At 39.0% G+C, this 144179-nt stretch overlaps 2 protein-coding genes across 2 annotated transcripts; one reads left to right on the top strand and one right to left on the bottom strand.

Annotated features, from left to right (window-relative positions):
* Positions 1–25300: 25300 nt before the first annotated feature.
* Positions 25301–37760, top strand: PDK4 (pyruvate dehydrogenase kinase 4). Its single transcript, XM_049641491.1, has 11 exons — positions 25301–25668; positions 26598–26739; positions 27884–27955; positions 28721–28905; positions 29068–29154; positions 29638–29715; positions 31436–31512; positions 33513–33611; positions 33812–33922; positions 34225–34338; positions 35476–37760. The coding sequence occupies exons 1-11, from the start codon at positions 25539–25541 to the stop codon at positions 35617–35619; spliced, it is 1239 nt and encodes a 412-aa protein (XP_049497448.1). The 5' UTR covers positions 25301–25538; the 3' UTR covers positions 35620–37760.
* A 35292-nt stretch (positions 37761–73052) lies between these two features.
* On the bottom strand, positions 73053–133246 carry ASB4 (ankyrin repeat and SOCS box containing 4). The gene is made up of 5 exons (XM_049641490.1): positions 133005–133246; positions 123462–123761; positions 85870–86360; positions 76380–76493; positions 73053–75296 (listed from the first exon to the last, which is right to left on the bottom strand). Exons 1-5 carry the CDS (start codon positions 133189–133191, stop codon positions 75108–75110), a joined length of 1281 nt encoding a protein of 426 aa, XP_049497447.1. The 5' UTR covers positions 133192–133246; the 3' UTR covers positions 73053–75107.
* Positions 133247–144179: the final 10933 nt, after the last annotated feature.

Raw genomic sequence — 144179 nt, 5'->3', positions numbered from 1 at the left:
ATAATTGTCAGTGATTCTATATTAGATATAACTAACCATCAAATGGTGCCATGACACTGACATACTGAATAGCTGTTTTGTTCCACACCCAGTGTTTACAAATCAGTGAGAGGCTCACTACCAATAGGGATAGAGAACAGGAGTGAGAAGTGTAGACCTGGAGAATGGAGGGAGGAGGTAAAGTACCATGGGAATAAACAGTACTGAGAACATGGTGCCTGCACTTAATAATTTGGTCTTCTTTTGGCCACAAATTCCCTAACTGGAGGAGGAAAGACTTGCCAGTCAGCTGGTCTCCCCTCAACCTCAGTCCCTACCTCTCTGCTACACACACACACACACACACACACGCACACAATCTTGAAGATTTTATTTCACTTTCTTTAAAAAAATTTTTTTAAATGGTTTTATTTATTTTTGAGAAAGAGAGAGAGAGAATGGGAACAAGCAGGTGAGGGGCAGGGAAAGAGGGAGACAACAGAATCTAGAGTAGGCTCCAGGCTCTGAGTTGTCAGTTCCCCATGTCACAGGGCTCGAACCCACAAACTGTGAGATCATGACCTGAGCCAAAGTCAGACGCTCAACTGACTGAGACACCCAGGTGCCCCTATTTCACTTTCTTGGTCAAATGCACTGGCAAGAATCTCCAGTACAATGTTGACTAGAGATGATGAGATAAGACATCTTTGCCTTATTTCTGATTTTAGGGGGGAAACCTTCAGTCTTGAACAATATCAGCTATGACTTTTTTCTTGGTGTCCCTTATCAGGTTGGGAAAGTGCCCTTCTATTCCTAATTTTTTAAGTGTCTTTGTCAGAAAAGGTATTGGATTTTGTCAAATTTCTGCTGCATCTATTCAGATGATTATGTAGGATTTTGTCCTTTATTTTATTAATATGACATATTATTGATTTTCAGATGCAAAAACTAACCTTGCATTAATCCTACTTGGTCAAGGTGTTTAATTCTTCTCATATGTTGTTGAATTTGGTTTGCTAGTATTTTGTTGAGGACTGAAACTACATTTATAAGAGATATTGGCCCATGTTTTCCTTTCTTCTAATGTCTTTGGGTTTGGTATCAGCATACAAATGGTCTCATAGAACGAATTAAGAATTGTTCCCCACTCTTCTATTTTTTAGAAAGTGTATGAAGAATTGGGTATTAATTCTTTAAATGTTTGGTGGCATTCAAAAGTAAAACTGTCTAGGCTTGGATTTTTCTCTGTGCATAGTTTTTTTTGATGTCTAATTAGATTTCTTTTCTTGTTATAGGTCAATTTAGACTTTGTATTTCTTATTGAATGAGTTTTTGTAGCTTGTGCCTTTGTAAGTTATCTAACTTATTGGCATACAATTACTCCTATTCTTTCTTTTTAATTCTTTTTTTATTTCTGTAAGGATAGTCATGTCCCCACTTTCTTTTCTGATTTTAATAAGTTGAGTCCTCCTTTTTCCCTTGCTCGGTATAGTCTAAGTTTTACCAATTTTGTTAATTTTTCATTTGATTTCATTGATTTTTCTCTATTTTTCCCTATCCTCTATTTCATTAATTTCTGCTGTAATCTTCATTACAGCACTGAAATGAGAAGGGAAGCATAAGCTATCTTGTTCAAAATTCAGTCTTATGAGTGAAAATAAGCAAAGCCTCAAACTCATACTAAAGGAAGCTAATTATTGCCTTAAACTGTCCTTAGACTCTCAAGTTCAATCACCCACCACGGAAGTTGGTTTATGTGTACTGATCTTCCTTGACTTTCTGTGGGGTTATATCCCAATAAACCAATCACAAATTAAAATATCTTCAGTTGAAACTACATTTAATATACCTAAACTACCAAACATCACAACTTATCCTAGCCTACCTCAAATGTGCTCAGAACACTTAAGTTAGTATACAGTTGGGCAAAATCATCTAACACAAAGCCTATTAAAGTGTCAAATATCATGTAATTTATTGACTATTGTACTGAAAGTGAAAACCAGAATAGCTATATGGATACAGAATGGATGTAAGTGTATCAGGTGTTTCCCTCCTGATTGCATGGCTGCCTGGGAGCTGTGGGTTACTGCTGTTGCCCAGCATTCTTGAGAATATCCCACCACATATCATCAGCCTGGGAAAAGATCCAAATTCAAAATTTGAAGTATGGGTCCTATTGAATGCATATCTCTTTCATAGCATCATAAAATTGAAAAATTATAAGTCTAACCATTGTCAGTCAGGGACCATCTGTATAGCAATCTTGAATCCAAAGCCTTGGAGTTAGATCAAAAAATATCACCCCCTGACAGCACTCCTCATCAAAATCACCACATAATGAAATCAAGTAGTCTTCTATGGAGGTATAGCTTCTACCTTTTCTCTCTCCCTAAAGTGAGTTTATAAATGCTTCACTAGTCAGACAAAGGTGAATCCCATATCACCAAAGGACTAGAGCAATTGTTCACAAACTTTTCACCACCAATGCAACTTTTCAAAATTTGTTTCAACTGTGCCCCCATGTCAGTGGAATCTTTAAAAGATTTTGTCTACTAAAAAAGCTGCATATGTTTTAAGCAACACACAATTTGTTCTGCCTGCATTATTACTATTTTTTTTTTTTTGGTCAGTATTAATGTAGTTTGCAAATGATTTATTAATAGCAAAGTTTATGGTGGTATAATGAACTCACATAAATTGCCATAAGAGCTGAAAGGTTATTAATAAATAAGATAACTAGTAATCCAGTCTTTTAGAACACAGAACTCTTGGTTGCTTAATATTGGTCATCATCGTGGCAGATTCAACCCGTTTAAGTCAAACACTAAAACCAGATGACTTGGGTGCCTGGGTTGCTCAGTTGGTTAAGTCCCTGACTTTTTAGATCAGGTCATGATCTTGCAGCTCTTGGGTTCAAGCCCCACATTGGGCTCTGTGCTGACAGTTCAGAGCCTGGACCCTGCTTCAGATTCTGTGTCTCCCTCTCTTTCTCTGCCTTTCCCCCACTCATGCTCTGTCTCTCTGTCTCTCTGTCTCTCAAACAGTAAAAAAAAAAAAATTTTTTTTAATAAATAAAACCATATGACTTCTGAGAGTTTCATTTGTCTTAGTACTCTTCTCTTAACTATTTCTTTGATGTCATTGATGGCCAAATTAAGCAGTAATTGTAATAACTTGGTCTTAGTAATATGATCAACACACAATTTAGAAGCTTTGGTCAGCTCCATGGTTCCCAAACTGTGTGCCAAGGCACCCCAGAATATTACAACAAATTCACAAGAGCACACAGAAAGACATTTTAAATATTCCAGGAAAACACAGCAATTTCTCTTGGATACCACATAAACTATCAATTTGTGTGGATATAAATATTTAATAAACAGAACTATTAGAAGTTTCTTTCGAGGGGCACCTGGGTGGCTTGGTCAGTTAAGCGTCCGACTTTGGCTCAGGTCATGATCTCACAGTCCGTGAGTTCGAGCCCCGTGTCGGGCTCTGTGCTGACAGCTCAGAGCCTGGAGCCTGTTTCAGATTCTGTGTCTCCTTCTCTCTCTGCTCCTCCCCTGTTCATGCTCTGTCTCTCTCTGTCTCAAAAATAAATGAACGTTAAAAAAAAATTAAAAAAAAAAAGAAATTTCTTTCGACCTAGGAATGCTATGAAAAAATTACCAAATCACTGTGATCCAGAAAAGTTTTACAACCTCTGGATTATCTATTTTAGTTTTCCCCCACAGCCTTATTAAGGATAGCTACAAGGTTTCATCAGTCTTCATGAAATATTTAAAAGAGCTACAAGAAACTTTTTGGCCTCCAGAGCCCTTACTTAGTTAGTAAGATAGACTAAGCTATCTCTAAAATCACATAAACAGAACAATACTTCCTTTTCTTGATCACCTGCCCCCCCCCCAAAATTTTCTAGAGGAAGAGAATGAGCAAAGAGGACACATTTAGGGAGACACTCCATTCATTTAACAAAAAATGACCAAGCATATATTAAGGTGACACTTAAAATCTGAATGAAGAGGGAGAGAGTCACATAAGTGATCAGAGAAAGGGTTATAGGCAGAGGGTTGCAGTAGGTACAAATGTGAGAGCATGTTTGCCATTCCACAGAAGAGTGTGGCATGGCCAAGTTTGAGCTTCTTGCATTTGACTCTCAGATACTGGTTAGCTTATAATACTCACTTTGTGAACCTACAAAGCCAAGGGTCAAGTAAGTTTAGGCATGTCTCAGTGACTTGACCAAGATGCAGACAACCCCATTAAGCCTAGCAAAAAGAGCCTGCCCTTCCTTCCTCCCTTCCTTCCTTCCTTCCTTCCTTCCTTCCTTCCTTCCTTCTTTTCTCCACTAAATGCTTACTGAAAGTCTACTATGCACCATCCACTATTTTGGCACTTATTATACAGTAGTAAAGAAAACAGACATGGCCCCAGCCTGCTTGAAACTTGTGGACTAGCAAACTAGGAGCTCTTGTAAACAAAAAAATCTTGAGCATGATAAGTATTTAATGCTTGTTCAGTGAACCTGGCCCAAATTAAAAGATAAATGTTTGATCAATGAATCAATGTTTGAATGAGTGAGCAAATGAAGAGATGGATTGGCTGACCTTTAAGATTTTATAACTCTGAGATTCTCACCATAGCAGGATAATTAGAATTTTTTTTCTCATTCCCACTTTCTATTCCTATATTGGTGTGAGTGAAAAATGTTGAGAAAGAATTAAACTAAATCTGCCAGTCATAAAACTTCATAAGAAAATCAATTAAGTAGCTCAAAATCATTTCTGTACTTTCAGAAAAAAAAGAAGCAGCTGCCTGATGATATTTTTAATTGAATTCAGAAGCTATTACCTACAAGAACCTTTAATTTATTCTTACCCAGTCAATCGAAAACAATTTAAGCAAAGCAGAATCTGTTTTCTTCTAAGTTGCAACTGAGCTGAGAGCTGTCATGCCAAGTTTCACCCAGTGTGAATTTCAGCAGCTGAATGATAAACACCAGTAAAAGAAACCCTTTTCTAGAAAGCCAGTAGGACTGCGTTAGCCAAGTTTATGCTACTAGGCAACAACCTAAGAAAACCAATATTCTGTTGCTAATTACCCATCTAAGAGGCGAGAGAGGAAATTACAGAAAGAAGCAATCTTCTTAATAATTCCCCCATTACCCAAACCTGAATCATCTCTTACCCATGAAAGGATGAGCACAGAAGTTGCAGAGAATCCCAGTTCTCATTAAAGTAAAAAAAGAGATTGCCTCTCTAAAGGAATGGGCTTAAGGGTTCTAGGCAAAGGTTTTACCCCCATATAGTAATTTACAATTGTAGTGGTTGAAAGTGACAGGCAGGGTAAGCTTCTGGGGGCCGAAAGGGTGGTAGCCGCAAACCCCAAATTGATGTCAATTCTGTCAGCCACATTGCAACCTGGCCTTTCTTGGTTCAACCATTCACTCATCACATGTGAACAAGACGAAAAAGCTTACAGTGTAATATGGGGGTCAGATGAGATACAGGTAAACAAATAAACATCACAAAGATAATTGTGCCTGGAAGAAAATTTCCAAGGTGATATGACAGGGAGGAACTTGAGAAGCATCATTTAGTAGGGTGATTAAGAAAGGCCTTTCAGAGTATTCTTCTGGCCTAAGGTTTTATTCATGTTGCAAATGCTCTCTTTGTTCTTTTTAAATTGGGTCTAACCAGACTCCTATCACATTAGCTAATGGAGCTTTCTCTCTTTTCCAGCCAACTCATGATAAGTCTGTGACAAGGAAGGGAAAGGAAAGGAGTGGAGGAAATTCTTAGCACGATGGCTGAAATAAGCCAACATAAGAATACCAGGAGTGGGGAGCCTGGGTGCTCAGTCAGTGAAGTGATCTCACGGTTCATGAGTTCAAACCCCGCATCAGACTCGCTGCTGTCAGCACAGAGCCTACTTCGGATCCTCTGTGCCCCCTTCTCTTTGCCCCTCCCCAGCTTGTTCTTTATCTCTCTCAAAATAAAGAAATAAACTTAAAAAAAAAAAAAAAGAATACCAGGAGAAAACTCACTTCTTCACTTATGACCATGGCATAAGCAAATTCCTTAGGAAGGCTAAAAAAGCAAAAATATTAAAGAAATAGTTGAAAACTTGGATTTCATCAAAAATTCAAAGCTTTTGCGCTTAGAAAGACATCACTTAAAATAGGAAAAGGGAGACCACAGACTGAGAGAAGATATCTAATATATATACAAAATACATATGTGTATTTGTGTGTATACCCAATATTATGTGTATACATGTATGTATACATATATGTGTATACATATATGTATTTATATGTATATGTGTGCATATATACATATAGGACATATGTGTGTATCATATTTCATATATATCTGAAAAAGGACATGTATGGAACATATAAAGAACTCTTAGATGTCAGTAAGAAGAAGAGAAACAACTCAATTTTTAAATGAACAAAAGGTTTGAATAGGAACTTCACAAAGGAGGATACACAAAAGGCCAATTGTACACGAAAACATGGTCAACACCACGAGTCATCAGACAAATACAAATTAAAAGCACAATGAGATATCCCTTCACAACCCACTAGAATGGCTGAGATGAAAGAGTAACCACACCAAGTGTTGGTGAGCATGGGAAAAACTGGAAGTCTCTTACAATGCTGATACACACACAAACTTGTATACAATGTTCATAAAACCTTTATTCATAATAGCTACAAACAGAAACCTACTGCTCATCATAGGCAAATAGATAAACAAGTTGTACTATATCCATAAACTGGAATACTATTCAGCAATAAAATGAGCTACTAATGCATTCAACAACACGGATGGATCTCAGATTCAAAATATGCCAGGCACAAAAGTATATGCTGTGTGATACCATATATATGAGATTCTAGAAAAAAGGAAATATAATCTACAGTGATAAAAAGCAGATCAGGGTTGCTGGAGTTGGGGTTCAGAATGGATTGACTGTAAAAGGGTATATGGAAAATTTTGGAGGTGATGGAAATGTTTTGTAATATGGTGGTTACAGAGGTGTATGTATACATCTGTCAAAACTCTAAAATGTACACTACACTTCAAAGAATCACATTTTAGTGTATGTAAATAATAATGTTGATTTTGACACAATAAGGTTGATTTTTTAAAAACTTGCTTCTTTCAAAAAGTAGTCTTAATGTTTGCTTATAGTGCTGGTATAGGTGTGTCATTCATTGAATCAATTCACAAAATTTTAGATTGGAAAATTAGGCAGACATGGAGCCAATATAATAGCCATAGTCTCCAAAATTGACTGAACTGCTTTTACTAAATTTGCTTTGAAAGAAGTTCTGTGAAGAAAAAGTCTCTCTGATCCAGTAGATTGTAGAAAAAGACTGGATCCTCTACCTGTACAGTCACATTATATTTACCATAAATTTGGTTCTGAAAATCCTATGAGGAATACCTAGTGGAACACAGTTTGGGAAATTCTATATTAGTTGATCAATGTAAATCTGGAGGGAAGTGTCTTAGAGTTTTTAATCATCCATATACGTTTTTTATCTTAAAAAGGGTGGTTTACTATGTAACATTTTCCACATGTATTTGAGCACAGTACTCATTTTCAGCTGCCTATTATAAAATTGGTGTTCCATTCCATTTTCTTACAAAAATAATTTTTTTAGGGTTCTTACAAAGAGCTTGGTCCTTGACTCTATCCTTAAAAACAACTTGGCCAAATGGCAAAAGCTAGATTGTCAAATTTTTAGATGACACAAACTATTTTTTTTAATGATAATCTATGTAAATATTACAGAGTTTGAATTTACTAAGATCTTGGATAGGCAATATGGATTAGATTTAAAAAAACTATTAGGTTTGGAAAATCAATTAGTTAAAATATATATGTTTTGTGGGGGACAGAGGAGAGCAGGCTTTGGAGTTTTAGTTGACAATAAACTCAACCAAAAGTATAATATTGCACCATTAAAAAACAATTCATCCTTAGTCCACACTATTAAAAGAATGATGTCAAGAACAAAAAGAGAACCATTATAAATAAGTACCACTGTAGATCTACAAGACAGAGAAAGATCTGAGAATAATGCCAAAGGAATAGTGTCCAAAATCTGGGGAAAAGAACATGCCATCATTATAGTATTTGCCTCCAAATACGTGGGGAAATTTCATGGAATGTCATTCAAGCATCTCGATTGCCAGATTCTAGACCTATTTTTAAAAGCTCCAATTGAACCTAACTAGGCCTATTTTAATTAGAAATTTGTTCACAAAATCCACAGAACATGGGAAGACCAGGTTCAGAAAGGATGGCGGGAACTCAGGGACAGTGTGACCAGAAGCCCAGTGGGGGTCACACACAGGACAAACCTTGTCCCTACAGCCCTGCCTCTATCATTAATGGTGAATGACCAGCACCCATCCCATGTTCTTGCATTTGCAGCACTCACTCACAATTCAACACCGCACTTGATGGCAAAAAATTTGGACCCAAATCATGTGCCTGGCCCTGGTTGGATTTATTCTGAGTTCTTCCAAAAACCAGAAATAGCAGTAATGAGATGGTTATTGGCCTAGGACCCTAGGATATCCCTAGGGATATCCCTGCTTGAAGAAGGGGTTTATACTAAATGAACTTTTATCAAAGATTCTTTCTCAATTTGGAAAGGGGATAATTACTCAGTCTCATTCAGTGAGAACTTTAAAATCAATAATGGAATAAAATTTTTAAAAAATAAAATAAAATAAAATAAAATAAAATAATAAAATAAAAGACAAACAAGATTTTAGGAATGGAATGCACCTTAGAGGTAATCTATAACAATTAATCTTTATCAACATGGAAAGTGGGACTTAGAATAATCACATGAATTTTTTTCACAGATTCTCAGTGAATGAAAAGTGTAGGGGCCAAGGGCAGGCTTCCCCAAGATGGGCCATTTTGGCATGAAGACAATTTTGAGTTAAAAGCAATCAAACCCCAAATGACTAAGAAAAAGCTGTTTACCATTCCACAGCTGCCTAAAAGAATTTCAATAGAGGACCTGCTCTAGGACTGCTCTAGAACTATCACCATAGATAATGACATTATAATACAAACTAGGTATGGTAGACAGGGAAGAACCTAGCAAGTCCTGTTTGATCAAAGTCTTCTGTGTGTGTCCCACTCTTTCTGTGTGGCCCTATGAACTTTTGCTAACCAAACATTTACTTTTTCATCTTCCTGTGAATTGCATTCTTTCCCTTTTGAAGTCTCAGACTCCTACCCTCTCTTCTTCCTAGTTCAGAGTGACATATATACCTCATTGTGCCTGATTGTCTTTGGAATTTTCATGTCTATGTGGATTCCTTATTTATACAAAATTAAATTTGATTTTCTGCTGTTAATCGGTCTCATGCTGATTTGATTCTTAGTCTGGCTAGAAGGACCTTAAAGGGCAGAGGAAATTCTTCCTCCCTGGCAGTATCAGAAGAAACATAGAACCCAGGATCTCCATGCCTTTAACCTATCCATCTCTATTATAAAATATAGCTTCCTGGAGCACCTTGGTGGCTCAGTTGGTTGAGCGTCTGGCTCTTGGTTTCAGCTCAGATCATGCTCTCACCATTCGTGAGTTCAAGCCCAGCATTGGGCTCTGCGCTAACAGTGCAGAGCCTGCTTGGAGTTCTCTGTCTCTCTCTCTCTCTCTCTCTGTTAAAATAAATAAATAAAAATTAAATACTGCTTCCTTTTTCAACTGGAAATCTCACTAATATAAATATACTGAGATCCCCATGTCGACGTATTGTTGTTAACAGAATGAATGTGAACACAGAAAAGTATGATCATGTGGGGGCAGGGAGGAAGTTAAGGGGGGAGGTAAAGACAAGATAAAAAAATCCATTCAAACCTAAATGAATTTCTTTTTCTGATATGACCTCTAATTTGCCAGCATGTCCTTGGTTTTGATGCTAACCTTTTCTGGTAATTAAAGTTTGAGTGTTTAAGGAAAAACAATGCCTTTAACTATTAGCAAGACCTTAGGAAAATGTCACTGTGAAGGCAAATTATTTTTCATCTGCTTAGTAAACTTTTTGACTGATGAAAAATCAATCTTTCACCAATTCTTCTTTCGGGTGTTGTGTGTCTGATATGTCTCCTATGTCATCTGGAAACAACAGTTTAAATACTACTTTAATGAGAAAAATCACCCATGGCCAGTCTGCTACTGCCTTAAATGGATTTGTGGCTGATAAGTGACTGATAAGATGTTTGCTTGAAACATTTTTGGAAGGACAAATCCATTATTTGTTGCCACTTTTTTCAAGGTCCATGGAGAAATTAGCTTTAATTAGTCCTTTGGTTGCCAGAACACAGCAAATCCTCCTTTTTCTTGAGAAAGAAGGGCAAACATACTAGACACTGATTTTGTTCAATTCTTTAATAAATCAAAATATTGAAACTAGTGGTTAAACCATGAGACAGCATTCTCTGAATGACAGAGTATATTACATTAATTCTTTCTCCTTATTGTAGAGGCAGAAAAAAATAAGGATTTCCTTAAATGTTGTGTCAAATATCAAGATAAAACATGGAAACTTCGGTCATTCAGATACTTCATGTATATGTCAAATCTAGCCTCCCACTTGCTTTCAAATTGATATAGGGTATAGATTCTCTAACTTCTCCCATCTTGAAACATAGAATCTTTTAGCAACCAAGGGTATAACATAACCCAGAAACATTCATTTAAAAGAAAATCAAAAGAGGGGTGCCTGGGTGGCTCAGTTGGTTAAGCGGCCAACTCCTGATTTTGGCTCAGGTCATGATCTCACACTTTGTGGGTTCAAGCTCTGAGTCAGTCTCTGCACTGACAGTGCAGATTCTCTCTCTCCCTCTCTCTCTCTGCCCCTCCCTGTTCAGGCTCTCTTTCTCTCTCTGCAGATAAATAAACGTTAAAAAAAAACTTAAAAAACAAAGAAAATCAAAAGAAAAATAAGAAAGAAGAATAAAGGACATTGATGGACAGGGAAAAAGAGGCTATGCAAAAATTGAAGCCCCTCATCACTATTATAGTTCTCTCTGCATGATTTCTGGGTTCATTTTCTTTAAAAAATTTTTTATTTAATGTGTATTTCTTTTTGAGACAGAGAGAGACAGAGAGTGAGAAGGGCAGAGAGAGGGGGAGACACAGAATCTGAAGCAGGGTCCAGGCTTGGAGCTGTCAGCACAGAGCCTGATGCGGGGTTTGAACTGCCAAACCCAGGAGATTGTGACCTGAACAGGAGTCAGACACTTAACCGACTGAGCCACCCAGGCACCCTTGGGTTCATTTTCTAATAGCAACTCGACAATCCTCTCTTCTGTTGATCAGCATCTCTATTAGAGGCACCTCTTCTTCTCAGACTCTGAATCTTACCATTTGGCTGATTCTAGACATGATTTTCAGTGACATCCTGTTTCCCACCCCATAATATCACAGGTCAGAAGGGCTATCATTGCTGTTTCTTAGCTAGCTCAGTCTTCTTAGAGCAGAGCTCACATTGTGCAAGTCTCCATCCAGACTTCTAAGCAACCAACTTCTTTCACCATTAATTCACCCTGGAGTGTTGGTCATGACATCTCTCTTTACATCCCTGATATTTCAAGAAGAGATGCTCATACTGAACTAACTCTGGGAACCATCTGGAAGGAAGTGTTTGCATAACCCTTTTCAAAATAACATCATGGCAGGGTTCCCAATTCACAGCCACAACATCCTGTGGAATCAGCTAAACTGTTTAAAAAGCCAACAACCAATTTGAATTAGAACAATTCCATGGGGGCTCAAGGCAGGAACCTATTTATTCCTAGAATCTAGGATAGAAGATTGGTATTCTTACATCATGACCCAGACAGATCTGAAACAAGTTTGACCCCCTCTCCTCAAAACCTCACTTAACAGAAGTATGGCTTTTTCTCCATTCTATTGCATTTTAATGCTAGTCGTGACCAATTAAACTGTTTCCATGATCCATTAATTGGTCACGACCTGTAATCTAAAAAGCACTGCTCTAGAGCATGGAGAATTTCTCTCCTAATCTGAGGTCATTTCCAACGCCCGTGTTTTAGAGATTCTAAAGCACTGCTCTACACGAGGGCCACCTGAGACACTATAAAAGTTAAGGTGGCTCAGTCCCCTGACTGGAGAACCAGATTCAACTGGTACCAAGCAGCAGTCATTTGTAAAAGTCTCTAAGTATTTCTAATGTGTGGCCAGGATTAGGAACCATTGCTTTAGTGTAGAGCAACTAATAAGAAAACCTACAAGATCCCTTATTGCAGTACACTTGTCCAAAGAATCTCTCCTTGTAAAGTCATTTTACGTACTACAAATTTGTCACTCCATAGGTTGTTTATCAGTTTGCCACATTCAGTACAGGATGATCTTTAAAGCACTTTACAATCTCTTGTTTTTCCACTTGAGCAGCAGAATTCTTAAAGGCCAGGAACCCTGAGCGCTTGGCCTCTTGCCTTGGACACCACGTGGAGGCAGGCACGGTTATTACAGAGCCGCCTCTGGTCTGTGTGACCTTTCCCCTAGTAAGCTTAATTTCCATGAACAGAAACTAGATGCCTGAGAGCTGACGCATGGAAAGTGACTGCTGGGCCATAGCAGTGACCCTTCACCTACTAAACTTCCCCTTGTTGACTCCATCCCCAGCCGGAACAGCCCAGGCTGTGGGTGTGGGACCGACCTTTCACCCACTTAACGGGAGAGAGGCCCTGCATCTGCGAGCTTCTGCAGGATGGGCTGTATTTCTTCCTTCCAACACAATGTTGATGCAAACCCAGCGGCAGAGAGTTACTTAATTTTTATTTTCAAACAAGAAGTGTAACTATGAATTAGGGCTCTGGCAGAAAAAAACAATCCTTTTGTTCCAATAGGCAGTGCATTTTGAGGTGCCTGTTTGCTGCAAGAAGCCGTGGGAGAACCCTATTGCAAAAGGGCTGAAAGAAAGAACACAGACGAGTGAAACACGGCCAGGCCCCTTTCTTCCACCAAGAGCATAAACATGTCACCCGAACTCAGCATTGCCCGATGTTCCCGGATGTTCCTGTTTATTTTCCAAAAGATTGAAAGCAGAAAGGAATGTGTGTCTTTAACGTGTGATTACTGTTAAAGCTCAAGAGAGTATAGTTTTCTCTCCAGTGAAGTCTACCTGATGCTGTACATATGAAGGACACCAGAAAAAAAAAGTCAGCATCCTTGAAGAAACAAGCTGTTGAGTTTCCAACATCTTTTTGGTTTGTTTTTGAGCTCAGTTTTACACAGTTTCCTGGTGTGGGCCAGGAGGACAAATAGGCATTGTTAGTTCTAAAGAGTCAGAAAGGCTAATGTAAAAAGTCTTAGACTTCCCAAACCCCAGAAGAGTGTGGCAAAGATTCCCGTTTAAACTGAGATTTAGAAAACTCATGTTTCCTACTAGCTATGTGTCCTGGGTGACTTAATGACTCCCCTGCCTCAGTTTTTCCTCTGCACGTGAAAGTGCTGGATGAAATGAAGGACTGTCATGTTTGCAGTTAACAGTTTGTCACTCAGGAGCAGCTTTTCCCAAAGGAAAAAGGAGGGTGGAGGCAGGGGTTGCAGGCCGAAAAGTGGAGGCTGCTTGGACCTCTAGCCCTGGAATAACCAGGGGTTGCATCTTCCAAACCCCACTCACTGATTCACCGGTCTTTAGAGTGCTATACTAAGAATTCTGGGCCAAACCAGACCAAACAGGAAAGGATGTTATGATCTATTGGTGGTGGTGTTGGCCACCGCTGGAGAGGGAAGAACTTGTACAACGTGTGCTTGCTTAAACTAGTTATTTTCAAACAAACACAGTTTTAGTATGACATCTGGCTGGCTGTCCTTTTAACTGCTAAGCATCGTGAAAAAGAAAAACCACAGGCCCAAAACAGCCTCACGAAGACTGAGTTCCCAAACCCGGACTTAGTATCTAACCTAATTGCAATTTCAGTCTCCCCAGAAATGCAGTCTTAACCCCGGACAGTCAGGAGTTTCCCTTCAGTGAAAACGAGTCTGCCACTTGGGCTCTCTTCATCCCCGCCAGGCTCCCCCAAGGAAGATGAGGTGATCTGCATGATAAGACAGACCCCTGGCTTTTCCCTCCACTGGAATCCTTTTCCTTTGCTAGGTACTTTCTGTCCCCAGGCTCTTTCTATAAAAGCCTTCCATTTTGTGCAAGTCCTCAGAGCTTCCCTCTACTTGCTAGATGGGATGCTGTCCAGTTCATGAATCATGTAATAAAACCAAATAGATCTTCACAATTTACTCAGTTGGAATTGTGTTTTTCTAGCAGCATATAGACAAACAATGCATTGCACATACTAATAGGCCAGTACCCAAGAATTGATTGAATTAACCAGGCAATAAGGAATGTGTGTATCCCTGACTAATTTTTCTCATGTTTAAGTGGATATTCAGTGAGATGTTGACATGGTTTTGACCACCCCTTGCAGTGGGTTAAGCAAAGAAATCACAAACGGAAGTGACCTCTAAAATTTGTCTTCCAGATGACCTGGTGCCTGATTTGTGTTCCTTTTATTGTCTGGAACCCAATCAGCTCTACACAAACCAAGGCTGAACTTTAGTTTTCACTTTTAGTGCTTTGATTTTCCAAACGAGAGATTCCTGTTTGGATACTGTGTGTGGTGAGGGGCTAGGAGCGAATGAGGATTAGAAGGAGAAGAAATGTCCTACTTGGTGATAATCTCAGGAAATTTAGGCAATGATCAGTAATCAGAGAAAAGGAAGAAGCCACAGGCATGGAAGTAAAGTTTCAGCTGACTGTAGTTCAATGTCAGTCCACAGAAGGCAATGGGCAGGGATGATAAGGGAGAGAAAGAGCTAATTTTGGGCTCTTCAGGCCTGGAAACTCCACGCCTCTCAGTATACCCAGTGGGGTTAGAACAGAAGGCAGGAGAGCACAGATCCAATTCCCTGTCCTGATTCTGCCTTCCAGTTCGGTCAAAAGCCTATTCTGAATGGATATTTGCCAAATACTTTCACCTATTCTTTTGCTACATTTCAACTTTTGAAATAACATGTTTTTCTTTTTTTCTCTTTATTTTTTTGATCTTTACCTATTTTTAAGAGACAGAGAGACAGAGTGCCAGCAGGAGAGGAACAGAGAGAGAGAGGGAGACACAGAATCCGAAGCAGGCTCTAGGCTCTGAGCTGGGGCTGACGCGGGGCTCAAACTCACGAACTATAAGTTCATGACCTGAGCCTAAGTCAGACGCTCAACTGACTAAGCCACCCAGGCACCCCACATTTGTTTTTCTTATAATTAATAAGTACACATGTTTCATCGTTTAACATTTGGAAAGGCACAAGAAAAATAAATGTAAACACTAATATATTTACCCCCCCACCCACCACCCGCAATAACCACTATGGACATTTGGGGGGTATTTTCTTTATACATATGTTTGTTCATATGTCTGTGCATATAAGTACTAAAAATATTAACCATGTATGTTAACATTTCTTATTATCCCATGACCCCTTCCCTCTTTGGGCAGCTGGACCATGATTCACAAAGGAAGCCAAAAATACCTATACATGTTTGGGACATCTGTTTTACTGAGGTATTATGACACATGTTTTCTTTTTCTCAGATCCATAAAAACCTATGTATGGTTTCTATAATCTACCCACTAATCCCCTTTTAAGTTTCATTTGAGCTCTTGTCAAGTTTTCTTCAACTTTTTTTTCTCTTTTGCGACCCCCAAACCAGAGATTCTCTTTTAGTTCAATAAGTAATAGGTAATCACCTTGATGTGATTTATTGTGTATTTATTATGCTCCAAATCTCTTCAAGGCTTAGGCCTTTGAAACTCATTTTCTTTACCAAAACACAGCAAGGGTAGAAATGGCTGCAGGTGGAATGAGGCAGACAGGCCTAAATCAGCCTTCTAGAGTTTTCTGCAGCCCAATGTGCACAGTCATAACAAAGGGGCACTGAAGAGGATGGGATATGAGACGATGGTCCAGTATGTTTCAAGAACAACAGAATGAAATGGTCCCCATGCACCCCAGAGTAGATAAGGGCTACACACAGAGAGAGAGAACTAGACTCAAATAGGTCTTTTGGATGGGAATGAAGGATAATGGAGCTGCAATTTGCATTAACCAACTATCTAGGACCAGATTCAATGAGAAACATCTCAGTGGATGCTAGCATGGCTAGATGACACCAAGCACTTGATGTCCACTTGCCTTGATACTTTGGGCCTATATGAGCTACTGGGAACACAGATGCAGTCTTGGGGGAAAGCATGGTAAAATCCTACATTAACTAAAGGGTCTCAGAATAGACATTAAACTGACGTATAGGAAAGCAAAAGGAAAAATGTCAACAACTGCATATTTGGACTGAAATTTGTACATACTTTATATATTTAGAATGATTTAACTAGGATTGATTCACCCAGTAGGTGAAACAGAGAGAGAGTTAGGAGTTTTCCTAAGACTATAATCATGGTGTTGGACCATGGAGTCCACACTGGGTAAGAAGAGAAGAGATGGCATATAAAGTATGAAAAAAAGGCAAAACAGGAGTTTCGGTGAGTTTGATAGGCGAGTCAAACACTGTAGGAGAATGGGAGGTGGCATACAGGAAATGACATGTTTGTTTTTGATATTTTGGATGTGGTGGTATTATTCGTGAAGAAAAGTTCTAAGGTGTGGTTATGGAAATGGATAACTAAGACGAACTGTAGATAGATATTGATAAGTTGAAGAGATGGATGAATCGAGGTGTGAAAGTATAGGTGGATCATTCACAGTGATGTTGAAATCAACAAGAATGATGACAGGAATCATGCTGTTAAGGAAGTAACCAAGTACTCGATAAAGGGCAGTGATAAAAAGGTAGCTAGTGGTGTTACTTGATCTTGGACCTTGTCTTCAAAGGTCCAGTGATTTTAAAGGAGAATGGCTGAGTAATGTTTTGAATGCAGAGACAAAGCAAACCAGGTGTGGGAAGAGGATGATACCTATCTTGCCTTCAGGCCACGAAATACTTGGGAGTTGAGAAGAAAAGCCATCTACACTTAACAAGTTGTATAAGACAGGGGTGCTGGGTGGCTCAGTCGTTAAGCATCTGACTCTTTTTAATTTTTTTTAACATTTACTTATTTTTGAGAGACAGAGACAGAGCATGAGCAGGGGAGGGACAGAGAGAGAGAGAGAGAGGGAGACACAGAATTTGAAGCAGGCTCCAGGCTCTGAGCTGTCAGCACAGAGCCTGACATGGGGCTCAAACTCACGAACTGTGAGATTATGACCTGAGCTGAAGTCGGATGCTTAACCGACTGAGCAACCCAGGCGCACCAATTAAGCATCTGACCCTTGGTTTCAGCTCAGGTCATGATCTCATGGTTCCTGAGCTCAAGCCTCAGGTCAGCCTCTGCACTGACAGTGGGAAGCCTACTTGGGACTCTCTCTCTCTCTCTTTCTCAAAATAAATAAATAAACTCAAAAAAAAAAAAAGTTTTGTGAGCCACGATGTTCACAAGTTGTGAGGAGAATATAAAGGGAATAGTCAAAGAAGAAACTGGGGATGTAAGAAGTTTGAAGACTAATGCTGAGTTCCAGAAGGCAAAACAGATATCCTTTGAAGATGAGCAAAGAGAGTGAGACGTTAAGTCACAAATCAATCAGGAGAAGAAACTAGTCAAAGTTGGATGAACTGAGGGGAAGAAATGTCAAGTCTTACCTGAGTTAAATCAGGACTTGAGGCATGAGAGGACTGGTCCTGGTAGACTCTGAGGTCCTACAGTACAACATAGAGCCTAGAGAGCCACTTAGCTGAACTATGTAAAACCAGATGGCCACTATTCACTGTTGTACCTAGATATGTTATGACAGCCTGGAGAAGAAGGGTCCTGAAAATGATCCCATCAGGAACACAGGCTTAGGAAGACCTGAGTCAATATTCTCTCCAGGGGAAAACAATCTCACAGGGGAAGTAATGATGCCTCTTCCTTGGTTAAGAGATAGTAAGACAGAAACAGCAGTGGCACAAGAAGAGGATAAGAATAAGACGGTGAGAATGAAAGAACTAATGAAGTAGGGGATCTAGGGGTAAAAGGGGTAAGGAAAAAATGGAAAGTAGCAGGTGAATGACCTATCATTAGCAAAAGGTGTCGTTACAGCCGGAAGATCTTCGTGAAAGCCACAAAAGAACTAGAAAGAGTGAGGAAATGAGCCAAATTGAAAGAAAAAAAAAAAAAGACAATGAGTTAGGATCAAGGAAAAGGAAATCACTCTGGCTTTCACGTTTTCGGGGATGAGGCTGTCCCCACTGGTGATCAGGCACGTGAAAGGGACATTGGTAACAGAAATGCAATGGGTGTCAAATCACTGAGATTAAAGAGTTCAAGGAACTAGGAGGACAGAGAGCTAAACAATTCATCCACCTGGCCTTTGAATTTGCCTAGGATCTGCTTTCCAGATCCCCAATTCTGCCTTTCAATTTAGTGACAGTAGTCCAACATACCCATTGCTGGACCATCATCATCACTGCATGGCATTTATTTCTCAAAATGCTCTCACCACTGTACCCTCCTGAACCCCTGCACTCAGGGATAATATAGTCATGCTGGAACTGGCAGTCATGCAGTTAGCAATAATGATGGTCTAGGTCCTAGGTGCTTTCAGTCCACTGTGTCTTCATCCATAATCCCCTGGGAGAAGAAAAAAGTAAGGTCAAATAAGTGAAGGGGGACAACCTTTCCCAGAACAGTGTATTTTATATATTGTTCATTGGCCAAGCACTATTCTTGGCTTTAGTGTATAAAGCACTAGGTCATACAGCATGGACAATGTAATACAGAGGTATAAAGTAAGAAGTGAGAGTTATTGCCCAATTATACACGCCTTCAATATCATGATTGGGTGTTGGGTGTGGTTCCTTCCCGGTCTCTTTACATGCATACATCAACCTATATTCACATATATAGTTTTTCTTTTTTTTTTCCTAAATAAAAATTTGACCTTAGTATATACATGTTGGTCAATGTTATGTTTTACAATTAACAAAATATAGAGGACAATTTTCTAACATAGATGATGTCAGTCTAGGTCCTCTGGTAAGCAGATGCTGAGAGAGTAGTACAAGAGGGTCTGAGTTTTTTGATTTGGGCTTTTTGGGGATTTTGGAGGTTTGGAGAGAAACAAAAGCATACATTCACCAAATCAGTGGCCGTATAATATGTACCTGGAGCCATATTAATCTGCTTTAGCACAAATACCATGTGTAACACAGCAGGGTTCCGACTCCATTGGTTTATAATAGTCTAGGGTAATTTTCAAGGAATCACCCAGTTTCCACAGATGAATTCAGTACACATATGATGGAACCAACCCTCCTGAAATACTTATAAGGATGGAACTAATCTCCATCATTCCCCACAGGATACTCTATTGGCTTCTGTTTGCTACCTTCTTTGGGGCCAATTTCAGAAGTTTATATTTGGCCCTCCCCACTATGACAGCTCTCTAACCTGACAGTCCACGGACCTGATGTGGGATTTTTCCAAATGCCAATTGCCATGTTTGTAAATCCCAGTTATATATATATTCCAGGAGCAGGTGAACGACCTCTGTCTCTGCCCAGCGCAGGACTCCTCTAATGGAATGCCTGCTCTGGAGCTCCCAGCTGGGTTGGCTGAGGGATGGCCTGTGAAAGGCTAAGAGGGAGGAAGCAGTATTGGATAGAGAAAGCTGGCAGACGGTGGGGCATAGGTGACATCTGTGGAAGGAAAGGGGGAGCAGGAAGCAGAATTGAGCTGGGACAGACTCACACCACAATGCAAATGTGACAAAGGCATGGCCAACCAGAAGAGGTCCTCGGAGCAAAGAATTCCCATTAGCAGAGTCCCCATTGAGAAGAAATGGCCAGCCGAGGTACTTATCTATCACTGGAGGCCACGTGGGAAGAATATGGCCTTGGCTCAAATACTGCACGGATCCCACAGGTGCTGCAGCAGGATGCTGTCAGCCAACTGCCTCCTTGCAATTAACAGTTGGTATTTTAGTGCACCGGCCTGTCGTTTACTTTTATCCGTTCCCTCTTGAGAAAACACGTCATTTTCAAAATTTTGTTCTTACAGGCAATACTGCAATGAACAATCTTGTACACCTATCTTTATGCTCTCTATTGGTAAAACTCTAGGATATGTTTCTACAAGTGAAATGACTGAAACATGTGGTGACTATCCTTACAATTTTTATAGATTCTGATAGTAGCCTTCCAAAAAAAATCGCCAATTATGCACTCCCACAAATAGTATAGGAGAATGCTTATTTCCCCAAGACTTGCCAACATGAAAAGCTGTTATTAGTCTTTTTCATCATTTGCCAATCTGCTGGAAGAACTCTAATGTATCATTATCTTATTACTTTTTGTTTTCCTACTCACTCATTAGTTCGAGCATATTTCTATATGTTCATTACACATTTGCTTTCTCCTTTAGTTAATTTTTTAATGTTTTGGGTTTTTTTTTTTTGTTTTTTTTTGAGGTGGGGAGGGGCACAGAGAGAGAAGGACAGAGGATCTGAAGAAGGCTCTGTGCTGACAGGAGAGAGCCGGATGCGGGGCTCGAACTCATGAACCATGAGATCGTGACCTAAGCCAGTCGGAAGATTAGCTGACTGAACCACCCGGATGCCCCTCTTTAGTTAATTTTTAAATTCCTTTCTTCCTTTATTGGTTTCTCAACACAAATATCAGACACAATTAAGAAATTTCTTGGGTGGTGGAGAGAAAGAATACTTAGCCCATATTTGGGGCTGAAGCAAATATTCTTTCTTCCCCCAAAAGGCATGATGTGTTAGCTTCAGGATTCACTTGCTTGTTTTCTGATAACATTGAAGCTATAGGTGCCAAAAAGGAAAAATGAACTGTTTTACTTTGGTGTTACTTTAGTGGGGGGAAGGATTTTAACCTTTATAAGTGTAGAGGTGAAGAATGAAACCAAGGGCTTCTCCAGAAGGAAGTATTGTACATAGAAAAAAGAATGAGCTAGAGCTGTAGGCCGGTAGAACAGGGGAGCCTTGTGTAAAGGAACTGGCGAGAGGCTCCCCCATTTATCTTCACTTCTCAGTAATGGCCTAACAGCTTTTGATTCTCATCTTCTCTTCCCCAGTTACCACTAACATGACTGTTTCCCCAGTGGTTTCTCATTAGCTCAAAGTGTTCCCAAACAAACTCTCATTTTGTGTTCCCCCTCCTCAGTCAACTTACCCTTTCCTCCTGACCCTTTGACTTCCCTGCTTCTGTTAATGAAATCACCCCCTCCCAGTAGTATAGGGTTAGAACATCATAGAACTCTAATTCTTCTTTCTCAGATTTGCAAAAGCTGGAGATCCTACCAGTAAAATAGCTCTTTTCATTCTCTCTTCCCAGGACCCAATACCTTTCCTTTTTGTGTGCCTATGAGCTTCATTCGATCTTCATCTCAGACAACATGTCTACTCCTCCAAGGAAGTCTTTCCTGACCTCCCCCAGCCCCAACACATATCTTATAGATACCTCATTATTTTTTCTTTAGATTATTTACATGTCTTTCTCCCATTCTTGAAAACAGGGACTATGCTTTTTTTCATCTTTATTTCTCCAGCACCTATCATAGTGTCTGGTACAAAATGGGTGTTAAATGAAGTTCCGTTGCATTGAATTAACTGCTAACAAATTTGAGCTCCAACAGTTCCAATGTTGCCTACCTCAGGAATCTCAAAGTCCTCATACCAGCATTTAAGGCTTTCATGATATAACCCTAAGCTCCCATTTCCTCCTTCCTTTGGGTACTCATGATGGCAGCTAGACCAAACTAGTCATTATTTCTCCACTATATCCCTAGCTCCCACATCTGTGCTTTTGCTTAGGTTTAGACGTCCTTCCTCACTGTCTACCAATAATTTGCGCAAATCTTGCTCGTGTTTCTCAAGCCACCTCCAAAGCCAGTTCTTAGAAGAGGTGTTTTCTGATCCCCAACACCTGACTTACTTCCGTACACACCTGAGCACCATTATTATCACCATTAACATGACACATTGATCAAATCTCTTTTATAAACTATTTTTAAATGCATTTAATTGTAATATTTTTTTTGCTCCGAGGATTAAATGAAAGTCCCATGAATAAAAAAAAAAAAATGTTTCTTAATTGGCCATTGCTTTCCATCACCCATTATTAGCCTGAGAAACTTGAAAGATGTTTTCCCACCAACCAAAGCATCTAGTCCAACTCCTGGCACTAGGAGCCTCTAAAAATACCAATTACAAGAAACATCACAGACCAAATGGTGATTTAAGCCTTGCTTTCCCCAATCTCTTCATCAATATGCTTTCACCAATATTCCCTTCTCATTCCCCAAAAGAAGACTGCTCAATCTCCTAGAATTATCACTTTGTCAAAGAGACTTTTCTTGCCTACCAAATCTAAGATAGCTCCACCCCATTATATTTTTCATGTGCATTTTCTTCATAGCCCTCATTCTAATTTTATGCATATGCTTCTAGCCCATTTGTTTTTTAATGCCTATTTTTACCACAGATCTGTAATCTCCATGAAAGAATAGAACATGACTATTTTATTCTTTGCTGAAACAGCCATTTGTTAATTAATCATTTGTCTCTTACATGTTTTGTAAATAATTTCTCCAGATCTGCTAGTAGTTTTTTAACTTGAAATATTCTATATATATTCTCTCTATATATGTATATATATTCTATTATATATGTATGCATACACACAAGTTCTTTTTAAATATATATATCTTTAAAATATATTAAATACATATTACACATTAATATAATTATATATCATGTATATACATATATACAAATATATGTATATGCATATATATATTTAAATGCTCCAGTGCAATATGTCCTTAGAAGTGAAAAAATTGAAAACGCATCTCTTTAAGAGTCTTGAAGCATTTTGTCAAATTCCATATGTCTAGCCCTCTGACAAAAGTGTGGCTTGCATTCTTAAATCTCTACCAGTGGCCTCATGTTATTAGATTTTGCTGGGCAAGCTGAATAGAATTAACTTGACGCTATGTAAGCATACTTCTGAAAATTTCAGGAATCAGGTGCATCAAGCAGGGATGCTGTGTTCAGCACTGTGTACAAGGGGGAAGCTTTGGCCCTCCCCCCTGCTCATTAGCACCAAATCATTTGACAGTCCTCTCACGGTTTACCTTTACTTGAATGAATGCACAAATCTGTCCATCCCCATTGCCCTCAAATAATAATTCCCTTTACTTCCATAGCCACTGGATAACCTCCAGGATCTGTGGTCAGCCAGAGAATACAAGTGCCAGTGTCTTTCCAGGACACTCTGTAATCATGGTAATACATAGCATTTCAGCCAACTGTGTAAACAACTTTACCAGGCTATTCCAACCCAGTTATCATAAATGTTGCCAATTATAACAGTTTCTATCATAGAGAAATGACATAGAAGAATGTAATGCACTGTGTGAGTAACCTGGTAAATATTATTGGATGGGATGACATGGAGACAAAGTTTGGTGACCTCAGTACACACTTAGCCCTGAGCCATCATATGACTTCCCCTGATCTTTAATCATCCCACAACACACAGGAGAGTAGTGCTGGGTAAGACAGGAGAGCACTCAGTGGGGCTTTCCTAAATTAGACCTGCCTGTCATACATCATTCCCATTGTTTTTCCTCTGCAAATTAAAGAGTATAATTCTTTATAATATACATTTTTGCCTATTCCAAATCCCACATACATGGGAAGAAAAGCAAATGCATTCTTTCACTTCTGTTCTTAGGATGTAATACAGGGGGAAAAAGTGAGAAGGGATTTTTACCTTAAATTTACTTGCTTCATCAGAGAGAGTTTTACTTCATTGTCTGGCTTCTTGAACATGGTTTTTGTTTTGTTTTTCTTTTTTCCTTTTTCCTTTTCTCTCTTTCTCTTTTGGCTTCTCCAGCTATGCAAATATGGAATAAAGGATTCAGAGTACAAAAACCTATCTCCAGGAGCAGATGGGTGACTCAGTCGGATAACTGTCGGACTCTTGATCTCAGCTCGGGTCTTGGTCTTGGGATGGTGAATTTGGGTTCTGCTTTGGGCTCCCTGCTAGGTATGAAGCCTACTTTAAAAAACAAACAAACAAACAAAATCAAAACAAAGCAAAAACCTATCTCCAAGTGTAGATGCAACTTGGAGCTTCCCCTGTGTTTCCAAAACTGTTTAAGCTTGAGTAGGCATAAGCAGGGTAGGAATCACAAAGAGAGCATCAGACTTGGTCCGAACCCTGATCTTCTACAGGGAAGGGGGTTCAGAGAGGACAATATAATAGGATAAGTAGTTATAATATAATGACAGAAGTAACAATGTCCATAGTGGGAGAAGAATGGAGGAGAGGCAATCAGGAAAGATCTCTCACAGCACATAGTTTGTGCTGGACATTTAAGAGTAGAAAAGAATGTCTTAGGCAAAGATTTGGATTAAGGACATTCTGTACAGGAGGTCAGAGTGAGCAAATTCTCTGGTGGTAGAAGAAGGCAAGTTAAACTGACATATTGATCCCTTTTTAACTTTGTTTTTCATTAAACCTAATGAAGAGAGTTAAACCTAATGAAGACAATGTATTACTGGAGAAAAACAAATTGATGGCCTTTTATGGCCATAAGAAAAAAAAAAATGTATTTGGGACAGTTACTCAAGTCCGAGTCCCAGCAAAAGGAACTTTCAGTTCCTGACTTGTACCCTTTGCTCCTGGAGAAAAAGCTGGAAGAACTCTTTAGGCTATTTATTTCTTCTAGGCAGGGAAGCTCATACTTTTGAGTGCAGCTGATTGGCTACTGTAAAAGCCCGCTCTGAGCAGGAACCAATCACATCCCGGAGCCCAGATTCTTGGAAATAGTTTCTGGCCAAGAATGCGTGACATTGAGACAGCATCCCACTTGTAAACAAGGACGAGTCTGGGCGGGTCCCCAGCCTACGCGATCGGCGACCCTGTCCCAAGGGGCTGATGATCTTGACCCCAAGTACCTCCAAATGCCCGCTTCACCTTTCCTCCTCCCCCCACTTACTCCTCACAGCCTCGGGTACTGGTGCCAGGTCTCTCCACCGACAGGACCCCGCGGCCGGGGGCGGGGCCCAAAGTTCTTTATCTGAGCTGATTGGCACGGCCCCAGTTCTGGACGCGTCTCCAAGTCCCAGTGACTCCTCCCCTTTGGAGTTGGGGGGAGCGTGTGGGGACACAAATAAAACCACGGGAGGCGGCGGGTGGTGGCCAAACGCGAACTTGAGTCTCCAGCCGCTCGCTGTTCCTCCGACTCACTGCCGGCCACCTCCACTCGGAAGCACCCCCCGAAACTCAGCCCAGGCCAGGTGCACAAGCCAGCCGACCCTCCTCTCTTCCTAGACGCGCACCGCCCCCTCCTCTGTCCCTGGTTTTGCTTTCCTCAGCCTACGTCCCTTAAGCCAGCCCCAGCGCTCGCCAGGCAGGGTGGGCATCAAGATGAAAGCGGCCCGCTTCGTGATGCGCAGCGCCGGCTCGCTGAGCGGCGCCAGCCTGGTGCCCCGCGAGGTCGAGCATTTTTCGCGCTACAGTCCGTCCCCACTGTCCATGAAGCAGCTCCTGGACTTTGGTGAGCTGGGAAGTAGGGCTGGGTGGGGGCGCTGGGGTTGGGGAGCTGCCTTAACTTTCAGCCCTTGTGCAGGGAGGGCTGCGCTCACTGCTTAAAATAACTGGGGTCCCCAATCCTGCTGAACCCTGGAGCCTCGACGCCTGTGCACCCTGCCCTTTCCTAGATCTGCCTTATTTCTGACAGTTTGTTGCCTACAGGTGAAGGCCACTTGCTGACCCGCTGATACTGGATGGTTTGAGCTCATCTTTCCGTCCAAACCTTCCAGTCAAAATACTTTTTGCTTTCAGTCACCATTTCACAATGGATTAAAAACTTTATCCCCTCCTCAACAACATAATACTTTTTGGAGAAGATTCCTAATGTTATAAAGTAGCCTCAAATTAATTGAAATTTTAGCCCTTAACCACCTTCCACCCGTTCACAGGGTATATCTGCATTGCTGACAAATTTGTCTCTTCCATATATTTGCATTACTGCCAAAAAATGTTTACAAACTTTCTGCAGTAATCTTATGAAGAAAATTTCAAGGATTTAAATGTGATATTATTTAATACTAATCTGGAAACATCATGACTCTTATCCACCCTCTTATCCCTCTGCTCCAATTTCATATCTAGAACTCTCTGAACCAAGTTGTCTGGTTAACATAGTGGTGTTGACTGAGCTACAGTATATTCTGACTTCATGGAAATTAATCCTCTTTCAAAAAAAGAAAACAATAATTCTCATATTGGTCATCTAAAAAAAAGTAAAGAAAAAGACAATGAAGGAGATACTTACTTCTGAATTACCTATAAATAATAATCCAACTGAGGGTGAACTATAATTGTATGATGTGTGTGTGTTCAATATTGGATAGTTAATGTTATTCAAATGTATCATTTGGATCTACTTTTCTCCAAAAACTAAATAAATGTTATTTATTACAGGTTCTGAAAATGCATGTGAAAGAACTTCCTTTGCATTTTTGCGACAAGAATTGCCTGTGAGGCTAGCCAATATCCTGAAGGAAATTGACATCCTCCCTGATCGATTAGTCAATACCTCTTCAGTGCAATTAGTTAAAAGCTGGTAAGTGGTCAATCATTCCAAAACAGTCTCTGTTTTGAAGACAAGTATCTGAGTATGAATTCTTATAATTTATTAACATCATAATTGGAAAACAGGTGGTCTGAACAGTAACTATTTTTGAAAGATGTAAAGATTTTTTAGTAATTCAGAGTAAGTTATCATAAGGACAGTTATAAAGCTATAAACAGACATTTTATCCTGAAAAAGTACATACTTTCACAATATAATTGTATTTTAAATAATAAAAGACAGGGTTTGATATTGCAAAAGAAATCCTACTCGAGAAACAGACTACTTAAAGGGTCTAATCTTTGTTACTTACAAACTGATTAACAGCAGGCTTTGGGTTCAAATCCTGCCTCTGCAGGATTCTCTATGCCTTAATTCCTCCATCTGTGATAGAGGAAAACAAAGTATATGCTTCAAAGGAATATGTGAATGAAATTAAATGAGCTAATTCATTAAAGTACTTAAAATAGTACTTGGCACACAGGCAGCACTTAGTAAGTGTGTTATTATCATCTCATTTTAAAGATAAGGATACTGAGGCTTGGAGAGGGTAAATCACCCAAAGGAAAAGATTTTCAGAGAAAAGGACCAAGGTATGCAGACAGTCACCTTACATCACTCTAATCCACTGACTGTACAGCTTTTTGTTCATTGATTCAAGAAATGCATATTGTATTATATTATATTATATTATATTATATTATATTATTAAGCAATTATAATCTGAAACACATATTAAAAATTACCATTTGAAACTCATATTAAATCTAGTATTTACTGACTTTCATGACTTCTACTCACCTATGAATGAATATAGTGGGAAAAAATAGGACGAAGTCTTCCTTAAAAAGTTATTTCTAAATGCTATAGAAAAAGAAAACATTTGTCAGATAAAACAAAAAACTGACTACTGATTTGGAATGATTAAAGAAATATAAATTTTACGTTAGAAAGTTGAACGTTAAAGTTGTAGCTTCGTATTTTTTTTAAATTATATTGTTTTCCAGATGCCTTGAAAGAAAGTTTTAATTTTAAACATAGTTCTTTCTCTTTTTGAAAGTCATTTTGAAATGAGTTAGCCACTTGTATCTGACTGCTCAATTTTGAAACTTAAAGCACACATGTCACTTTATAGGTATATCCAGAGCCTGATGGATTTGGTAGAATTCCATGAGAAAAGCCCAGAGGACCAGAAAGCATTATCAGAGTAAGTTCTATGCATTGGAATAAGAGTCTAAAACTTTGGCTATTTCCAGACATACTCCTCAGATTTTTTTTTAGACATAAATTAAAGGAACTACAACTCTGAATGACAAATAATCTCCCCTTTACAAATGACAAGTTTGGGCTTGTTGGTTTTTTAAAATTGATAAAGAATGATAGCATTGAAAATGATGCTGAGTACGAACAAGTGCGGAGAACTTTTTATTTTTAAGGAATTCTATTTTTACTATAAATTTAGTCTGATGATGGGATTTGCAAGTGGATTTACTATTGCATAATATTAATAAATGTCATTGTCACGGGAGATTAGACACTTCCCTTCATAGTCACTGACAGTTTCTGACTATAAGAATAAGAAAGAAGAATCTTTTTATAAATTTGACAAGAAAATTCAAAAGTTTTTCCCACAATGGCACTCTAGAATCCTCCTTCGTAGTAATTATTTTTTAAGTATTATTTTTTAAAGAGAATGCATAAGGAACTCTTAGAATGAATTCACCAGTTAGAAAGCTGGTACGTTTACATGTAAGTTAGAAGCTAAATAAATCTGTTTGTGATACTATTTCCTCTACTTAGTCAAAGAATCTGTAGTGAGAACCTTAATAAAACTTCATCCAAACATTTTATCATTTGAGTTTGTTAGATGGGTACTTACAAAAAGCTTTAGCTTTCTTTGAAATAATCTAAGGACTATAAGTGAAAGAAACTTATTTGAACTTTCACTAACTGTTCATGTGTTTTGGCTTAGTTTTGTAGATACTCTCATCACAGTTCGAAATAGACACCACAATGTGGTTCCTACAATGGCACAAGGAATCATAGAATATAAAGATGGCTGTACAGTTGACCCAGTCACCAATCAAAATCTTCAGTATTTCTTAGATCGATTTTATATGAACCGTATTTCTACCCGGATGCTGATGAACCAGCACAGTAAGTTAGTTCATCATGCTCATGGCATACGGAGATGGGTGTAGAATATAAGCTATACCCCAACCAGATGTTCTGTTATTCGGGGGCTCACATTCGTTTACAACGGTAGCTTTAATTATTACTATCCTGATGTTTATAACAACTGTTCTTATTTGCCAACAGTTCTTATATTTAGTGACTCACAGACAGGAAACCCAAGTCACATTGGAAGCATTGATCCAAACTGTGACGTGGCAGCTGTGGTCCAAGGTAATTTCTAGATTTCTGTATTCCTCTGATTAAAAATACATGCGATATGATTGACATGTCTATAGTTAAGATGACTTTGTGAATGAATTTGTATTCAGAGTGTTCCATTTATATTTTATAAATACTGTCATGAAGGTCATTTGCTTTGGAAAGTCAGGGGTTTAAACATTCATTTATGAAATTATAAGAATCCAAACGTGAATGGCTAATCTCCATATTCTTATATATTTATTTGATCTCCGAAGTGTGCATAATCCTATTGCTACAGCTATAACTTAACCACTGCCTTAATTTTTTCTTCAATAAAATATTTAAAAGGTATTTTTTCAGGTAAATAAACACGTACTCTAAAGAACATTTCAGATATTTAGGGTACAAGGTAGTACACAACTAACTACATGAAAGATTACATGAAAAGATTACATGAAAATTTTACTTGGCATAAGTGTTTTTCATCATTATGAAAAAAACCTTCTATTTCAGATGCCTTTGAATGTTCAAAGATGCTTTGTGACCAGTATTATTTAACATCACCAGAATTAAAACTCACACAAGTGAATGGTAAGCTATAAATAAAACATATTTTAATTTATAGAAAATTCACTACTCTCCCAGTATGATTACTTCTTGTAAATACAGAGCAACTTCTGTGTTGCTTTTCTCCCTTCTGAACTTGTCTAGAATTTGTACACTTCTTTTTTGAAGCCAAGGTTCTCTTTATCTCAACTGGAAAGTTCCAATTGAGCATATTCAGTTGCTGCTGCTGATTCATAAAGAAGAATGGCTTAAACAAATAATTTAAGATTTAGAGTAGCCACAAAGTTCCAGTATCTTAGATCAAAAAGATAGCTTATTACAGAATATAGGAGTCGGGGAGGCCAGAAATAGGAGGAACCACTGGTTGTGGATGTATCCTCCTGGAGAAGTTACTCATAAGAACTGGGGGGAAAACACTTTAAATTTACTGTAAGAAATAAGCTAGTCCTAGAAGGCCAAATACTGTATGATTCCACTTATCTGAGGTATAGAAAATATTCAAACTCTGAGAGGCAAAGAGTTGAATGGTGGTTGTCAGAGGCTGGGGGCTGGGGGAAATGGGGAGTTGCTATTTAATGGGTGTAAAATCTCAGTTACGTAAGATTAGTAAATTCTAGAGATCTGCTGTACAACACCATGCCTACAGTTAATAATACTATGTTGTATGCTTAGATATTTAAGAAGGTAGATCTCATGTTAAATGTTCTTTTAAAAATGTTTTTAAATTAAAAATAAAATTATTTTAATTGCACTATAAGTATACACCACTGTTTTGGAAGCAAAGCATACTTCAGTGACTTCAACTCTAGGGCACCTGAAAAGACAGGGTCTTCCCACCTTGAAGTGATAATATGATGAATGTCAGGCTCTGTTTTTATCTTATCCCATGGTGCTTCTTAAAGAAAAACAGTAAAAATTAAGTTGTTGGAATTAAAAGTGACCTTACTTATGGACTGGGGATATGTAAATATAATTGCTGAATTAAAAATAGGAATACAAATAAAGATTGAAAAATACCTCTAAGCATTAACAGCACTGTTGCATAATACTTGTAGATAAACTGCTTGAACTGTTTGATCAAATAAAGAGGGAATTGTGCCAGACCTTCTGTTTTCTGATTCAGACTTTGCCAAGGCCTGGAACACCAGAGAATAATACTTTTATTTTTCTTCTCAAACAGTATTATGAGGTTTTTGTTTCTCTGTTTTCTTTAACCTCTCAGTGAAATGTAAACATATTTTGCCTGTAAGATTTAATGTTTGGGTGATAAAGATCAAGAATAATCAGATATGCTGTTTCCCATAAAATATGAAAATTATAGTTAACATTAATTTCAATGTTATGCTATGGACATATTTATTTTTTTCTTCTTTCTTAAAATGCATATAATTTTAACTCTGAAATTGCCCAGGACAAAAGTTATGAAAGCAGAAACAAATAATCCACATAATCTAATTTCATAATCACCCTTGTGACACACTTCATCTGACTTTATACATTGTTAGAGAAATTCAAAAACTTAATCATAGAGCACAAGACAGCAACTGTAATAGCATTTTGATAATAAGCCAGTTGTGTTTACTGTTTAAGAGGAAAGCTTCTTGGGGAGAGTTTCGGAGTAAAGAAAGATGGGGAGTATTCTAATTTTGAGAATAAGGGGTATCTGTTAATTCACATAGATATGGAAGTTTGTTTTAATGAAATATTTGCTTGCTGATTTTAAATGAGTTTAAATTTTTTCTAGGGAAATTTCCAGGCCAGCCAATTCACATTGTGTATGTACCTTCTCACCTTCATCATATGCTCTTTGAACTATTCAAGGTATGACACTTCACAATATAATTTCAATTTTGTGGGTTTTTTTATTTTTAATTCACAGGTTACATTTTTATTTCCTTTATCATTTCCTACTCAATGGGAGCATCACTGCCTTCTCCCGAACATGATTCAGTACTCCTAGCAGAAGGAAGCTCCAGTTAATGTTTGAAAGGGCACATGCAGTTCATTGTAACATTAAAACATACTTGAGAATGCACAATATGATTCACGATGTCTTTAGTGCTCCCTGTTCTTATTATTTTCTCAGGTGTCCAACAAAGCACTAGTCATTCATGCATTTGTTAAGGAAGGTCATTGGATAAATGTTCCAGTGAATGAGGCCTTGTTACCTCCACCCCCACAGGACACTCCAGCTCCAAATCCAGACATGGCAGGGCTCCAACCTGAGTCTGGAATATACTCAGAAGGCAGGGAAGGCAGTTCCTTCCATGATCAGCTTTAACATGCATATGAATCACCTGGGGTTTTGTTAAAAATGCAAACTTTGGGGGCGCCTGGGTAGCTCAGTTGGTTAAGCATCCTTGGGCTCAGGTCATGATCTCAAAGTTCGTGAGTCAGAGCCCTGAGTCAGAGCCCTGCGTCGGGCTCTGTGCTGACATCTCAGAGCCTGGAGCCTGCTTCAGATGCTGTGTCTCCCTCTCTCTCTCTCTCTGCCTCTCTCTCTCTCTCTCTCTCAAAAATAAACATTAAAAAAATTTTCTGATAAAAAAATGCAAATTCTGATTCAGTGGAACTGTTATGGGGTTTAGAATTTTTAATAAGCCAACAGGTGATGTTGCTGGTCCACACTCCACACTTTCAATAGCAAGACTGTGGTTCAGTGCTTCTCAAACTTCAGTGTGCATTAGAATCATCTGGAAACCCTGTTAAAACACAGATTCTTAGCCTCAGCCCCAGATATTGCGATTCTGTATATCTGAGAATTTGCATTTCTAACAAGCTCGCAAAGGATGTGAATGTTACTGGTCTGGGTTAGCCAGGTACTATGGATCAAATCCTGTCCTGGGTTTTAACATCAAATTAAAACTGTGCTCACACCGAAAAAAAGCTCCGTGATGTTTTTCAAGAATCCCTTGGACTGAAAGAGGAGGAAGCCTAAAAAAAGTGAAATTTGCCTCTAATTCTGATATAGCTTTTCTCAGACTCACTGTTTCTTACCTTATTCTAATGTTAGTGCAATGAGGTATCGATTGTACTACAAACATCTGATCTATTTTCTTTTACTTCAGCTAATGATTAGAACTTGCTATTATATACAAACCAGAAAGCAGATAATGTACTGCAAAAAGGTTAGAGAGGAAAATGGGTGAAATAAACCAAAACTTTATCTGCCTGAGATTCATGCATTTGTCTGAAAACTTGTTTGAGTTTCTTCTTCTGTTGAAGGACAAAAGATGCTTTTTTCGTTAATTTCATTTATTTTTTAAATTGAATAGTCCAACTCCTAGAGTTATTTTGCCATCATTGGTAAAAGTTAAGATGATAATCAAATGCAAATTGAAATTTAATTTAGAATTATTTACTATCCTTTTAAATAGTAACAACCTTTCCCAGCAAGTTTTATAAAAGCCAATAAATTGGTTCAATGATTCACTGTTCATTTGTTATGTAATAGTCTTTGGTGCTTGGATGTAAAATGTAATGGAAAGACAAAAAAGAGAGAGCCAGGAAATGGACTATAAAAACCAATTTCTACATTTAAATTAAGCTTACAAATAAGAACTTGACAGCTAGCAGAATTGTTTTTCCATTAGACATTACTCCCAGGAGCTATATTACATGGTAAATGAATATTTTTCATTATACATCCTGCATGACACATTCATAAATGGCTATTTACAGAGCTGTTTTACTACTAACTTAAAAAAAAATAGGAACTTTGAATTGCCCTCTGAGCTGCTTTTATTTTAAACATAAAAAACAGTTATTTATTGTTTCTCATTCTTCTGCCATTGAATTCCTTATGGTTTTGATTTCCTTAGAATGCAATGAGAGCAACAGTTGAACACCAGGAAAATCGGCCTTCCCTTACACCAATTGAAGTGATTGTTGTCTTGGGAAAAGAAGACCTTACAATTAAGGTAACCATTCTCTGCGTTTCTTTTGAGTCTCTCTTGAGACAAGTAAAAATGTGTCCATAACAATCAAGCTCTCTGCTTTTAGCAACAGATCAAAGGCATGTATACCAGGTGATTTTTAAATGAAGGAAAAAATATTTTTCTATAGATAAATGCACATTGTTTTTCATGTATAGCTTTGGTGACTTGTTTGTTTGCTTAAGATTTCAGACAGAGGAGGTGGTGTTCCCCTGAGGATCATCGACCGCCTCTTTAGTTACACATACTCCACTGCGCCAACGCCTGTGATGGATAATTCCCGGAATGCTCCTTTGGTAAGACCAATTAAATGACTAAGTTCATCCCAGCCACTCAGTTCTAAATGTAAAGCAAGGATTACAAGGACGTGTTTAGTCAACTTAGTCCGTTTAGTTAAATTGGGCATGGGGGGTTTGAGGAAGAATGATACAGCCAGCTGAAAATGGTAAAACAATTCTACAGGAGGTGTCTGATTGGAAGCAGAAAATATTTATCTAGGTTCTAGAACATCAGTTTCGGGGAGGATAACTCCTCCCTCCATTTTGTATTTCAGTGATCAGGTACACTTCTTTGCCAATAACTGATTTTTCCCCTCTAGGCTGGTTTTGGTTACGGCTTGCCAATTTCTCGTCTCTATGCCAAGTACTTTCAAGGAGATCTGAATCTCTACTCTTTGTCAGGATATGGAACAGATGCCATCATCTACTTAAAGGTATCCTTTAAATGCAATAGAAACAATCATAGTTCTGAAAACAATGCCTCCTTTACAGACCTGAGTTCCATGGTCCACAGTAAATACCCCAAACTGAGTTAATGCAAATAATGATGACTACAAGTCATTTTATTTTCTGTTTGGTATGTGTAGGTATATAATTTAAAATTTACTATGGTAACTTACCAAACTGGAAGTGGGGCCAGGGTCCCTGCCTCAGGTGAAGCAAAATTAGTTCTCAAGAAGCATGCAAGTTTCCAAATGAGGAGATGCTCATGTGAATTTTTAAAATCAACACCTTTTGGCATCTGTGAGAATAGTGGGGAGTATATGCTAATAATGTTCCAGCCTAGAAAACAACTGATATCAACACACCGAAGACGTTAGGCTGACCTTATTAGAAATCCAGGGAAGGAAAAACTAACTGCTCACAAGCTGTCAGTGGGATGTCTGGCAATTCCTGATTAAACTTTAAAACTTGGTACATGTTTTTTCTATTTCTGATAAAGCCTCAATTTATTTGTTAAGGTCACTGCCCTTATTTGTTAATCATTTTCCAACTGTTTTGACTGAACATGTATTTACAGATTTTAGCGACTAAAACATTAAGCTTGCAGGCTCCCATTTTGTGCAAGGGAATTATTTGCCAAGAGGACTTTGACTACCTGAAATAGTTAATGTATTCATTTCTTAAATGAGCAAAAGTCTTCAAAGTACTGGGAAAGATTAAGAGATCATAGATTTATAGTCTCAGATTTTAATAAATTAATTGTATCAGATTAGGGCTCTATCACAGATACAAAGGTTTTTGTAAAGAAAGAAGAGCTTTGCTATTCAGCTCTATCACGTCAGCAATATCCAAACAAGGGGCATGTGTAAATATTGAATACAAATTCTGTTCCCCAATTTATAATTGTATATATACTGTTTCAGCCCCTATAGGGTAGAAATAACATTTGCTTTTTTTAGTTTTCTTTTATACATGCCTAGCATACTATGGATTGTGGTGTGTTCTTATTACTGAATCAATCAAGAGATGTATTTGAATGTTTGAGTAATTTTGAATAATCACTTCAAATACAAATTACGCCATGAATAACTTCTTTGGTTTGATTTTTCTTCCCTGTCTTCTTTCAGGCCTTATCTTCAGAGTCTGTAGAAAAACTCCCCGTCTTTAACAAATCAGCCTTCAAACATTATCAGATGAGCATTGAGGCTGATGACTGGTGTATCCCAAGCAAGGAACCAAGGAACTTGGCAAAGGAGAAAATGGCTCTGTGAAAAGGGACACTCAGGACACTCTAAGGGATCAAAGTGGGCCTATGCCAGTGCTGCTTCTTGAGTGTTTGTGTGTGAACTCCTGTTTCCTCAAAAACAAACAAAAGCAACCCCTTGATCACAACAGTGGTGCAAAGAGGAACGACACCCGTTTCCGTGACCCAGGACAGTGTAACGTAGGCATTAACAGATGGCCAGTCTCTATTCTTTTAATGTAGCCTAACGTATGAGCTTATATCAAATCCTGAAGCAGAAGAAAGCCTCAAGTGTCCATGTCTTTATCAATAAGAATGGGAGTAGAGTAAAGTGAAGATATAAGCTAACAGTTTCAATAGACTGATATTTAGGCCTCTGGTTGATGGCAAAAGACACTGGTATTTATTGCACACCGAATGTCAATATGCCAGTATTCCCCTGCCATCAAAGGGCTGGGGCATAGTTTAGGCTATGAGATTAGACGTGTACATAAATGTACATCTCACACATTTCTATGCGCTGCAGTGGGGGTAAGCTGGTGACTAAATAACATTTACTTTGAATGTTATTTGAATGAGGAAGAAAGAATCAAGACATTTCATTCAAAGTTGCAGCCAAGGCATTGGGCCCGTGTAAAAACCTCAGAAGAAAACCTCTTCTGATATAGTGTCTTCATTATGCTGCTTTCCTGTTCACACTTCATGTAATAAGTGAACAACACAATATTGCCAAGTGCCTGCCTAGTCTTGAGTGAGTTTTAAAATATGCACTGAATTCAGGATGTCGGCAATTAGCAGGGGAGGAGAATTGCCAAAGTGATAACAACGATATCTCTCACCTTGCTTTATTTTTAAATGAAATGGTAGGTTGGAAAAGCCAATGTTAGGGAAAGAAATCATGCATTCAGAACCTAACTCGGTAGCAGGGGCTGTTCTCTACCCTGTAGTGGTGGTAATCCAATGATGGTATCCATTTTCTAGGCTTAACAAGATATATTTTTGTTATATTCAATTATATCCTCTACACTCCTGCATTACTATGTCTATAAAAACAATTTCTAATTTTCAAATGGCTTGAGAACATTAGAATTTAAATACTTTTGGGGATATTTTTAACAAATAGCCTGGGAGTAAGAGGTTTTCATGCCAGGATACTTTCATTTGAATCATTGAGAGAGGGCTGGTAAATGAAAGTTGTAATGCATATGGAAATTTGTGGAGCTCAAATATAATATGCAGGTTGACAGGCCAGTCTACTATATAACTCCCACAAAAGGAATGGAAAAATGAAGGAAGGAAGGAAAGAAGGAAGGAAGGAAGGAAGGAAGAAGGAGGGAAGGAGAAAAGAAAGGGAGGAAGGAAACAGAAGGCAGGCATCTTGCTTTTTTCCCTACAAATTATTTCAAGAAATTATCTATATTTTCATAGATAAATTACTGGCAAGAGAATGAATGGATGTCTTTCAAAACACAATGGCTTCTTTAAATGGTTCTCTCACTCTTGTGAGATAATAGGCTTTAATGAGGTAATAAACTCACCTGTTCAAATTGATGTATAAACCAGGATTTAGAGAAAAATATAGAATCTTCTGCATTGTTAAATAATCGGTACTGTTTGTATATGTTGAATTTAACATTTTTGTGTAATTTTCTTGTGGCTTAGAGTTGTGGTGTTTCTTGTAGTGGCCAAAAGGGCCTCAAACAATTTGTTGTGGATGTCAGACTTATCATGAGAAGTCCTGCATAGCAACTTTTCTTGATGGTGGGACTCTGGCTCATGCATTTATCGATTACACAAAACTATTTACAATAGGTTATTTGACTTTTCAGTTTTTACTTACTGAAATTTAAACGTTGCATATAAATACTTGTATTTACCAAAGATTTAAAGCAGTTGATTAAGTAACCCAAACACTGTGAACTATCTTTAAAATGCTAGAGAAAAAAATGTTAATATCTCAATAACATCAACTGGGTAAATGGAGTTCTATGAAATAGAAACAGTCTACATCGGTATTTGTAAAATCTGCGGAAGAACTTTAGGATTCTAGCAGTTGGATACTGAATGTTCAGGCCCACTTAAGTTATTGATGTATAAATTGTGTTTTTGTTTCTATGTACAATGAGATGTAACCATTTTTATAATAAATATTTTTATTATAATAGTAAACATGGTCTTTTGATTTTCATTTCTCAAATTAATGGCAAAGTACTGAGAAAAATTTGAGGTAAAATTTTCCTCACTTTGTATTCAAATCTAATTTATCTATATATTGGGTATAGCCTTTTAAAAGTATTGAAAGTAACTAAAAATCTTGATTTTTAAACAAAAGATAAGTACTTTACAGCAGCCCAGAAATTTCTGATTGTCCTTGGGTATGCCCCAATAGCACATAGTACATAGTATGATTACTTCCATAAATATATTCAATAATAATTTCTGTGATGCATGTATTCTGTATAATTTTTGGTATATTAAAAGTTTCATTTGGTGACTGTTTTTACATAATAAATACAGTAAAATACCAAAATAATGATAATTTACATTCCCAAACAACTTCTGGATTAAATATCTGAATAATAATAAGGTAGAAATTGAATAGAAAATACTAAATTAATCTTTACACAGTCTTTCTTAACTAATTTAATCCTGATTTACCTTTAAAAAAAATTTTTTTTAACATTTATTTATTTTTGAGACAGAGAGAGACAGAGCATGAACGGGGGAGGGTCAGAGAGAGGGAGACACAGAATCTGAAACAGGCTCCAGGTCTGAGCTGTCAGCACAGAGCCCGACTCGGGGCTCGAACCCGTGGACCGTGAGATCATGACCTGAGCCGAAGTTGGCCGCTTAACCGACTGAGCCACCCAGGCGCCCCAATCCTGCTTTATCTTCAGACAATATCCTTTGCCTACATTCATAATACCCTTATGACAGAGTTTTGTAAATAAAAAAGAAAAAGGTGGGGGCAGAGGAAAAAGGAAGAAAGAAAGGAAAGAAAAAGAGAAAGAGAAAGAAGGAAGGAAGGAAGGAAGGAAGGAAAAGTGGAATAGGCTTGTCATAACTAAATTCTAAAATCTTCTCAGAATAATCATATTTGAATCAGAAATGTCATCAACCTAAGGCATTAGACCTGACAGAGCATATTGTAAAGCCCTTTATCAATGATACTCAGGGGAAGTACTCACCATGCCTCTAAGGAAAGTGCATGCACACATGTGCACACACACAAACATGTACACATACACACACACACACACACACACACGGATTTAGGGGTACAGTTTTCTTGGATTAAGCTGCTTGGAAGGTAGAGGCTTGGTGCACTTTGCAGGCCCAGAACGTTCATCCACATTTCCATAAAAACTGCAGGACTTCAGTCCCCACAATTCTGTATGTATGTATGCACACATACATCTTTTTGACTCCAGTCCAAGGTTACTAATTTTCAAGTTAAACAAAGTTGGCCAAATTTTCATCAAACCATCTTTATACCATTTCTCCCAAATTTCAAATTTGGCTAGAAACGGCAAAACTTTTGATCTTAACTACAATGACATGTGCAGAAAGAGAGAAATCACTGTGAGCTAGCAGCTTAAGTATTGACCTTGATAATGTCTTCATTTTCCTAGTATACTTTCAAATAGTGCACTTAACACTTAGATGTGTACCAACACTGCAAATGTCCATGAACTCTTCCAGATCACTTCCATATGGCCTGGTGAAAGAATTGAGGGACTTTCATAATTTCACAGGAGTTTAGGAAAGAAGTCCCTAAGCCTCCAGCCATGAACACTTAGAGCATCAGGGTTTTTATTTCCATTAACATTTTATCCATATATCTTTTTGATTTTTCACTTTTTTATCTTACATCACAGTTATTTAGGCAGTCCATAAACAGTCACTGGATAAAAATATGAATAAATGAATAAACACATAAACATAAAATTTCATACAATTTTATGCTGTAAATGATATCCAAGAAGTTTAACAACATTGCAGAAACTCTGGAATACTTTTCCAGCAAGTTAAATTGCAACTGGTCTTTGTTTAAGATCACTCTCTGTTGGTCATCTTTGGCCATTGGAAATTATCACATATTTCAAAACAAATGAAATAACAGGTAAAAGTTATTACCACTCAGGAAATTTCTTGAGCAAATGGGTCAGTATTTCAGATCTATGAGTATTCTTTCTTCTTGTTCACCTTGGACTCAGATGAAAAAATATCACCATCTGTATTTCATGGCCCCTTAATGGAAATGAGCAACTGTCTTTTAATGAGATTTTTCAGTCCCTACTCAAGTGCAAATAAACATTAGAAGCCACTCAAAACCAACAGAAATGTCAGTAGCCTTGAGAACATGTTGAATCTACTAAATGAAGTGAAAATGATGTGAGCTGTCTTAGTGATAAATTCAGCAAGAAAATGATAAAGTTTATCAATGCATTATGAGACATCATTTTCATGTTTACTGCTACCATTTAATGTAATGAAAATAACATGGGACTGGTTGTCAAATAACGCAATAGAGCTAGGAGTTATTTATTAGCATACTGTTTTCCATAAATGTAAAAGGATGTTTTAATATCTCAGACAAATAACATACTGCATAGCCAAGTCTTGAGGCTTTTTTTCCTATCAGTTCCATTATGCCCTTTAATGTTTCTAGCCCCAAAATATACTTTGATAGTTGGTAGAATTGCCCTTGACTCAGTGTTTTTCTTTTAAATTCAATTTAAAGCATAACAAAATTTGTTCAAAATCACAAATTTATGATCCGGAAATAAAATTAAAAATTGAAAACAAAAGTAAAAGCCTTACACTGTGTTCTTAGGCAATTATCTTTACGTCTTTGGGTCACAGTTTTCTCTTCTCCCTAAATGAGATCTAGCTATTTAACGCACTTCTAAAGTTTTGAATCTATATTTTCTAATAATTCTTTACTGCATACTCTGCCTCCAATCTTTCTCCAATCCAAATTAGGCTTCTCATAATATTTCTGCTGACTTTCCAGTGCCTAAAAATCTGATATTGATAGTTTTCTGCATGAGCAACCTCACAGTTTACACCTCCCATTACATACATAGCTCAAATCCCATTTTCATGGACTGAGCATCCCAGTCCAAAGTGGCCTCTCTCCCAACTTTCTCCTCTAAAGTCTCACATGGTTAAGATCATTTTAGTTTTTATTACATAATTCTTAAGCTTCTTAGTTACACGTTATAGAGAGGTATAGAATCCAGAAACCCAACTAGACAATGTGTTCCATACAATCCAGGACCATTAATCTTTACCTATATATATATAAAAAAAAAAATGAGGTTAGCCCTGTCTCATGCATAATTGACATTGAAAAGCATTTCTTGAGAGACAGAGAAAAACAAGAGAACAATTCCTAAATGGGCAGATTATTTTCTATTTATCTAAAATCAAAGCCACCCATCTTAATATTTTTTAATGACTCTCAGCATTTCATCTTAATCTGGGAAGGATTCATGTTTTATTTTGTCATGGATTATGGCTGTAATATATACATATAAACTAACCAAAACCTTTTATTTAAGGCTTAAAACCAGGTCTTTGTCCTCAAGGAGCTTAGAGTCCTAGAAAAGAATTAAAGAGACACAAGACACATGAGGAGTTAAATCATGACCAATGATTTCAATAACAGTTCAAGTCAACAATAGAGGAAATGCCATAATTCTTAACATATATAGCCAGACAAATGAACTACCATTAATTGCTATAGAAATTTAAAGAAGGAAAGGTGATTTCAGGCTAAATTGACTAGGTGGAAAGAGGCCAATTGACATGGAGGAAGTGGGGAGAAGACCATGAAGAAGTGTCTGGAGAGAAGTTGGAGCTCATCGGCAGAGAGTAATGTCTGGATATAGTACGTGAGGCATCAAGGAGCCAATTACTAGGATAGTGAAAGGATCAACACAGATCTGTTGACTAAATCTTAAAATCATATATTTCATTACCAGTTTATTTACAAAATACATTGCAGCAATCAACGCAATTTTCTTAAATGAAAAACTAATTTCATCTTCAAATAACAAAAGCAACATCCTTGGTATGTTAATCAGTGAGTGAAAACAGTGGATTTTCAGCCTGACTGCCTAGAGTTCCATGCCACCTCTGCCACTTAATAGCCAATGGGAGTGACATAACCTCTCTCTGCCTTAGTCTTCTGGTGTGTGAAATGGGGATAATACAGCATCTTCTTTATAGGGATCTATGAAAATTAAAATGAACCTTATATGTAAAGCATTTATAACAGTTCTTGGCACATAACACATATTATATAGAATTAGTTCTTCTATCCATAAGGTTGTTTAAGTTTTAGATACTGGAACCTTCTGTTGAGCTTCTATACAAATGAGTTGATAGCAATAAAAATAAAGTACCATCCTTCAGATAGGAAGTCATACAGTGTGAACACACAGTATCAGTGACAGTAACAAATTTGCTCTAATATTTCCTATTGCCTGATTTTGACTCTGGGGTTAGATTGTTAGGTCAAAGCATGCTTTGTGACCCAAAAGTGCTGAGCAAGACGAAAATCTCTTCAGGTAAGAATCAAACATAGACCTTGACCTCTCTGGTAATGCCATCCAACCAAAAACCGGGTGGATGGTGATGCCACGTGTTACCTAATGAGATCTATTAACTCTTTTGGGTCCCTTTGAGAGTGCTGCACAAGGCTGCCCCTCCCTGAACACGGAGGAGATGCCAGCTCACCACACTTAATAAATAAACACACGGACAGCTTAATGCACACTTTGCCCAAAGCACACTCTCAATAATTATTTGTTGAATGCATGAAAAGAGACTTAAGCCATTAAAGCAACAATCAGGCTTTAGATGTTCCCTAAGCAGCCTCTTTCCCCTTCTAAATATTACATTTCATCTTGTGAAAGCAGACCTCCAAATGATAATAAAAACAAGCACATCACATAGTCTTTAAAAAACCTTTGAAAATAGTTCCCTGGCTTGTTGGAAAGTAGAGAATGTTTTCCTCCTTTTTTTTTTTTTTCTTAGAATGTTTGACAATAGTTCTTTGTAACTAAAAATATACCCTGCATTCTGTATAGAATCAGATGTGATTCTTATTTTTACATATTCCAGATGGTTCCGGGCAGGATTTCACTTACAGTGCACTAATTTGGGGGAAATTATTTTAGGGATAATACTTGCCACTGAACCTGAAGAAATGATTTCTTAACCAACGAATCTATAGGTTAGAATGTTGACTTGATTTTTTAAACTATATTTTTCATTGGCCAAAAAAAATTTTTTTCATGTATTAGAATAGAAAAATTGTTTTACTGAACTTTTTTCTTCTCTCTCTGAATCCTTCCTAAATTGAATATTACATAGGCAAAAAAAAAAAAAAATTCTGTAGAACTGATGATGTGGCAGGTATTTTTCTAAGGATTTTGTAGTAATTAATTCATTTTTTCCCCTCACAACTCATTATATTATTAACTGCTCTGCATAAATAGCCTCCCTTTATCCTCACAACATTGGTGATTTTATTATCTTGCCCATTTTACAGATAAGAAACTGAGCCACAAAGAAGTCCAGTAAGTTGCTGCTGTCAAGGGACGGAGCTGGGATTTCATTCAAGGCGGTGCACACTCCAGAGCCTTCACTCTAAGGAAACAATCCATCTTTGAGGAATGCACCCAGGACAACAATAGGTCACAGTGATGGCTGAGGCCTTACAAATGAGTAACCTACTGCTAATCTAGCAAGGAAAGGGACAGAACCACTGCAAGCCCCTGGATTTCTCCAAACAATATTACCAGAAGACCTCACTTACTTGCAGAGCCATCACGAGGTTTGGATAATTAAACCACTCTCACTTTCTACTGAATAACCCTTAATCATTCTTCAGGCATTGAGGCAATTCACTTACTTGCTCAGCAAGCAATCAACAAAGATTTCTTAAGCACCACATACTGCCAGGCACTAGGAATACCATAATGAATCTCAAGGATTTCTACACTCAAGGACATTATAGTCCATTTGTGAACATAGAAATTAAATTTGTAAATATTGACATGTTTTAATATTTATATTTATTTATATTATCCTGAGAGTTAGAGACAAGATTTCTGGGGCAGAGAAAAACTATTTGTATTTGCTTACATTAAAAAAAAAACAAAAACAAAAACTGCACCATTTCCCTAGCCCCAATATTTCCTCTTCTGAGGTTGATACGATGAGAGCCAGATATCACATTATACTTGCTGGAGTCTCTTCTATAGGTGAAGAACCCCAAAAGAATGTGAGAATTTACATAGAAGAGGCATTACTGTCTCCCTTCCTTCTCTTCATAAGATGATGAGAGAAAACTCTGCTCCCTAAGGTACACTAACTCTCCTTTGGGAAAGAATAGGAAACATCCTGGGTTTTACCCTTTGGAATGTAAATGTTTCCAGGGGAGATAGAAGACAAGTTTCTCTGAAATGAACTCCACACAAGGGTCATATCCAAGAGTACTCTTGGAATGTCTCCATGCCTCCAGACCTTATCATTCCTTGAAATAAACAGATACCTCCAGGAAAGTGAGTCTCTTACTATCTTAAGTTTCAAGGTTAGTTCTTTAACCCAGGTCCTGGAAAAATTTGCCCCCAAAACCCTAACTATGCAGAAACATAAAAATATTCACTTCCTGACCATTATGAGGATAGTGACCACCACAGATGACACATTCAGAGTGTGGTGGAAGGGTGAAATGAAACCTAATCTACGCTTAGCGAGGGAGGGGCGGTCGTGGAAGACATCCCTGAAGAGTGACGTTTGGTCTGAGGCATGGAGAGGAAGTTAGTCATGCAAAGATCAGGGCTGGTGGGGGAGTGAGGGGGTCCAGCCAGTGGGATGATTAAGGCAGGTAACTGAAAGGTGGTTTCAGTGGAAGAAAAGCCGGCTGTTGACTGAAATCTGGAGTAGAACTGAACTTGGTAATGAAATGGGAGATGTAAGTAGAAACCAGACCATAAAAGGCCTAGCCAGCCTTGCACATTTCTTTTACAATCTGGCAGCAAGTCAAGGCACCTGGCTGGCTCTGTCGGTAGAGCATGCAACTTTTGATCTTGAGGTCATGAGTTTAAGCACCACATGGGGGGTAGAGATTGCATTAAAAAAAATCTGGCAATAAGTCAGAAGTTTTTAGGTGGGGATAGTGGCATGATTTCTGATTGTTGTTTTTAAAAGTCACTAGGAACTACATTGTGTAGAATGGATTTGATCGAACACGGAAAAATTGGAGGGGGTGGGAGGCTGAATCTCTAATCTCTGTGATGTTCACAGGCCACGACATTGAGCTTTTTGACAATTTTTTAAAACCATTTTTTGTCAATCGTTCTCTTTGTTCCTTTTTTGATGTTCCAGTCTTAGGGAGATCATTTGCTTAGTGGTTGGCAGCTGCAAACCTGCATTTCAAGCTTTTAAGAAAATACAATGCACCAGGGAGATTATTACAATAGCTATAAGCAGGAAAATTCCCGATGTTTGCAGTGTACTTCAGAGCCATGACCCCCTAAGACCCAAGCCAATCAAAGAAAGATCTCATTGGAGGACTCACCCATTGAAACCAAGTGGTGCTCAGTGAGCAAGCTGACTTTCAGCCTCCTCAAAGTGTTAACCTAGATACAGCAGATAGTATCGGCCACAACGCAGACAGCTTCTTGTTCCCCTAAAAGATAATCAGGGGCTATCCTATTATCAAGAACAACGCTGTTTAGTTATAAAGAGTCCAAGGACTTTTCTTGGATCTAGCAGCAGATTCTGCAGATTCTGCAATATTTTTAAGAGTTAAGGAGAGGTTCCTGGTTACAGTTACTCCTAGCTGGGGAAGTAGGGCGCTGGCAAAGGAAGTGTATCCTGAAGCATGAACGACTCCTGGTAATTCCTGTTTCAAACTGTAGCTTGGGACTTGGAAGGTGACAGTCATGAAAGCCACTAAAATTTTAAGCATCTAGAGACAGCACAACCAATTTTATTCTCATTACCTTTGCCTTATGTTCTCTCTCTCTCTCTCTCTTTCACAGAGTCTGGATACAGAGTTCCCCAAGTTTGAGGTTGTTAACCAGAGACAGGGAGACAGACCAGGGGGTCTCCAGCATCATGACAGTCTGAGAAGTAACCCCCCCACCCCCACTCGCCTCCTTTAGCCATGGCCTGGGAGATATAGATGAATGGCATTATCTTTACAGGCCAATACCAGAGTAAAGGAAAGAAAGACTCTCTGGGCACAAAACTCTCTGGGCTTAGGAGAGAAGGCCTAAAAACTCCTATCAGGCTCTGAATATCCTCTTCTGACTGGGACAAATTTCTGACCATAAAGTTATTAAATCCTTTCAGATATCTTGTCAGTTTTCACCTCTCACAGTAAATATATATAGCAGCATTAAACAAGCCCAAGGACCCAAGAGGCATCCTCAGTGAGGGTATAAAAAGTATCTTCACAAGATCTAGATCAGTGAGGATACAAAAGATGTCTTCACAAAATCTAGAGTCACTGCCAAAGATAGCCTAAGGAATGAACAAGCTGCATGGCCCTGGCAGGTAGAAAGCTAATCCAAGTTCTTAGTATCTAAAATGAGACAAGTAAGGCAATAGCTAGAAGAGAATAGGATCAATAATTGATTGGTCTGGATATGGAAAGGAAGAGACAATATAAAATTTTATTTCCCTCTCCGAACTGGCCTTAAGAGTTAATCTATTTTACAAAACCTTTTGAGGATTATCCCTAGGTTTAAGAAATTCTTTAAGGCCCCAAGTTTGGCCTTTGACCAGAGAGTGAAAGATATCTGAAGAGGATTGCCTATAGCTTCAGATGGTCTAGTTTTAAGAGGTAGCTGTTAAGAGTCTCTTCAGAGTGGAAAGCCAATTCAGAGAGGATCACCAGATGAAGCACTGAAATGAAGGAGGGCAGAAGGCAGCAGCAAAAATCCCCTCAGTCTGATACCTCCATCTTATGGTCTTCTTTTAGATATCTTTTATTTCTTTCTCACTAGTCTTTTGCAATGAATCTTTTAGTGAAACTATTTGGAATTTTGAAAACTTTTGGAGGCTTCTGCATGTGAATTTAAAATAGAGATTTTGGGGCACCTGGTTGGCTCAGTTGGTTGAACATCTGACTCTTGATTTCAGCTCAGGTCATGATCTCACAATCATGAGATCCAGCCCTGCTTCAGGCTCCCCAATGATTAAGATTCTCTCTCTCTCTCCCTCTGCCCCTCTCCTCAGCCTGGGTTCTCTCTCTCTCTCTTTCTCTTTCAAAAAAAAAAAAAAAAGTAAAAGTAAAAATAAAAATAAATAAAATAAAATAGGTATCTTATTCTGTTTGTTTAATTTTGGAACCCTTGTTTTCAAGTGCACTTCTTAAACAATCATATCTAATTGGAACATTCCTTATAATGGCCACGGTAAATCTAGGTTGTCTTTAGTAAGATTTTGCCATTTTCATAAGTATCTACAGCTTCCAGGACAACAGTCCTTATACATACAGTAAGTGGTGGTGATGGTTATGGTAGGTGCCAGTGATTAACTTCCTCCACCAGGTGAAGGGGATTGGTGGGCATTTTGACAACTGGGGTTCCTCACACATGAGTGCTTTGCAGTGAGTCTTTGCTGTAGCATGCTACAGAGAGGTGGAAAGGGGGCTGTTGAAATGGAAGGTTTGTCTGTTATACTCCATCACATGCCAGGACTGTGAGAGATATGAAGGAAGCCTAAAAATTGTATTATATTATAATAAAAAATTAGAAAGCTCTATAAAATAACATTTACCCAAGCACCATATAGTTTCATACTAAATAAGTAGCAGGGAGAAGAGCTATTGGTCATCAAGGGAGCTTCCTAGAAGGAAATAGAACTTTCTAGAAGGAAATGAGCTTTAAAGAAGTTTACAATCTGGCTAGGAAAAAGGATATAAGCAGACAGCAGAAAAGGGAAAAACTATAAGTAAAAGTCCCAGTATAAGTAAAAGTCCCAGGGCCAGAATACATATGGGGTGTGTGTGTGTGTGTGTGTGTGTGTGTGTGTTTGTGTGTGTGTATTTGAGTAAATATTGTGTGTATAAACCCATATGTGTTGAAGCTAACAGGGGGAGAGAAAGGCAATAAAATAAAGACAATACATTTTATGATGGGGAAATGTGAAATAACATTTGGGATTGGTGGGATGGGTACCGATTACCAAGTATCTTGAATAGTGTAGACATGAGCTGACATACAGGAGGATGCCATCATCAATTTTGACCAAGGAGCTGAATGATCAAAGCAGTATTTTATAAAAAATTAGAACTACATTTGTGTACAGAATAGTCTGGAGAGGAGACAGACAGTTTTACAATCCTGCAAAAGTGCCGTTGAAAGTCAAAACATATTTAAATCTTTGTAGAGCTAAATTGAAGAACTCCCAACAACATATTTTTTTCCTTCCTTCTCAAAGGAATGCTGACGTGGCAAGCAAAACAGCTTCACCATGTCTTTGTTCCTTCTTTTCACAAGGAACATAAAAGAACTGCTATGTTCTTCTCATCTGAAGAGCTCAGTGTACAGGGGCTTTAAGTTCTATCTATGAATTTTCTTGTGGGAAGTTTTCCTCTCAACATGCATACTAGTTATTTTTATTTGGTGTATTAAAATCCATTTCCAAGAAAAAAATAAAAATAAAAATAAAAATAAAATAAAATAATAAATTCATTTCCACTTTAAATTGATGAGGAAACCCTCCTTAAGAATACAAATACTAAAAACCAAATGCCAAAGCCTTTAAGTTATTCAGTGAAGAGTGGGGAATAACAACTCTTTCCCACAATGGTCACAGATTTATCTTATCACATAGTTTGTATCTCTACTAAAGATATTGCGAGAACAAACAATTTTTTGAACTATGGTTTCAAGAGGAACCCCAAAAGAATTTTCTCATCATAAGTGGAAACACTAAAACAAACTCTTAAGAAAGGTTATCGATCTTCCTAGCCTTAAGGGTTTTGCTAACACTGGAGATCTGATTTGAGCTTAGGTGATATTCAAACATGCTATATGCAGAGGCAGTAGAGATCTAGAGAAATTAGGGTGAAAGGAATATTAAATATAGAGACCTATTTTAATATTGAGAATGAAATATCATTTGACCTTTACATTTAAGACAGACTCAAATTTACCAGTCTACCAAATGGCAATCTGAAGAGGCAGACATCAGAAAACCATGTTCTGCAGGATGAAGCCAGAGGTAATGAAGTCATTCAAGAAAGAGTAAGGACCCACAAGAAGGGGAAGACATAATTTTGGAATTTTGAGTATAGGATGTTTCTGTGACTTGGATTTTTTTCCAACTCAGTTTCCATCAAATATACTTTTTTCAAAGATTAATATTAGAAAAATCATACTACTAGTGTGGTGACTTCCAACTTTTAGGTATTGGGTTCCATGCTGCACTGCTCTGGAACGCCTCTAAGAGAATGTAACTGGGAGGAGCTGCCATAAGAAAGTACCACAATCTGGGCAGCTTAAACAATAGAAATTTATTGTCTCACAATTCTGAAGGCTAGAAGTCTGAAATTAAGGTGTTGAAAAAGTTGGGGGGGTTCTGGGGGATGTGAGAGAGGATGTGTTCCATGCCTCTCTCCTAGCTTCTGACAACCTTGGAAATCACTTGGCGGGTAGATGATGTTCTCCTTGTGTCTTCACATTATCTTCCATCCCTCTGGGTTCACAGCTCCCCTTGTTATAGAGACACAGTCATACGAGGTTAGGACCCACCCTAATGACCTCATCTCAATTTGACCATTTGCAAAGACCTTATTTCCAAACAAGGTAACATTCACATGTATTGGGGGTTAGGACTTCAACATCATTTGCTGGGACACAACTCAACCCAAGACACGCACCGTTATGAAGTGGTGAGGTCTCAACACCAACCATAATGCCACATTGGCACCTAGTGCCATTGCTTCTGACATGGAGCAAATCCAAGTATGGGGGCGTTGTTAGGTAGAACAGGAACAGAGGAATTGCTGGAAATGGATTCTTTTTTTTTTTTTTTTTTTAAAGATTGGGTGAATTAAAACCACTTGGTGGATATGTATGGCTTATGAAAGCCCACACATTTGAAAAGTCTGCACCAAATTTTACCTAATGTCCAGACCTAGAATACTACAAATGCTAACTTAATACTTCTCTTGTAATGTTTCCATTTTCCCACAGGACCTACATGAGGCTTTGTTTTTAATCCTTTATTTAAAATACAATATGAGGAAGTAGGTCTTAATTCAGCATAAAATTTTGTTTAGCTTGAAAAAGAAGACAGTTACTTTAAAAAAATCTTATTAAAACTTTCGTTGCTTTTTTTTTTCCATCCCCCAAATAGAAAGAAAAGCACTATATTCATCAAAAATATGCCACTGGGAAGATAATGTAATTAAACTTAATTTATAGGAAACAACCAACAGCCATGAAAACATCTGACTCTCTAGAAAGTTTTAGAAAACCTCATTTGAAGGAAAAGTTCCAGAACTTGGCCCATTTTCCTCTTTTTGCCAGAAAAAGAAGGCACTGGGTGTTTTGACTCTGCCCTTGCAAATAGAAGAGTCAAAGTTCCTACAAAACCAGGTTTGCAATTTTACATAGCTAGGAGGTAGAGAGTCCAGTATCAAAAGCAAGGTCTTCTGCTGCCTTACTTAGTGCCACTGGCCATAAGTTTCAAAACCCTTCAATCTTACATAGCAATTCCCTAACTACAGTAAGCATTCCTATTTGTACCAGTTAGAAATGGTTTCATCATTCTCACAACAAAGTAGATTAATATTATCTTAAATAGATAGGGTTTGGAGGGGGAAGGATTGTTTTCGTTTTGTTTCATTTTTTGCTTCGTTTTGCTTTTCCATAATCCAAACTCTGGAAAGAGTCTAGGACATGAGTAGTGATTCAATCATTTCATTCAGAATCAGGCTTTTTCTACTCTACCATTCTCAGTAAGTTGACTTTTTGTTTTTATTTTGATCGCTTCAAGATGGCTGTCAAGCACCAGCCTTCCTGTGTGTGTTTAGGCTGAAAGAAGGAATTGCAGGAGCCAGAGAGCCACCTTTTCCTCTCTGTTGTTTTTATTAGGGAGCAAAGACTTCCCCAGAAGCCTCCAGATTATCCTTTTTCGGTCAGACCTCAGTCACATGTCCACGCTTAGTTATAAATGAGGACAGGAAATTGAGTAGATGGTAAAGGGACATAAGATCATTATGATTTTGTTTAGACTAGAGCTAAAAACCTCATGACACTGAATCAAATCATGGTTCTGCAATGAAGAAAGAATGGGGGAAATGGCCTTTTGAGTCAAGTGTCTGCTAGGACAACCTGGAGGGGTATGTCAGAAGGCTTTTAAAAATCCATAAATAATTATATTGGAATGGAAAGTACAACAGAAAGATTAAAACAATTAACTAAAGGAACAAATGAGAAAAAATAGGGATTCTTTATCACTTTGGAAAGCTCAAGAAATACCATTGGATAAAATCAGAGTCTGTTACAATAACAAGCATTGACTAAATTAATAATAGCATTAATATAGACACAAACTAATTATTTGCTAATCCTTAATAGTCATTTGCCATCACATATTTAAATGCTGAATGGAATCATTTCAACAAGTGGTTGTATGAACAAATTTACAGTATCTAGAATGGAGCTTTGAAAACTCTAATGTGTTTACAAGTATGTGGGAATACTTCCAAAATGTGGATTCTGATTCAGTAGGTCTGGGTAAGGCCTGGGAGTGAATTTCTAACAATATTCCAGGTGATGTTAATGCTTCTGGTCCATGGGCCATACTTTGAATGGCAAAGACCTAGAAAACAATTCATATCTCTTTAATTATTTCAGCATGGTCAATATGAAGTTTACTTTTGTTTGAGAGTTTTGCAGATAATTGCCCTTGGTTTTGTAAGAAAAACAAAGACTGGTTTCTAGAATGTTAGTAAAGATGATTTTTGAATAATTAGTTGTTATAAACATCATTTCTGCTTTTTTTAAACTTTATTTTAGAAAGAGAGAGAGAGAGCATGAGCAGGGGAGAGGGGCGGAGGGAGAGAGAGAGAATCCCAGGCAGGTTCCGCACTGTCAGTACAGAGCTTGACATGGGGCTCAGCACAGGGCTTGGTCCCACGAACCTGGGATCATGACCTGAGCTAAAATCAATAGACTCTCAACTGACTGAGACACCCAGGTGCCCTCATTTTTGTCTTTTTCACATAGTTTCAGTCTCAACCAAGTACCAGACACAAGTGATTTTTCCTCTTTGTATTGTTGGAAAACACCCATTTCTGTTCTAATCCCAAATGCCTTCTAAAGATAGAGAAGTCTTTCTTTTTTTTTTTTAAGTATGAAATTTATTGTCAAATTGGTTTCCATACAACACCCAGTGCTCATCCCAACAGGTGCCCTCCTCAATACTGATCACCCACTTTCCCCTCCCTCCCACCCCCCATCAACCCTCAGTTTGTTCTCAGTTTTTAACAGTCTCTTATGCTTTGGCTGTCTCCCTCTCTAACCTCTTTTTTTTTTTCTTCCCCTCCCCCATAGACTTCTGTTAAGTTTCTCAGGATCCACATAAGAGTGAAAACATGGTATCTGTCTTTCTCTGTATGGCTTATTTCACTTAACATAACACTCTCCAGTTCCATCCACATTGCTACAAAAGGCCATATTTCATTCTTTCTCATTGCCACATAGTATTCCATTCTGTATATAAACCACAATTTCTTTATCTATTCATCAGTTGATGGACATTTAGGCTCTTTCCTTAATTTGGTTATTGTTGAAAGTGCTGCTATAAACATTGGGGTACAAGTGCCCCTACGCAACAGCACTCCTGTATCCTTTGGGTAAATTCCTAGCAGTGCTATTGCTGGCTCACAGGGTAGATCTATTTTTAATTTTTTGAGGAACCTCCACACTGTTTTCCAGAGCGGCTGCACCAGTTTGCATTCCCACCAACAGTGCAGGAGTGTTCCCGTTTCTCCACATCCTCACTAGCATCTATAATCCCCTGATTTGTTCATTTCAGCCACTCTGACTGGGGTGAGGTGGTATCTGAGTGTGGTTTTGATTTGTATTTCCCTGATGAGGAGCGACGTTGAGCATCTTTTCATGTGCCTGTTGGCCATCTGGATGTCTTCTTTAGAGAAGTGTCTATTTATCTTTTCTGCCCATTTCTTCACTGGATTATTTGTTTTTTGGGTGTGGAGTTTGGTGAGCTCTTTATAGATTTCGGATACTAGCCCTTTGTCCAATATGTCATTTGCAAATATCTTTTCCCATTCCATTGGTTGCCTTTTAGTTTTGTTGATTGTTTCCTTTGCAGTGCAGAAGCTTTTTATCTTCATAAGGTCCCAATAGTTCATTTTTGCTTTTAATTCCCTTGCCGTTGGGGATGTGAGAAATCTTTCAAAGGATTCAAAAACCCCCTTTGTTTTGTGAGCACTTTGATAGATCTGGCTTTAAGGTTTTAGCCAGAAGGTCTTTAGATGTAAACCAATTATTTAACACTTCTGCATTTATTACCTTCAGCACACCTTCCAGATAAAGTATGAAATTAGGGAGAAGTTGTTCTTTATTCATCTGTGTGCAGCTGCTTGAAAATGACATTTTAGTCGCCTGCTAGGCAGAGCCAGTGTTGGTGAGAGGAGGCCACAATAAGACACAATAAGGGATCAAGGTCTTTGAGAAGGACCTCAGGGGTCATGCAGAGCACAAGGGCTGATGCAGCCACGTAGCATTTACCTCTGTGTACTGGGGTGCCAGGAGGCTTTCCCTCATTGATAACAGAATGCTAAAATCAAACACTGCATCTTTTCTTATTTTAGGTTGATAAACTTCTTGACATGGTGCATGTTTTGTTAAGGATCTCTTCTTCTAATATTTGATAAGGACTGAGAAGTCAAATGCATTTGGTACCTTTAAGGTTCTGTGTTTCTTCATAGGTAGTATCTATATGAACATGGGCTGAAAGTGACAATCAGGTTTAATAACTTATGGACCCTGAATTGTACAGCATCTCAGAGCCAGAATTAATCTTTCTGTCTGTTATGGACTGAATGGGTGTTCCCTCAAATTCATAAGTTGAAAGCCTGTTAATGCAACACAATCTGGAGATGGGGCAATTGGGGGATAATTACATGAGGTCACGAGCTGGTGACAAAGGGGACGATTGGAGGGGGGATTCGTGATGAGATTAGTGACCTTATAAGAACAAGAAACAGGAAGATCTCCTTTCCCCATTTCTGTTTCCTTGTGATCACAGAGGAAAGACCACATGAGGACAAAGTGAGAAGGTAAGTGGCTGTCATCAAAACAGGAAGAGAGTTCCTACCAGAAACCAAATTCCACCAGATGTTGAATCTTGGACTCTCCAGCCTCCAGAACTATGAGAAAATAAGTTGTTTGAGCCACCCAAACTATGTTTTTTTGTTATTACAGTCTAAGAAGATTAAGACATACACACTTGTTGTGTCTTGTTCATTCTTTCTCTCTGTCTCTTTCAATGTTTCTCTCTTTCCCTAAAGAACTCTCTTGGAAACTGTAAACAAATATTATAAGTATGTCATTGGTCATTTCCTCAGAGCAGGGTCTACTCTGGCTGATTTAAGCAAAAAGGATTTTTTAAAAGACCATTAAAAGGCTTACAAATTAACCGAGAGAGAAACTTTCCAGGTTGAACATCCAGGAAGAATTTTCCAAAGCCATTCCACACTGTGGTGGCCCCTGGGAGCTGCCATGATAGGAAATGCCATCAAAGCTGCTGGACAACGCACCACGTTGCTGCTACAGTTGGATTTTAAGCCCTGTCCCCACTTGCTTCAGTTCTGAATTCACATTCCTCATAAACACATCTCTTTGGCAGAACCTGAATCGTGTACAGAACACTAGCTGCACTGGAGTCTGAAAAGTGTTACTTTTAGCTTTCCAGCATCTACAGTTTAGGAAGGAGGTTGAAGAGATTATTAATTAGGTAAAACCATAATACCAGTAATAATAAGCACAACAAGATGGCACAAATTTCAAACTCACTCAAATCAACCTATGAAATCCTAGCTTCTGGCACCTCATGGAATATCACCCAAATCACACACTAAGTCACACATTTGTCTAGGCACCATTCACTCTAGACATGCTTAGCTTTCCACCAACTGTTTTCATCCCCAGACCTATCTCTTACCCTCCTCAGATCCACGATGACTCATCCATCCCCACCCCAGAGTGCTATTTTCCCTGATTCCTGATAAAAGCAGGCCAGCAATGGTTGACTGGCTTATGCCGTTCCAATGGTCATAAAACTCTGAAAACATTATTTAACACTCTGGTTATCTCAGTCTCTCCTGCAAATCGTGGGGGGAAAAGGCTAGCTTTTGACATGGCCTCCATCACTCTCCTCATGGTAGAAACCACAGCAGCTCTGATGGTTGAATCCAATCCCAGCAGCTGTCTGGAGGGCAGATGGGACAGTTAACCCATGGGCAAACCAGAGACGAGAAACAGGAGACAGAAAGAAGTCAGTAGAGAGGTTCGTTGCCCTTCTTTCCACCAAAGGACTTTCTGAGATGTTCTTCATAAGTGAGCAACTTTTTGAATTTCCTGGATAACTGGAACTCAGTAATGTGGTTTTTTGTTTCTATCCATCCTTTCTTCCTCATTCTCGCTTCTCTGGGATTGCACTCCACGAGAAAGAAAGCATGTGTTCATAGAATTAACCCCAGACTCTCTTCTCAGGTTCCCCGGGCTAAGATAATACATTTACAAATAATATTCCCTGCAGCATGGAAAGACATTTCCTCTTTGCCAACCCACACTCAACTCCTCCTGAAAATCTAGGTCAAACATCCTTCTTATCACATCTCATCCATTCTATTTTTTTTTCCTGAATGTTTTCTGTGTCCATATTAACTTGTGCTTTTCTTCACTTGTTTTGCCCATATTATGTATGACTTTTCATCTTCCTCAAGCTGGTAAGGGAATGGACTGTCTCTTTTTTAAGATACATTTTCACAGTTACACTTAATGCAAAGGATCTACCACAGGAGGGTATCCAACATGGTGGAGAGATGAGGTGACAGTCCACCCTCCAGCCCTTTCCTGCCTTCATCAGCATTTCTGGCAAGCCCATTTTGCCTTCCTGAGGCAACCCCAGACTCTCTGGGGCCAATAGGCTACCCCTCCCTCCCTGGGTTCTACCCTACAAGTGCAATTATCCTCCTGTTTGCCTGTAGTTCTCGCTCCACTGCCCAGCCTCAGAAAACAAACTTGGTTACTTGGTTACATTCTTGATTACTCGGCTAATAAACAATTTATGCCAAGTTACTAATGACTAAAGGGAGAACACCTTGGGTGTATTCACTATTTAAGAATATCCTATAAACAGTTGCCTTAAACCAATATAGACTTATTCTTAAAATGTAATTTGGACACTCTAGTGGCTTAATGGAGAAAAACTTTCTGAGCACGATGATTTTAATTAGCCATTGCAGTGACGATTTTCAACCTTCTAGAACTCGTGTTTCTCATTGTTAAGTACCAAAGCACCAAAATTTTTGTTGGTGTGATATCATTATTTCAGTATTTAAAGAAATCTGTAATCTGAATTATTAATGCTTTGAGAAGTACCTAGAGAGTTAAGTACAGCATTAAAAGGGGTCTGGTCTACTAGCAGAAAAAGAATGAAACACTAACCCAGATTTTCCCAGATCAAATTCACCCTAGTTCTCCTTGAAAGAAGTTGGTTTTGTTTTTTTGTTTTGTTTTGATTTGTTTTCTTGTTAGAGTTCTGGCAGTATGCAAAAAAGAGCTTCCTAAAAGAGAATCATAAGGAACAAAGACTCAGTCTTACCCTCAAGATATCAGCACCTTGAATGGGGTCAGGTTGATAGCAAAAACAATCAGTGTTTACTGGTGGAAACTCCTTATCTGTCTGATTGATTTGTTTTGTTTGTTTGAACAAAGCCTGTTTCATAGCAGAAGCTAAGAACCAGGCTTCTTACAAATTGACTGCTGGGCATTAGTAACAGAAACTACAGCTCACTGTCACTAAAACTATTGAAGTCTTTATTAAAAATAAAAATTTATAAAAGATTGTCTTTATATTATCACATAGATGTGATATTATTTGTCTATAACAAATTCAGAGAAAGATACTTCGGCTTAGTTTGTATTTATCTTCTCACTCTTTCCCCAGCTAGCATACAATATGAAAAAGCTTTTCTAGTAGCTGGAAAAATTTGCGCAAATACTAGGCTCGCCATCAAAGATAACACCATTGATACGCATTGTTCTTAAGATCATACTGCCAAAACCCCAACTAATTCAACTTATTTTCAATTGTCAAGATTGATTTTCTTCATTTTATGTAACATATTACTTAGTTTATTTTGTATACTTATTTTTATTGCTCTTTTCTTATGATAATATATGTTAATATTTATGTTTTTGAAACTTAAGTTTACTGAATGCTGTGTCAAATGTGCTTATACATTTTATTTGCAAAATATACCAAATTTCGCTGATTTAAAATTTTTTCTGATTTCTAAATACAGTAAAACCTTGGGTTGTGAGCATAATTCATTCCAGAAACATGCTTATAATCCAAAGCACTTGCATATGAAAGGGAATGTCCCCATAAGAAATAAATGGAAACTCAGATGATTCATTCCACAGCCCAAAGATAGTCATACAAAAATGATTACAATGCTGTAATATAATACAAAATATTAAAGAAAATACAAAATATAAAGAAAAATAAACAAATTAACCCGAACTTACCTTTGAAAACCTTTGTGGCTGGTGTGAGAGAGACAAGAGAGAGGAGGGTTATTGTGTAGGACTACTTTCACTATCACTAATGGAATCACTGCTATCTATTGGCTCAATGGAATCTTTTTCTGCATGGGAGTCATTGTATATGTTCACTCAGATGTTGACTACAGTACAGTATTAATAAACTCTTGTCATATACTGTATTTAATGTTACTGGCAATAAGGCAACAGAAGAAAGGGTCTATATCTGCAGGCAGCCTGACCTAGAATGAAGCAAAGCACTCTTAAGCTTACTCTTGTAAAAAAAAAAAATTAATGTTTATTTTTGAGGGAGAGAGAGAGAGCGACAGAGTGCAAGCATGGGAGGGGCAGAGAGAGAGGGAGACACAGAATCTGAAGCAGGCTCTAGGGTCTGAGGTGTCAGCACAGAGCCCAATGTGGGGCTCAAACTCATGGACCATAACATCATGATTTGAGCCGAAGTTGGTTGCTCAACCAACTGAGCCATCCACGCGCCCCGAGTTTAGTCTTGTAGGGAAAAGCAAAGGACTGTCCATAGATGCTTTGAAGTGACAGAAAATACACTAGTGCCAGTTTTGGGCACCTTCCATGTTCTGAAAACTCACTGATTTCTGCCAAATACCTCAGCCTGGGACCAAGCGTCCAAACGTGGGAGACAATCCCCCACCATCCTGTAGCGAGAGAGAGAGAGAGAGAGAGAGAGAGAGAGAGGGAGAGAGAGAGGGAGAAAGAGGGAGAGAGGAGAACCATTGGCTCAGTTGTGATCATGCGATGTTCGGCATCATGTACTGCTCGCATTGCAAGACATCGCTTGTTTATCAAGTTAACGTTTATCAGAAATGTTTGCTGTCTTGCAAAACGCTCACCGAACAAATTACTCTCAATCCAAGGTTTTACTGTACCGTTTTTAAATAAACTCCGGTATTCATACCGGGATATCAATAAATTATGAAATAAATACGAAACTATTTTTTCTTTTTGCATTAGCCATTTCTTAAGTAGCGTTAATTCAAAATAATCTGTATGCTGAAGTGGCACATTTTGGGGGTGGCCCGCCCTTGGCCTCACACCAGCGTGCCATTCTGCTCCAACGGCATCATCGTGACTTTCAAAACCCCACATAAATGACCACCAGTTTTAGTTGACTGACTGTGCAAGGGAATGTTCAGTGGATTTTCTCTGTGCCACCCTTCCCCATGCCTCTCTTGTGACCAATTCCTTACCTCTTCTTCCCATTGGTGTCTCCTGACCCTGAAACCTTGGAAACAGGAGCACAGCTGTTTTCTGAATGTCAGCTGTGTGCCTAGCCCTGTGCTACATGCTTTACATAATCATTTTATTTAATTTTCACGATTATTCACTGTGGCCCTTGTGAAAATCCTCATGTTACCGTTAACAAGATGGGTGCTAAGTGGGGTTCAATAACACATGAAACAGCACAATGTTGGGGTCTTCTGGCTCCTCTCCACCAGGCCCAGTGTCGTCTTCCTTCTTCAAGACATTGGGACTCTTGGTCTCCTCTCTGTGGACTAAAGCTTGCAGGCATTGCTTTGTCTACACACCTAGGCAAGATATTTTGTTTTTAAGAACTTTAAGTATTTCCTCAATAGTTAAATAGTAGTTTGCCTTCAACTAAATTGGACGTTAGAAGAGATGACCTTCATGATCTCCTCAATCCCCCGGGGGGCGGGGGGAATCTACAAAGTGACAAAGAGCGCAAATGCCTGGAACAGCAAAAGGAATATGGTGAAATAGCTCAGAAAATATTCTGAGAAGCCCTTCATGAGGAAAATGGAAACTTGAAGCCATAACGAGCACAATATACTTTTTTCTAGACCAAAAATACAAACTGAGTATCTGATCTGCTCTTCAATATTAAAACATACGTAGTCATTTTCTGAATATTTATTCTCTTTAGGTGACTGGGAATAACACATATCTTCCATCTGTGGAGCACCACCTGTTTGCTGAGCACTTTATATTTGTCAGCAGTTTATTAAACACTGTGAACTCAGCAGGTTCAAACTCCATAGCGTTTTATTTTTCTCCAGTCACAGCTTTAAAACATGCTCCATTGAATCTCCCCTTCTCAAGACTTTATGGCAACTCCAGCAGATGCCAGTTTTCTGACCTTCTCAGATTATGAAGGATAAACTCCAGTGCCACCCACTTCAGTTTCTTAACCAATTGAAATGTCCATCTCCTTCCCCAGACCTAAGGACAGGCTTGAGGCAGAGATATGAGCAAGGAGCTGGGATTCTCTTGATGCCTTCCCTCTACAACTGCATCTTCTTTTTGAAGGCAGGTAGACAGAATTTGCAAAGGGAGCAGAAATGCTTTTACTTACCTATTGCCCTTGTGATCTGCTCCCTCCTCCATGGCAACCATCCAAATGCAGCACCTCCTGGGAAACACCTGACGATTCTTTGGAAGGCCCTTCAGAGGCCTCTCCTTTGCGTGTCTGCCTCTCCTAGAGAATCAGCTCCAGCAGACCTTTTCCAGTCTCCCTCAGCTCCCATTCCTGTGTAATCCACCCTGTATATTCGCTGTTGGGGTCTCTTGCCTCAGTGAGTCACATTTTAGGGTGGGGTTCCATCACAATAATTCAAGCCTTTCGTGATGTCCACTTGGCCTATGGAAGACTCGTGTATCTTTTTCCTGCCAGATAATGGGAGTGTGCCCTATTCCCCCACTGCTCATTTTCTCTATCCCACATTCTCTCCCCAGATCTCTTTCTTATTGCCCAAGTAAGCACAAAGGTCAGCTTAGAAAATCCATTACAAAAGTAGAAAATGATATTCTAGGCTCAATTCTAGTGCCCCTCTCTAATCTGTACAAATCATCCTCTTGGAATACACCATTGGCTTATTTTTCAAAGAGTGCCCCTCAAGAGTGGAAAGAAAAGACATGGAACTCTTTCTGAGGCCAAAGATGGACAATTTAGTAGTTCCTCCAAGCCTAGATTAATGGGTAGAGACTGAGTAGGGGGCAGTAGAATGAATTTGCTCCTTAATAAATCACAATCATCTCTTTGTCCTCGAATGATCATCTATCTGTTCTGAGACAATGAGAAAAGTCCCACTCAGTATCTTGTCACACATACAGTGTTTATGAACTCCACACAACTCTGCATGTAGGTATGGTGCTGCCTCAGGAAAGTGAAGCTAAAAGAATAATGTTACAGTATGAAAGCAGGGAAATTTCCATCACCTCGCATCATGTTTGGCACATGATAGGGCTCAATAAATATTTACTGAATAAATAAGTAAATAATGTGAATGAATAAACAGCCCAAGGTCATGCTTAGGAAATGGATAAATGGCATTCAAACTTAGCTCTTTTTACCCGTCAATATCTCCCTAAATAAAGTATCATCCTCACACTAGCAGTGATTATAGCCACAACTCAGTGTCATAACAGTTCCTCAGTCTGACTCAGACATCTCTTTTAGTGAAAGATCTAATTTCTCTCCCCATATTGGAATCTGGTCCCATGAGGGTTCCATCCACTTACATGTGAAACCAATTAGCAGGTCCCAAGCCCAGAATGAGCTTATCCTGCCTGGGCTTGGCTTTCTATATTTTGCTGTTGCATATGGTTGGTGAGATCTCTCCATGGCAGAATCCTTAGCATTCACACAGATCATTCTCCCCTGAGCTTTTCTATTTCAGTTGCTTAATAAGCAATAGTAACTGTGTGACATTTATCATCTCTTAATTACTGTAGGTTCTCAACTTCAGGGCTATAAAGGCTGGTTAGTTACTTGTAGGGACTTTAAACTCAAAAAGTATTGGATGCATGGATGGATGGATGGATGGATGGGCGAACTGGGTGAATGCCTACATTTCAGGTCCATGTGATGCTTCTTGGTTGGTGTCAATTTCATAAACCAGAAAAGCAGTTGAATCTTAGAAACTTAACAGAACTAAGCAAATAGTTTTCAAACAAGAAGCAATACCTTGTACAAATATAGGGAATATATGAAAAACTCACTTAAAATATTTACCTAAAAATTGACACTTGATTCTTTTTTTTTAATGTTTATTTATTTTTGATAGAGACAAGGAGAATGCCAACGGGGGAGGGCAGAGAGAGAGAGAGGAAGGCACAGAATCTGAAGCAGGTTCCAGGCTCTGAGATGTCAGCACAGAGCCCGGTGTGGGGCTCAAACTCACAAACTGTGAAACCATGACCTGAGCTGAAGTTGGATGCTCAACCGACTGAGCCATGCAGGCACCCCAGATGCTTGATTCTTATAGGTATTATTATATGGAAGAACACTTTTAAAAATATTTGGTTTTAGAGCTGGGCGGTGATGGAGACACCAAGGATTTGGAAGCCTCGGGAAGAGAGCTGGAGAGACACCTAGTACCTCTGAGAGAAAATAAAAGTTTTCTCTTCTCTTCACTTGCACTGGCTGAATTTCAAGTAACCTTTGTGCTCCTTGCTGGAGCCAGAACAGAGGGTGAACTTGGGGGGACAGCACTCAAACTCTGCCTGTCCCTGACTGAAATGGGCAAGGGCAGTAGGTATTCTCCTTGGGTGCTACCTCCCTGGTCCATGGTCTGGGCCTCTGACATATAGAACAGATGAAAGGAGAAGAAACATATTTGCATTTGGCTTTGGATAGCGTAATTACAGTCATCCCAAATGTGCAGTGTGGCCTCTAGTAATCACTGAAAAACCTGTAGGTTGAGAAGTGCAGGGAAACAGTCTGTGGACTTGGCTGGGAAGGTTAGAGGAGCAAGGAGGGGTGGTGGCAGCCCAGCGCCACACAGTGTCCCCTTCTGTGGTAGGCGAGAGGCCTTGGTGTCTATTCTTGGCATTGATCTGACTCTCTCATAAGTTTCTGGCAAGCTCCCAGGGAGAACAGCATGTTCCCTGCTGAGTGTAGAAAGGGCTTCAAAAACATGTTTGTGTGTGCAGCCCAGTAGGCAGGGCCTGGCTTAGTCACTCCGTGCCACCTCCTGCCTTTGCCTTTCTGGAGTGTCAGGGGGAAGTTTGCTGTTCAGACCTGCTATGCAACTCCTCACAAGCTGGGCTGGCCCCTGGGTCCAGGCTGGGCACATGGTTGGTGTTTTTGTGATGCCCATATAATCAGTGTGCAGATCAATTTTTAAGGAACCAAAATGCTCCTGTAGACCATGGTCCAAAAAATATTCTGTTGCAAGGAGTAAATATAGATTGAGTTTCAGCTAACTTCCAACTATGGTCACAAAGGCCTCCTTTAGAAACCTGCACCTGTTTTCCAGTGTTAGATCTTCTGGCTGGGCACGATTACTCATCCTGTGGGAGCTAAGATAACGCAGATTAACACCAGCTCTGGGTACTATTTGCTTAAAGAGACTGACTCACTCCGTGCTCCTCATACTACCTTTTCAGGAGAGTGGAATCTGAGCAGAGGGAGGGATAAGTCAGCTTGGCCTCAGGGACCCCTGAGGGAGCTGCTGGGATTTCCAGTAAACAGAAAAGGGGTTATCAGAATGACCACGAGCTCCTGGGTCCCGTGGGCCGGCAACCCAGGTCCACTTGTCTTGGACGCTAAGAGCAAACAGCAGCCAAAATACTGTGGAATACCTTAGACACAAACTATTATAGATCATAAGATGTTATCATTACAGAACTATTTTTCTGGATGAGGTGGGGTCCATAAAAATGGGGTTTGCCGTAGAACTTTCTGAAATCAAACTATTAAAATTTCTCCATATTCGAATGTATTTAACACTTTCTCCAACCACTGCTAACATACCTCTCCCAGTATGGTTTGCACTGTAGTTTGCTGATTGCGCAGTCTTACTATAGTCCTGCCCAGCCCCTCCCCCCATGCAGTAACTCTCTCCTAAGTGTCTGAGCTTTCCTGGTCTTCTCCTTCCTGCTGTCCCATAAGCCCTTCAAATTCAACATGTCCCAAAATAATCTTGTCCTAAGAAACAGTCTAGTATAATGGTTTAAAAACAAAACAAAACACATAGGCATTGGTATGGGACTGATTGAGCTTGAATCCTGCCTATACCTCTTAATTAGCTGTGTGATCATGAACCATTGCATAACCTCTCTGTCCTGCAGTTTACTTGTCTGTAAAATACAGCTAAGAGTACCTTCCTCATAGGGTTGTCATGTGAATTAGATGAGTTAAAACATGTAAAATGATCAGCACCATTATATTTGCCTATTAGATCTGCCATAAATAATAGTTAAAAGAATGAATGAAGAAACACATTTAATGGCGAATCCAATGTTTGATTGGTCAGGCTACTAATAAAAAAAAAAATAAAAAAGAAGTCAAAATGTGAAATACAGACTTTGAGAAGCCCAGAGCTGAGCAGCAATTTTGACAGTTAGTAATTAGGTGACTTTGGTCAAGTCACATATCTTTTCTGGTCTTCAGCACCTTACATATAAATAAGGATGGTAACTAATAGCTACCAAATGTTGAGTGCTGACCATGTGGCTGACGTTATGCTAAGCACTTTATAATTATAAATAACTAGAGAGATTCAATAATCATATCAGAACAATCCCTGGTGATAGACGATATATTCTTTTATTTATTCATTCAACAGGTTTTTTTTAATTTTTTTTAAATTTTTTTTTTAAAGTATTTATTTTTTTAACGTTTATTTATTTTTGAGACAGAGAGAGACCGAGCATGAACGGGGGGAGGGTCAGAGAGAGAGGGAGACACAGAATCCGAAGCAGGCTCCAGGCTCCGAGCCGTCAGCCCAGAGCCCGACGCGGGGCTTGAACTCACGGACCGTGAGATCATGACCTGAGCCAAAGTCGGCCGCCCAACCGACTGAGCCACCCAGGCGCCCCTCATTCAACAGTTTTATAGCAAGTGACTACTAACTGCCAGAAGTTGAGATTCAAAAAGGAACAAATTACAAAATATTCGAACCAGCAGTCCACCAAAGAACCTGAAGAGTCAATAAGCACATGAAAGCTGTTTAACATCTTTAGCCCTCAAGGAAATGTGAATTACAACTACAAAGACATGTGAATACAGAGCCATCAAAATAACTAAAATTACGAAGACTGACACCACTAAATGTGGACAAGAATGTATAGCAACCAGAACTCTTATATATTGCTGATGGAAGTGAAAAAATGTACATCACTTTGGAACACTGTTTGGCATTGCTTATAAAGTGAAATATATGCCTCGACTGACCTTTCAATTCTGTCCCTTGGTATTTACTCAAGGGAAATGGGAAAGTGTCCACAAAAAGACTTGAAGAAGAATGTTTATACAGGTTTGTCCACTGTACTAGTCAGGGTTCTCCAGAGATAAAGGACCAATAGGACTTGAGAGAGAGACAGAGAGAGAGAGAGAGAAATTTTAAGGAATTGGCTTATATAATTTTAGGGGCTGGCACATCTAAAATATGAAGGGCAGGCTGGCAAGCTGGAGACCCTGAGAAGACTTTATGTTTTCACCATGAGTCCGAGGGCAGTCTGGAGGCAGAAAAAGACTGGGGACCTCAGTCTTTTTCTGATAAAATCTTCAACTGATTGGGTGAGGCCCACCTTATAATATGAAGTATTATGAGTTCTAGTAAACTCAAAGCTCAAAGTCTAACTGATTTAAGTGTTAACCACTGCTAAAAAATATCTTCGTGGCACTGTCAAGATTGGTATTTGACCGAATATCTGGACACCATCTTCTACCCAAGTTGACACATAAAGTAATCACCACATTCATCATTACTCCCAACTGGAAATAAGGTCAGCAGGAGAATGGATAAACATCTTGTGTACATTCATACAGTGGAATACTAGTAAGAAATAAAGAGGTACAAACTACTGGTACACGTGAAAACGGATGAATCTCAAACTATTATGTAAAGAGAAAGAAGTCAGACACAAAAGGTTATATGCTGTATAATTCCATTTCTATGAAGTTGAAGAAGTAAATCTAACCTCTGGTGATAGAAATAGTATGGTGTTGGGGCACCTAGGTGGCTCAGTCGGTTGAGCGTCCGACTTTGGCTTGGGTCATGATCTCACAGCTTGTGAGTTCAAGCCCCGCGTCGGGCTCTGTGCTGACCCCTCAGAGCCTGGAGCCTGCTTCTGCTTCTGTGTCTCCCACTCTCTCTGCCCCAACCCACTCGCATTCTGTCTCCGTCTCTCTCAAAAATAAATAAACATTAAAAAAAATTAAAAAAAAAAAGAAAGAAATAGTATGGCATTGCCTAAGGGAGGTGAGAGTTTACTGGAAAGAGGCGGGAAGAAACATTCTGGGGTAATAAACATGTTCACTATTTTCATTAAAGTGTGATTACACCAGCATATATGTTTGTGTGACTTCATCCAATTAAATATTTAAAAATCACGGGGGCACCTGGGTGGATCAGTTGGTTAAGTGTCTGATTATCTCTGCTCAGATCACAATCTCATGGTTCATGAGTTCAAGGCCCACATCAGGCTCTGTGCTGACTGCGTGGAGCCTGCTTGGAATTCTCTCTCCATCTCACTCTGCCCCTATCCCACTTGTGCTTTCTCTCTCTCAAAACAAATACACTTTTAAAAAAGAATTTAAAAATTATGTATTTTTCTGTTTGTAAATTTTACCTTATTTAAAAAAAAACAAAAAAACCTCTCAGTTACAGTTCCTTCCAACCTAGCTGGGGAGACAGATAGGCAGAAAGACATTGTCAACATGATGTGATGAGTGAAGCACTTAACGTAATTAGCTTATTAAGGCTTTTAAAGAGTAAGTGGGGAATGGGCACTAGTATTTCTTAAAGCACCTCAAGTGTTCTAATGTGTAGCCCAGAGTGAGACCCACTACCTTATCAGTGCCCCACATAGGCTGAGACTTTGTCTGCCATTATTTACCTTTGAATCTTCATCACCTGGTAGAAGGTCCAGCTCAACAAATATTTGTTGAATAAATTCTATGTTTCCTGAAAGAAAGAAAGAAAGAAAGAAAGAAAGAAAGAAAGAGATAAAAGAAAGAAAAGAGATGACAGAAAAGAGATGAAAGAAAGAAAGAAAGAAAGAGAAAGAAAGAACGAAAGAGAAAAGAAGACCTTGTAACATAATCATCACCTGCCTTCTAATTCTGCCAGCTTTTTACTTATATAAACACTTGACCATGAGTCTGTGAGAATTTTAAGAATAGAACCCAGCAACCACAAAAAGATTTCATCTTGCCTATCAGCTCCTAGCACATGGCATTGGCAGTCTAGATACCGTGTTGAGAGAGACTCTGAGGCTGAGTCAGGGTTCAAAAGGAGAGAATACCTTGATTCCTTACTATTGCCCGCTGAAGGAGTGAAAAGTGACGTGCCACACTTTTTTCATTCTAAGAAGCTCAAACTGCGCACCACGAATACCTAAATAAGAAAGGCAGGCTATACCTATAGAGAGGATAAGTTAAATGTACCAGTCATCCCAAGGCCAAAAAAATAGTTAAGGACTACTGAAAACCGAATCAAATATCAACACATTGCAGGAGAGTTGGTCTATTTGACTCACGTGGATGTGTCCAGGGTCTACACACGTACAGATTTCCTTCTGTGGGTTGCAGCACGTACTAATGACATATCATTGACTAGGTATCTCCATACATTCCACTCACGTTGGTTTGCTAGATGTGCGCGTGTGTAAACTTTTCTGGCATGTGTGGGGTCTATAAGTCACATGGCTAACTCTGCTTCTTAGTATGTGTGACCAGCTATTCTTCTAGACTATCTTAGGAAGGGACATTAAATGAATGGAATTACTAATGAAGTTGTTTACCTCAGTGCCACACGAAAGAGAAACTAAGTGCAAGGTTTTTTCTTCCAGATTATGTAACCAGAGGATAGAGACCTGTGGTTCTGGTATCTCTTCCTGATTCCCAGACCTCTTTCCAACGAAGAGCAGAGCAGATTTGTCTGAAACTGTAGCCAGAAGATCAACGAAAGTTGCCACAGAATACCCTTTTGCCTTCCTTGAGCTTTCCTGTTTAATTTTCTCCAAGGCTGTGTTTTAGAAGAGCTGCCAGTAGTCCACAACTCTGATTCATGGCAGGGAGAAAGCTCTACACTGCCCCCTTCAGGCCAAGTTATAAGAGCAGAGAACCATAACCAACTGGGCTTGGAACAGCTTGCCACAGAGAGCTGTCCCATAGGAAACTCACCGTGTTAAATAAGATGCAGTAAAAACCACAAGTCACTTCTCTGGCCTGTGCACATGAACGTCCTAGAAACTGTATGTCCTCCGGCACATGCTATATAATGCCCTCGCCCACAGCCGACCCAGGTAGCGTCTGAGCATTTTCTGGGGTTCAGCTACAGACGGGAACCCTGCTTTAGAAAATGCTTTCTGTGCATCATTTCATCTAGTTTCCAAAAGAGCCTTGTAAATCAGATAGCTGATTCCTTCTATCCAAATAAAGAAATTGACACCTGGGTTAAGAAACTGGCTCAAATTCACACAGACATTAAGTGGCACAATCAAGATTAAAATCCCAAACTATTGAATTCCAAAATGCGTATTTTTCCTTCTGGGCTGCACTGCATTGCTCACAAATGGGAGCAAACACTGCAATTTCTTTGTATGTATCTTTATTGAAGAACTACCCAAAGGTTACTTAGAAACGATTTGCAGCTGCCTAAGCTTTCCTGAATGGATCATCCTAAGAGGTCTTTCCTTGCTGCTCAGACTTGAGCAGAGTCGGCAGTCCTGGGCCCCTGAAGGACCTAATCATGTCAGTACTTCTGGGAACAATTTATCCTTTGAACACTGCCATGGAGAGAATTATATGCAGCCCTAGAACTTCAAAGTTTGCCTCTGTTCCCTCATCCCCTTATGTGCTGCAAGGAAGACTTCCTTCCCTCCATACCCGTGTCCCAGTGCAATTGAAAAAAAAACACTCTTTGGGGCGCCTGGGTGGCTCAGTCGGTTAAGCGTCCGACGACTTCGTCTCAGGTCATGATCTCACAGTTGGTGGGTTCTAGCCCCGTGTCGGGCTCTGTGCTGACAGCTCAGAGCCTGAAGCCTGTTTCAGATTCTGTGTCTTCCTCTCTCTCTGCCCCTCCCCTGTTCACGCTCTGTCTCTGTCTCAAGAATAAATAAACATTAAACAAAAAAACATTAAAAACACCACACTCTTTAGCTTTTGATATTAAAAAAAAAAAACGCAAGGTTATATAGTTGCTTCTTTGCTTGAGTAGATCATTCCATATGATTGGAGTGCTTTACGTGAGAAGAAAAGGGTTAATTAATGTCATGTTTAGACTTTTTTTCAAGTCTAAATCTTCAGAATTGTATTGGGGAAGGCAGGGAAGAAGAGGGGAATGATAAAGGCAGTTATCTGTATCAAGCATCATGAAAGTGCTCTGAACGTGATAAAATACCATATAAATGTTATGTGGTTGTGTCATAATTATTCACATAATTATGACACATAATATTGTGTCATAACTATCATAAAAGTTACGTGGTTAGAAAAAGAAGTAACTATGATAAGAATAATACTCTCTTGGTTTCCCATGGTGCTTCCCCATTGTTCAAGATACTTCATAATCTAATCCTGCCCCCACCCTGCCAACCTCATCTTCCACTCTCTATGACAAAGATTCATCTTCTGCTTCCATCAAGGTTGTCTAATTGGTGATGGTGAATACTTGTCATACATTTCAACCCTAACCCTTCACAGAGGCTACTGACTTACCTTAAATGCCTCCCTCTCCACTGCCCTGCTCTTACTCAAATTATTACTCAAATCCCACCCCTCTTCAGGTCACAGCTCAAGTCCACTTGCTTGACCACTGCTCACAGTGACCTCTGTCTTCTCTCAAGGCCAACAGCTCTTACCATCTGGACCACCACCGAGGCTGTCACTAACTTGTCACTTCCCTGTGCTTGTGCGTGTCAAGATCCCTAGAGGAAATGAATTGCACACTCAGAAGGGGTGATTGAAGATAATGTCATCACTACAATGCATAGACGCGTAGGTAGCAAAGAATGATGAAGTGCCTGGGACACAGACAACAGGAAGAAGCGTCTGCTACCCTTAGGTCTGGAGAAACAAGTGGAGGAAGCAGTTCGTATAATCCAAGGGACACAGTAGCTCAGAAGTGCTCCTCACAGGAGCTGTGCCTTGGGAAAGGAATTCAGCTGCCATCTAGAGGAGGCTCAGCAAGAAAGGAACCAGGAAGTGTCCCAGTCTCCATTTCCTCTTGCCCTTCAGTCTTCAGTTGGCGTTGCCATTGACTGAACCCAGCAGGAAGCCAGGCAGGCAGGGGTTCAGCTGACACAGCCCATGCATGCTGTCCAGCCAGGACCCAAAAAAGAGAGAGTTTATGTTTCGAAGTGCAGCTCGTTTGTATGACTTGTTGTTGGAATCAAATTGATCACAACCTCCACTGGTTCCCACTTTTGGTCACCCAAACACTGACTTTTAAGTTCCCCTGAATACGGAATGGGGTAGTAAGTAAACATCTTCCTTTGTGACTGTGGACAGTGTCTGGGCTCCTGAACCTTAAGAAGACCCCTGGTACTTAACTTCTCCCTCTAAGATATCCTTAAACTCCCCATGAGAGTTCTGTTGTCAATTCTTTACGCTCGATAAGCACTAAGAACTAGTCCTCCAGTGTCTCTAATCTAGGACGTACAAGGTGGCATCATTATTTTATTTCCTTGGCTGGATTAGCATATATTTGCATAATTGTTATCCAATATCATTGAAGCATACCTATATCTGAGAAAACCAATTACTAAAGAAGAATTTTAAGCACACTAATCCACTTAGTGTTGCTAAAAAAAGAGAGAGAGAAAGAAAAGGAAAGGAAGCAACTGTTTTTTGAATGATCCTTTTTTCATCTTTCATGTATTGCTTTGCATGGGTGATAAGTATGACCCAAAATAGAAAGCAGGCAGTTTATCATCAAAATATAGGTTTTGAAAACCATTTCTCATCAACCATTTTATAGCAGGCTGACAGAAAAATAGCTCAGGTAGATAGTACCTAATTAAAAAAAAAAAACAACAGTATATTTTTTATTCTTACCTTTTAGTGAAAACGAAGAGAAACATTGTGCCACTGATGGTGAATCTTGCAGCGAATTGGTATCAACACCCCCTTTTTCCTTCCACTTATTTCGCAGAACCACACCTTTAGTAGTACTGAATAAATTCTTGAAAGTGAAAGAATAATTGAAAGAAATTCTTCAGCCCTCCCTGTTCATTCATTCTGATGTGCAATAACCCTCACCTGTAGGAATCTTATTGCTAACCTACATTCCTTCTGCTACAAAGTTAACCTCCTCCTACTCTTTCCCTCTTTGAAGATGGAAACACGAAGACAGCTGCTCTCTGTCCACATGATGAAGTTCAAGTGACTCCATAACCCTCATGAAATAGTAAAAGGAGCCATTACCTCCTCAATAAACCCATTTACAAAAGGGCAAAGTTTCCTAAAGTAACTAATTTGCTTGTTTGCTAACGGTCCAAATCCATTTTAGTTTGACCTTCATCCCCCACCTCAAAAAATGCCCAAGAAGGTCAAGGACCCAGTTTGTCTTGTTTCCCTGATTGATTCCAGCTCTGAGCAAAGTGCCTAGTGCACGGTAGGAGCTCCAGAAATATTTGACAATGTGAGAAAAATGTGCCATGTATCACCTTTGCTATAGTTTCACTCTAAGAATACATCACCTTACTGGAAGAAGCCTCTCCCTAAATAACAATGATTATGAAAGTAACAAGGACTCTTAAAAATTGAGAACAAACTGAAGGTTGATGGGGGGGGGGGAAGGGAGGGGGGGATGGGTGATGGGTATTGAGGAGGGCACCTGTTGGAATGAGCACTGGGTATTGTATGGAAACCAATTTGATAATAAATTTCATAAAAAAAAAAAAAAGAAAGTAACAAGGACAATGATAATAAAATGCTTACTATTTTGTGTGCTTTAATGTATAAGCAATTTAACCCTCTGATGGGGTTTTAGGACATGCCACCCCAAAGTATGATACTTTGACATATTGGATATTTTAAGCTGAAGGAGTTTGAGAAAGCAACAGAAGCAAGAAGGCGGCTCTGATCTACCCCACACCTTCTCCCCTGGGAGATGCCCTCCCTGGACCTGGAGGGAAGACTCATCTTTATCTTTTAAAACAAAGGAACACCAGAGAAGAATCCTAACAAACAGGGCTGGCTAATTTTCCCCTCATACTCCTTAAGGACCTATCATATTTTCTACACAGCTGCCCACTCTTTATCAAGCTTAACATAACCATACTCAGTTCTGTTTCTTCAGATCCTCATTTCCTTATGAAGGGTCCAGTGTCATGTAAAACTTGTATGCTTTTCTCCTATAATCTTCGTCAGTTTAATTTTCAGACCCAACCTGAGACCCTAAGAGAGTCAAGGAAAACTCTTTCCTCCTTTACACCTCAAAGCAATCATATACAACTATTATGATATAGATTCCATATTATCCCCATTTTATAAACGAGAAAGCTGAGGCATGAAGCATATCCCTAGATAATGGATCGAATAAGGTTGGGAGGCAGAAAATGAACCCAGATAGGCACCAGAGCCAGGACTCTTAACATCTACCTGGAATGTATCCATTTATACTCCTAAGGAAAGTGACAATGATTTTCTTCCAGATACTAGCCATGGTGTCTGTGTTTTAAAGAAAACCAGTGAATAATTGAGTTGGTTTTTTTTTTTTTTTAAGTTTTGAAGGTGTGCCAGTTTAAAACTTGAGTTCTTCACCATCGGGTGAGTAACAAAAATATAAAGCTCAGCTGTTTTTTCCAGCATTGATAACCCAATGCAAATGGTTTGTTACTTTTCTTGTCTGTACAATCAGCTTTCGACTGCTGTGTTTTTTATTAGAAGCCCCTGAATTCAGGACGGAAGGACCAAATGACAATGTAGCACTACATGATCAAGAAATGTGTCTAGGGGCGCCCAGGTGGCTCAGTCGGTTGAGTGTCTGACTTCACCTCAGGTCATGATCTCATGGTTTGAGTTTGAGCCCCGAGTCGGGCTCTGTGCTGACAGTTCAGAGCCTGGAGCCTGCTTCAGATTCTGTGTCTCCCCCTCTCTCTGCTCCTCCCCAGCTTGTGCTCTGTCTCTCTCTGTCTCAGAAATAAATATTTAAAAAAAATTTTTTTAAAAGGAAATGTGTTTAGATCCTGAGAAGGGAGAAAGCTGGATAGATGGTCTTCCCTGGAATTAAAGATCCTTCCTCACATGTAACTTACGAAAATGAAGAGGTCTGTTTTCTCAGGTCACTAAATGACTATTTACAGAAAGTTACAAAAGTGGCATCATTTCCTCTGTTGCTGTTGCTCCGGGTTACGTGAATGGGGAGAATGAAGACAAATGAAAAGCCCAGGAGGACACAGATGGTGACAGGTGGGAGAGAATGATCTGATACCATTTCTTTATTATCTTTAAAATACTCTTGTTCCTATAGCAACTGCCTGACTTTTATTTGTGTTTACCCTTTACTTTCTTTTGAAAATATTATTCATTTACAGGCACATTTCCTCATCCTCTTTTTCTTTCTAAATGTTGAAGAAAGCAATGACACATGTAGAGCTCTTCAGGTCTATCGCTTTAGTCAATTGGAAAAAAAAAAAAAAGTCTTGTCGGTAAATAAACAACTCCTGAAGATGAAAGGAAACGAGGGCTTTATTTAAGTCCTCTAAATAAAAGTTCAGAGATGAGGATAAATAACTTTTAAATGTACGAGTAAACAATTCAAAACAAGTAGGCTTGTATTATGTGCTAATTAACATAAAATGTTTAAGTACAAGCAAGCAGATTGAGAAATGTTTTCTAATGCAAGGAATATCCTCTCCCCTTGCCCTCAGCATTAAGTTTTATTGACAAAGACAGCGCATCACAAATGTTTTGGCCAGAATATTCCTGAAGGTGAGGGCAACATGTGTCTCCCCCCAGCACCTCTTGCTGCAAGCAAACCATTTTCTGAAGGACCATGTTTCACATGACTAGTTTATACAAATTCAGCAACCTATTCCACAATGTATAGATCTTATTTTAGTCCAGAACAGTCCTCTCAAAATATTTGAGTAAAACTGAAGAAAACCAGAAAGGTTATTGCACCTACTCATGATTTTTCCTACAGAGCTCAGGGCGTATGAAAATCCCAGTCTACAAGCACAGTCTAGGTGGTGGGCTCGCGGAATATGTGACATCATCTCTACTCAAAACTCAAGCATCTAAAGTTAAATAAGATGAAGAACCACACAAATAAAAGAAACCTGCCCACAACTGGCAAATGGATTTGTTTGTGCTTAATTACTTCTGCTCTAACCTCTAAAAAAATGGTGCTAAGAGGCAATGGTCTTTTCTGAAAGTGATTAGCAAGAACAAAAAAGTGAAGCGAACTTGGCCTCACAAACCCTGAGGTCCAGAGGTTAATAACTATATTTCACTTTCTGCAAACCACTAACTAACAAGCCTGATTGGCACACTTCTCTTTCCAAGTCTTTCAAACTTTTACCATTTTCAAAAAGTCTCTCGATTTGCTTTCTGTAGCCAGCCATTGCTAGCAAAGGGTTCCTCATCTTCTAGCTAAGATGCTCTGAAATGTCAGGGTAGTACACAATGAGGCCAAGTAACCAACTTAAGTTCTTCCCTTCACACACTTTCTGGTACATCTTTTACTAAACTTTCTTGTGGCATACAGGGGAGCCACTGAGTGTGCAATATTTTTCCCGAGGGGAGCACTGAACAGGAAGTCCTACTAAAATAAAAAAAAAGTTTCTAGATGTTGGGAGAAACTGAAAGTGAATACATTTACACTAACAGCAGCAGGAGCTCCCTTTACGTCACACAGTCCCTTCACTCTTAATATTCATGCTTCAAAGGAAAACCACACTTCGGGTCGGAAACACGACTTTGAAAGACAAGCGCTAAAAATGAGTCTGCACCTGTACTCTTGCCCCTGACATTTGACACTGCAGTTCCCTGCTCATATGTCCGGATGCTCTGCTAAGCGGTGAGATTCTGGAGGGCAGGAGTCCTCACCTTACACTCATCTTTGCTTCTCCAGTCTCTGGCTCAATAAGCATGGGTTGAAATGTCCTTTTTTTGACTATTAAGTAGATTTTGCTTTTCGTTTCAAATTTAACTCAAAATCTCCTTGACTATGCTCATGTGCTCTCTTCACCAAGAAATAAGTTAAAGAGCTTAGAGTGGGGATCGGAGTTTGCAAAACTAGTGACAGTACTCTCTGCTAAGTGGTTATGGTGGCAGGAGGGAGGGTGGGGGGAGACATTGAGATTAAGAGGCCAGTCACAAAAGCCTATGATTTTGCTAACTCGACAGTAATGTAAACTTATTACTGACAAGGGAGAGAACGAGATCGGTTGTAAGAAAACCTGGGTCCCATTTCAACTGAGATGATACATGAAAAGTTTTACAAAAATGTATCAGGCACCAAGTAAAAACACTATACACACTAGTTATCACTGCTGTCGGTACCTTCTGGATCCATTCTTGTCTTTGAGAATTCCTTAACTTTACTTCTTGTTTATTTCCCCTCACCATGATACCCTAGGATTAATGACATGGAGTTTGTAAAGTGTTTTGAAATCCCTGAAGTGTTATAATCAACCCAAGTACCGTTTTATTTATGCAAACTGTGTCTACCCGGTGAGTCCACTTAAACATCTAGGATTGGGAACTTCTGTCTCATAAGGCTTAATAAATGATTCCCTCTGGCTCTAAAAGCAAGTACTTTTTCAATGACAATGGGAGGGAAAGCAAAGGAATTGCTCTGTGACATCTGTTGTGCAACGTTCTTCGAATGGCGCATCTCGATAAATGCATCAGAGTCCTCGGAGAGTTACTGCACACAGTGAAGAGAGAGTGGTAAAAATCCCAGTATCTCTGCAAAGGAAAAAGCAAGACAGGTTAAAACCAGAAAAGCCCCGGAGTCTACTTCAATAGAAATCCACAATGAGGCAGTGAGTCCCTACTTCGTACACAATGGCAGCTTTCTAGCGTCTCCCACAGTGAGACAAAATTAAACACGAAATTGGGATGGGGGCTGAGACGGTGGTGCATGAGGAGAGAAGAGAGACGAGGGGGATATAGTACTCTATGCCACAATTCCGAACCCAGGAAATGAGATAAAATATACTTACGTGAACTGCCTGAGCCAGTGTATATCAAAACGGGCAATGTGAAATTAATCTAAATGCTATTGTATACACTTGACATGCCTTACGTGGCCCATACACTCAGATATTTATTCTATTAAAGACACTAAAGCCGATTAAGTGACTTTTTAAGGGTAAGATAGTTAAAAAGTAGCAGAATAAGACTGCACCTAGGCAGCCCGCCTCTGGGCCGCATGAACTTTGCACTCTGCTCCTGATACCTCCCCACGTGTTGGAGACAGCCTGCGAGGGCTAAAACCAAGAACAGGAGGCTCTGTGGGAGGACTGGTTTGCAAAGGGAGCAAAGTCCATTTGCCGAGTGGGAACTCAGCTTTGTCAATGGCTTTCTGTAGAACTTATTAAGGATTTTTAATACGGCTCCTGCCTACTTCAAGGCTTCAAGTAGTCATTGAAAAATGAATGACACGATCTACATGAAAGACACATCTTCTGGCAAAAATATTATATATGAGCAATTGCAATTATTATTATTACTGTTATTACTATTATTATTCCAGTATCTAGATTATTGAGGAGAAAGTAAAATTGTCATCTCTGTACCATTGTTCAACATGCCCTTAAATGGAAAAGTCCCCCAAGACATTCTCAAACACTACAGACTTGATGCATCTATTTATTCTTCTTCTCACACCTGCATTTTATAGCCATGTGCTTCATGTGACAAATAAATATTCGAGTAGGTCTTACAGGCATTCTGAAAGCCAGTTCTTCAATTAGAACGTTCTGTACTTCCACTGCAGTCTTGAACTACTTTATAGTGAAAACCATGGGAAGCAAATGGATTCGCTACCTCCAAGTCATCATCTGGGATGGCTCTTTTCCACTTCACGTTCCACCTGATGTGTTCATAGGCATTGACTACAACTTCGATTGCTTTGGGACAAGAATGGCAGGCCTGTATCACCTGGAGAGGAAGCAGACAGGTTTATTTGTTCAACGCACATGTACGATTCATTCATTCCCACAAAGACACCAAGAACTGATGGATCTGTTACGCTCCTTGCAGCCTTCAAAGGCTTTTGCGAAGTCTCCCGCCTTTGAGTTTTCAAACACACTGCCAGCCCCAAGGCGGATGGGAAGATTAATAAAATCACAGGACCTCCTTTCACCATTCAGGAGCAAGTGAAAACGAGGTGCTAACGAAGCAGGTGGAAGCCTGATGAAATGTTCATCTTGCCCTTACAAGCCTCACCCCTTCCCAACAGCTTCTGTGTCCACCTGAACACCTCCAGCTTCTCTCTGCTAAATTGGCCTCGTCTCCGGAAGTCTTTTGAGTATGGCCTATTTTCATTTCAAAGGGACCCAACTGGTTCTGCAATGTGTCCGCCAACTGGTCCATAGGCAACCTGCAGCAAAAGTACTCTGGACTCCGAATTTACTCACCTTTCTTTCCTTTGCCAACAGACAAGCAGCCCCAGCCACAGACTTTCACCTTTAAATTTTCTCATCGTGAGTTACACATCGGTTCCATTTTTCCCTTGAAACTCCAGAAAACTGTGGAGTCCTCTTCACTGGACTTGAGATGCAGAGAAAGCCCCCCATTGCTGACATTACAAGGGACACATGCCTTCGCACTCAAACAACTTTATCCAAAGAGAAGTTCTTCCTGCTTTCCCAGTCCTTTCCAACCTCAGCCTACTGTTGCTGGCCAAAGGGACGCAACACTGGATTTCCCCACCTCCTTTACAAGTTTGTCATAAGTGATCTAGAATCGCATTTTTTAGTGTGGGCTGTTAAGTACCTACCGGCTTGAGGCCCCAGGCAAAAGTGAGACAGAAAGATTATCATTCTAATGCCGTGTGTGTGTGTGTGTGTGTGTGTGTGTGTGAGTGTGGTCACCGGAATGGAGGGCCCATGTCAGGAAAGTGCTGATGTTCAGAGCAGGTAAGATGGAACCAGCTGACAGTGCACCTGCACTGCCAGTCTGATGAGCTTGGGACTGACTTCACAGGCCATAGGAGGCTATTACATTTTCTTAACAAGAAAGGGTTATATTCAATCAATTCATTCCATTAGGAGGCCTTTATTGAGCGCTGTGTTTAGCAGTATGACAGTAATTCCGAGAAGTTTATGACCTGTTTTTTGTCTTCAAGGAGTTTACGGCCTAGTTGAAGAGAAAAGATACACATTTTTCAAAGAGAGAGCAATGTAAGCCAGTAAATAATAAAAGACTAACTTAAAGATCATCAAGTGTCCCTTGGGCATCATGAGCAAAGGCACAAAGGAGAAAACAAGGATATGAAGGTCAGAGAACAGTGAGGAGGCTGAATGGGGGTGTATCAAACGGCTTCTCAGCTAGCTTCACTGTCAGTCCTGAGAATGGATGGTAACTGAAGCTCTGAGAAAGAATAGTAGGGCTTAATGACTACTCAGACATGGGGAGTAAAGAATGCAACTTTCAAGACTGAGATCAAGGACATATGGGGGTGCCACTGACAGAAATGAACAAGTTGGAAGGGTATACTAATTGAAGAGTTGTCAGGTCCCAGACAGGAGGATATGTCATATGCAATGTCTTAATGTCAGTCAAAAATGTGCATGATTGCACTCCACTGAAAAGGCCAAAAAGGAGGTGGAGATTTGTACATCATTAAAGAATGTGCTGGCTAAAGCCAAGTGGCTCAATAATGCTCTAAATGGGAATAAATGCAAATGGTAGAGGACCGTGGTCTAAAGTTTGAGGAATCCTAATAGGCAGGAGAGAGGAAGAAGGAAAAAAGTTATAGTTATCATTTTTTGAGTACTTATTATTTGTCAGGGACTATGTCAAATCTTTGCATATTTACCCTGCACAATCTTCAAACAACTTTATGAGATTAGCTCTACTCTTCTACCCATTTTACAGATTTAGAATCTAAGAAAATTTAAACTCAAGGTTATTCAGCTCATCAGTGACAGAGCTAGGATTCAAACTCAGGTCTGTGTGACTCCAAAGGTCAAAAGAAAACGGGACCTGTCAGAGTGAAAGACATCAAGCTAGGAGAGCTTTGGAAGCTGGATTATCACCAAAGCCATGAGGATCAGAGAGATGAAGACAGATTAGATACCACAAGATCTGATTAGAAAGCCAGTTTACTAAGAGTTGGGTGGATTCAAACAGGGAGGAATCAGCTTGTGAGAGACAGAGGATGGATACACAGCTGTAACTAGGGCAGATCTATTCTCATCTTCAAGACCTTGGTGCCATAACATACATGGTTTTAGAGACCCCATAAATAACTTTCCCTCCTGACTTTAGAACCTACTAAAAAATAAGATGAAGGTGACAATCCAAGATCAGAATGTCGTTTTTATTATTAATACAACTGATTACATATAATATCTTGAATTATGGGGCCACATCAAGCTTCCTTACACTACACCCCAAATATAAATTTGCATCACCAAACTACAGGCCTTTGCCTGATGTAAAGAGGGTGTTCCTAGAAGCTTACCACAAGGAAGAACCAAGAATTCAGGTATTCTCTAGGCCCACAGTTAATCAAGCAAGTTTGTTCTTCCTCCCAACTTATCAGTAGGTTAAGTGGAAAGTGGTAAGGTTGGAGACAGAGGTTTGGGGTGGGGAGGGTTATTTTAGCAGAACTTCCCTTACAAACACATGGGACCAAGGAGATGGCAGTTCTTTTCTATTGTAACAAATAAAAACCCAGCTCCAATGGTCAAGACCCAATGGGAATCAGGAACAACAAAATATGGTGAGATGAAGCAGAGTCATCAGAGTGGGGATTCTAGGAAAGAAAGATTTTTAAGAACTTATTGGAACACAGTTTCAAATCAGGAGGCATGGCCTCAGCAGAGGACTGTGTCAGCCCCAGCAAACAGGCCAACCAGAAGGTCTCAAGAAGGAATAAGGAAGATTTATTGAAATAGAGGTTTGAGTCAGTGGTATGCAAAAAAATGTTCAATTACAGGCTGTAAAAAACCTGTGTATATTTATATGTACATAAATGCATTATAAATTTTTACCAATATAATGTGTGGCCCACAATTTATAAATAATAAAATGTCCAATACTCTTTATTTCCAATTCTGTAGAGCTGATTGGTTCCCACAGAATGCTTTCACGGATTTTGTATCGATTTTGTACGGATATTGAATTGCATTCATAGCCAAAATCTATGTCTGCCTTTGAATAACACATGTAGTTCTTATGTGAATGTTGGTTGATATTTTTATTACACGGAAGAGTAATTGTTCCACAAATGTGAGGCAATGAAGACAATATTGGAACTTCACTCATTCATCAATGACATGAGTAATTTTTTGTTGAAATATATAAATGTTTTCGAATACTGGAATCATACTTCCTCACTTTTTGGTGCTACCCACTTTTTTAAAAAGATGTTTATTTATTTATTTTGAGAGAGAGAGAGAGAGTGCACGCACAAGAGACAGGCAGAGAGACAGGGAGAGAGAATCCCAAGCAGGCTCCATGCTGATAGCACAGAGTTTGATCCCATGACCATGAGATCATGACCTGAGCCCAAATCAAGTCAGGCACTTAACCAACTGAGCCACACAGGAGCCCCCACACATTTAAATTTAGTCTGTATTAGTAACATTCACCCCATTAATTTCTTAGGTCTAGACATCAACAAAGTAACAAATCAAGGTCTGGTCAGTAGCATTTGCTGATTTCTGTGGTGTAAATACTCCCATCATGGTCTATTCACAGCTACCAACCTGAGGTCACTGAATGTATGGTTGGTAAGAAATGTGCAGTAACAAATCATTACATAATATAATATTTCCACTAAACAGGTATAATAGATGCATGTAACATCAAGAGCATTGATATATAAAGTGATTAAGAAATATAAAGATGTGCACCTGGGTGGCTCAGTTGGTTAAACATCCAACTTCTCCCCTCTGTGTCTCCCTCTCTCTGCCCCTCCCCTCCTTGTGCTCTGTCTCTCTCTTAAAAATAAACATTAAAAAATTTTTTTAAGAAATATAAAGAAAATAATTGGGAAATACTGTGTTTCAAATACCTATGATCTTTGTTTTTAGTATACTTTACTTGTTGTAAGTTTATTTTATTTAATTTTTAATAATGGCTGCACTTAACAATCAGCTCACACAATTCCTGATAAGTTGTCAGCCCTCATAAGCCACGGTGAAGCAATTCCAGCATTCAGTTGCTTTTAGTTGTCTCATATTTAAGAAGCACCATTATAAGCCATGACAGACTAACTGTATCTACTGAAGCTCTAAATCAGTCAAAGTGGCTGGGTCCAAATGAACACAACATAAATACTTGCTTAATGCATAGGAACCACTCACATACATATTCTGGGCAGAGTGCCCAAAACTGAGCTGCTGACCATGACTTTTTCAGCTGTGCCTAAACAAATAAAGAGCAATCCTGTATCATCAACCCATAGGGAGTAAGGAGGTGGGTTGAAGCCAGAGAGCCATTGCTAAAGGACCTCTGAAAAGTCATCATTTTTTGTGTTTACAAAAAGTGTAGCTAGAAGAACTTCCATCTCGGTCCTTGGGTGTTAGGGTAGTAATTTTTCAGCACCTTGGTCTTAGAAAATGGAGGCAAATGTGGCTGCTCTTTTCTCTACAGCTGGGATGAGGATGGCAGATGGGTAGTTCCAGGTGAAAGAGACCGACAGAATCTGAGGCTGACAAATTAATTTGTACACTCGTTGTAAACTACTAACGCAGTGTCATAGAATGCTACAGTCCCAAGAGACCCTAAAGGTTATTCAACACCCACGCCCCCAATTTGGAGAGGAAAAAATTGAAACCAGAGAGGCACATAGTAAAAGGAAGCATGAGAACTTAATCTCAGGTCTTCTTAATCTGAGTTTAGTGTTCTTCCAAATATATTCTGATTACTTTATTTTACTTCTTAGGTAATGGCCAGTGAAATTAATAGTTTAAGGACACAAATCTCATTGCACAGATATTTTGACACAAGAAACAGTCTTTACCATAATTATGTTAGGCTGAATTTTGTTGAAACTTCAAACTAATTCTCTTTTAAATGTAAAGATGTTGCTGCTAACATAAAAATAGCAACTATCCGGAACTCCATAGACATCCTTTTCTAAAAACCTCCAGACAAATCCTTTCTGAAAGGATGATATGTGGTGAGAAGTACATTGGTAATCAATTGATAATCCAAAATACAGATTTAAATGTCAGAGTTACTAGTACAAGGATGATAGCTGAAATTAATCCAAGGCTTGAATCAAAAATATATTTATACTGGAATTATAAAAACAAAAAGCTATAAAAGTATGGAGAAATGAGAAAGCTTGTAATGAGGTTTAGCACATAGTTTCAGGGTTCACTCCGAAAACTGGCCTCTGCTCTGCATTAATTCTCTGGGTGCATTCACTCTACAAGGAAGCCGCACTGGTTACATTTAAAGACAAAATGCTCACATACCCAACACAGGTAATTTGTCCCCAGATATTCCTTACTTTCCCCTTCTGCCAGCACCTTCATCACAGATGACCAACATCTTGCAACACATTACCTACTTCCCAACTAGGGTTTGCAAATTTAACAAATACAGACTGCCAGGTTAAATTTGAATTTCAGATAGACAGCACAGAATTTTCAGTGTAGCCATGTCCCAAACATTGCATGGGACATGTTTATATTAAAGATTACTTATTATATATCTAAAATTCATATTTAACTGAGCATTCTGTATTTTATTCGGCAACACCATTCATAGCCCCTATTCAGAAAAAGTTCCAACTAAGTTATGGCTACAAGAACACCATCCATTCATAGTTCAGGAGCCTAATTCACACACCTGATGCCTCAATTTGCGCCTGGTATACTCCCATATATCACAGAGAGATAACTTGCCACCTTTCATGAGGCTAAAAAAAAGAATTAAGTAGTTCTTAACCTGCAGTCTTTCAATGCACGAAGTCCAAAGCTCCCACTGCTGTCATTAGGTTTTGCTGACACTGACCACTAAGTTTTCTGCTGACAGAAGATGGTTCTCACAGCAGGAAATGCTCCTCTGAGGAGCCTGACAGCCTCCCAGCTCTCTTCACTGGCACATCAGGATTCTTCCAGAACTAAGACAGTTGGACACACTGTCTTCAGGCTTCAATAATTATTACACTAGGCAACAACAATGATAAAGGTCCTTAAGAGACAGCAATCCCCAAATCATCACAATACACTGATTCCCAGGAACCTTGACCATCAAATGAGAAAGGACTATTGTGGACCCAAAGGGAGAAGATTCTGCTCCTTCTTTGTCACCCTGGAAAACAGAACATGCCCAATGAATTTCACTTTCTGTCTCTGGGATCTCTATTCTTTCTTCACTGAGGAACAACTGGACAACAATTTCTTCCCACGCTGGTGGCAACTGGAGACACCTTTGGATACTTCCCCTCATCATCTGACCCCTGAAAGCATAGATTAAAAAACAGATTCAAGATAAATCTCCCTGCCACCCTTCCCCTACAAGTGCCGCCTCTGTAAGCCACGTCAGCAGAGAAACTCTTAAGACTACCTCTGCCCTTTTATGTTGATATATCTGTGCAGAAAAGTACTTAATGATCAAAAAACTTTGTTGTATTCTGGGCTTCATTTGCAGCATTGTTCAACGGCAGAAATCATCCTTCCTTCTCCCAAACCCTCATGTACATTTCCCTCCCCTAGAAAAATGTCTTTCTTGCCCTACAAGAAAACCCAATCTTGGCTCCCTGGGGTGTCACTTCCTTCTGAATTATGCTTTGAGAAAAAAAAAATCAAATGTCCTTTTGTACCCTGGAAAGCAATTGCGGACCCTATAATTCTTTTTTTTTTTCCCTTATGTAATTTATACATTGGCTTTCAGTGAAATACACCCTCTACAAATTTGCTTTGTATTTGGAAGACAGCATCTTCAGCTCTGACCTTGTTCCTTGTAAATAAGGAAACTGAATTCCCCATCCACATGAGAACAAATCACTTTATCTTCTGGATAAATGAGTCAGTCATTTACTTGTCGTAAAGATGACTCTCTCTTTGGAAAGTCGGGCTGTGGAGTAGTTGTGCTAAATCACTTTGAAGCATCTGCATACTAAATTGAATAGTTTTTCTTTAGTTTTCCTTTGGAAGGGGGCCAGTGCTCTCACACTGTCTGTTGGGTAGCAACAAAAATGTTTATAATACAAGCCATCAACCGGTAGCCAATTCTATCCTAAATCTCTTTAGCATATGGCTAAACCAGAGGAACTCAGAGAAGCAAAACACAACTAAGAACACACTAACTCTGGATAGTGTCCTTGGAACACATAATCATACACCTATTTTACAGGCTGGTAGAGCCACCAAAGTTAGGCTGGCAGGAGGGACTCCCATAATAGACCCAGTGTGTGTTTTGAGAGGAGGAGTATGAAAGGAAACCATTTTATTGAGCACCACTACTGGGCTGGATGGTTAACATATCTTACTCACTCCTGAAACATTTTTGAAAAGTTGATATTTTTACCTTCATTTTTTAGATGAGGAAATTGAGATCTGAGAGATCAACGACTTGTTCAAACATCACACGGCAAGTAAATGGCCAAGCCAGGACTCATCACTAAGCCTCTGCCTCTAACTTTCTTCACTGTCACCTCTCAGAGGAGTGCCTTTGTGAAAAGAAAGGGACATTCTTCACATTTGCAGGAAAGACTTCTTGCTGGAGAACAGAAGCTCCATGGGAAGGCCCGTTCTCCTTAATCTGGCTCTCAACGGGGAATGAGGAGAGGGTATTCTAGTTACTTTTGCAGAGACCTGTTTCATCCGCAGTCAACCAGCGGTGAGTCTCAGACTAAAACTCAATAGTTCGCCTCTGGACAGTCTCACACGTTGTCTCTCCTGGTTGGAAAGGACCCTGTGGGTAAACCAGGCCCAGAGCACTGATTCTACTGATCAAGAAATATGTAATAATAGCAAAGGGATTGCCATCACTTCTTCAATGGTTACCACAGCCCTGGCACAATGCCAACACTTCTAAAATATTATCATTTAATTCTCAAAACAAACTTATGAGAAGGTTATTCTTTTTTTAAAATTGTCTGACTTTATTGATTTACTTTAAGAGAAACAGAGCGAGCAGGAAAAGGGCAGAGAGAGAGACAAAGAGAATCACAAGCAGGCTCCACATCATCAGCACGGAGCCCAGTGTAGGGCTTAAAGTCATGAACCACGAGATCATGACTTGAACTGAAACCAAGAGTCGGGCACTTTACTGACTGAGCCATCCAGGTGCCCCGAGAAGGCTATTATTATTCACAATTAAATGAGGTAGGTACGTTTCTCTGGAAGCTCCATGCCCTTAGTCCCTCTCCATCCTCTTCTATAGAAAGAAGGTGGCCTTAGAACATAAATACACAGAAAATAATGTTTCATGGAGTGAGCTGTATTTGAAAGAGATCACTTGTATGTCTTCTGGAAGTTGCACTGTGAAGATGGCCAGCCTAATGAGGTGTGTGTGGGGAAAGAAGATGGACATAGACCAAAGAAGTGGTACTCACAGATGTGGGACTGGGTTGGGGCAGAGACTGCAAAGACTGTCAGTGACTCCAGAGAAAGAGTAAAGAAAGGTTTGCACCATCCCCTGGGCTCTGAAAATACCTGTGTGCTACCAGTAAGATTAATTGCCTTCAAATGTAGGACCGACTCTGCATATTCTTGCCAAGCCATAAGGGCAGAGTGTACCCATTTCACAGGGGAGGCATTTGAAGCTCAGGAGGTTTAGTAATGTATTCAGAGTCAAATTCTTAGGTAAGTGGCAAGACCTCAGTTTGCTTGACCCCAAAGTCTATGCTTCTTTATTCCTGGCATGAATAGCTTGGTTTCTCTAGAATGGATGAGTTACTGGAGACAATGCAGAGATAAAAATTTAAAGCAGGAACAATTCCATGTGTAATTTAAAATATATTCTGCTTAAAAGACGGCGAGTATTTGCCTGTGTAACACTACTGACCTCTCCAGTAGCCTTAAAGTGACCTTCTTATCTCTCTCAATTCAGTCCTGGCAGAAGCTGCTCCCAATTCACTGGTGCTCACCCAAGACATGGAAAATTATCTGCCACTCTCGTTCTCATTCTTAGCTCTCAGCCCCAGATTTCAAACAAATTTGGACCATGACAAAGTAGCCAGGGTTGTGTGTGCAAATGTGAGGACAGTTGGAATTAGCCCAGAGATTCAAGCCTCAAATAAGCTTGAGTCACCAGAAGAGTTGAGACCAAGCCATCCTTGAAGTCTCTGGGAACCCTGCTGACTACCCTGTTCTATACTTGGCATCTTTAGACATAACCTCACCTTGTGGAACTGTGGAGGGTATATTCGAGCAGCCCCATGGTTCAACAGCAGTTGGTAGCAGATCTCAGGCTGGGCAGCTGGGCGCACAGAGGTGACCTTCAGCACATACTGAATGGCAGCACAGCCATTGATATCCATGAGATTGGCTTCCGCACCAGCCTCCAGCATCATGTGCATGAGCACGTGGTCACAGTTCCAGGCTGCCTTGTGCAGGGGAGATTTGAAGTCGTCATCCCTGGCGTTGACCTCAGCTTTGTAGTCCAGCAGCATGCGGCAGATGAGGTGGTGGTCCCTGCTGTACTCCTGCTCTTTAAAGCGGAGGGCCCAGTAAGTGGCGATAGCCAGCGGGGTCTCCATGTGGGCGTTCACACTGTCCACGACGGCACCGTGCTCCACGTAGAAGGCCACCAGCTCAGGGAGGCCGAAGTGGGCAGCTGTGTGCAAGGGCGTCTCCTCATCCTGGTTGTTCGTCTTCATGTTCACGTTGGCCCCTAGAAAGGGAGATTGAGGAAGACAATTTCGCAAACATATTTTGCCATTATTTCCCAAGTTCAAGAGACTTTTCTCACCGCCTCCCTTTCAACCTCTGATTGCCTTACGGGATCAGTTCTTTCCAGGGTAACTTGGTCTCCTGGGAAACCAGGCGTTTGAAACAACAGTGCCATCTTCTGGACAATCAGCAAATGTACCGGGGTTGGGTAGGGGTAGGGAGAGAAGGGAGGATGTCCGCAGAAAAGCTGGGGGTAATTCTTACCCCCAGATGGATGGGGAAATACAAAGTGATTCCTATAACTAAATAGCTTTTATCGATAAGGTAGCAAATATCATTGAAAAGAAAGTTTATATTGCAACCTTTGAAGCTCAGACAGTTGGTTTTAAAAATCATCAATTTCTTTGCATATTTCACAAAATCCTGTTCTTCTTTTTCAAAGCTGGGAAACCTGAAAGTTTGGTCCAAGCAAACTTTAGTGTTGTGGAACTTGCCCAGCTCTGACTGAAAACAGCAGGTACCAGAGCCACTCAAGTGCAAGGCCCCCTTGGGGTACACTGGAGAAAAACAAAAAGCACAAACACTGACCACCAAACTAGCCTAAAAGGTCATATTTTGCTTGGAAAGGGGTAGAAGCCAGTATAATAGAAATACTCATTGAAAGAAAGACAGTGACTTCAAGACATATTTGATTTATGGTTGATAATGGCTGTTACAAATACAAATTTGTAGTATTTGGAACGTCCCACAGAAATTATTTAACCAAACCCACTTATCCAACACACCAGGAAAGTGAGGTGAATTTTATTTTTCTGATAGAGAATGTTAAGTACTAAAATGGTCAACTTAAGAGCCTGAAATTTTCTTCCTTGCCTAATTTAATGGAGTGAACGCGATGACCCCTGGGGGCCTACTCTATAATCAATTCTACTGGAAATTTTTATAGCTACTTCAAGTACAAATCTGGAAAGGTATTATTATTACGATTACTACTATTATTATTATTATTTCAGCAGCTAAGATTTACTATGTACTTACCATGTGCAGCATTCTGAGCTAAATGTTTTCCATATAGTGCCTTATCGAATCTTTTTAGCAACCCTTTACAATAGGGGCAATTTTTATCCTATTTTTACAGATGAAGAAATTTGTATTTAGAGAGGCTAATAATTCCCTCAAGCTAAGAAGCAGTAGAACAGAGGTTTGAAAGCAGACAGCCTGGCTCTGAAATCTCTTACTACTGTACTATTCTACCTCATTTTTCTAGAAGTCTTTTCTGTGCATTGCTCTCTTTTGGTATTTGAAAACTTGAAAGTAGTGGAGAAATCACATTGCATTTTGTTAATTTTTTAAAAATTGGTTTTTCATGGATTGCTCCTTTATGCCCTTTTTTATGGCATCCTCTCTGGTCACATGGAAACTGCTTGAGAAAGGCAATACTCCCACAAACATGTTCAGTATCCCATACAAAATCAACCCCCCGGTGAGGTTTCTGAAAGCACATTGTTCTATAAACTCCGAGGCTGCCTGTACTCCCAACTTGCAGAAAGCAGAATTCTAACCAAAGACGGTCTCTTACAGAGTCATCTGCGTTCATCAGTATTCCACCCCTGAGAAATTCTGGGTCAGGTGTCTTTCCAGGTCAGCCCTTCTTTGCTCTGTAGGGAAATGGAATGAATAAGAATGTCTTCCCAAAAGCCAAATGTGGGGTCACTTCAGACACTGGAGAATTTCCAGTAAGGAAAGGAATCAAAGGGTCAGAATGAAATTTTTACAGGCCAACTTGGAACAAACCACATCCTTTATTTTTTAATGTACTTGGACATTTACAATTGATCCTTGACCTGTTGGTACAACTAGATGTGCTGCATAGTTTTCTTTTCTGAATAGGCGATCTTTATTTTTATATTCGAATTGTATCTTTGAGTATAACTTTTCCAGAGAATATATAAAGTAGGATGATTTCTTTTTTATTTTAGATTTTGTGATTTATTCAAGAAATTAGACACCATAAATATAAATTCTTGGAACCTTTTTAAAAATATTCTTAATGTAAAAATACAATGTAGGGGCCCTTGCGCGGCTCAGTAGACTGAGCGTCCGACTTCAGCTCAGGTAATGATCTCATGGTTCGTGAGTTGGAGCCTTGCGGTGGGTTCTGCACTGACAGCTGGGAGCCTGGAACCTGCTTCAGTTTCTGTGTCTTCCTCTCTCTCTCTGCCCCTTCCCCGCTTGTCCTCTCTCTCTCTCTCTTTCAAAAATAAATAAATACACATTAAAAAAAAGAAGAAAGAAAGAAAATACAATGTGTTAGTTGCCTAGCACTGCCGTAATAACAAAGTGCCACAAACTAGGTTGCTTAAAACAATGGAAATTTATTCACAGTTCTTGAGACGGGAAATCTGAAATTAAGGTGTCGGCAAGGTTGGTTCCTCGTGAGGGCTTTAAGGGAGACTCTGGGTCGTGCCTCTCCTAGCTTCTGGGGATGGCTGGCAATCCTTGGTGTTCTTGGTTTATAGGTGTATCACTCCAACGTCTGTCTTCATCTTCCCATGACCTTGTGTCTGTGTCTGTGTTTTCACATGGCTATCTTCTTATAAGGACGCCAGTCATACTGTGGTAGGGGCACATCCTGCTCCTACTCAGCTAATTACATTTGCAACAACCCTATTTCCAAACAAGATCACATGCTGAAGTACTGGGGATTAGCACTTCAACATACAGTGAAACCTTGGTTTGCAAGCATAACTGGTTCCAGAAACATGCTTGTAATCCAAAGCAGTCATGTATCAAAGTAAATTTCAAGAACCATTGGCTTGGTTGTGATCATGTGATGTTAGGCGTCATGTACTACTCATATTACAAGACATCACTCGTTTATCAAGTTAAAATTTATTAGAAATGTTTGCTCATCTTGCAGAACACTCACAGAACAAGTTACTTACAATCCAAGGTTTTACTTTATCTTCTTTTGGGGAAGTGGGGCTAAGATTCAACCCGTAACATAAAACATGCATTACATAATATATAAAGATATGTATGTATAGTTTTTTAAAATATTGTAAAGCCATCACCCACAGAGTCATATTCCAGTCAAGAAATGAAACACCTCCCAGAGCCAGAGAAGACCTCCACTTTCCTGCTGTCTTTCCCCATTGCCAGAGGAACCTAATATGCATTTCTTTAGAGTTTTGCTACCTTTTTATATATCTCTAAACAAGATAGTTTCATTTTTTTGAACTTTATATAGATGAAATAATAAACACATATTCTTCTATGACTTGCTTCTTTCATTCAACATTATGTTTGTGAAAATAAGCTATGTTGTGATGTTTAGCTGTCTTTTGTTCATTTTATTGTGTTCTGTCTCACTGCGCAAGAAATTCACAATTTATCCTTCCTACTGGGTATTGGAAATTTCTAGTTTCAGGCTATTGCCATTACTGCCGCTGTGAGCATTCTTGTACATTCTTGTACCCTGGTGCTCATGGGTAGGATTTTCCCTGGGTTCCATACCTATGAATGGAATTATATGATCATTGGGTATGCATATCTTCAACTTCATTAGATAGTGTTAGGCAGGTCCAGTTTATGCTTTCATAAGCCATGCGTGAGGGTTCTTATGCCATATTCTCATGCATGTTTGGTATTTTTGGTCTCTTTCATTTTAGCCAATCTGCTGGGTACATAGTAATATGTCATTGGGTTTAAATGTTTGTTTCCCTAATTAACAATTAATTTAGACAAATTTAAATATTTTTATTGACCAATACTGCCTTTTGTTTACTCTTCTAAACATTTCCATGTTGTTATAGGATTACTTTAAATGTCATTTAAAAATAACTACATAACAGTAACTACATAACTCCATGCAGTGAGTTTACCCAACTGTTGGATAAGAAGATTTTTTCCAAAATTTTGATCTTATAATTAATGCTACAAGTAATAAATTTGTATGAAAATTTTAGGATTATTTCTTTGGCATAAATTCCCTCCCACACACACACACACATAGAATCATTAAGCTGAAATGTGTGAACTGTTTTAAAGACTTTTATGAATAATTGTTAAAAGTTATATAACTCATTGATGTATAGCAGTGATATTTCACTCATCAGTATGTTGTTATATAATTTTAATTTTTTTTGTTAGATTGTAAGTAAAAATGATCTTCTTTACAAAAAATCTAGGGGTGCCTGGATGGTTCCGTTCGTTAAGCGTCTGACCTCTTCATCATCTCGAGGTTCATGAGTTCAAGCCCTGTTTTGGGTTCTGTGCTGACAGCTCAGAGCTTGGAGCCTGCTTCAGATTCTGTGTCTTCCTCTCTCTCTGTTCCTCCACTGCTCATGCTCTGTCTCTCTTTCAAAAATAATAAACATTAAAACATTTTTTTAAATCTAAATGCATTTGATTATTAGAGTGTGAACACTTTTTCTGTAATTATCAACTAGTGGTATTTCTTCTTTAGTTAATTGTCCAGAGTTTTGTTCTTTTATACATTAAATGCTTTCTGCTTTGTTTACATTTATAGGACTCCGTCATTAAATTAAGATGTAGGCCTACATTATCATAATCGCTATAAATTTTGTAACAGACTTTTTTGCTTTTTATTAAACACAATGATGTTAACTTTCTTTTTTTAAATATTAGAATGTGTTGTACCTCTCAGAGGTAGCATTGCTATCCAGATTAATTATAATTTTTTATAGCTTTTTATAGATTTTTAAAATATTTAACATTTGATTCATCTGAAACTTATTTTGGTGTAGACAACAATTTAGGAAGAATTGACATTCTTAAAATATAGACCCTCTTCATACAGAAATCTGGTCTATTTCTCCAAATGGTTTTCTTTTTTTTCAACAATTTTTAATGTTTATTTTCAAGAGACAAAGAGAGACCGAGTGCTAACAGTGGAAGGGCAGAGAGAGAGGGAGACACAGAATCTGAAGCAGGCTCCAGGCTCTGAGCTGTCAGCACAGAGCCCAACACGGGACTCAAACTCACACACTACGAGATCATGACCGGAGCCAAAGTCAGAGGCCTAACCGACTGAGCCACCCAGGCACCCCTCCAAATGGTTTTCTTTTACACTCTGTAAATTACACTTCCCCAAAATTTGTAGCAATTTTCATTCTAGTGGATAAATTATTTCATCCTGGGGTAAATTGTTTCTGGAGTAAAGTAACTTTTAATGAGAGAAGGCCTTTCAAGAACTTTTTAATTTATGCAAGATGATCTTCAGAAGTACTCTGGAATCGGGGCGCCTGGGTGGCGCAGTCGGTTAAGCGTCCGACTTCAGCCAGGTCACGATCTCGCCGTCCGTGAGTTCGAGCCCCCGCGTCAGGCTCTGGGCTGATGGCTCGGAGCCTGGAGCCTGTTTCCGATTCTGTGTCTCCCACTCTCTCTGCCCCTCCCCCGTTCATGCTCTGTCTCTCTCTGTCCCAAAAATAAATAAAAAACGTTGAAAAAAAAAATTAAAAAAAAAAAAAAGAAGTACTCTGGAATGGTAGCAAAAGAGATAGACACAAATTTTAATTATTACTGCTTGATAAAGAACAAGAACTTTTCAGATTCTGTCTGTGGCAAAAAAGACAGATATTTGTGTACACTAAGAATGGGATGAAGAGAGGAGATAGAATAAGAATTTGAACAGAAAGAGTGATTGCTGGCCACAAAAATGACCAAGGATGGCCCTAGGGAAAAAGATAATGCTGAAGCCAGGATTACAGAGGGACATAGTGCCAGTCAATACTAAATTTTTTTTCTGTTCTCCCATAGCATGTGAAAGTTTTCTTTCATTACTCTCCAACGAATAGAATCAATTTCATCAATTTCATCACATTTTCTTCTTTTTTTTTTTCCCCCCAAATAAATTTAAATTGCCTCTCAGTGCCCTTTTGTTATATTGCCCAATCATCAGTGCTTAGTCATCATGGTGGCTCCCTCTGCTGGACTTTGCTTCTCCCTACAGGCTATAACGGCCGTCAGAAGCAACCTCTCCAAAGCATCCACATTCCCCCCAATTTCTGTTACTTCAAGAGCTGCATAAGAGTGAGAGCAGAGAGCAAGTCTCTGTCACTGCACTGCAGAAACTCACTTGTCTATCTTCCCAGACTCAGGGAATCCACATCGCCCACCATATCCCCAAGCCAGCCCCTGACTTCCTTCTGTTCTAATGGATTTAATTTCTCAAAAAGCCCGTGTGTGAGTGGGGAGATCCGAGGTGAGGTGAAGGACAAGGCCAGGCCAGCACGTCTCAACCCTTTATGACATCCTTCCCAATTCTTCAAGGAAATGCTGACAATAACATCCACCTTCGTATGCAGTCTTCTAAAAATAAATATAATGCCTTGCTAACCTCTACAGGCAAAATGAAAGTACTTTCTAATAATCAACACTACCTAGTTATGATTATTATACATACTATAAATAAAGTATAATGATGCAGTATAAAGTCAATATGTTAATGACTATACTGGAGGCCATAATGAAATAGTGATTTGCTTGAACCCATATGTAGAACCTAACAGCTACGAATTTGAACCGACACAGGTATTTTGTATTGTAATTCAAATGCCACAAAGGTCATTGCCATAATGAATGTTATTCCAAAATGAGGAAAAACATTGGTAAATTTCTGAATAAATCGAAGCCCAATCTTGCCCTCATTTATACCATAACTGCTTTCTTGAAAATATTCATACTTATTTACAATTCAAAGGTATTTTGTACTTATATGCACAATGGGGTTAGGTTAAAAATCTGTGTTACTACATCTAAATATCTAGTATTATATCAGCACCAAATCTAAGATGTGTTACACATTATGAAATAATTCAAACATACAGAAAAAAATGTGAAAATATTATAACAGACATATATATATCACTGCCCATATTTGACAGATAATAATTTTTGCCGTATTTTCTTTAGCTTTATTTTTTCCAAGACAAAATTTTATAGAAAAAAAATCCAGCTCATTTCTCCTTTCTTTCCTTTCTTTCTCCACCAGAATAACTACTATCCTAAAGTTGGTTTTTGTCATCCCCATGCAAATTTTCTTTCTTTTATAACTCATATGTTTACCCATAGACCGTATATATACTATTATTTTGTGTTCATAAAAACTATATAAATGGTATTTCACTTTTCAACCTGTTTTTATTAGTCAACATTATGATTTTTTTATTTATTTTTAAATGTTTGTTTATTTTTGAAAGAGAAAGAGAGAGACAGAGTAAGAGCAGGGTAGGGGCAGAGAGAGAGAGAGACAGAATCTGAGGCGGGCTCCAGACTCTTAACTGTTAGCACAGAGCCCAATGCAGGGCTTGAACCCATGAACTGTGAAATCTTGACCCTAGCCAAAGTCAGACACTTAACTGAGCCACACAGGCGCCCCAACATTATGTTTTTGAGTGGAGAGCTGATTTTTTTCACATCAGCTGCTGAATAGCTTCCCAGTATATAATTAAACTACAGCTTAGTTAAACTTAAACTACCTCCACTAAAGACAGTTGCTAAACTTTTTCATAATAACAATATTTTTTAGATCGTGCAGGAATTTCTTGAGAGAGAGAATTAGAATTACTGGGTACCAATGTATGAGCACTTTTAACTAGATTAGATTATACTCACCAGTGGTTATACCATTTTATATATCCATCAATAGAGTTGAAAGGTTCAGTATCACTTCTAACACTTGATAGTATCAAACTCTTTAATGTTTATCAATTAGATGGTGCAACACGGTATCTTTTTTACTTCATTTGCATTACTCCTGGTTGCCAACAAAGTTGAGAGTCTTCTCATAAGTTTACAGGCAACAAGATTCCCACTTATATTAATTGCTTCTTCATAGCCTCTGCCCATTTTTCATTGGGTTGTTTGTGTTTTTCTTATTTATTTTCAGGATATAACTAAGATCCTTATGGAGATAATGGTAAAGATTTGATCAAAGGCAAAGGACTTCAATTAAGTGGGACGTTTTGCTCTGTTCATAGGTAGAGAGATTCAGCATTGTAAGGATGCCAAGACTTCCTGAGTTAATCTATAAATTCAATGCCATCCAAACGTTTTTTTCATAGAACTTGCACAGAGTAAAGAGCACATCAATTTTGGAAAACAAAAGTAAAAAGAATGAGAAGGAAAGAAGATTGTGAAGAAGGGGAACTTATCCTACCAGATATCCCTGCAAATTGTAATTAAAACAATGTAGGATCGATGCATAGAAAGACAACTAAACCAGTGAAACAGAATGGAGAGCTTAGAAACAAACCTATATACAGAAAGCATCTGTAAAGCATCTTCAAGTTTGCAATAAAAAGTTAAAATATTTCTTGGTTTTAGCTTTGATGGCATATTTGATATTCTTTTTTAAATATTTTAATCTAGTATCATTGTAACAGAAAAAACCTACATGTAAGCAAAAAAGAAAACACTCTATTATTTTAACTTCCTTTTTTTTTTTTTTTTAATTTTAGGAGAAGGGCAATGTCACCATCTTTCCTTGAAGATTTGGCTAAATTTCTTTCATGCTTACATATCCTGATGTATCTTTTTCTGCTTTTGTTTCTAAGCTTTCTCATTCTACATTAGATTACTTTTACAAGGTATACATTACTGGATTTTTAAAAATCAGTAATAGAGTATGCCTTTGCATAAGTAATTTAAATAAACTTTTGTCACTCATCAGCCATATGTCTTTAAACCACACTGCCCCTATGAGCGGCAGGTGCTGGGAACCAAAATAAAGGAATACATGCGATCTGTTTTCATAGACCCATCTTCTTCAATAAATTTATGACATAGCTTCCTTTCAGATTAACTTACTTTCATTAGATAAATTTTTATTATGTTTTTATTAAACCATAAGGTACGTGTTTAAAAACGTCAGAAGTATAGAAGACCTTGATTGACAATTTCATTTGTGCATTTACAAAGACACATCTTTTTTTTTTTTTAATATTTATTTATTTTTGAGAGAGAGAGAGAGAGAGAGAGAGGGAACAAGCATGCACACACAAACAGGAGAGGGGCAGAAAGAGAGGGGGACAGATGATCTGAAGTGGGCTCTGTGCTGACAGAAAGCCCAATGCAGGGCTCCAACTCTGTGAACCACGAGATCAGGACCTGAGCCAAAGTTCAGCACCTAACTGACTGACTGGCCCCCCTACAAACACACATCTTTTAACTATATTTGTTTTTAGATCTTTTGGCAGTTATTCCCATAACTCCAGCTAACTTCCTTTTTATCATTTGTTATCAAATTTAGAGGGAATTCTTTACTGTCTGATATAAAAGGCAAGTTTTTGTTTATTTGTACTAATCCTTTTCTTTTTTTTTATTTAAAACACTTTTAAATGTTTATTTATTTTTGGAGGAGAAAAAGAGCGTGAGTGGGGGAGGGGCAGAGAAGGAGGGAGACACAGAATCCGAAGCAGGCTCCAGGCTTTGAGCTGTCAGCCCAGTGCCTGACATAGAGCTCAAACTCACAAACTGTGAGATCATGACCTGAGCCAAAGTCGGATGCTTAACCGACTGAGCCACCCAGGCGCCCCATAATCCTTCCTCTTTTCAATGTTTGATCTTTTCATCAATTTTTAATTCTTCTGCTGGAATATTAAAACTTTTTTGCACCTAAGTCTCTGCCATTGAATTCGTTACATTAGCTCCACCATGTGCTTTATGAAATGAGGTTATCTCCAAGCTATCTCCCTCCTACACTTCCATGCTTCATTTCTGACAGCCACAATTTATATTGTCAAAGCTGTAAGGTTATTATATTCAGTTCTGCAAACCTCAATCTAGTCTTCAGGGTTTTGTCCATGGTTACTGATAAAAGTTTTCAACCAATAAACAGTATTTAAATGATTATGACTTAGAAGTTGAGGTCATTTTGGCCTCTAACTAAAAATGCAGAAACATGAGCCATGTTGCAATGCAACTGGTAATCCCCAACCACGGCTGGCTTTGCACAGAACCCCTCACCCGGAAGGGCGCCACATTTGGTTTAATGCTTTATTGTCACCATCTTTGAAATTCTTAGTTGTTTTTTTTTTTTTTAAATAAGAGGCCTGCATTTTCATTTTGCATTAGACCCAACGAATTATGCAGTCTGTCCTTTTCTCAGCCCACAACCAAAAAATCAATTTGAGTCCTTACAACCAGTGCATGATATGTTATGAATCCCTTACACAAGTGGGAAAGTTTTATTTGACTACCTGCGACCTAAGAAAGGAAAAAAAGGCAAGTTAGTAAGTAAACTTAAAATGTCACCTGCTGCCTGAAAAGTTTCACCTCAGTTAGAGCATACTGCCGTCCGGCAAATGGTGAGCTGGCCCACATGTTCAGGGAAATCAACATGGTGGAATAGGTGACCAGTGTGTGTCCTGTAGGACAGCAAGGAAAATAGGAAACTCATCCCTTGTTTATCCTACCTACCATTGGCCCCCACGTTCCTCAAATTTATTAATCGTATCTGGGGTTGTTAATCTTGTGTTTATTTACAAAAATAATAAAAGAGATCCTTCTAAAACAATTTTGACTAAGGCATTTGATTTTTGTAACCACTGAACTATAGTCATTTTAATTTATTTCTCTGTGCTTATTGGTTGCAGTCCTTTAAACATCTGCCAAATGAGAAGGTGGCTAAGCTAGATTCCTAGAAGAACTTTCCTGCTCTTCTTATCTCTCCTCCCTTTCTTGTGCATCATCTCCGAAGGGGTTTGGAGCCCATTATTAGTAAAATGGATAAGAACGAATAGAAGCACGAGATGAGGAAAGAGTATGTATCCCTTCCCTAACTGGATGCTTTCAGTCTGCAGTGGACTTGAGCAACAGGAGAGTTTAAGTCAGGTCTGAATTATCAGCCCGGACATCCAACTTTTGAGTTGAGAGTGACTTTTGAAGCTTAAAGTGACTATATAACATTTTCTTACCTAAACGTTGCTGGAAATGACATGGACCCACCTGAGTTTTCTTCCCACAGTAGGGGAGACACTCAAGCCTCTGAATAATTTAAAGAGAAATTTATTATTAAATTTAATAATTTAAACAAAAACAAAATTCTTTTATGAATAACATCCCTTGTATTTTACACGATCCAGTCAAAAATCAGGTGGCTAGTAAATTTTTCATGCAGAGCAACTTTTGGCATATTTTCTAAGAACTCAAATACATAAGACTATTTTTCTATTGTCATCATACAATTAAAATAACATTGAAAGAGAGGCCTGGGTGGCTCAGTCGGGTAAGTGTCTGACTTCAGCTCAGGTCATGATCTCACGGTTCATGAGTTCAAGCCACGAGTTGGGCTCTGTGGTGACAGCTCAGAGCCTGGAGCCTGCTTGGGATTCTGTGTCTCCCTCTCTCTCTGCCCCTCCCCCACTCGTGCTCGCTCTCTCTCTCTCTTTCTCTCTCAAATACAATAAACATTAAAAAAATTTTTAAATAATAAAATAACATTGAAAGAGTATAGAATTCTTGGGTAATTTTCTCCACAATATTCCATAACTTCATTCTACTCTTTTTAAATACTAAACATTATAGAGTAATGAAAACCACTAAATCTTTTGTTTCTTTAAAAGCAATCTTCTTTCTTTTATTCAATCATTTGTACACTTTTACTATTTTTTTTTTTTTTTTTTTGCTGTTGACATTGAATATTTTATTTAAGATGTATCTAGGCTTAATTTGTTTTCAGTAATTTTGCCAGGAACCAAACTTATCCATTTAATCTCCATGTGAATAAGTGTTTTTAAACAAGAATTTTAAATTCTTAAAGTCTTAAATTTTAGACCAATTTAACTATTCATCATATTAAAAAGGAAATATTGCTTTATTATTGAAAACTATAAAACTTTGTTTTGGCTTAAAATTTTCATCACCCACTAATTATCAAGTTATGGTCATTGATAAGAAACTCACTCTCACAGTTTTTTTTTTTTAATTTTTATTTATTTTTGAGACAGAGATAGACAGAGCATGAATGGGGGAGGGTCAGAGAGAGAGGGAGACACAGAATCTGAAACAGGCTCCAGGCTCTGAGCTGTCAGCACAGAGCCCGACGCGGGGCTCAAACTCACAGACAGTGAGATTGTGACCTGAGCCAAAGTCGGACGCTTAACCGACTGAGCCACCCAGGCGCCCCAACTCTCACAGTTTTTTAAAACCCCAATCCTCAAATGCACCAGTGAAAACATGGTAAATTACTCATGGCTTTCTTTTTAACATCACCTTGATGTTAGATGTTAGAAAAAGAACTAAGGGTGAAAAGTATATAGTCTCTGGTTATAGTGGCCTGCACATAGGGAGACGTGGAGAAAATATTATCATAGGTCATAATAGGAAGGGTTTGAGAAGGAATTTGGTTTAATTTATTAACTTCAGGTAGGCATTTAGATTCCTCACTAGCTACTTGTTTTGTCTGAGATGTCTTCTTCCCCCTCTGCTTGAATGTCACCTGCCTCAATTTGGCCATGCTAGGGCTTGATTAGGCTTTTGTGCAGGTAAAAGACAGTACATTTGTTCTGTGTTCTTTTATGAAAATATTAATAATGTCTGCTACTTTTCCAGCACTCACTAAGAGTTTTACATATATTGTCTTGCTTGTTATTAACAGTAAGCATTCTCTAGAAACATCTATTATTCAAAGGTTAGATTTCTTTTTTCATATTCAGGGCTTTTCATTTTCTGCGTGTTCTGGGATTGTTTCTCAAGTCTGCTTTTTTGTCAAGGATGCAATTTTGTACAGTGTCAAGTTTGTTATTAACTGTCACCAAAGCATATTTTCAGTTGGCTGCTTTGTTCTAGTTTCAATTTTGCCCTTTCAATCTACAATCTATGGCAAATATATTTTCCTGTATCTTTCATAGTCTTGTCTTAAATGAAATCTTAAATGAAATACCATTTCCTGTAAAGCCCCGTTTCTCTAATACTCACATTCTCCAGGGTCTGGAGTTGAGCACTACCTTTTTCTAGATCAACAATGGTCTTCTGAGCCATTACTCTCTCACCCTTGTGTACAACCCTTCATCTGTTAAGGTTTATTATCACCCAACAAGGTTACTTTTTATCCCTTCTTATTTACGATCTCACAAACCCCCAATCACTCTCCCATTTGCAGTGAGGACATAGGTATCTGGCTCAGTCTTTCTTTTGTCTCTGTCCTGATACCATCCTGCAATACCCTTGTGGATGTCCCATCCAACACGTTCACACGCACAGTTCCTAAATCTTCTGAGGCAGAGTGTATTACCATTATTAAACATCTTGTTGGTCCTTCTTGCAGTGGCTCCCCTGTTGAAGGTTTCTGCATCTCTGCCCTGCTGAAGTCAGTTTGAATGACTGATTCTAATTGCTTAGCTGCCATCTCTACCCTTTCCCTAGCTAAGCTACTCAACTTTTCCTTGGTCACCGATAGATTTTTAAATTTTCCTTAGGCTAGGATTTAATCAGGACAGACAAATCATACTGTTGTAATTATGCCACTCACACATTAGTGGCTTGATGCAATAAGGGTGTATTTCTCACTCTTAACAATGCATTGTAGCTCCAGAACCAATGTACTCTGTTTGATCTCTCAGGAATCCAAGCTACCTCAGTCTTATGGCTTCACCATCTTTGCTTGAGGATTCCTCCACCATCACAATACCACGGGGAGAAATAGACTTTAAAAGTCCTGCATGGGCTTTTCACTGCCTGGAAGTGACTAATTTACTCTGTTCATATGTCATTAGGCAGAAGATACATATGGTCCTGCTGAACTGCAACGGGACTAGACTAGAAAGTATGGTTTCCATGAGCCTGGAAGGGAAGAGAACTGGATACTGATGACACTAGTTATTGCTACCACGGCTGAATTGAGTTTCTGTAGGTCTCAGTAAACCTACTGTAAACCTCAGTAAACCTCAGTAAAAATGCGGACCAATTCAATACTTACCTTTACCTTCTCCATTTCATTTCAGAGAAGAGGAGTCTCCCCCCAGCTCAAGACAAATAGCTCCATCTTTGCAACTGATCATGTGTGCAGCAATGGGATGTTGTTCCACAAATAATATCTCTTTACTGTCCAACACCTCCCTCTCCATTAACTTTTTGCCCTCATCGAATAAACATACTTAAGCTTCTCCCAACACTTATCTCCGTTTTAAGCACCCTCTGATTTCTTTTGATCTTTTTAGCCAAACTTCTTGAAAGTGAAGTTTCTACTTTCTGCACCATTTCCTCACCACTCACAATCCCCTCAGCCCATTACAGCCTGCCTTCTGTTCCCTCCACACCATTGGAGCTGCTCCGACAGAGTTACCAGTGGCTTCCAACCGATCATTCCCATCTACAATTTTCAATTTTCATCTTACTACGCTTCTCTGCTATATCCAATAGTGTTGACAACTGACTTCCCTGGAATGTTTTCTTCTCTTTCTCTGGATATTCCTTCATTATTTTTTATACAATTCTTTTTCTTCTCATTCCCTAGGCTGTATTATTTCACATTGGATCTCATCATTTTTTTCCCCTGGACTTCTTACTGTGCATGACTTTCTTGAGCAGTCATAACTACTCTTTTCATTTCATCTATGAACAGATACCTTTCAGAACTATATGAATGACCACATATCTGATAAGGGACACATCCTTCTCAAGGTTATATAGCACATTTACAAAAATTGAGTCTATACTAACTAGGTCATAAACTCATCTTCACAAATTCCAAAGGCCAGGCATCACTACAGACCATTTTGTTGACCATAACGCAATTAGAAGTTAGCAACAGAAAAGACGAGTTTAATCTGAAATCTGTTTGCAGATTGGGGGCACATTTACAAATGACTGAATGGTCAAAGAAGAAATCATATCAATTAAAATATCATTAAATTAAAAAAAAAGGGGGGGGCACCTGGGTGGTTCAGTTGGTTAAGAGTCCAACTTCAGCTCAGGTCATGATATCACAGTTCGTGAGTTTGAGCCCCGCATCGGGCTCTGTGCTGACAGCTTAGAGCCAGGAATCTGCTTCAAATTCTGTGTCTCCCTCTCTCTCTGTTCCTCCCCCGCTCATGCTCTGTCTCTCTCTCTCTCTCCTTCAAAAATAAATAAAAATATTAAAAAATATATATATATCATTAAATTAATTATATGTTAAAATAAATTAATGATATCATATCGTTAAAATAAATTAACGAGGGTGAATAAACTTCATATCCTTCCAAAAGGGAGAGAACCCAATTCAAAATGGGCAAAGTATCACTGTGAAGAAGATATATAAATGGTCAATAATCACATGGAAAGATGTCATTAACCATCAGGGTTAATCAAAACCCAAATCAAAACCACACTTGGATACTACCTTATACCCATTAGGATGGCTATGGTCAAAAAGACAAATAATAACAAGCGTTAGCAAGGGTATGGAGAAATAAGAATCCTCATACATATATTGATGGTGGGAGTGTAAAATGGTGCAGCCACTTTGGAAAATAGTATGGCACTTCCTCAAAAAGTTGAACACAGAGTTCCCGTACGAACTCAACAATTCCACTCCTGGGTATATAGGCAACAGAAATGAAAACACATGTCCACACCAACATTTGCACTGGAATGTTCATAGCAGCATGATTCATAATAATCCCCAAATGTAAACATCCATCAACTGATAACCAGATAAGCAAAATGTGTTATGTCAATACAATGGAATAATAGTCATCAACAAAAAGGAACGAAGTACTTAAGCCGTGTTCCATTTCATTGGTTCAAAAAGTACTGAAAACATTATGCTAAATAAAAGAAGCCAGATACAGAGGACCGCATATTGCATCATTCCATTTATACGGAAAGTGGCAGAAGAGGCAAGTACACAGAGACAGAAAGTGGATTAGTGGTTGCCTAGGGCTAAAGGGTAGGGAGCAGGGGCTGGAAGAAAATGGAGAATGATTGCTAAAGGGTACAGGTTTCTTGTTAGGTGATAAAATGTCCTAAAATTGTAGGGATGATTGCTGATTGCGTAACTCAGTGCAGATACTAAAAGCCATTAAATTGCAGACTTTAACTGGGTGAACGGTATGCAAGTGAGTTCTCTCGCAATAAAGAAATACCTGCTAAGAAATATCTGAACGGTCTTGAGCTGACCCCTGAGTCTCAGACCTATATGTACAACTGCCTTTGGAACAAATCTATTTGGAGGCCCACTGAGCACTGACATTTAACAGGTCCCAAACTAAACTCTTTTCCTTTTTAATCCTCACACTCGTATAAGCTATATTTCAATAAATAGTGCTGCTATGGCCCCAGTGAATCAAACTGAAAGTCAGAAATTCACCTTCTGTCCCTCCTTCTTATTCATCCTCCTGCCCCATCTCATCAATTGTCGAGTGTTGGCATTGCTGCTTGTTTGTACATCCCCCTCCATATGCTGAGAATAATGTATTTAAAATGCATAACTGACCATGTTGCCATCTGTCTTAAAATCCTACAGGAGCGTTGGGGCGCCTGGGTGACTCAGTCGGTTAAGCGTCTGACTTTGGCTCAGGTCATGATCTTGTGGTTTGTGGGTTTGAGCCCTGCATTGGGCTCTGTCCTGACAGCTCAGACCCTGGAGCCTGCTTCGAATTCTGTGTCTCCCTCTCTCTCTCTCTCTCTCTCTGCCTCCCTCCCCCCCTTGCACTCTGCCTCACTCTGTCTCTCAACAATGAATAAACATTAAAAAAAAATTTCTTTTTTAAATCCTGCAAGAGCTTTCCATATTCTATAAGAGATGGTTTCAGCTTTTTATCATAAGAGATGAAACCATCCAAAACCCAATTTCAGCCTCTGTGACTTCTACCCTGCTATCTTTTGTCTCACACTTTGCTTTAATTACTGAGAAATCCTGTATGTTGTTCTTTGCAGACACCTACGCACCTTTGCTTATGTTGTTTCCTTGACCTGCAATGACCTTAATTTCTTCTTTCCTCATCCTTCAAGTTCCAGTGTCATGTTTTCCAGAAAAAAACTTTCCTCCCCCCCAGGCTGTGCTACTTGTCCCTCCACTATAAAAATTTTATTTTTTCACTCTAACGAGTAACAGATTTGGGTGTCTTTTTCTTTACTTTAAGATCCTTGAGAACCAATGCTATTTCTATTTGTTTTTGTGTCCCTCGTATGTGGTACATTCATCCATTCAACAAATATTTATTGAGCCCCTACTATGTACCTGTACTGTTCGAGGCTCTGGGAACACCCTAGTAGGTGAGAGAGACAATGTCCCTAATGTCATGGAATTCATATGCTAGAGAAGATGAAAAAGTTAACTCACATGTAGGGGCACCTGGGTGGCTCAGTTGGTTAAGCAACCGACTCTTGATTTCAGTTCAGGTCATGATCTCAACAGTTTGTGAATTCAAGCTCCTGCATTGGGCTCTGCTGGGGATCCTCTCTCTTACGCTCTCTCTGTCCCTCCTCCACTCGTGCACTGTCTCTCTCTCTCCCTCTCTCTATCTCTCTCTCAAAAATAAATAAACTTAAAAAAAGTGAACTCATATAAAGTTACAGGAAGAAAAATATGAAGCTGGGGGAGTGATGGAGGATGACAAGGGAAGAAGATGAAGTATTTCACGTACAGGCTCTGAGGACATGATGTTGGTGCAGCACTGAAGGAAACCATCTGAAAAGCAGGTGGGGAGGGCTTTCCTGGCGAAGGAAACAGCAAGGGTGCGGGTTCTGAGGCAGGCAGGAACAAGGTAGATGTTTTCAGAAAACGCAGAGAACACAAGCATCGAAAGAAGTGAGTAAAAGAGGGAGTGGTAGGAAATGCCATTGGTGAGGCCAGCCTTGACCAGAGGATGACGGGCTCAGCAGATGACAGAAAAGACTTTAGACCACACGCTGGGTGTGAGGGGAAGCCTCGGGGAGGGAAATGGTCTGATTTACCTTTTGCAAAGATCACTAAGGCTGGATGTGTGGAGAGTGGATGGTAAAAAAGGAGATAATGAAAGCAGGGGAATTATTGAAAAGTTTGCTATCCTAGTCCAAGAAGAAATAATGTGGCTCGGGTTTGGGTGGTCCCAGTGTAGTTGGCTTGAAGTGGCCAGACTGGAGATATTTTGATGGCACCAACAGGTCTTGTGAGGTGTGAGGGATGAGGGAAAGTGAGGAAATGGAGGTGCCTTCTAGGCTTAGGGCTTGAGCAATGGGAAGAACAGAATCGTCATTTGTTAAGATGGAGTCAGGGGCAGGAAACAGTTTCAATCTGGACATGGGAAGTTTGAGATGTTCATTCAACATCTAGTGGGAGATGGGTCGTATGTAGTTGGGTAGGTGAGCTGGAGCTTGGAGAAGAGGGTCAGGCTGGGTGATACAGATCTGGGAGTGAACCCCATTTGATGGCAACTGAAGCCGTGGGACTAGATAAAATCACCAAGGTGAGTTTAGAGGGGAAAATATGTTTTCGACTGAGTCCTGGGACCCAGTAACGTTTAAAAGTGGGAAAGAGAAACAAATCCAGGAATCAAGACTGAAGAGAGCCAGTGAAGAAATAGAAAAACGTCTTGGCTCTATAAATGCTTATTAAACCAAGCTGGTTTTCACATGGCCTCTTCTCATAAGCTTTTTTAACAGCTAACTGTATTTTTTTTAAAACACATTGAAAACAGGAAGCAAATATCACAAACTATTTCCTTCTGTCTACTGAAGCGAATCTTTTTCATATCAAAGCTTATCTGCCAACTCCTCAGAATATTGCTTCTTATCCCTCGGGATGCAGACTTTTCCTCATACAGCCCATGTTTATTTATTCTTATGTTTATTTTTAATTTACTGAACCTTAAGGCAAAGTTATCTTTCTAGACATGAACAATCCAGATGCAGGCACTGAGCTCAGTCACCTTATACTTACTTTATTTTTTATCTTTTTAATTCAAAAAAACCCCACGTTGATGAAAATTTAGCCAAATAACCATAGATAAGACTGAATAACTCAGACTTTGGGAAATGTACTATTATCATACTATTTTGCACTAATCTTTATGGGCTCATGAAGTCAGACCATATCTTAGGATTGGGGATGGTGTTTTTGCTGAGGGGAATGAATGCTGCTATTGTCATTCAACTGAAAAAAGAGATTAATCCTTCGGAAGTTTGTGGGGTTGTGTATTTTTTAAAGGCCAGGAATTTGGAGAGAGCGAATAATGATTTCTTCCTCTACCCCGGGACAAAATTCTGTTTGTTCTGGAACAAGTGGAAGCCTAGGCCAGACTCGAGGGTGGAAGGGAATGGGCTGCTTGGAGGCGGCTGGAATGACAAAGGAAGATGATGAGGAATGAATGGGAATGGTACCCCCACTCCTGAGGCAGAATTTGAGGGGGAGGGGAAGAAGCAAGTGGGGCATTGATTAGGTTAGCAGAAACCTACTGCATGAGAAGAAATTTGCCAAGCAACAAGGGGCCTTCCCTGTCCGGTGGCAGCAAAGCAGTAGTGGTGAAGCCTATCTCAGGAGCCAGCATTCTGGACCATGAGTGAGGATTCCTTTAGTCCTGAGGAAACATGTGGCTTCTTTCTACCTCCAGGGGCCTACAGAAGGAACAACTGCTTGAACCCAGGTAAGTCACTCTGCGGATTCATCTAAGGAAAGGAGGTTTGGGGGAAGACTTCTTGCTAACACAATCTGTAGAAAATTAGAATTATCCTGATGTACCCAGGGGTACATATGAGTGATATTGTCCATGTCCAAGCTGGGGAAACCAGATATTTGACTACATAGAACTCTAGGACAGACCCTGAGGTTGAGGAAAGAGGGAAATTATCACACACACACACTGCCCCCCGCCCCCCCCCCCCAGCTCCCTTTGCATTTCTGCCTTTATCTCAGCCCCTTATCTGCTTAGGTTTCATAGAGGCCATGTCCCCTTCAAACTTTGGATGTAATTAAGTACAGGGCTTCAACATTTGTGTCTATTTCTCAAAGAAAGCAGTTATAGAATTATCCTCTCTCCTGAGTTGTCAGGGTAACATTCCTTCCCTGTGGGCCAGCCTATTTTTCTTAGACTCTCAGTTGGACTTCTTTTTTGTCATCTTCGTATTTGAGAGCTCTGTAAGACAGGTAGGGACTGATCATCTGAGAATACAAGATCTTCTCTAATTCCTGACATGTAGCATGCTGTGAGTGGTATTCTCAATGGATTTAGACTGCTAAGTTAAGGGGAGGAAGAATTTGTGTGCCCTAAATCTAGACTGAATGTGTGAGTCAGTCTCTTTCTTTAACTCTTGGGGAGGGCCATCTGTCTTGTTTTATTTAAGTATGTATACCATGTGGCATCTCTTCCAGAATGCACACCCCAATCCATTCCCTTTGATGATGCAATTAATAGAAATTTCACTCATTCTTTGACTTACAGTTTGTTCATATATTTAGTTTATACAGTTGTTGCCAAAGGATTTGAGGGTCAATTTTAATGTATTTTTATAGATATTTAACAGAGAGCAGGGAAAGATATATTACCCAGGTCTGTGTTAGCCCAGAAGAACCCTGGTTTGGCAAAGAAGTCATAATGTTGGTGAGATAGTAGTTCAAGTATCAGCTAGGAAGCCGAGGCTGAGGTGAGAAAGAAATGATTCAAGGAGGGGCTGAGAGACTTGAATATGAGATGAGGTGGTCCCAGAGCTGTGAGTGTGTTCGGATCAGGAATCTACAATATTGAAATCCATCCCCAGGGATGGAAGTAGGGAAATAGACCCAAACTGAGAGACAGATGACCACGTCCTCAGTAGGGAATGACTAGTATTACAGTAGATGACAATAGGTATAATGGATAAAAGGTGAGTATATTAGTTTCTCACTGCTGTCATAACAAATTACCACAGATTTAGTGGCCTAAAACAACACAGATGTATTATCTTATGGTTCTGTAGGTCGGAAGTTCCACATCGGTCTCCGTGGGTGTGATGGTCAATTTTATCTGACAACGTGGTTGGGCCACAGTGCCCAGATATTTGGTCAAAAATTATTCTGAATGTTTCTGTGAAGGTGTTTTTTCTTGGGGTGAGATTAATGTTTGAAACAGTGGATTTTGAGTAAGCAGATAATGTGTGCACCTCAGCCAATTAATCGAAGGTCTGAACAAAACAAAGACTGGCTTCCCCTGAGCCAGAAGGAATTCTACCAGCAGACTGCACTTCTTCCCTGGTCTCCAGGCTGCCAGCCTACCCTGCAGATTTTGGACTCATACCCCCACAATCTTGTGAAGCAGTTCGTTAAAACAAATCAATCAGTATCTTCCCCCTGCCCCCTGTTGATTCTGTTTCTTTGGAAAACTCTAACACAGTGGGCTAAGATCAGGTATCAGTGAGACTGTGTTCCTTTTGGAGTTTCTAGGAGAATCTGTTTCCTTACAGTTCTCAACTTCTAGAGGCCATCCACATTACTTAGCTCATGGCCTCCTTTCTTCATCTTCAAAGCTGATGGTGGAGGGAGTAGTCTCTTTCACAGGGCAGAACCTTCCTTCCATAGTCCCATTTCTTCTGACCACAGCCAAAAAACGTTCTCCAATTTTAAGGAGATGGATAATCCAAAATCAGCCTCTCATGTCAAGGTCCTTAATTCAGTCGCGTCTGCAAAATCCCTTTTGAATGTAAGGTAGCATATTCATAGATTCCAGGGATTAGGATGTGGACATCTTCTGCCTACTATAGTGAGATAGAATTTGCCCTCAGATCAGACACTGGAGGGAAGACTGATGTATTCAGGGTTGAGTTCAGTTCTTGCTTCTGGTTAAAAGTCCCAATTTCACTCTTTTGTGTCAGCATTGTGACACATAATAGCACAAGTCTATTGTGCAGCATATTAGCACTGTGAGATGCATTAAAAACAAGGACTCTGTGGTTAAATAAGTTTGTAGATCTCTGTACCTTTGTATATACACAATTCACATTACCGTATGAAAGATTCTGCAAAATCCTCAGATGAGGATCTCTGTCTAATTTAACATGTGTTTTCCTAAACTATTTGACCAAGGAACTGTCCTTTTGTAATACTGTCCTTTTGTAATTAAAAGTCCCAGAATCAATGCACTTTGGGAAGTGCATTTCTGGACAACACAAAGGTAAGAGGTGGGGAAAGAGTCACATATGAAAATTCACAAACCTTGTTTGAGTTCTCTAGAATCAGCTTAGATTATTATCAACATCCCCATTTATTACATGAAGGTTGAGATTCCAAGAGCTTAATTCTTGCCCTCACTTGTAGAGAATAAATGGAGGGCTATCAAGATTTGAAACAAGGGAAGTTGATTCCAATACTTACTTCGTTAAGCACTATACTTGAATGCATCTTTTCATATGGAGCTGTATTTGAGCCCCTTGGATTGAATACCACCATCCTGGTTTTATCGTCTATGGTGGGGAAGGATCCAGCGTTACATAACTTAACAATCTAAGCCGCTTCATCGGGGCTGTGTACAAGACAGTTCTAGAAGGAGCTGAGCGAGTGGCAGGTTTACTGATTGACATGTCCGGTCTGCAGTGGAGACGGATTACAGGATAAGGCAACAGCACAGTCCCAAGACTGTTACATTACTGGCAAGGATTGTAAGTAGCAAAGGGAAGGCAGCACCACCTAGTGGAGAGAGCAAGCGGATTGCATTGAGGTCATTCTATCTTCAAAACCTGCTCTTACCGTTAAGCAATTTGTCTAAAGCTCAGTGTTTTCATCTGTAAATGGGATAATAGTTTAACCGCATAGAATAATTGTGAGGATTATGGCAATAGAAATGCCATATCCGGTTATTATTATTATTGTTATTATTATTATTATTATTAAATTATTGACTCCAGGCCGACTTTTCCTTGGGGCTCTTATTCAGTCCTTTCCTCTTGCCCCCACCCAGTTAATTCAACGTTGCTTGCAAGAAGTGAATTTACTTCCTGCCCTTGCCACCCTGCTTTTGGGTTGGTGTGGCCCTCTTAATTGAAGAGTGTTTCTGAGGGCTGCTGGACTTCTAAGGCTGCAAGTAAATGAAAGCAAAAGATGCTGCAGGAGCTTCCCCAGAAGTATGGAGCCCTCCGTGGCTCTCAATTAAGCTGGCTAATACCTCTTCTGCCTACCAGGGGGATATTTTATCTCAGAAAAGATCCACTCTGTTCTGATTAACTTTCTAATCAGTAGAAACTTCTTCAAGAAGGTGGTATATGCTTGATTCTTAGCTTCCAATTCTGATGCTTTTTGCCATTCGTCATATTTGTGTGTTTTCTGGGTTAGCTAAATAGAAAACTGAGCTGGGATCCCCAGATCCTTGTTTGATTTAACCATTTTACCTCCAAATCTGGGCCCTTGAGTCTCCTTCTAAAATTAGCGGTTTAGATTATCTTCCATTAGTTATTACTTTTGGAGATTACAAAGAAAACACTTACATTTCTGTTTATAAATCTGATATCTTTAACTAAGTGGTGTTTAAAATGTTCGGGAGATAATCCTATCCAGCCTCCTCTGAGTAAGAAACAAATTAGAGACGTGCTGATATAAAAAAAAATAATAATAATAAAGAAGTGCAGGCCCATGAAAATTTTATCCTTCAATTTCTAGTGTCAGATGCTTCTAGTTATAAAACAAAGATAACATACCCAGACTGAAAACTCACAATGCAAGTCACATATGGCCTTTGATAGGAGTTAAAAGTAGAGAGAACCAGTCAGAGAAACCTTTAATACTGACAGGGGAGAGAAGGCTGGAATTAACACTTTCCCTCTAAAGAAGCACTGGGGAGTCATCTGGGGAAGCAATAAGCACCCCAAATTTTAAAAAATAGGCCTGGGATAGTCATATAGGTGAAACTAAGCAATTAGTATTTGGAGGAAAAAAAGAACTAACAGCTAAGGTTAGTGACAAGGATATTTAACTTGCACCAAGTTGTTTCTATTTATTTTAAACCTTGCTATATCACATTATTAGAGGCAGAAATTAGAAATTGATCAGTGTTGCTTTTAATTAAAGAGTTTAATTTTAAGGAAAATGAATTCATGGATTTTTAATATATCTTTTTCAATCATTTTATCTACATCTTTGCTGGAGCAAATCCAAAAAAAAAAAAAAAAAAAAACCAAAAAAAAAAAAAAAAAAACAAAACAAAAAAAAAACCAAAAACAAATAAAGTCATTAGACCTAGAAGGCAAAAAGCAGCTTCTGTGTTGAGGGTCTGCCTTGCAACTTCAAGCCTTCCACACACCAGGAAATGCAAAGTGGGCATAAACAATTGCTCTGGAGGGACTCGTTTTGGAAGAAGCATTGACAGTTCTTCACATCTTTTAATTAAACACACTTCTAATATAGCCAGCTGTCTTCTCAATTTCTTTTCAAGAAACGCCTTTAAAACCATCTAATGGTAGTGAATGTTTTCAAGCTAATGGGATTCTGATACAGCATTTACACTTCTCTTTTATATAGGCAATGACACCTTAGGACAAACTTTTCTCCTAATTTTTTAATTAGCCAAATGTTTCAGAAAGATAAGCTGTACACAATTTTCAGCAAGGCATAGTGGGAGCCTCATGGACCCAAACCAGGCAGAACTGGACCTGCCTGAATCCTACCAATTTTGTGAACCAGGGCCTTATTTAACCTCTCTGAGTTTCTGATTCCACATCTGCAAAATGAAAGGAATGGTATGCACTTCACATGGTTGTTGCAAGGATTAAATGAGACATTTTATTTTAAAGTACCTGACATGCCACATCGTAGATGCTTAATATATGTTATTTTCCTTTCCATTTTCCCCTTCATATGCATATATACCAGCAACATCAATTTCCTTTATATGTAAAGCTGATGCTGTTAACTTTATTAGGCTAGATTTTCCATTAAGCATTTATTCTTATTCATTAGCTAGGAGGACTGACGCACAAAGATATTAAATTATTTACTCAAGTTTAATGAATGAAATTGAAAACCTTTTTCCCCTGCTTAACATGAATGTGCCCTTTTCAGTATGCAGAGCTTTGTTGCATTTATTCAGAAGCTATCGCTAAGTGCTTAGTTTGGAACACAGGATTAATGAGCCCAGAGACATGGCGTTGGTCACCATGGCAACCAAACTAGCTTTGCCCTGTTCCAAGCTCAAAGAAAAGATGCAGGATGCTTAACTCTGGCCTGCAGTATATAGCTGGGTGTTCTTTTTCATATGTCTGACTCCCCATTGCTGCTTCCAATTACTCCCTAATTCTCTCGAAAAAAAAATAAATAAAAATGAAAAGAACATCTCAGCTTCTTCAGGGCTCTGCTTTTTCATCTATACCACCTCCCCTCCTTCCTGAATACATTTATCTCCCCATCAGTTTCTGAAGATTTGGTTGACTGATTCACATTATCCTTTGCCACTCAAATTCTGGGTGATTTTAACAGCCACATGGATGATCACCCAATGCCCTGGCGTCTCAAAGTCTGGATCTCGTTTTCCTCACTGACTTAATCCTCTTCTCTGACCTAGTGACTCCCACCCACTCTCATACTTGGACTCAGTTATTAATTAGTTTCAACTGATCAGTCTCCACAGACAACATGGATTCCCACATTTGATTTTTTGACCATAGCTGCTCATCTTGGTATCTTGGTTCTGTTAGAACCCCTCTCTGTGACCTCTTTGTCCCGTACATGTTCCTTACTTTCCTCCTCTCCCTACCCAGTTGACTTCCATATTCCATCATTTCAATAACTCTTTTGCCAAGACCTTAAACCCCTTCCAATTCTTCCAAGAACCCACCTGATGCAATGAATGAACCCAATTATCCACTGTCTCGGTGCCTGCACCCGAGCAGCTGAGAGCTGTGTAGCAAAAATCACACTACAGGTGAGGTACCAACTGAACCAGACTGGGTACCACCTTGAACTCACACATAACACTCAACTGCATCCTCAAGACTGCTCAGCAATCCAAAGATTCTCTTTCTCTGCTTAATTTATTGTACTGCTCTCCATAATGATTGTTTCGGACATTTTCCACTTCCTTGATTCTTTTTTTTTTTAATTAATTTATTTACTTTGAGAGAGAGAGAGAGCACACGTGAGCTGGGTAGGGCCAGAGAGAGAGAAAAGGAGAGAGAGAGAGTCCCAAGCAGGCTCCGTGCTGCCAGCACAGAGCCTGTTACATGGCTCCATCTCACAAACTGTGTGATCATGACCTGACCTGAAATCAAGAGTCCGACACTCAAACCAACTGGGCACCTAGGCACTCCTCGATTCTTTAACGCTTTCCTCTCTGCCTCCACTCTCAGATCTGCTTGCCTCCTATTTTACATAAAAAATACCTTTCAGATGGAAACTTCTTAACGCCTTCCTACTACATATATCAACTCTCATCTTCTCCCCTTTTTTGCCATTCAGCTACATTGGAAAGATGCTCTCCTCTCTAGAGTCAATCCTTCTACATGGTTCTAGAACTCATTTCCTGAACTTCTCAGATTCCTCACACCATAAATTATCCCTCCTCTCTCCTATGTCTTCAATGTCTGCCCCCCTAGGGGATTTTGCCATTGGTTTTTCAAATGCTCAGGTTTCTGTTGTCTTCTCTCCACAAATACTCTTCGTTAGAAGGTTTGTTCATACTCATAGACAACTTTTTTAGTTATCAGTCCCCTCCACTGTGATTTCTGCATCCATGATTCAACTGATGTTACAATCTCCAAGTCCCTCCATGTCATTAAATTCAATGTAAACTTTTTAATTCTCAACTGACTAGATTTCTCGATAGTGTTTGACACTTCTGCATTCTCCCTTCTTCGTATTGTCTTCAATGTAGGAAAAGAAGTTAGGAATGTAATGGACCATAAACCAAGAGTCATCTTGCCAGTAATAGCGACAGTATTGCTCTGGTTCAACCCCACTCTCCTCCTTAGTTGTAGTACCTATATTTAACTAAATATCCAATGAATAGCCCACAATCAGCAACCAATATGGACTATTCACTGGGCTATGCGGAGCAAAACTCTGCTCTCATGAAACATAGATTGGTGAGGAAAACAGATAATAATCAAAGAATTAAACAAAATGTAAGTTGCACAAAGGAAAACTATGTGCTATGAGAATTCAGAATACATAGGGGCCTAATCTCATTTAAGGGAATTCAGGAAGAATGATCCTTGGAATTGATGTCTGAACTAAGGCTTTATGTGCTAGAAGTTAGCTCAGCCAAGAGGAGAGGGCAGAACATTCTAGACCACAGGCATACTTCTTAATCATTCCCAGCCCTGTGCCCCAATTCAGCACCTAGAAAAATGACAACTAAGCCTTAACCCAAGAAGAAACCAGGCAGAGGCATTTTGGGTTTTTGTTTGTTTGTTTGTTTGTTTGAGAATCTGACCAACCTAAGAAAAAAGATCCAAAGATACTATGTAAGAGATTTCTCAAATAAAAGGTCCAGCCAGATCCCACATAGCAAAGCTAATAATTAATTAACCTTACTCATACACTGAGTTTTTAGTCACTCAATCTTAACTATCAGCAGGCAGCTAAAGATTATAAAAATTTAAGGAAAGCCTTTAATAGAGTAGATAGAAGCAATTTTAAAAAACAGAGAAAAATACTCTGAAGTAAATTTTCCAGGAAGGAAAGGATAAAGATAAAGAAATATAAAAGAGGAGAGACAAGATAAGACAATAGAGAAACAGTGTAGGAAGTCCAATATCTAACTAACAGCAATTCAAGAGACAGGGCATACAGAAAACAGAAGAAAAGAACTCAGGAATATTTCTCAGAACTTAGAAACATACAGCTTTTGGGGTTGAAAAGACTCAGTACAGTGGATGAAAATAAACACAACAAGGCAGATCATCATGGAATTTTAGAAAGCTGAAGAGAAAAAGAAAATTCTAAAACCTCCAGACAGGAGATAGTAAGTCACATATAAAAGATGAAGAAATAAAATGGTTCCTAACTTTTCACCAGCAGTCCTGGAAACTGGGAGGAAATGGAGAAATGTCTTCATTATTCTAAAGAAAAATGATTATCAGTCTAGAATTCTATGCCACATGATGGTAGGATAAATGCATTCTGGGGGTTGTGTAGTCTCTTGCTCCCCTTCCCAGAAATCTACTAGAGGAGGTACTCAAGCAAAACAGGCAACATACCAAGATATGGAAACACGCAGGATCCAGGGAACAGGAAATTCAACATGGGTGAGAAGCAAAGGGAATCTTTAGGGTGATGGGGAATAGAGGTCCTAGGAGGGCAGCAGTTGGAGCAAGTCTGGAGGTTCTAGAAGGGATTTTTTTTTTCTAAGAAAATGAAAATGACCATATACTTGTTGAATTGAAAATTTTTCAGAAAAGATGAAAAGTATTGGCAAAAAGTTTGGGGTTAAAATGGTGATGATCTACAGAAAACCAAAAAAAAGAAAAAAAAAAGAAACAACACCAGGGAAAATGAAGTATACAAAGAAGAAGTTACCGTAAGTTTACTACAAACCTCATGGTTGTAATATCATCATATTGTATGGAGTATGGAAGATAGGAAAGGTACTTGGATTGGGGAGTGGGTGTAGAAAAACAGCCAGATCCTCATCTTCCGTTATGATAAATAAATAGATTATCAGAAACTGCTCATGTTGCTACTTATTCTTTTCAATTTTATGCATAAATAAATGGTATTTATTTAACAATATGGAGATAAACATCAAACTAATCAGGCAAAAGGAGGGAAAGTGGCTAGCACTTAGGTGGGAGTCGTCAAGAACTACATTTTTCATCATGAACCTTGCACGTGGTATCTTCTTAATGTCTTTTAATCAATTTTTATATTTTTTCCACCCTTTTGTTGACTATATTTTCTAGGTCGCTTAAAGTTTTCACGATATATGTAAATATATCTTTTCTTACATGATGATTTCTTGCCACTTGGTTCTGGTATATACAATACAATTGATTTTTGCATATTGATCGCAAATGCAGTACCTCTGCTGAGCTCAATGACAAATTCTAATCATTTGACCTTAGCTTTTCTTTGTTGTTGTTGTTGACAAACATATTGTGGGAAATAATAGCAGTTTTGCTTCCTGCTTTCCCATCTTCGTACATCTTATTTCTTTTTGTTTTCTCTTTGTGCCTGCAAGGACCTCCAGGACGTAACGGGTGAGAGCGGTAGGCTTGTTTCACTCCTGGTTTTAAAGGGGATGCTTCTAAAATTCACCGCCAAATAGACCATCAACTTCAGAAAGCACTGCTGAAGGCAGGGTCTCCGACGGTGTGTTGTAATCTTACATGGGACGTTATTTACTGGGCTGGAATACCTGCCTGGGTGGGAGACATGGCCTGGAAATAAATTTCAAGTTCACTCATTCAGAGCAGAATCACTGGAGACACTGCTTCTAGGAAAAACAACAGCCGGAGATGAGGCTTTTGAGTCATTCTTTGCCATCTGAGAGAAGAGGGTCTCTGGGCAGATGGAGGTCAAGAATTTCATTGCCCATTATTTACTGTTACTGTTATGTTCTATGAAAGGCCAGGGAGCTTGCCCTATTTTTTATAGTGACAAATCAATTTTTATAGTGATACAAAGTTTCTTTTAAAATTGGATTTAATAAGTAATGTCAGTTTGAAAAAAATATTAAATTCATATTATACAGGTGGTACTAGCCATATAGCAGATGGGGCAAAAACCCCCAAAGTTGTTTGCAAAGGACTGGGATGGTCATATCTGTGCTATTACGACATATCATTGAAGAGCCAGAAAGACACAGAGGGTGACAGACTGGGGAGGGGGTGCCTGTCCAGCCAGCATACCTGCTTCTTGACTAAAGGTAAGTCCAATGACATTCTCGCCTTGCTATATGTTCTCATCATTGGACAGGGAGTTTCCTAACATGTGGGTAGCGTGTCATTGTCACACCAAGTAACAGGGGATGGGCTTTTAAAAGGCACGGTCTCCTTTACATTGCCCTCATGCTACATTCTGGTAGGAAACATTTGAATTTTTATGGCTTTCCTGCAGTAACAAATTTTCCTCCAACTGTCAGGATTTGCTTCATGCAGAGTAAAGCAAGCAGCTTTCATTTTCCTCTTACGAATGGGAATAGGTAGAAATAATATGCTGCTATTCAGCCAGCTGAACCTGACCTGACTCTCTTTATTCGTAGGGAAATGCAGGATTCACAGAGAGGACATTTTCACTGAGGTAAATAAGCCCTCTCAGCTGATGAGCACTATTATACTAATACCAAAGGAAACAAAGGCCAGAAGATGGGGGGCATTAAGTAGAAAGGCAAACAGAAAAATAGCAGACAAAATCCAGCATGGGGACAAAGCAGGCTCTGCAATGCTGAAAAAATAGGGGAAAATCCTTTAAGCGAAAATTGCATGCAATTTTTTGGCCTCAATTAGCCTTTTCCACAAAGAGCACTTTTTTTCTACAAAGAGTCCATTAAATAGCAAATGAAATTACATTGGTTTTCAGTTGCCATGGCATTGGTTCTTCCTCTAATGGACTTCTCTGGTCTGGAGTTTAATGTTAGCCTAACTTGCTTCCCTTGTCTGTGTGCTGTCTCAATTCCCTGTGTCCAGCCACGAGGTGATGTATGTGACTTCTCCTCAAAGTGCCTAGGACATAATCCAAGAGGGAGAAAATTCATCCCTTAACTATCCCCCGAGAGAGGGTGAAACTGACCAACAACCGCATTTCATTAACCATGAACATAACAGTTTCCATTTATTAGATGGCAGTCGTTCCCATCCATGCACTCAAGGCGCCTGGAGCCATTCCCAGATCAGTCAGAGACCATTTATTGAGTACTTCCTATGTGCCAAGCACTGTCCAGAGGCTGAAGACATAAAAATGCAAAAGAGAGAATGTAAGATGCTCACGGTCTTCTAGAGTTTCCAGACTAAGAGGTCTACTGTAAGCCCTTACTTACCCTTTCTTCCTATTTCTGCATCCATAAAATGGGTAGAATTTTCCCCATTTATCTGATTCACAGTTTTGTTTTGCTTTTGATATATTTACCAAGTACCACACTTAAAAAAAAAAAAAACAACACATGTTATCCTAGATCCTAGTAAGGATCTAGAACAACAAATTGACTTTTTTGAAGTTGTTAGTTAGCTACAGCTAAACATTAGCTATGATACCAGGTTCGACTCTGAGATGCATGATCATATATACTTTTTAGAAAAATAAGTTTATGCAGTTCATACTCTCCCCTAAACTTCTTTTTAAAACATTTTCCATGTCAACGAACATTTTTACAACATAATTTTTAATGCCTATATGATATGGAAGTAACACAGCTTGAAAATTTTCTATTAGATATGCAAACATTCTTCAGTTTTTCAGTAATATAAGTAAATCTCTGAGGACAAAAATAAATTGGGCAAATATTTTGTGACTCTAAATATATTTAAAAATGAAAAATGTCAGTATATATATTTTAAATTGTATGTTTTAAATGTATTCCTTAACAAGTCAAAGCTTCTGATGCAAAAATACAAATGAAAACATAACATAACTACAATATCTTGAAGACTTATAGAATCAGGAGAAAGTCTCTTAATTTCTAGTGTACTACAGATTGCATGACCAAGCACAATTCTGTTACATGCTAAATGTCTTCTTTCTTTCTCATCAGTTATCTCTTTGACTCAGTATATAACCCTGTTTAGAGCTAATACCTGGAGTTTGAATTGGAGGCCCCACAGAAATGACAGCCTATCTCAGCCAAAAGGTACAAAATTAGCCCTAAATCCCAGAGGGGGAATTTCTGAGTTACAAAAGGTTTCAAGCTTATGACATTGCCCTCCGGACGATACCCATTCACATCCCACGAAGGGTGTGTGAGAGCACATCCCTGTGTGTGTCAACAGATGTACTGTCATCATTTGTATCTTTGTTAAATGTAATAAATGACAACAAAAGCACCTGCCATTTTAATTAACATTTTACAGATAACCAAGGCAGGTGATCATTATGCTATCTTTATTTGTTGTTTATATACTTGGGTTTTATTTCCTGAAATACCTTGGTCTTTTGTTCTCTTTTTCTCTCTCATTCTTCGTTGTTAATCTCCTTACTTTAATTTTTAAGATTTCTTTCTAAAAGCAGACAAACTAAAAAGCTTTCTTTCTATGTTAAGGATATAAATAGGGCCTTTGTCTACACAGTCTCAAATATTTTTTCCCCCGCTTTATGACAGCCTTTTAATGTTATAATTTGTTTGCCACTCGGACATTGAACATTTTTGCTTTCTGTAATTCATCTTTCTTTTCTTTATGGCTTTGGCCTTTGATGCCATGGATCTAAGAGTAAGTAGATCTTTAATTGACTTCCACTCTTCCTCTTTGATTGTTATTAGCCTCGTTCATTAGTGTCAGCCTACAGGGAGTGAGCATTGCTTGGTCTCTCCATACCCCTTTACTCCTTCTCATCTCCAGGTGGTCTCCCTATGTCAATAGGGATAAAGGAGATGGGCAAAAAGCCCTTGCTCTGGGAATGAGGCTCCCTCTGATTACAGCTCTGGGGAGTGAAAACCTTGGCAGCTTTCTGTCAGTCTGTGGTTGATGAAGTCACATGAAAAGGCAGCAATATAAAAAGTCAGTAATTCAACAAATGATATAATTTCTTAACTTTCTAAAAAAATTTTAAAATGACAACCTTAAAATTTTAAATTAGTGAATTAAAATATAAATTAAAATAAAAACTAAATCTGAAAGCCACCAACGTATAAGTAAATGTGAACGGTGGTAATGGCCGCGTGCCATAAGTGGCTAAGCCCTGATGGACACCTGCCCCTCTCCATGCATCTCTGCACTGGACCTTTCCTCTCAGGGAAGGCAAGAAGGAGAATAAGTTGGACTGATTTTCCTTCCCACCAAATACTCACAGGTTGAGAAGACCATGGCATCTTTAAGCTTGTTTCCCCATTCTTTCCGCCATGACACTTCCATACCTTCCTATTCTCATCACAATGTCCACCCTTTCTGCTCTCATTTTTGCCTGATGACTTTGCCTCATACATTAATTGTATAAATTCATACCAGACATGAACTCCTTCATCTCACCACCACCATATCAATGAACACTCTTTAAAGACATCTTTTACTTTAGACCATCTGTTAAACATGGGGATGTATCTCACAGTCTCTGGATTTCACCCCATCTCAACCTCAAAGATTTGAACCTTTCAGTTATTCTGTCTCATGCATTTTTAACTGTTTGCTTTCTCCAAACCATTTCCTTCAGCACACAAATATTTCCTTTTATCTCCAACTACAGATAACAGTCTCTTATGTCCCCTAGCCCCCTTCAGCAATCATGCTACTCTTACGCATACATGTGCAGCCAGACATTTTTTTAACAGTCGTCTATACTTGCCATCCTTAGTTTCTGACCTCTCATTCACGCCTTATACCATTCTAATATGGTTTCTACACCCACCATTTCCCCCAAACTTCTTTTGTCAGTGATAACTCTGTCACTTAATCTAATGAACATCTAGTGAATTAAGTCTCTCAAGTAGCCATTGATACAGCTGAGCACCTCCTCCTTCTTGAACCTGCCTCTTAATCCCTATGATGCCAAAAATGCTCCTGGGTTTCCTCCTACTTCACTTACCAATCCATTTCACTCTCATTTATTGGCCTCTCTCCCTCCTGCTAATATCTAAATGTAAGAATGTATCGGGGCTTGGTCCTAGATTCTCTTTTGCTTTTCCACACCTTTCATCCAAGTGATTTCATTGATTTCTTTGGCTTCAAATACAATCTATAGGCCAACAATTCCTAACCTTACAGCTTTAGTCCAGAACTCTCTTCTGAAATCCATACGTTTATGTCAAGTGCAGCCTTGACTCATTCACTTTGAGGTCTAAAAGAAATCTGAAACTTCTCATGTTTAAAACTGATCTGGGGAAACTCAATCTGATTTTGAGACTTAATATAAAACTACAGCAATTAAGTGAGTGAAACATCAGCAAAAAATATATAGATCAATGGATTCATACATTTCTGGCCACTTGATTTTTGACAAAGATACCAAGGCATCTCAAAGGTGAAAAAATAGTCTTCTCAGTAAAAGATATTGAAGCAGTTGTATATGTAAGATAATTCATCCATATATAAAGAAGATGAGCCTCAACCTGTACTTTACACTATATACAAAAATTAACTCAAAATAAGCCAAACACCTAAAATTGAGACCTAAAATTATAACATCTTCAGAAGTAAACATAGAAGAAAATCTCTATTACTCAGATTAGTCAAAGATTTCTTAGGTAGGACATTCAAAGCATAAATCATAACAGGTAAAAAGTGATAAATTGAATTTATTACAATTAAATACTTTTGCTTTTCTAAAGACAGAAAGAATGAAAAGTCAAAGAATGAATAAAAATATTTGCAAACCACATATCTGATAAAGGGCTAGTATCCAGAATATATAAAGAACTCTCACAAATCAATAATAAGAAAACAAACAACCCATTTTCATGAAGGGGAGAGGGAGCAAAAGATATGAACAGACATTTCACCAAAGTGAATACACAGCTGGCAAAAAAATACCTGAAAACATACTCAACATCCTTGGTCATTAAGGGAATTTTAATTAAAACCATAATGAGATACTTTATATACCTATTCAACTTACTAAAATAAATTTTTCTTTTAATCTGACATTACCAAGTTCTGGCAAGGCTGGAGAGCAACTGAACTCATACGTTGCTGGTGAGAATGCAAAACGTACAACTCCTTTGAAAAACAGGTTAGCAGTTTTCTTGTAAAAGAATTACAATCCGTCATCCCACTCCTCAGTACTTACCCAAGAGAAATGAGAACATTCCCATATAAGAATCTGTAGACAAATGTTTATATCAGCCTTTTTTTCCCAAAATTGCCAAAAACTAGAAACAATCCAAATGTCCCTCTACTGGGGACCAGATTAATTGTGTTGCATCCATACAAGGAATACAACTCGACAATAAAAGATTCAGTATACTGGCTAATGCAACCACACGGATGAATCTTAAATGCATTATGCTAAGTAGGTAAAAACAGACCTGAAAGGCTACATATTGTGTAATTTAATTTATATAACATTCTGAAAAAGACAAAATTTTAGGGACAGAAACTAGATCAGTGGCTGCTGGAGGTGGGGATAAAGTGAGGTGATTAATTACAAAGGGTATCAGGGAATTTTTTGAAATGACTGTGATGATGGTTTCATGACTATGTGTTTCTCAAAAATACCGAACTTTACTGTGTGTAAATTATAGCTCTATAAACATGATTTTTAAAAAACTAATTTAATGATCTTTTCCACATATATGCTTCTTCCTCAATTCTTTCCATCTTAGAAAAATGACATTATGGGGCACCCGGGTGGCTCCATCAGTTAAGCATCCAACTTTGGCTCAGGTCATGATCTCACAGTTGGTGAGTTCAAGCCCTGCCTGCATTGGTCTCTCTGCTGTCAGTTCAGAGCCCACTTTTGTTTTTTGTTTTTTGTTTTTTGTTTTTTTAATTTTTTTTTTAACATTTATTTATTTTTGAGACAGAGAGAGACAGAGTGTGAACAGGGGAGGGGCAGAGAGAGAGGGAGACACAGAATCTGAAACAGGCTCCAGGCTCTGAGCTGTCAGCACAGAGCCTGACGTAGGGCTTGAACTCACGGACCGTGAGATCATGACCTGAGCCGAAGTCGGATGCTTAACCAACTGAGCCACCCAGGTGCCACGAGAGCCCACTTTTGATTCTCTGCCTCCTTCTTTCTCTGCCCTTCCCCTGATCTCTCTTTCTCTCTCTCTTTCTCAAAAATAAATGAAAACATCAAAAACACTTTTTAAAAATAGCATCGCTCTCCACCCATTTTCTAAAGCCAGAAATCTGGCAAGGATGCTTGAAACTTCCTTTTCCTTTACCCCTCATCCATATATAATCCATCTCCAAATGCCACTGACTCTGCTTCCAGAATATATTGCAAACCCATCTTCTAATCTTCCTATCAAACTTTGCCCCTTGATACAAATCATCATCCCTTCTCACTTACACTGTTAAAATAGCTTTGCTGCTGGTCTCCCTGTTTCCATACTCGGGCTCCTCCAGCCCTATTCTTGTGTAACTCCAGAATGATGATTTTAAGTGAAAATTAAACCATGTCATTGCCATGCTTAAAACTTTTCAGTGGCTCCATTTCTAAACCCCATACCTTGGCCCTCAGCAAGCTGTATATGATCTAACATAACCAGTGTCGTCGTGAGGCACTCCCAGAACCCTCTTATCCCTCCCACCCACCCCACACCCACGGGCACACTGGCCTTCTTCCATCTGTTGAATAGTTCAGTTGTTTTGCTCCCTTAGCAACTTTGCACATACTGTTCCTTGTACCTGGACTCTTCTTCCTCTTGGCTCCTTTTTTAATGGCTAGTTCCCTCTCGTTCATAAAGTTTCAGCTTACATGTCATATCTTTAGAGAAGTCTTTATACATTTTATAATAGTTCACTCTTGGCATTCTCTTCCATAACACCCTGTTTTGCTCCTTTCCCAATTTATTATTATATATTTACAAATTTATTTTGCTAGTATTTATCTCCCCTATTAGAATATGATTTCTTCCTTTTTTGAAAGTTTATTCATTTATTTTGAGAGAGAGAGAGACAGATAGAGAGCAAACAGGGGAGGGGCAGAGAGAGAGGGATAGAGAGAATCCCAAGCAGGCGCTGCACTGTCAGTGTGGAGCCTGGCGCAGGGTTCGAACTCAGGAACCATGAGATCATGACGTGAGCCAAAACCAAGAGTTGCACGCTTAACCAACTGAGCCACCCAGGCGCTCCTGGAATATAGCTTCTTGAAGGCAGAAACTATTTTTTTCAGTTACTTAACACATTAATTGACACCTCATGAGAACTAAATAAATATTTGTTAAATAAATGTGTAAACTAATAAGGCTCCTATAATGAAAAAAGTAATGATTTCAATGTGATCATCACTAAATAACCTGGACCAACACATATAGTTATATAAATATATACATACTTACGCATTTTTAGGGCCCCCTGAATGAGGCTTATAAATGGGATGCCTACTACATTACCTAAAGTAGGTAAAGATCACTAAGTTTCAAAACCCGGGTGTGGAAGTGGATGACAACGTCAGCCACCCAGAAAGGCTTACCTCTCCAAACCAATTGCTTGGCACAGAGAATGGAACTAGGAGTTGTACAGAAGTGTAAAGCTGTGTGTCCACTTAAGGAGTAGCAATTCAGCTTTGCTCCACGGTCACAGAGGATTTTAACACAATCCAAGTTGGCCATTTCACAAGCCACGTGAAGGGGGGTTTTCCCATTGGGTCTACAGTTGATTGTAGCATTGTGGTCCAGTAACACCAGAAGACACTCCACATGACCAAACAAGACAGAGAGATGCAGGCCTGTTGCCCAGGAAGACTTTAATTTATAACTAGGCAGCCAATAACCTGAAAAAGAAGAGGGAGAAAGTTTCATTTCGTGGCCTAGGATTTTTCTCTGTTTTGTGAGGATTTTTGCAAGGTCTTTTACTTTGGTCACATCTATAAAATTGGGGGGAGTGATTCAGATGTTGTAAACTAGTAACTGATGGGTCTGCAAATAGAAACATACTTGGATGTACTTGAGTGGAACAGGCACTGGTGTGTCTCTCTGTTTCTACTATTCTCCATTATCTTGTTCTTTTATTTATTTTATCTTCCTGGCCCTTCAAGGCATTTGAGTTTGAGACCTCATTTACATGATTGCATTTTATTTTAAGTGGTGAGTTACATGAGACTCTTATTGTTTTAAGTCCCAATCATGTTCTTGAGTGATTCCAAAGCTGTTAGTTACAACCTTAAACTTTTTAACCTTACTTTACTGGTTGTTGTCAGTCTAAAATATGAATGTAGTTGGTGTCTTTAACAAATTTATCATGCCAAGCTTTTATTTGCCTGCCTGTTGGTTTATATAATTCCTCTTTCAAAGAAGAATTTAAGGCAACTCACAAAGTTTACACAATACCAGATTTTCTAACTATCTAGAAAACAAGGGCAAAGGGAAAAAATAAGGTAGGAAAATAAAAGTGATCAATGGGTAAGATAGGTACACAAAATATAAACTGTGTCCTATACACTAGAACCACATTGCAAATTTGCCTTTGAACTTCCTAGCAGCCAAAATAAATAGGAAAACATGATGTATTGCACAATTAACCATGCCCACAAGCTATACACAAATTAATTGCCCAGGAGAAGCATCGCTGTTCCTAGAACTGAGATCTTAGATAAATTTTTCCCATTAGTTGTTGGAAATGTTCTCTCTCTCTCTCCCCATCTCCCTCTCCCTCTCTCTCTGTCTCTCTGTCTCTCACATGTCTCACAAGCTATAACAAACTTAACTGTATATACCTTCTTTCAATGTCAATACATAGAACCATGGCATTAAGCCCACTACGAGTGGGTAATGGAAAATAGCTTCAGAAAGATAAAATATTGATGGCAGGGTGAAGATGTAGACATAACAGCTTAGAAGAAGCTCTAGGGCTGAAACAACAAAATATATTTTAACATGGGTAAAACAGAAGTTTGCTTTTAAGGTATAAAATTCCACCATGCAAGTACAAGGTAAGCGGAATATGGTTTAATGGTAATCTATTTGAGAAAAGACCTAGGGATTTGAGTTGACAGTATTCTCAAAAGGAACCAACAGTGGGATGGAGCTGCCAAAAAGCTAATACAACCCTAAGATACGTTAATAAAAGTGCAGTGCCCAAAACAAGAGAGGTAAAAGTGGTAATTTTTACTGGTTACATGAGGTCAGGATAAATCTAGACTATTGTGACTATTTTTGAGCACCAATGATGAGCACCAGGAGGGCACTCAGAGGATGATGACCACGTTACCAGTGGGCCTGGTGGTCAGGAATCAAAATACTCTCATTTAAGTGAGAAAAATTACACACATGCTACTTCTGGGTATTTATCCTACAAGTATAATCACTCATGTGTGAAATGCCCTATAGGGGCCACAGTATTGCACAACTTCCAAGGACACCATCTGTACTGAAATCTTTGTGAAAAGTACAAAGTTCTCAGGAGTTATAACCTGGCCAGTGGACAAGAATAGGCATCACACTACAGCATAGTTCTTAATGGTTAACAACTGGAAACAATCTCAATCCTCGTCAATATTTGGAGATTGTTTAAAAAATTATGGTGCACCCATATAATCGAATACTATACAGCTATTATAAAGAAGAGAGCAGTTCTGTGTATACTGGAAAATGGTATATCTTTGGAATGGATATGGAAAAATCTCAAGATATATTATTGAGCAAGAGAAGCAGGGACTGACCAGTGCACTTAATATGCTATCATATGTGAAAATATTTATCAACACCTAGAACAAGAAACTGGTTATAGTGGTGGCCTCCAAGAACTGGGGGCTAGGGGACAAGGACATAGATTTATGTGTCTTTGGATGCCCCCTTTGAGCTTTTAAACTCAGTACGTTGTGCTTGTATAACTATTTGTAAAAATAAGTAAAATTAAAATAAACTATTGCCCCCTGTTTGTAGGGGAAAAGATAATTTAGTTTAAAAGGCCATTTATAGGGGTGCCTGGGTGGCTCAGTCGGTTGAGCATCCGACTTTGGCTCAGGTCATGATCTCACAGCTCGTGAGTTGGAGCCCCACATCGGGCTCTGTGCTGACAGCTCGGAGCCTGGAGCTTGCTTCAGATTCTGTGCCTCCCTCTCTCTCTGCCCCAACCCACTCACATTCTGTCTCTGCCTCTCTCAAAAATAAATAAACATTTAAAATAAATAAATAAATAATTAAAGGCCATTTATAGGGATGTACACAATACCAATTAATCATGAGATAACGAATGAACCCAACCTGAAGTTTGTTTTTCTGTAGCCTACTCTCCAACCTAGACACACACACACACACACACACACACACACACACATCCCTTTTTCATTCCATTAGAATTCTACGGCCATTTTGCTCCCCATCGCTCTCAGCTCTTCCCTTATCCAAATCTGCTCTTTAAAAGGAAATCCAAAGTTAATTCATACTAAAGTCTAATGAACTGAGGATTTTTTAAAGTGTGACCCTCTTAGGATTATCTGAATTTATGTAGGAATCTGTATTCAACTAATCGAACTGAGTGCTAAGATACTAATTTGAGATTCCAGACGCTGAGAAGGGAAGTTATTTGTTGATATGGACTTTTCTCTGGCAGAGACAATTAGTATCACAGGTACTGCCAGAGACAATTAGTATCATAGGTACTCTGGGGCTGTGGGATTGTCATTCCTGTGCCTGTAGTGTGTGTGTGTGTGTGTGTGTGTGTGTGTGTGTGTGTAAACAGGCACTCACACTACATGTGTACGTGTATGTACCCATTTATACATTTCTATTTAGCTATGTACGTTGAATCTGTGTTCTGAGCAGAGTTTTCAGGCTATACAGTATGCAACCTGCTTTTGATCATGAATGAATAGCAACAATACCCAATACCTAATCAGTCATTGTAATGCTCAAATCTCCTCAACAAGCAATTTGCAAAGCTAGTCTCTTCTAACTGCCTTGGAAAGAAGCTGGTTCCAGATCTGGAAACCAGAGTATGTTTTGCCTGCTGATTAGCAGCAAAGATTTGGCAGCTCTGTGCACCAACTGATTGGAAACTCGTGCCTGCTTCTGCAATGGGAAGAAAAATGATCTCGGAAAGGAAGCAGTAGAGAGCTGATTAAGAAAACACCATTTTGATGTAAAATCAAAGAAAACACCGAATGTTAGCACTGGAGGGAAGATTATCCAGTCCAAGCCTTTCATTTTCCAGATGAGAAAACTGCCACTTTTTCAGCCTGCTAGAGCCATAAGTCGCCCACTTCAGTCCAAGCTAATGGACTCAGGATATCTGCAATGCAGCGTTTCCATCTGTCTTTGTCTTTGTGGAAGCAGAATAGGTTTAGCGCCAAGCCTGCTTCACAAATCACGAGGAGGGAAAGAAGGTCCTGAATGCATCTATAATATGCCACAGCTCTGATATGGAAATGCATTTGCTTGTTGATGTTTTCTTATTCTTCCTGGATTCCCAGTAGCACCTAGAGAGTCTATCCTGCCCATTTATTATATGAATCTGTCATCCTTAGCCTCTCAGCCCCTTTCATCTGCATGTCCTTTGCTCATAATCATTAACCAGTAAATCAGCCCCGGAGACAGCTGGGTTTTGGGATTCAGCCCACCACCTGGGTGAACTTGTGCTTATAACTCCCCTCTCCTAGATGGAAACGTGTGTAGGTGGTTGGCAACAAGACACTGTCGCGGTGCCCGTAGAAACTGAACAGAGAAATAGGAAGGGGGCAGATTGTCAGATACAGATCAGGGCCGATATACTGAAGAATATCTTGAAGCCATGTTGCAGAACTTTTTGGTGATGCTATGTGTGTGGGGAAAGGGGGGTGGATTCTGGATAATTCAACCCCCGGCATAGCAGGAAAGCCTTCTGTAGAGAAAGGAAAAGCCCATAGCAAGAGGCCACCCACATACACTCACACCTTAAAATAGGGCTGCAGTCACGGGGCGCCTTGTACCAAGGAGCAAGAGTGTCCTTTCCATCACACCTACCCTCTCTGAGGACCAAACCTGAAGTAAAGCCATCCTTGAAAACCACGGTGATGCAGCACATATTAACATTCTTGTGTTGATACTGAAATGCCAAGATATCAGAATTTGTCCTCTAAAATGTAACCAGCAACAGTAGCAGCATAACAGAAATACAGTTAACTAATTGGGTATATTCATTTTTTATACTCAGCCTTCTTTCCAGGGCAGAATTGTCCCAGGGCTTCAGAACCTAGCATGTGATTGATTCTTAGCATTTATCTTTCAAAGAGCCCCCCTACACTCACCTCTGCAGATGCCAGGCTGCTCTCTGTGTGCTCAGATGGGCACAAAGTGCAGGAATGGAGTAGAACCTGGCACAGAGCCCCCAAGTGGGAGGGTGAGGAAGCTGCTGCCTCCCACTAACCTGAGCCACTCACGCTTCCCCCCCGCCCCCCCACAGGTCTGCAGTCTGTGTAGCCATGGCTCTAAGAGCTCTTCTTGAGCCAAGTGTTTAAATGAGAAGAGAACAGACCACAGATCCTCCCTCCTATGCAAAAACCCCACAGAGACTCTCAAATACAAGCCATGCCCATGTGGATTTATAGTATCTACAGTTACTTTTCACCTTCCCCAGACCATGACACATAATCTGTTTATATAATTTCCCCTTCATAACATCGTAGATTATCAGCATGCAGGGGATTTAGAGAAGGTCCTGACAAAGCCTCCACTTTACAAATAAGAATAAGATTAAGTAGCATAAAGGGCTCACGCCTGTATAACTGGTACTGACAGATCTGCTCAAACCCCGGGCTCCCCCAAATCTTTAAATAGCCACGGGTGATCTGACGGCTACACGCATTTCACTTCTCAACCAATAGCACCTGTAGGCAAAAGTTCTAAAGGGATTTTAGAAGTTTCACCCCTACAAAAATATGCAGAGTAATCTTGTGTGTGTGTGTGTGTGTGTTTACTTTAAATGTGAAACCGAAGAGAGATGCCTGAGTAGCCGAGTGGAAAGCCCCCAGCTCAGGAAATATGGTAAGGAGAAAAGTGTTTGGGCCGTTTTTGGAAGAAGGAATCGATTCCGCTCTGTGTTTAGGGGGGATGTATACATCTCTGGTAAACTTTCAGCTACTCCTGGGTTCTGCAACAGTTATCAGCTATAACGTTATCTGAGTTCAAAGAACCCTACGCATGAGAAGCTTCTGTTATTACAGCCAAAGTTTGGACACACTGCTAGTGGCGGGATTAGCAGACATTTGCTCTGCCTGTGTCCATGTATTTACACAGTCCTGAAGGATTATAGACTGACGCACAATTCTTGACTATTTTTTTAATAGCTAATGTTTTCAGGATAAATCTCAGAACTCCCCCAGCAAAGAAAAACAAAGTCAGCTTGAAATGCAAAATTTAAAAGAAAAACGTTTGAACGTTCAGGGAGGGATAAGAACCCTAAGATGGTAATAGGAAAGTAGGAGAGTGAATTTCTGGCAAAGAAGAACATGAGGTGATAAAGAGTCTGTTCATTAAGAGAGTGGAAGTGAGAGCTTTTGAGATATTTGGGAGGAAGTTGTGACTTAGTAAAGTAGATAGAGTACCTGCCAGAAAGTTTTCCTGTGAAATCATTCATTGGTTATTTTAATTAAAAATATGACTACCAACCGAAGTAGCTGCTGCTGTGGGCCATAAATGAAGTGCTTAGAGTGCATTACACTGATTAATAAAAGGACTCTGATTAACCTTGCTGACGAGGGAATTTCACACCCAAGAGATAAGTATGATATTCTGCCTGTATCATTAACACGCCAAGGCTCATACATCGGAAAGAGAATCGAAATATGTAGTTGGAAAAAGCTTTGAAAACAGCTTTATGGATGTTGGCGTTTCCAGGGCAGAGAACACTGGTGAGAACCAATAGGAATTAGCTCCGGGTTTTCTTACAGATCCTGCTTTCACTCTGGATCCTGGGCGCTTGGCTCTAGGAAACTTTGTATCACGGAAAACCCTTGACCTCGCAGCTCCTTGTATGGGGCACTTCAAAAGTTGGGCGTGTATTTAACGTTTCTTCACGTCATTCCCATCTTAAAGCAGTCGTCTGGTAGAAGGAATTTCGCTTGCCTGTTTTTGCTTTAAAGACACATGTCTCTGCTATGCTCCTGGAGTTATCCCAAATGCCAACCAGAATGTTTTTGATGTTTGCTTTACAAAGTGTGAGGCAGATGTTTTTGGGTTTTTTCCCAATCAGTAAAAACATGATTTTATCTGAAGATTTGATCATGAAGTTTAACATAACTTTAAAAAACAAAACATGATCTCTCTAACTTTAAGAATCATTCTTAGGTACTGGGTCTGGGCGGGCCCCACAGCTTGAACCTGAGCTCTGGGATTTTGTTCTCTGTTGCTAGAGATGAGGAAGCAGAAGTGAATTTCCAGATGCTTTGTTCTGCCTTCCTCACAAAATCCACATTTTACATTTGCTTCCATTAGTGTGCCAATTGGATTGTGGATTTGGGGAAGCAATGTTTGGACCCCAAGTTGATTTCCTTGCCAACAGACTTCTGAGTTGTCTTTTCCAAAAATTATAAACTGACTTGTCTACTAGCTTAGACATACCATATTTAGGGGGAAAAGTGTGGTCGCTTTCTGAAATTCCATGAAAAATGCTGTATGTCCTAAAAGAAGTAAAAATGGTTGGGGATAAATTGTACCCCTGTTGATATGCTGCAGGACAATGAAATATTGAATGTGGGTTATATTATTAATCATACAAGCAAATTTAAAGGTAGCATGGTATCTTTCATAAGTTTGAAACATTGTCTTGTTTAATAAGCCACAAAATAACCAAAACCTGAAGATTCCCACACTAAAAGTAAACAGGTAGTGTTTCTGTTTCCACATCTTAATGCTGGCTATATAGGTTTGTTTATTTTGTGAAAATTAATCATGCTGTACACTTATGATCTGTACACTTTTCTGTGCAGAGCCTTTCAAGAGTGCTTGAAAAAAATAACTAGTGAAGAGCAATCCAATAGCATTCAATGTCCAAAAAGTCTGCTATGATTTAATAAAGTCTCACAAAGTTTAATCCAGCCACTTAGGTCGACTTTGCTTGGCTAGCAACTAAGATTCTATTTATCACTTCCATTCCTGACTGAAATATTAAAAGGTTTGATAATTAGGCTAGAAGACATGTGAAAATGTGAAAAAAATAAGTTAGAAGAAGCTTTGAAGAAAGATAAGACTTTAATCTGGGTGTAAGATTGAAAAGATAGATTCTTATACCCATACATGTATTTTCTATACATACAAACGTGTGCGCATGCCCACATACACACAGTTCCTGTATAAACCCTGAAGATATGACCACATATCCTATTGTTTCTGTGCATACATTCATCTGGCATGCATAAGAATCAAACTCTTCTTTTTTCCTTTCCCAGAGGGTGTAATCTGCTGTTTCCCTAATTGAAAGGCATATTCTGCGGTCCTAACACTATGAAAACACCTGTTAGCACGAATGAATATTTAGCTCTATGAAGACCACGGGAGTCGGGTCATATTGACAGAAAAGATTTAAAAATGCATCTTCTTCTGATTCAGGGGTGATGACACCATTGGAAGCAAAAGAAACGACACCCTTCTTCCCTCGAACCTGCCCTAAAATGCCCTTTCTCACAACCTCAGAACCCTGGGCAATCCATGCAGTTTGGCATGTTTAGGAGATGGGAAAAGGCAGTCTTTACAGCTCAGTGTCACATAAATTATGCCGACTTGGACCTCAGTTATTTTACATGAGCACCAGTATGAGCTTAAAACATACCTTAAAAATGTATTTAGCATTCGGATAGTCTTTCACCGAACAAATCCATAAGGTGAAAGTAATCTGATTACATGGGACACACTCCTTCTTTCTAACAGAGCCCAATCAACTACTTAAAAAACAAAACAAAACAAAACAAAAAACAAAAAACCAACCAGACCTCTTTGTTATCTTCTAGCTAAAATAGCAATGTCAATTTATGATAAAGCCCTTCAGTAGGAGTCACCAACACAGTAACTGGCCTCCACTATTATATCCTTCCTTCAGAACTAACAACCAGAGTATGGTAAATAAATGTGAAAACATATACCATTAACATTGTTTCTGAACATTGGTGGCACTGATGATTTGTATGCAAATGAAGAGTACTTTCCACCTGAAAAAAGAACCGCTATTTCTCTGCAAATGCTGATCTTATCGTCTCTTTTGTTTAAACAGAAGTGATGGAGAACGTGGTGTTTGCTTGTAGTCTGCTCACCAGATGGCCTCGCTACTCAAGTTCCCCCATTAACTAGCTGATTTGGGAAATCAGAATCTGCACACTTCTAATTCATTTCTGATTTCCTAAGCGTGGATTCAAGAAAATCCCCAGATAAAAAAAAATTCAGTTCTCATTTTTGTTATCCTTAGTTCTTTAAAAGGCAGGTATTCTGTATGGAGAATATCTACAATTTTGATCTATTCTTGTAGCCAAGGAAAAAAAGTTAACTTTTTGGTGTTTCTGGTTTCAGATTTTTGCCTGAACTAAAAACTCATTGACATGTTGAGGACCAAAAAGGTGCCTCAAGGCAGAGCCTTCCCCATTCAGTAACCCTCCAAATGGGGGCAAAATCCTCTTTTTCATCCAGATAGATACAGAAATGATATATCTTTAAGTGGTTGTATTAATAGACAGTTAGCAGTCACACTGGATTAGATTTTAGCAGTCTGTTTAGCCATAATCTGGAGATGTTTTCTTTATTCTATATCATTAGAGGCAGAAGAAAAGTTAGAAACAAAAACAAAGTACATTAATAAATATAATTGTTCACGATTTCAAATTCCAGACACAAGGATAGAAAAGGAACAGAACAGAAAAGAAAAGAAAGAAAGAAAAACATATTTATACCACCCATGATGGTGTCTAGTTAAAAAAGAGAAAAGATTAAATCAGAAATATTTTTAAAATACATACTTAAACCCCAAGAGCTACTGGTTTAGAGTGGGTGACTGACACTGCATTTAAAACAAATCCGTTTTCTATCAATTTTACACTTACACCTATAGTTTTTACCTTGTTTATAAGATGCCAAAACCATATTCTCATCTTCAACTTCAAAAACTGTGTCCACATCTATTTGCCTTTGGATTAAAATGGCCTTCAATTTTCCGAAGTCATTTGACTTTAGAGCCTCAAGGAAATTTCTCTTAACTAACTTGGCAGCTGCAGATTTAGTGACAGGGGTGTTGGTGCCCTCCATCCTTCCTCTCCCTCTGGAAGCTTTGTTGTGATTTATCAGGAGAATAGCACCAAGCAAACAGGCACAAGCGAGAGCCCACAAACTGTCGGCTAATTTTATCCCAAAGTTATGCTGATCCGTTCTATTTATATAGGGATCATTTCAAACTTCAAAATATCCTTCTTGGCTGTCACTCCCTTTTCAGGTCTTTTAAACTGGTTCTATACTAACTGATTCATTGAATAATATATTGTGTCAATATCAAGGAAAACCCTCACAACACACTTTGGAGAACGAAATGTCAGTATTATTTCTTCTATGATCAAAGCAATAGTGTAAGATTTAAAAGCTCTTAATGCTTTTTTTTCCTCCCTCAGTAAAAACATCTGGTGCCCAACTGGAGATCCAGCCACTTGCTTTGATTAACCAATAGGCAAAAATGAAAATTTGTTACAGTTGCTGATATATGCACTCCTGCAAACCTATAATAATTGTGTAATATAAGCCTGTAAAATCAAGCACAGTTGTATACATTTGAAAACAAACAGAAAGTTTTCAAGTGACGTAGACTTGAAAAGTTTCAATGTCAAGAGAGAAAGTGGGGTAGGGTATGGGGTGGCAGGACTGTTCTCGGTAAAAAAAAGACTGAAGAAACAAAACAGCCAACTGCAATGAGTGAGTGAACTTTATTTAATGCTGTATTTAAAAAACAGAAAAGAGTATATATTGAGGGCAATTGTGGAAATATGAATATAGATTAGATATTACTTCATAATTTGGAAAAACTATTGATGTTTCAAGGCGTGGTGGAGGTATTATGGCTAGGTAGAAACATATTTTTACTCTTAAGTGATGCATTAAGGGGTAAATTGTCATGATGTCTAAATCTTTTCAAATAGTTCACAAATGAAAAAATAATATATGTATGTATGTAAATAATATGTGTGTGCCTATATACACACACACGTGTGTGTGCATATGCAAGTGTGTGTGGGGGCTATAATTAGAGGCAGAGAAACAAAAAAAATGTAGCAAGAAGTTGAAAGTTGGCAAATCTAATGAAGGATCTATGGGTGTCTGTTATATTATTTTTTCAGCTTTTCTTTTTTTTTTAAAGTTTATTTATTTTGAGAAAGAGACAGAAAAAAAGCACGAGTGGGGCAGGGGCAGAGAGAGAGAGAGAGAGAGGGAGAGACAGAATCTCAGGCAGGCTCTGTGCTATCAGCATGGAGTCTAACGTGGGGCTGAGATCACCACCTGAATGGAAATCAAGTCAGACACTTAACTGACTGAGCCATGCAGGTGCCTCTCAGGTTTTCTAGAAGTTTGAAACTTCTTCAAATAAAAAGTTAGATAGAGAAATAGTCAAATTTTAAATTTATAAATCATTAAACATTAGAAAAATGATGACAGTAAGTATAAATTTGAATGCAGTGAAATCACATCTTATATATTGTTGGTAAGAGTCAAAACTGGTGCAAACTTTTTGCAGAAAAATTAGCAACATGAATTTAAGAAAACTTAAAGTGATAATACTAAGTATTTGGTTCTTAGGATTTACTTAAGGATGTAAACATGGATGCATACCATAGCACAATTTGTTAATTTATTTTATTAATGTGTTACATAAATACAAGAAAGTGGAAAGGGACAAATCATAAACATACAGTTCGTTACATTTTTAAGAAGTGAACACTCCCACGTGATGGACCTCCATATCAAACCATAGAATCGTCCAAACACACTTGAAACACTTTATGTCTCTTTCGAATCAAAACACTCACCTGACTCCCCAGTGACAACCATTGTCTTGACTTCTAATCCTGTAGATTCATTTTGCTTGTTTTTTAATGTTTAAATGTTTTGTTAATATTCTTTTTTTAAAAAAATTTAATGGTTATTTTTGACAGAGAGAGAGAGAGAGACAGAGAGAGAGAGAGAGCCAGAGAGAGAATGGGGGAGGGGCTGAGAGAGAGAGAGAGGGAGACACAGAATCTGAAGCAGGTTCCAGGCTCTGAGCTGTCAGCACAGAGCCCGACACGGGGCTTGAACCCACAAACCATGAGATCATGACCTGAGCTGACGTTGGACGCTCAACCGACTGAGCCACCCAGGCGCCCCTAAATGTTCTGTTAATATTCTTAATTTTTAAATCTTCAAGCCTAACGTGGTATAAAATATTTTGCCTGAAAAGGATGGATAAATGAATATAAATGTATGTGTGGGTAATTACATTGTTAATAATAAAAAAAGTTCTTGGAAGAAATCTAAATGACCAAGAGTAGAAAATTTCATAAACAAATTATGACATAATCATGTAATCGAATACTCTTCAGTCATTATGATTAGGTAGATATATGCTTATTAAAAATGTCTGAGATAAACAATTTATAAAATAGTATGCATAGTATAAATATCTTTAAAATATCTGCATTTAAATGATGTACAAATATGTATTCTTATATGCTTATATAATTTGTATATTATATTATATATGCTTATGTAGTTTGTATATATTTATATAATATACAAATGTATAAATACATATACTTTATGCACATATAGGAAGAAAAGTCTATAAGCATCTATTTGCAAATATCATCCACTTTTATTTCCTAGTGGTAAGATTACATCTGATTTTTTCTTGATCCCTTTCTTATTGTCTGAATTCATCTACAATAAACATATATTACATTTGGATAAAAAATATTTCTGTATATGTATATAGGTAACATATTATTAATAAGGATAACTTGTTAACTCAGAATAACTACTTAGTACGAATGAATGAATAAATAGCAAATGAAAAAAGAATTATTAACTGATTATTTCCAAGGTCCTTAGTACTGTGCTAGGTGGCAAATAAGATGCAGCTGTTCCTTTTATATCCATATGGGCAACTCACATAGAGGGATAACATTTATTGATATGTTTTGTCCCTTTCTGACAAAGCTAAGAGAAAAAAACATCTCTGGTAGAGGAAACAAAGAGATCCAGAAGTTGTGCACTTTTGGAGGATAATTATTGCTGGAAAATTCCACCAAAATGGAATCTATGTAAAATGAAGACTAAATTTCACAACAGGGGGAGAAAACTCATTTTAAATTCATCTTAAAAAATAAAAGCAAAAATTATGAGAAATGTTTTTTCACCTAATATTTAACAAAATTTAAGTGGACAGAAGCTATATGTAAGTTGTAAGACCACAAAATAAAAAAGGGGCACCTGGGTGGCTCAGTCAGTTGGCCGTCCGACTTCGGCTCAGGTCATGATCTCACAGTTTGTGGGTTGGAGCCTCACATCGGGCTCTGTGCTGACAGCTCAGAGCCTGGAGCCTGCTTCAGATTCTGTGTCTCCGTCTCTCTCTGCCCCTCCCTGGCTCATGCTGTCTCTCTCAAAAATAAATAAATATTTAAAAAAAAAAAAAAAGACCACAAAATAAATTGTCTACTATTTCCTGAGTAAAATAATTTTTCTGATCAATTTTGTAACAACATGAGGCAATATCCTGTATCTTTGGAGTGACTTTGGTCAAACTGATATAAAAAGGATCATTTTTGCAAAAAGTATTCAAGGGCTTCATCAGTTTTGCCAAGGGCCTGTCTTCATCCTTTGATACTCCAATGACTTTCAAACACAGTTGCTAGAATTCCCGCTGGAGCACTTATCAACTCCTTTTGTTTTCAGACTCTTCTTATTCAGTTATTAACAGAAATGACCCTACCAAATCCTCATTAGCAAATGGTTTTGTATGAGACTGGGCAATTCTCTTACATTTTCATCAATTTCCTGATGTCTTACCTCTTTTACAAAATTTGCAACTTCACTTTGCAACAGACATCAGATAATGAGTGAGCTATGGACTCAATAATCAAGGATATGTTCTCAGATTTGAGTTTGCCACCTTATGACCCTAGGGACTGAGATAACTGACAATCAGTTGATAGGCCCCACAACTCTTAACAGTAATAAAGTTTTAATCTAACCCTACATTCCAAATTTTACAGTTTTCTGCTTTCAAGAAGATACAGTGAGCTAAGGGGAAAGGGAGACAAATACCAGTGAATATGGAAAAGAAAATACAAGATAAAATATAATTCTCACATCCTGGTTCACAAAGCAATCCATTCCGTTATTGGAAAATTAAAGTTGGTATTTTTGTTACATTGAGCCAAAATTGCCTATCCATAATTTTTTTCATTGGGTCTAATTTTGAAAATGCAATCATACACTTATTCCATTTTCATCTTTGATGAATTTCTAACATTTGAAAATAGTATCCTATCCCTCATCAGTCATTTTTTCCCTCAATTAGTATCAACTATTCCTTATTTGGGCTGTTTTTCAGAATTCTCTTGTCCTACCTACTCTCTTCTGGATCCTCTCTAGTTCATTGCAGAATGCCGCTCTTAAATTTGGGGGCCTAAAATGGAATATAATATGCTAGAGGGAGCTGAAAACTAAGGGAGTATGATGGAGGTCACACAGCGACTCTTTGCTTTTGTTGAAATTGCATTGTGATTCCTTAAGGGCACTGTGCAAGTCTGCCTTATCTTATAGTTGTAATTTCTTCAACAGATATTTATTGAGCGCCTACCATGTGCCAGACATTTATTCTGAGCACTGGAGATACAGCTGTGAACAAAAGAGATCAAAGTCCCTGCCTTACAGGATTTAGCATTGCTGATGGACTGAAGTGAAAATGGAAGTCCCCAAATCTTTCCAAACTCCTCTACACCAGAATTTGTCACAAAGCTGCAAATTCACTAAATTTCATAGAGAAGCAATGTGGTTTGTTTGTTTATATTCAATTAGTTAATCCGATCCTCCCTTTACAGGTTTTTCACCTTAGAGGCAAACAGAAGGACAACTTAATTTTAGTCCATCTTAATATGTTAAGCCCTATTCAAATTTTTAGCAGTCTCTTTAGGTAAATGCTCAGTCACTATGGATTAAATTCTCTATTTTTGGGAGTTCTAACTTTCCTCTAAGATGGTTTCTGGAAATATGGGATATGTTAATAATAATAATATTCAAAATACTAATATTTAACAACCAGCATCAGTTAGAAGAGGCTTTGATCATAAATAATCAACAGGGTCAGACTGGTGTGTACCAGATGAATATCAGTCAGGGGTAGGAGTGTAGCTTATATGATCTCATGGGAGGAGAAGGAGTCCTCAGATGGACTCATTGTCCTGGGAGCCCTCCTTGATTTCCATGGCAGAGTGGCACAGTGGCTCCTCTAAATTGTTCCTGACTGTATTCAGATTTCTGGCTCCTACCAATGGAGCACATGATCCTGGTCATTTGTCTCCAAACGTGATGTCTTCAAACACTGCAGCCTTTTGGCTAGGTTACTGCAATGCATACAGAGGAAATTCCAAGTCCTCTCTCCAGGCACCCTGCCACCCCCTCACACTTCATGGAGAATTAGCAGCTTTGGATAGCCTTTTTCTTATCACCTTTTTAGGGCAAGAATAGATATGGACCTTAGCTGAGGGCTGGAGTTCCAAGGAGTCTGCATGATTCCTGATGCTGGCCATTAATCTCTGTCCTTAGACAGGAATTTCTGGTTGTTTCTAAATCCTTTCCCCCCTCCATTGCTCCACCAAAGTTCACCCCTGGAAGAACTATTAGGTACCTGAACAGGGATGAGAACACGGCATCTAATTCCTCTATCAACCTATATTTCTTTTCCTAGTCCCTCCAGAAGTCCAGCCTCCTGGCTAGAAAGGTCCAGTCTTAAACATTTTGCTTCCTTTTTAACTTTACCTTTTTTCCCCTAGCAAGCTTGACCTCCCTCCATAGGTAGAAAAGTTGTCATCTTTGCATTGTGGAAGAAACTCCATGATCTTGAGTTCTTTGGGCATGGTCCTTGATATACAAAAGGAGGAGATAAAGTAATCTAGAAAAAAAAAAAATCCTTGTTTTCTTAATGCCTGCTATTCACTATTATCGTCTTTCTAAAAGTCAACATTGGGACTAAATTTGATCAGTGGCCCATTTATCCTAGGTTGTTCTGTACTTTCTCTCCTTGGGTTGATAAACGTCTCAAGACTTGGCCCTGAAAGCTACAAGAAACATGATTTTCAAATAAATAAAAAAACATTGCTGTTAATATTTAGAAACAAGTTTACAATTTCAACTTAAAGAAAGAACTTATTTTTTCCCACAGAAGCTATTTCAGTCCCATCTCTTGGCCATAAAAATAAAAAATCTAAACCTTGTGGAATAATTTGAGGAAACAAAGCAAGTTTCCATGAAGAAATGTATAAAATGGAGAAAGTTACCCGTATTATTATGCTAAAAAAATCAATCAGTGACCAATCTACTTGAGCAGCAGAGGATAAAACTAAGAGATAATCACTTGCACTTACAAAACAAACAGCAGTTTAATTACATTGCCCATCAAAGTCATTCTAACATATAGGAAGCAATGTGACCAATGCTAATGAGACAGATTTGAGAGCTGCTTACATTGTCCACATCACTGCTTCAAGTCACCATGTCTCCAGGCCTCAGGAGGCCAGATTTCACAGTGGTCATGTTTCATGCTGTCCATCCAGGCCTGTCAGAAACCCCTGTCTCTTCAGCTTTTAAAAATGAAAACTCTTCAATCTGTAGATGAGTTTTTTATTAGTATTTCACAACACGCCCAGGACAGTGTCCTCTGCCCTTGGAACAAAATGAAGAGCTTTCCGACAAGGTGATGATATTGTGGCAAGTGGCCCAGAAGACCCTCTTGTACTCTCTGGGGACCTACAGGGGAGGCAGCGGTCACAGAAGCCTGGCTGCTTGTTTTCTTGATGTCTGTGCACAACAAAGTCTGGCCACTCATAGTGTCTTCTCTGGAACACAAATAGCTCCTTGGTCCTTTATGGCATGTAAACATCAATTTGATGCTACTCAGCCAGCAATTACCTGTCAAATGCAGTCGTAGGGAATAAATTCAATGCCAAGGCTTCTAAAATATACCTACAAAAACCAAAATTTCTATGAAAACAGACCCCACTGGGCCTCTCTGACTCTCCCGGGCAGATGAATTAGGATGTCCTTGCCATCAGCTCGCAAAGATGGCTGATAGGATGCTCTGACAATCCCTTCCTTCTTAGTTGTGATACTTAAGTCAGGCATGTAACATTGTACTCATTACATGTCACCTTGTTTTGTTTGCTATTGCTTCATTTGTGTTAGTGTTGATGCTCTGTATAAAGAGCTTTTGGGTTTAGGCGACACCAACACATGGAACTGACTTAAACATTAAAGAAGACTTATTTGTTCACATAATGGGCAATTTCATTTGTGACACGAGTTTCAAGAGAGCTCTGATCCAGGGGTCTACACTGTCAACGGGGGTCTTGCAAGTTGGTGGTAGTGTTAATAGCAGAACTACAACTGTTATCATTATTTCTAGCTTACAGATAAGGAAAACCAAGAACCAAAGACTGGAAGTGAATTATTCAAGATCAAATGGCAAATGAGTAAGAGATCCAAGACTCAAGCCTACATCCTGGACTCCCAAAACCAATGTAGCTATTGAACTAAGACTTTGTATAGTTTTGTTTAGGTTAATAACAGGCATTATATTACGATCATTGAGTACCCTAGGGAAAAAAATCTGCTTACATTTATCCCTTAATTCGATGAATATTTATTGGGAACTTTTTGTGGGCCAGGCACTATTTGGCTATCTCTTGCTACATCACGAATAACCCCAAAATGTATCGGCTTAAAGCACCAATAATCATACGTCTCATGGTTTCTGTGGGTTAAGGCTACAGACAAGGCACAGTGAGAAAGTCTTGTCTCTGCTACATGATATTTGAGGTTTCAGCTGAAAGACTCAAAGGCTAGGAGTTAGAAGATCCCCTTTTAAAATGGCTTGGTCATTTGGCTAACAAGTTGGTGCTGACAGTTTGGTTCCTGTCCAGGTACTCCATGGTGCTGCTCAAATGTCCTCATGATATAGCAGCTGGCTTCCCCCAGCATGAAAAATCCAAGAGAGCAAGTCAGGAGGTGCAATTCCTTACTTTATCTAACCTAGGAACTTGTACACTGCCATTTCTAACACGTTCTGTTTGTCACACTGAGCAGCCTGATTTAGTGTGAGTGGGGATAAAAGAGAGACATGGTCACTGGGCAGTGAGAATCACTGGGGTCCATCTTAGTTACCAGTAGTGATTCTCCTCCACACTGTAGACACATGCAAAAAGTTCGTACTTATGGAGCTTGTAGCTAGTAAAGGCAATCAGACAATTTAAAAAGATCGGACAGTAAAATACATAGTTTGCCAGGGGGTAATACATGCCACTGAGCAAAATAAACTCGGGAAGGTCTAGGGTCATGACCCACCCTGTAAGTCACTCTTGTTTAGATTAGAAAAAGGTGTGCTCCTCTGGGCCAATAAATAAGGAAAAATCTGCTGTACTCTCAAGCTGGTCCTGGGAAGATATTATGGCCCTCGAAAGCATTGCAATTTCAAATATATGATCAGAGGCATCCTCATTTTCCCTGAACAAAAACTTGAAGGAGGTGTGAGACCGAGTCATGCTGATATCTAGGGGAAGAACTTTCTGGGTCACAGGAGCTGGAGATGTTAAGGCCCTGAGATAGGGAAAAAGAGGTGGCCCTAAGAGGCCATCTTTATTTAGATGCTTCCCCCCCTTTTAGGTATTTTTGAAGTTCAATAAAGCTTAGGAGTGGAACTGATGGATATCCATTTATTTCAGTTTTTCTGCTTCTCAAACCCAAGTGCAATTCAATTCTCTCAAAGTTTGGCCTAGGACAACATCTTCATATTTACTGTTATGTCTGGTCTGATACCTAGTAGTATCTCCAAACTGGCTTAGAACTGATGATAAGCTTTTTATTTTCCACAGATAAGCAGTAAAGGGCGTATTTTATTTTATTTGTGGGTATTCTATACTGAAGTGGAGCAAACACATGCAAAAAAAAAAAAAAAATCCAAACCATAGTAGGGTTCCAATTCTCTATCTTCCAAGGCCACTATGTCACCCTTGATATTGGGGCATGGCAATAGGATTATAACAGAGACCTAAAAAGCAGTAGAATTAGAACTATGCTTGTATAACAATGCAGATCAATTCTCTGTGTTAAGCATACTATTTCATGAGAATAATTCCCAAGGTTGTTAAGAATCCAATGAAACGATATATATAAACTTGCTTTGTACATTGTAAAGCATTCTCAAAGCATTACAGGATTTCTATCGCTGCCTTTCATATCACTAGAATAGCAGAGCATCACAACTCTCCCGAGAAAGACTATATGGTGTTACCGTAAAAGAGCCTTGGGTTGGGAAACCTGTATAGTGTTCCCAGTTCTGGTGATTATTAGCTGCGTGTTTGAATAACTGAAAATACTTCTCAGGGACTCAGTTACTTCTAAGTAAAATAAGACCTACTAGACCCACTTCTCAGCTTTTAGTTTTTTTCTCTCATTGAGTATATAGTGTCTCCTGGATATTGGCAAAGCTTGACAATGTTGTACAAGGGCAGAAGTTTTGGCTATGATTTTCTTAACGGGCTGCCCATCACCGTTGCCCACAGACAGGCTCGGGTTACGTCTTCAACCAGTGGGGGTCGCTGGAAGAACTCTCAAAACTCTGCCAGTTGTAAAGTTTTGCGCATCTATACTCTTGGTGGTAATTACAAACCGGAAGTGTGGTTAGCTTGAAATCTGTTTTTAAAAAATCCCACGAATGGCTGAACCGATTGCCCTGTGAACAGGGTCCAGAATCCTACTCAAGCACATCTTCGCTTAGAACTCTGTGGCCTGGCATCACTCACTTTGGAACGCTGAAGTGATTGTTCGGCCACTGCTGCACACTTATTGAAACTGGTATCAGCGAACAAGCCAGCTGTCTTTTCGTGTAAGAGTGTTTAAACTGAATTCGTAGCGAGTCGCTAAGCTTTCCTGGAGCACCTTGGTCACTGACAGGATGTGACATTGTTCTCTTTCATTTGCTCCCTTTATGGGTGGCAGATGATAGAATGGCTGAATGGACACAAGTAATAACCAAGCTCTAGTCCACCTGAATTTTGACAGACTATATATTTAATGTCATCGTTGACTGTGAAAGACAAGGTTTCTTGAGATAAAACATTCTGCGCACCCAGAGGGGCATTAGCTTTGTGCTCTAGGTCGCCTAGCAACTGACCTGCATTTACATGCCCTTCCACTTTAAATATCAACACCAGCTTGTATTTCCATCCCTCACCCTGCTATGCACATCACAAAATCAACTCCGGGGAATAATTTGTCATAATTTTGTCTCATCAGAACATTAACCTCACGATTGTGCTCCAAGCAGTATTTGAATCCTCTTTCCACTCTTGACAAATTTATAAAGCAGAAGATGTAGTTAGGAAAGAAAATTGCCCTTCCCTTTCAGGTGTTAAAGACATCAGACTGTTCTGAATTGTCTTTACTAACATTCTGGAACATTTTTTAAGACCCACAGCTCTCAGAAGCCAGGAAGCTGTTTACCAATTTGAAAGATTCATCAAGTTTATTTTCTATCTGTGGAGATACCTAAACTATGAATGCCCACAAAATGCATGAAAGCCGTTTGCACTGGAACGTGCTGAGCACAACACATAATCTCTGGGTTCTTGCAGAGAAAATTTTGCATGATGAGTCATGCAGACAAAGCTTCAGTTAGGGCTGCGGGAGGGGGGGCGGAGAGGAAGAGAGAGCATATTTACAGGAAAATCATAGGGAAAGAAAAACAACATTCTTGCTTTTTAAAGAGCTTGTTTACTTGTCAGGTCAGAATCACAGAATTAACTGGAAAACAGTTTTGACTTAAGTGTATCAAACCCACTTCATTTAAGAAAGCACTGAGGCAAGGTAGCTTATGTGCCTTGCTCAGGATTACATAGTTAATTAGTGGCAAACTGGAGGCTCTGACCTAGGGTCAAGTTTCATAGTTCCAGCTTTCAGACCACATGATGCTACCTCCAGACAGTTCCCTACCTCTCATC

The sequence above is a fragment of the Panthera uncia genome, chromosome A2 (assembly GCF_023721935.1).
Source record: "Panthera uncia isolate 11264 chromosome A2, Puncia_PCG_1.0, whole genome shotgun sequence".
Classification (NCBI taxonomy): Eukaryota; Metazoa; Chordata; class Mammalia; order Carnivora; family Felidae; genus Panthera; species Panthera uncia.
Note: the sequence above shows the minus strand (reverse complement) of the source record. Positions and strands in the feature narration are given on the sequence as shown.

What these genes read in the sequence shown, in the direction of transcription:
- PDK4 (XM_049641491.1), top strand. Translation starts at nt 25,539, where the DNA reads ATGAAAGCGGCCCGCTTCGTGATGCGCAGCGCCGGCTCGCTGAGCGGC. An exon ending in GTGCAATTAGTTAAAAGCTG is followed by an intron (nt 26,740 to 27,883) that starts GTAAGTGGTCAA and finishes GTCACTTTATAG; the next exon opens with GTATATCCAGAGCCTGATGG. An exon ending in ATGCCATCATCTACTTAAAG is followed by an intron (nt 34,339 to 35,475) that starts GTATCCTTTAAA and finishes GTCTTCTTTCAG; the next exon opens with GCCTTATCTTCAGAGTCTGT.
- ASB4 (XM_049641490.1), bottom strand. Translation starts at nt 133,191, where the DNA reads ATGGAGGGCACCAACACCCCTGTCACTAAATCTGCAGCTGCCAAGTTA. An exon ending in ACCCTCCACAGTTCCACAAG is followed by an intron (nt 76,494 to 85,869) that starts GTGAGGTTATGT and finishes CTTCCTCTCCAG; the next exon opens with GTGATACAGGCCTGCCATTC. An exon ending in TCCCAGATGATGACTTGGAG is followed by an intron (nt 75,297 to 76,379) that starts GTAGCGAATCCA and finishes TTTCCTTTGCAG; the next exon opens with AGATACTGGGATTTTTACCA.